The 121,896-nt window shown below is 34.2% G+C and overlaps 15 protein-coding genes, 1 long non-coding RNA gene and 1 pseudogene across 27 annotated transcripts in view; 7 read left to right on the top strand and 10 right to left on the bottom strand.

The window, feature by feature from the left end:
- Positions 1–362: 362 nt before the first annotated feature.
- LOC105161143 (salviol synthase) lies at positions 363–2,235 on the top strand. The gene is made up of 2 exons (XM_011078741.3): positions 363–1,334; positions 1,411–2,235. Exons 1-2 carry the CDS (start codon positions 441–443, stop codon positions 2,029–2,031), a joined length of 1,515 nt encoding a protein of 504 aa, XP_011077043.1. The 5' UTR covers positions 363–440; the 3' UTR covers positions 2,032–2,235.
- A 3,170-nt stretch (positions 2,236–5,405) lies between these two features.
- LOC105161142 (ARM repeat superfamily protein) lies at positions 5,406–9,110 on the top strand. The gene is made up of 7 exons (XM_011078738.3): positions 5,406–5,561; positions 7,182–7,258; positions 7,371–7,407; positions 8,196–8,269; positions 8,352–8,445; positions 8,569–8,651; positions 8,759–9,110. The coding sequence occupies exons 2-7, from the start codon at positions 7,187–7,189 to the stop codon at positions 8,933–8,935; spliced, it is 537 nt and encodes a 178-aa protein (XP_011077040.1). The 5' UTR covers positions 5,406–5,561; positions 7,182–7,186; the 3' UTR covers positions 8,936–9,110.
- Positions 9,111–9,531: 421 nt separating this feature from the next.
- Positions 9,532–14,476, bottom strand: LOC105161141 (nuclear transcription factor Y subunit B-1). Of its 2 annotated transcripts, XM_088879928.1 has the most exons (6): positions 14,325–14,476; positions 13,876–14,107; positions 12,154–12,292; positions 11,718–11,801; positions 11,540–11,602; positions 9,690–9,832 (listed from the first exon to the last, which is right to left on the bottom strand). In XM_088879928.1, exons 2-5 carry the CDS (start codon positions 14,088–14,090, stop codon positions 11,540–11,542), a joined length of 501 nt encoding a protein of 166 aa, XP_088736054.1. In that variant the 5' UTR covers positions 14,091–14,107; positions 14,325–14,476; the 3' UTR covers positions 9,690–9,832. The 2 variants fall into 2 exon arrangements, with proteins under 2 accessions (XP_020548913.2, XP_088736054.1); XM_020693254.2 differs by lacking the exons at positions 12,154–12,292; positions 13,876–14,107; positions 14,325–14,476 and having other exon boundaries at positions 9,532–9,870; positions 11,718–11,871.
- Positions 14,477–16,719: 2,243 nt separating this feature from the next.
- Positions 16,720–22,392, bottom strand: LOC105161140 (uncharacterized). Of its 2 annotated transcripts, XR_002286921.2 has the most exons (4): positions 22,237–22,392; positions 17,824–22,028; positions 17,040–17,272; positions 16,720–16,965 (listed from the first exon to the last, which is right to left on the bottom strand). XR_002286921.2 is itself a non-coding variant. In XM_011078735.3 (3 exons), exon 2 carries the CDS (start codon positions 22,015–22,017, stop codon positions 17,836–17,838), a length of 4,182 nt encoding a protein of 1,393 aa, XP_011077037.1. In that variant the 5' UTR covers positions 22,018–22,028; positions 22,237–22,392; the 3' UTR covers positions 16,720–16,965; positions 17,824–17,835. The 2 variants fall into 2 exon arrangements, 1 of the variants encoding a protein (XP_011077037.1); XM_011078735.3 differs by lacking the exon at positions 17,040–17,272.
- A 6,438-nt stretch (positions 22,393–28,830) lies between these two features.
- LOC105161137 (NADH dehydrogenase [ubiquinone] 1 alpha subcomplex subunit 8-B) lies at positions 28,831–32,457 on the bottom strand. 2 transcript variants are annotated; one of them, XM_020693573.2, is made up of 4 exons: positions 32,308–32,457; positions 31,490–31,678; positions 30,141–30,297; positions 28,831–29,167 (listed from the first exon to the last, which is right to left on the bottom strand). In XM_020693573.2, exons 2-4 carry the CDS (start codon positions 31,675–31,677, stop codon positions 29,093–29,095), a joined length of 420 nt encoding a protein of 139 aa, XP_020549232.1. In that variant the 5' UTR covers position 31,678; positions 32,308–32,457; the 3' UTR covers positions 28,831–29,092. The 2 variants fall into 2 exon arrangements, with proteins under 2 accessions (XP_020549232.1, XP_011077035.1); XM_011078733.3 differs by lacking the exon at positions 30,141–30,297 and having other exon boundaries at positions 32,308–32,456.
- A 1,317-nt stretch (positions 32,458–33,774) lies between these two features.
- LOC105161136 (protein RETARDED ROOT GROWTH-LIKE) lies at positions 33,775–38,025 on the bottom strand. The gene is made up of 7 exons (XM_011078732.3): positions 37,591–38,025; positions 37,390–37,501; positions 36,451–36,610; positions 35,207–35,355; positions 34,963–35,114; positions 34,262–34,376; positions 33,775–34,167 (listed from the first exon to the last, which is right to left on the bottom strand). The coding sequence occupies exons 1-7, from the start codon at positions 37,953–37,955 to the stop codon at positions 34,027–34,029; spliced, it is 1,194 nt and encodes a 397-aa protein (XP_011077034.1). The 5' UTR covers positions 37,956–38,025; the 3' UTR covers positions 33,775–34,026.
- Positions 38,026–40,835: 2,810 nt separating this feature from the next.
- LOC105161135 (uncharacterized) lies at positions 40,836–47,350 on the top strand. The gene is made up of 12 exons (XM_011078731.3): positions 40,836–41,028; positions 41,478–41,598; positions 42,472–42,599; positions 42,687–42,837; positions 43,010–43,119; positions 43,689–43,772; positions 43,861–43,909; positions 43,987–44,078; positions 44,860–44,998; positions 45,156–46,131; positions 46,424–46,534; positions 46,640–47,350. Exons 2-12 carry the CDS (start codon positions 41,506–41,508, stop codon positions 47,254–47,256), a joined length of 2,550 nt encoding a protein of 849 aa, XP_011077033.1. The 5' UTR covers positions 40,836–41,028; positions 41,478–41,505; the 3' UTR covers positions 47,257–47,350.
- Positions 47,351–51,669: 4,319 nt separating this feature from the next.
- On the bottom strand, positions 51,670–55,133 carry LOC105161134 (protein TONNEAU 1a). The gene is made up of 8 exons (XM_011078730.3): positions 54,875–55,133; positions 53,847–53,979; positions 53,464–53,552; positions 53,248–53,370; positions 52,796–52,929; positions 52,676–52,701; positions 52,418–52,574; positions 51,670–51,853 (listed from the first exon to the last, which is right to left on the bottom strand). The coding sequence occupies exons 1-8, from the start codon at positions 54,959–54,961 to the stop codon at positions 51,802–51,804; spliced, it is 801 nt and encodes a 266-aa protein (XP_011077032.1). The 5' UTR covers positions 54,962–55,133; the 3' UTR covers positions 51,670–51,801.
- A 3,095-nt stretch (positions 55,134–58,228) lies between these two features.
- On the bottom strand, positions 58,229–59,197 carry EMB3136 (Ribosomal protein L10 family protein). The gene has a single exon (XM_011078729.3). It carries the CDS (start codon positions 59,104–59,106, stop codon positions 58,408–58,410), a length of 699 nt encoding a protein of 232 aa, XP_011077031.1. The 5' UTR covers positions 59,107–59,197; the 3' UTR covers positions 58,229–58,407.
- Positions 59,198–60,051: 854 nt separating this feature from the next.
- LOC105161132 (mitochondrial hydrolase YKR070W) lies at positions 60,052–66,374 on the bottom strand. 7 transcript variants are annotated; one of them, XM_011078726.3, is made up of 13 exons: positions 65,861–66,374; positions 65,164–65,295; positions 64,949–65,052; positions 64,497–64,532; positions 64,261–64,334; positions 64,112–64,152; positions 63,443–63,514; positions 62,448–62,649; positions 61,792–61,887; positions 61,495–61,562; positions 60,837–61,038; positions 60,649–60,732; positions 60,052–60,270 (listed from the first exon to the last, which is right to left on the bottom strand). In XM_011078726.3, exons 1-13 carry the CDS (start codon positions 65,881–65,883, stop codon positions 60,199–60,201), a joined length of 1,206 nt encoding a protein of 401 aa, XP_011077028.2. In that variant the 5' UTR covers positions 65,884–66,374; the 3' UTR covers positions 60,052–60,198. The 7 variants fall into 7 exon arrangements, with proteins under 7 accessions (XP_011077028.2, XP_088735734.1, XP_020549206.2 ...); XM_088879608.1 differs by having other exon boundaries at positions 65,169–65,295; XM_020693547.2 differs by lacking the exon at positions 60,052–60,270 and having other exon boundaries at positions 60,277–60,732.
- On the top strand, positions 66,235–74,856 carry LOC105161207 (pentatricopeptide repeat-containing protein At3g24000, mitochondrial pseudogene; annotated as a pseudogene).
- A 2,791-nt stretch (positions 74,857–77,647) lies between these two features.
- LOC148788539 (uncharacterized) lies at positions 77,648–78,510 on the bottom strand. Its single transcript, XR_016065332.1, has 2 exons — positions 78,016–78,510; positions 77,648–77,879 (listed from the first exon to the last, which is right to left on the bottom strand). It is a non-coding gene; the product is annotated as an uncharacterized LOC148788539 (long non-coding RNA).
- Positions 78,511–91,352: 12,842 nt separating this feature from the next.
- On the top strand, positions 91,353–95,454 carry LOC105161130 (floral homeotic protein APETALA 2). 2 transcript variants are annotated; one of them, XM_020693139.2, is made up of 9 exons: positions 91,353–92,470; positions 92,816–92,841; positions 92,982–93,012; positions 93,126–93,213; positions 93,286–93,431; positions 93,644–93,688; positions 93,797–93,900; positions 93,998–94,128; positions 94,988–95,454. In XM_020693139.2, the coding sequence occupies exons 1-9, from the start codon at positions 91,929–91,931 to the stop codon at positions 95,210–95,212; spliced, it is 1,338 nt and encodes a 445-aa protein (XP_020548798.1). In that variant the 5' UTR covers positions 91,353–91,928; the 3' UTR covers positions 95,213–95,454. The 2 variants fall into 2 exon arrangements, with proteins under 2 accessions (XP_020548798.1, XP_011077024.1); XM_011078722.3 differs by lacking the exon at positions 93,644–93,688 and having other exon boundaries at positions 91,355–92,470.
- A 396-nt stretch (positions 95,455–95,850) lies between these two features.
- Positions 95,851–101,324, bottom strand: LOC105161129 (glutathione S-transferase L1). The gene is made up of 10 exons (XM_011078721.3): positions 101,068–101,324; positions 100,858–100,932; positions 100,669–100,729; positions 100,468–100,554; positions 100,173–100,271; positions 99,996–100,098; positions 98,261–98,337; positions 97,964–98,071; positions 96,274–96,354; positions 95,851–96,172 (listed from the first exon to the last, which is right to left on the bottom strand). The coding sequence occupies exons 1-10, from the start codon at positions 101,226–101,228 to the stop codon at positions 96,158–96,160; spliced, it is 867 nt and encodes a 288-aa protein (XP_011077023.2). The 5' UTR covers positions 101,229–101,324; the 3' UTR covers positions 95,851–96,157.
- Positions 101,325–104,191: 2,867 nt separating this feature from the next.
- LOC105161128 (putative adenylate kinase 6, chloroplastic) lies at positions 104,192–107,958 on the top strand. The gene is made up of 4 exons (XM_011078719.3): positions 104,192–104,653; positions 105,105–105,245; positions 106,327–106,599; positions 107,367–107,958. The coding sequence occupies exons 1-4, from the start codon at positions 104,360–104,362 to the stop codon at positions 107,508–107,510; spliced, it is 852 nt and encodes a 283-aa protein (XP_011077021.1). The 5' UTR covers positions 104,192–104,359; the 3' UTR covers positions 107,511–107,958.
- A 1,286-nt stretch (positions 107,959–109,244) lies between these two features.
- Positions 109,245–111,555, bottom strand: ELP6 (elongator protein 6). 2 transcript variants are annotated; one of them, XM_011078717.3, is made up of 5 exons: positions 111,208–111,555; positions 110,966–111,038; positions 110,451–110,659; positions 110,205–110,354; positions 109,245–109,794 (listed from the first exon to the last, which is right to left on the bottom strand). In XM_011078717.3, exons 1-5 carry the CDS (start codon positions 111,451–111,453, stop codon positions 109,672–109,674), a joined length of 801 nt encoding a protein of 266 aa, XP_011077019.1. In that variant the 5' UTR covers positions 111,454–111,555; the 3' UTR covers positions 109,245–109,671. The 2 variants fall into 2 exon arrangements, with proteins under 2 accessions (XP_011077019.1, XP_011077020.1); XM_011078718.3 differs by having other exon boundaries at positions 110,205–110,351; positions 111,208–111,550.
- Positions 111,556–120,704: 9,149 nt separating this feature from the next.
- Positions 120,705–121,896, top strand: part of LOC105161125 (putative serine/threonine-protein kinase PBL7) — a 3,958-nt gene continuing 2,766 nt past the window's right edge. The window contains exon 1 of the mRNA XM_011078716.3: positions 120,705–120,914. Coding sequence (XP_011077018.1) covers positions 120,824–120,914 — 91 coding nt within the window. The 5' untranslated portion in view covers positions 120,705–120,823. The remainder of the gene's footprint in view (positions 120,915–121,896) is intronic.

Here is a 121,896-nt window from a genome sequence, read left to right as displayed (position 1 = left end):
CCATAATTAATGCGCTCCAAACTGAGCATAACCTAAACAGATTTAATGCAATTTAATTCCTTGTGATATTTCAAATAAGCAAATTACCTCTCTATAAAAATATAGTAAATTATCCCTTTATATTTTTTAAAATGAAGCAATTTACCCCTTGTCTAGGAAGGTATATAGCTTTATTTTAAAAAATACAGGGGATAAATTGCAATATTTTAAAAAATACAGAGAGATAAATTGCTAATTTATTTTTCATAGGGGGATAATTGCATATTTATAATATAAAAGTGGGCTAAATTGCATTTTTTACCTAACCTAAGCTATGAGACAAAGTAAAATGAAACTTCTCCCACCTATAAAACAATGAAATGCAACTAAATCCAACCTAATCATCTGCAAGAGTAGTTCTTTTTTCTTACCATTGAGTGAGCTCCTTCTTTACTATCTTCATGGAGTTTGGGGTCTTCTCTTTCATAGTTCTTATTTCGGTTTTTGTACTTGTACTCGTTGTTCGAAAACTTACAAATTTCTCTAAAATTAATAAGCCGAAGTTGAATCTCCCTCCGGGGCCACGGAAGTTGCCTTTCATCGGGAGCTTGCACCTTTTTGCTGGCTCGAACCCACCCCACCGTACTCTAAGAGACTTGGCCAAGAAATATGGGCCCCTGATGCACCTGCAGCTAGGTGAAGTTAACATTATTGTTGCATCCTCATCCGAAACTGCACGACAGTTCTTGAAAACACACGACATCGACTTTGCCTCCAGGTCGACGGTGCTTATGTCAGAAATTTGTTGCTACGGAAACAAAGACATTGTGTTTGCTCCATACAGTGAGTACTGGAGACAAATGCGAAAAATCTGCACGCTGGAGCTCTTGAGCGCCAAGCGTGTGGAGTCGTTCCGGCCCATTAGGGAGGAAGAAATGTCGGACCTCTGCAGATGGATAGTTTTGCAGGAAGGATCACCGATCAATTTGACGCAAAAACTTTGCATGGCAAATTATGAGATCATGGCCAGAGCAACCTTTGGGAAGAAGACCGAAGAGCACGTAAAATTCATAGCGATTGTCAAAGAAGGTATGGAGTTCATGTCAACCTTTCATATTGCTGATGTCTATCCTTCTCTCAAATTATTGAGTTGGATAACCGGGTTGAAGAGGAAGCTCGAAAGAGTGCATCAACAAACAGACAGGATAATCGGAAACATCATCGAGGAGCACAGACGAGTGGATGCTGCAGACAGGGGAAACCATGAAGATCTAGCAGATGTCCTCTTGAGAGTCCGGGATAGTGGATCGCTTGAACTGCCACTAACTATAGAAAACATAAAAGCCGTCCTGGCGGTCAGTATTTTCTCGTTCAAACTCTAAATAATTTGACATCTTTCCTTATGAAAACTCAACGTTTTCAGTAAAACAGGACATGTTCGGTGGTGGGATTGAGGCACCAACCACAACTATCGATTGGGCAATGGCCGAAATGGTCAGAAATCCCAGTGTCTTGATCAAGGCGCAGGACGAGGTGAGACAGGTTTTCGATGGCAAAGGCCGTGTCAATGAGGCATACTTTGATGAACTCAAGTACCTAAAATTAGTGATCAAAGAGACTCTCAGGCTGCATCCACCAGGAGCTCTGCTGCTTCCAAGACAAAACAAAGAGCGGTATGAGATTAACGGATACGAAATACCTGCAAGAAGTCGAGTCTTGGTAAACGTATGGGCTATCGGGACAGACTCCGAGTATTGGGAGGATGCAGAGGAATTTAAACCAGAGAGATTTCTTGAAAAACAGGTTGATTTCCAGGGGAACTGCTTAGAATTCATCCCTTTTGGTGCTGGAAGGAGGATTTGCCCTGGAATCTCATTTGCTATTGCAAATGTTGAGTTAGCACTGGCAATGCTCCTCTACCATTTTGATTGGATTCTTCCTAATGGAATGAAACCAGAAGAAATGGACATGACTGAGTTCTCCGGGGTGTCTGCCAGAAGGAAAGCTAATCTTTACGTCATTCCTATTGTTAGGAGGCCTTTTTCTAGTTGAGCAGAAACCAACCAAGCTCAGTTTATCTATCGCATTGGATTTTCTGATGCAGATTCTATTCCATCTTCTATGTCCTACAACTTACACACGTGATATGTATAAATAAAAATAATATTACGTCATCTCCTACTCCGTTCAGCATACACATACCACATGTATGAAATTTTGCTTTAAATAAAATAAATAATGTCATCTTTATACACAGGTCGTGTGTATGTTGATGAAGTAAGAGATTAAATATGATTTGTAGCAAAAGATCCAATCTGCGTAATAACTGTACTAATTGCTTTTAGATTACTTCTTCCTAATAGTCAATCATATAATAAACACGATATACTTCTCATCTAGTTATTTTCAATTTGCCCGTTGATCGATTGTTGAAACCGTCAATAATCATCTTACAACTATAGTAGTAGTCAAAATTGATTAATGTATTTTTATATATTATAATTTATGATATTATTTGGTGTTTGTGTTATTTTGATTGGTTAGGTATATACGAACTTGTTGGAATTTGAATTCTAAGCAGTTCCCCTGGAAATCAACCTGGCTTTCAAGAAATCTCTCTGGTTTAAAATCCTCTGCATCCTCCCAATACTTGGGGTCTATCCCGATCGCCCATACGGTTACCAAGACTTGACTTCTTGCAGGTATTTCGTATGAATCCCGCAACTAATTAGACAAAAAATATAATGACCCAAATATATGAGACGAAAAGTACTATTTTCACAAGAGAAATATTGACATTAGAATTGAGTTGTTATAATTTATAAAGACTAGATGCGGCGGCACGTAGTATCTGCGCGTATAAATTTTAGTAATATTTTTAATTTATTAAAAACTCATATTTTGTTCCTTTATATCAAAATTTGACATTCCTTTACAGAACGGTCTGATATTTTTTTTAATGCGTTAATTATCATTACATAACTTACTCGAATTAAATTAAAAATTGACACTTAATTTGCAAATATATGTTATATTGATAATGATGACTATATATACATGCAAAATAAATACCAATATGTTATTTCAATTTCAATTAACAAGAAACCTAAATAAAATGGGAATAAATTTAATTTAATTTTTGAGTAGATATAATTGCAGAATTAATTTCCTAAAGAAACTTTATTGAATTGTTAATTTCACAGGAGTTGGTAAGTCGAAAGATATTTTAGATATTAAAATAATTTAGTGTAATGATATCAAAACTACCACGCTGAGTCTATAAACCCTTTTTCCTTTATAATAGGCTATAAATTATAATAATAGATACAGCGGCACACACTACTTGCATGCATAATATTTAATAATATTTTTGTTTTACCAAAGTTCATAATCATTTTTTTATATTAAAATTTGTCATTGCCTTACGTACTCACATGCAAAAGCTATTTAGTAACTTTTTTTAATCCATTAATTACTAATACATGTTTTACTCAAATTAAATTAAAAATTGACAATTTTATGATAGATGTTATATTGAAAATAATGATTATATATACATGCAAAAATAAATACTATTATGTTATTTCGATTAACAATAAGTTTAAATAAAATGGGATTACATTTAATTCTTGAGTCCACGTAATTGCATGAAATTAATTTTCAAAAAGAACTTGACTGAGCGGTTAATTTAACATGACTCGGAAATTAAATGGGTATTTTTTGTAACAATTTGGTGTAGTGGTATTATAATAATTCTAAAGAGGTTGTGGCTAAAGAAAGTGGGTAAAATTAAATTAAGTTGAAGGGTATTTTAGTAAAACATAATTTTTGACGTAAGTGGTATGAAAAACCACCCTTTGGTATCTATAAGTCCCCTTCTCTGTATAATAATATAGACGAAAAAAAGTGGTACTTTTTCTTTTTTATGTTACTTATATATATATAGGGTGAATAGCAATTTACTCCTCTGTGATATTGAAAATGAGCACATTACTCCCCTATGAAAAAAATATAGCAATTTATTCCCTGTACTTTTTAGAATGAAGCAATTTATCTCCTTATATAGGGATATAAATTGCTTCATTTTGGAAAACATAGGGAGGTAAATTTTTGTATTTTAAAAATTATAGAGAGGTAAATCGCTATTTGTTTTTGTATAAAGGGATAATTTGCTCATTTATGATATTATAAGAGGGTTGCTTGTATTTTTTCAAATATATATATGTATCATCATATCTTCCAATTGGATATAAAAACATTTGTCCAAACTTTGAATAGCATAATTACTAAGCACCAAATCCTAATTCCTATATTTTGATTGATAAATTCTGGAAACCCCATTCCAAACTCCAATTGTCACACACTTAATTACTATGTACCAAATCCTAACATCTAATTCTTAATTCATGAACTTAGAATTAGACCCCCTTCTTAATTGTCACATACACTGAACCAAGAATTCTCAAATCAAACATAAAGAAATTCCAAGAAGACAATTCAATGATTCGGGCACAAGATTTTACTGTAAAAAATATCATATTTGAATTTCGAGTGTGTGTATAGTTTAATAAAAAAAATCAAATACAGTAGAACATCATAAATTAATGCTCGATAAATTGATATTTTTTCTCGGTCCCGACTTGGGCCCAGATCAAAATTTAATAATTTCGATAAACTAATAAAAAATAATTTTTCTGAAGATCCTTATATAAATTTATGAGCCCTTCAATATTATAAATTAATAATTTTATGAAAAATATGATTCTATTATTATTTGATGTTTCTTAAAATCTAAATCTAGTTGTATTTTGTAGGTTTGTGTGGCTTGGTATCCCTTCCTTTTACTGAGTTTGTCGAATACTCAGATGATCGTTTGAGTGTGTTCAATATTGTACCTCGACTAACTTTCAAATGGAAATTTTCATCGAGTTGCTATTTATTATTTGAAATTGAAATTTATTAAATTACAAATATCATATGATATTTGTGAAATTATGTAATCTTTGAAAAAATGCCTGAAATTCTTAATTTTACACTTATTGTACTTTTCTTCAAAAAAATAAAAATTTGTAAACAAATCGGACGAGTTGGGTCGAAAATATGAAACATTGTTAAAAAAAAAAACATTTAGTCCAATAAAAAAATCATAATTTTTTTAAAAAATAAGTAAAATTATATGATTTATAAGAGCATTTTAATCTACACAGCACAAAAAATGTATGAAAATGTAACGAAAATTAACAGATTGAGCTAGTTGTTGGACGATCGTTAAAATCAGAATTACTGATAAATTTTTAAATAATAAAAATATATTTATAATTATGTTAAATTATAAATAAGATCATTGTACTTTAACATACATTTATTAAAATTTATAATATAATTGATCATAAAAAATAATTATATCAATGAAGATATTAGTTAAAAAGACATAACAACTCTCTTCCCCAATTCTCTTCCCAAACGGCAGAGTCCTCTCTCAAGTCTCAACTCTCAACTCTCCGTCAATCTCATTCCCTCTCCAAACTGGCCGCCACCTCCTCCGCCTCCGCCGTATCCGCCTCGCCTGCCTCAAGAAAGAAGTAAGTGTGTGTGTATATGTTGATTTTATAAGAATCAAAATCTGACTCCGCCGCGCCCACCAGCCAATCCCAACCTCTTATCTGCCGCCTCCCGCGAATCCCTTTTATTATGTTTTTGGATATTTCTTACTTATCTCAAGAAAAATCCCATCACATTATACCTTAGGATTTCTGGAATTCTTTCTGCTGTATATTAGTTAAATGTTTGTTGTTTACTTGCTATATTTTACTGTGGGATGCATTGAGCTGAATTTTTCTTTGTTTATTCTCTCTTCAGCTGAATTTCTTTGAGTTTTTTTATCCTGAAATTTCAAACTGTTTTGCTCTAATACAAAAGTGAGTCTTTTTATTAGGCTCATAAATCTTTCACGAAAGCAGATCATTCTCTTTTTCTACATGATAGTAATGCCTAAAATTCTTGCAATCACGCAACTTCAATGAAATTGATATGTAGAACCGTAGATATAATATTATGTATTTGGATTTGTTAAGTGTGTAGGGTTGGTTAAGAAGGTGATCAACTACTAGGGATGTGCAGGACTGGTGTATTTGGATTTCCTAAGTGTATATTTTAAGGTGTTTTGCTGATCAGAACCTTCACTTCTAGATCCTGATACCCTTTTCAAATAAATAAATGGGATGAATTTAGTTAAATGAACTTCTTCCATTACTTGTCTGGGAAAAAGAAATTACGTTTTGTTTCACCTTGCGAATAGTTTACTATTTGCTTAGGCAGTCAGGCTGCCAGAATATCAGATAAATAAGTTGCACATTTGAGTTTGCAGAAAAGCTGCAAAGTTGTGTTAATGTATGACACAATTTGTTTTTGTTGTGTGAAGGTGTAATAAGATATAATAATATGTAAGTGAACTTACACGGATGGGTTTTGATTGCTTATTATCCAATGGATATGTCTTAGTATTTTCATAATGTATTAGATTACATATCAATTAAACAATAAAAATGGGATGCAAGAGGGTGGTATTTTGTCACCTCATTCTTGCTTGGCCAAATTTTACTTAGAAAACTTCTTGTCAGATTTTGCGATTGAGAGGGGAATATGTGTAATAAAGTGCCTGTGGAAATAACAATTCTCTTTGCCTTTACCATATTTTGCCTTTGAACACTAAATTGGTGCATCAGGTTGCAGTTGCACAGCATAACTATGTCGATTTTGAAAGGAGAAAAAAGAGAACAGTGAGAAAATTAAGCTACCTAATGGATATCCCCTTAAGCAGTACTTGCTTCCTTGCTAACTTCTTTATGTGGGTTTGTTGTCTTGTTACTTTGTTTCTTTATCCATTTTTTTTAGTTTTTGCATATTGGCAGTTGTTTTCCTATTAGCTTCGTCTATTCTTGTCCTATTTTATTTTTGGGGTCGGGAAGGGGATTATTGTTGCTAATTTCTTCAGTATTATTGTTGTTATGGTGTACATGTTTCTGCCATTTTCTTCTTTCTGTTTTTTTCCCCCAATTTTTGGGTTCTCTTTTGGTGATTGCCATTGGAACTGGTTGTTTACTTTCTTACTAAACTGCTAATGCATAAAACTGCATCTTTCTTTTTTATTTTCTTTATTTTTGTTCGTGAATAGTTTCAGTATTTTACTTTCTTTCTTACAGTTCACATGTTTACAAATGACCAGAGACAAAAAGAGCGCACTGGGAAATATGGTAGTCCGAGACTGGAATACCTCCAGGTGCTACTGCTTAATTACTCTGCAGATTAAAAAACTATATTGCTCCAACTTAATTAGTGTGCTCAATGCATCTTTATTAGTTGGAAATGATTATATTTTCCTTTTCCATCAGGAACTAGTTACACAATTTCAGAATGCAACCAGTGAAGGTATGGGGTGCCACACTTAACTAGTACTACTTGTTTTCAGTTTCAATTTAACTTGAGATACACCGGTTAGATGAGTTAGATGAGGGTGACAGACTTTAAATCATGCTTAGGATAACATATTAAGTGTCTTGCAACAGTGGACCCAGTAGTTTTGGCTATCGTGTTGCCAAGCTCAACTTTTTAAAATTTACATCACAATGATGGTTTCATTGTTTGAATTGATAGGGTGGTGATTAGAGTAATTTATTGCACAGGATAAGACAGGTTTTCTGAAAGATAGTCTCCTTTACTTTCTTTCAGCACCTAAATGTTTCAAATTTTAAGCTGAAGTTGCACCTCGAAAGAGCATTTCCAGTTACCATATTTTGTAGAACCCTTGGAAGCCTATGCTTTTTGCTCTGATACATCGAACATTTATGAACTATTGATGAAATAGAAACTCATTTAGGAGGGGAAAAAAACCTAAATGTATTACTAAATCATCCCTTCCTGTTCTTGGACGGGAGTTTGGACTATCTTTCCCCTTATTTGTTTAACTGATGAGGAGTAACTTGAATTGTGTTTGAATTTCTGTAAAAGCAACTGATATTGTGCCATCTGCATATTTGTGTCCACCTCAAAATGTAGGTAGACTAGATAATGAATATTGAGGAGGTCCTTCCCTGTTCACAAACCATGGAGTTAATAACATGGACCTGAAATTATTGTGCTTCTTGATCATGGTTAGAAGCTTTATTTTGATTTATTTCTAAACTTTCTTGGTTCACCATGAGTTCATGATAATGCAGAAATAAAAGAGAAAATTGTTGCTAATTTGGGAAACTTCGCCTATGATCCTTACAATTATGCGTTCTTACGCCAGGTCCATTCTCTTACATCACATTTGAGTTGATTAAAAGATTTCTTGTTTCCGGTCGCATGAATAATAATACATTTCTCAGCAGCTAAATGTTTTAGAACTCTTTCTGGACTGCCTAACAGAGCCCAACGAGAGGCTCGTGGAGTTTGCCATTGGAGGAATCTGCAATGCTTGTGCAGGTAGGATGTGGCTATGTATTTAGAAGAAAGAAGAGCCGTAGCATCTCTCCTCTAATACTTTTGCTTGTGGATCACTCAAATCCACTATGCTCATCATTTTACTGTAAATTTTTCAATATGCAGATCCAGCAAATGCTGAAGTCGTCATTCAATGTGATGGGATTCCTCTTATCGTTCAATGCTTATCCAGTCCTGTTAGGAACACGGTAAAAGCAATAATGTGACATCTGCCTTTTCCTAGTTTCGGCTATTGCATTTGCTGTGAAGCAATGTAAGAAGAATAAGAAATTGAATTCATAGATCCAATATGCAGGTGAGTTATGCTCTTGGGTCACTTTACTATCTGTGTAATGCAACTACAAGGGATGAAATTCTGAGACCAGAGATAGTAGACGCCATCAAGAGGTTTGCTTCAGCTGGTGCAGTTAATGTGGGCTTCAGTAATCTGGCTCAGGCTTTCTTGGATAAGCATGTCTCTGAACTTAACTGATTCATTTGGTGTAAGCAGTCAAGTATTGTCAGTGCTACGGATGTCACTTCATGCGAATGCTTTCCGATGGATGTCGCATCGTGTGAATGCTTTTCATCTGATTGATTGAAAAAATATCACATTGCTAATATTTAAATTGAATAAATCCTTACCACATAAAATTTCAATTATACAATGTCTTGATTTCGCTTTAATTCGCATCGTATAGTCAAACTCCAAATGAATCTTTATAGCCAAAAATTTCAAGCACAATAATTGGGACAAGGAGATGCAGAGCATGAGGCCCCAAAAGCAAACGTGCAAAGCATAGCGCTTTTAGCGACTGACTTATCCTTGTTAGTCCCTTCATCCATGGGATGCAGCTGGTATGCTTATTCACATTTTGTAATTTCCATGTTCAAACACAACATTAACGTATTTTACTGGAAAAATTTCTTACATTAGATTAGAAGCAGTGAGACCTATATTATACTCTCTAAAAATTCCAAGATCATCATCCAACCTTAAGACAAATCATGAGTGAAAAGAAAAACATAAGGAAGTAGTTTTAAAACCTATTTTGCAACTATAGACAGAGATGATAAAAAAAAAAGAGAGAAGAAGAACAGAAACCTCTGCAGCTGTTTCTTTCCCAAGTTTCAGTCATTGTAAATGTTGGATGGTTATAGCAATTGATGAGCAAACATACAGATCATAACAATGTTTTAGGATATACATACGCCAAATCGCAAACAAATATCGCATCACTGTACTTTGATACAGAAAGTGCATATAAGATTTCCATGTATATCAAACAATATAGACTTGACTGTGATAACCAGAGGCAAATCCAGTAGGGAAGAGCTGTATCCTTGCACCTTAGCTTCAGAGCAAAGCAACCACATCCCATCTCCTCGACTACAAGTTCCAAAGAACGGTACTTAGATAAATGGTTGCTGTAGACAAACACTGATCATTTTTACTCTGAAAGCATACATGAGTTCTACATCTAAACCAGCAGATATATGAATAAGGGGCAAATGATGTTGTGCAGTTGAAAATTGTGGTGAGCGGGTGAGTATATTTCTTCTTGTGTTATTCGTTGCCTTCCTACTCTGCTTTTCTACTTCATAATAGTCAGCATATATTATTCTTTTTTCCTAATTTTGGAAGATTTATTTTTCTTATTTATTGCTTTTTGTTCATTTGTTGTCAAAAGCTATCTTATATTGGATAATTCACAGTAATATTTCTAAAAGAAAAGAGAGTCAAACCAAAATGAAAAACAGTCATCAGCACAGCATTGTATGGTACATATGCAGCAAATAGAATAGTAAGCTGTTAATATTTATAAGCTCCGCAGTTTAAAAGTATACACAGAGAAACCTCCTTCGTAGTTCGAAATTTCGTCCATTTACCTTTGCCAACAACACATCTTTACATTTCTCTCTGCTTGACCTCGTTTAGAACACTCCAATGTTATTTAGTTAAGATGTCATGAAGCAGCATGTTAGAATTCTGAATCATCATAAGAAACAAGTTTAGCAATTAATGCTCTGAATTCTCAATCTAAGGTTTTCCTACCCCACGATGTGCAACTTAGCATATATGGTTATGTCCAATATAACCCCCCAAAGCAGCATAAAGAAAGAAAACAGAGAGTGCAAATGAACCTTAAAGCTGTTAGTTTTATCCTGAAAAGTTTATTCATCAACCGCCTTGGCAGAGTAACAATTCAATAATTGTTCTTTACGTCAAATTGTTTCGTAACTAGAAATGCAATCCTAAACCAGTAGGAAAAAGTAGATGAGCCAAGAATGACTACGCAAAAACATGTAACCTGTTTTTACTATGTTGCCAGCAGTTTCAAGCTTTTGGACTCAGTTTCCAGATTTTCGACAGATAAGACCAAAAAAAATTCTTTAATCCCAATAAGGCCACTCGCGATGATCCCTCCTTTGGCATCAAGGGATTTTTCTATTTCTTCCTCTTCAATGCCTCTTTTCTAGGGGTTTGCTCCTTGATAACATCCAAAAGGACCCTCAGAACTGTTGAAGTATTTCCCAGCATTTCTTTTTCTGATGCCAGGACTAGTCTCTATCCATCTATCATCAAAAACCTATTGAGGATCAAGACACTCTTTCCATCGTAAAGCACTAAATCAAGTCCTCCTCTATACAATTCCAAGAAGCGAAAAACTGAAAATGTAATCTAGCCTAGAGTAGAGGAAAAATAGGTGTTCAGAAAATACAGCTTAATCTTTATATTTTACAGGACTATTCAAACTCACACAAACAAAAAATAATGGCAGTTCAAAGGAGTAGCAAGCTGCAAGAGTCAGACAAAGATGCACAAGATAACGCTAAACTAATCATTTTTAACTTCTATCCAAGAATATCTATATGGATAAAGCCTAAATAATCACTCTACTGTTTATTGACAAAATAGTAGAAAGTAGAAGTAAATATTTGTTAGCATGGGTCAGATTAAATATTGTCTTTCCATGAGGCAGAATATCAGAACAAATATACTGCTACAGAAGAAAGATAGATAACGCTTATGAGAGGTTATTTTCTTTCTTTATTCTTTTGGGGTACAGGTGTGGGTGTTGGGAGAGAAACTCACTCAATATTCGATTTGGGAGTTTGAGTAGCTGAAGCCTTGTGAAAAAGAGCCTTGATGAGCAAACTGTCAAAGTCATACAAAGGGCGAAAGATTCATTTCTAAGTGACATGGTTATTGGAGATCAATAATGTCTATCTACTTAGCTAAAGATAGGCATCAAAGAAAATTGAAGAGCTACCTGTGCATCAGAATGCAGCTGAGTTCCACTTGTATCTTTCTTAGCAGATACATCCGCACCCCTAGCAGATCCCTTGGTGTCACCCTGGCATTATTATCACAACCCATAACTCATTATGATATTATGAACTAACTATGTTAAGGAAGTCGTCAAAACTGCTCTTTGCATACCTCTAACTGCATCATCGAAGTTGTTCCAGAAAATCATCCCGGACACAGGAAAACGTGAAGGGTTAGATTGAATAAACTTGATATCATAGTCTTGAAAAATCAGCCAATAAGTTTAGAGACACATAAGTTTGACTTAACTTCTTACACTATCCTCTCATTTTTTAAGTAAACCATACAGTGAAAGAGTAACAACTAACAAGCACACAATGGTCCTGAAAACAGGGGGGTGGGGGGTGGAATATAGAAACCAGAAATAAACAGAGAACTTCCAATACCTCTCTGTACCTAGCCAAATAGACCTTCAGTGGGGCAATGTAGTCCTCAAACCCTAAGGTTGCCATTGCCCACAACAAGTCATCCCCGTTGATTGTCTTCCTTTTCTCTTTCTGGCACTTATCACTAGCCCTGTTCAACAAGCATAAAGCAAAGTGATCATCATTCATAAAACTTAAAAGGTTTGTCACTGTCACTTCAGCTACTTTATTTCCCAACTGATTATGCTTCACATGTACCTTATCGCTGACATCTATACACAGATAGTTAAGTACTTATACAAATACTAAGGTATTTAACACACCATGAACAGAGAGACATAAGTGGAGAAAACTAGCATCCACGGGATCAAAGGCAGAAGATACCTCCATATTTCAGATGACAACAGTAACCTTAGTTCTTATTCTACAACAAGGTATTGGTACAAGCACCAGATTAATCTAGAGCTTCAAAACTTGTTAATTCAGCAAAGTGTAGATTAGAATTCATGGCCTGTTTGATTGTAGAATCATTTTTCACCAAAAAGGGCTGGTCAGAGATGGCAGATAACCAATTCAAACAAGTAGAAAAACAATCAAAGGAGTTCCATGTTAATAGCTACATGACGTCAGCTGCAATGGGGAGACAACTACCCTGGGAACAGATAGCAGTGGTAACCATGGTGTTTTGGTATTTCTATCCTTGGATTTTACCAAGACAACCATTTGCTACAGTGGCAATTTCTTCCGTGGTGCCACTGCTAACACACTTATATATGTATTATATTCGGCATATTACTCCACCAGTGGATAAACCACAAGCAAAAGACAAGATCTAGCCTGATGGGAAAGAGCAAGCTAATAAGGGAAATCAAATAAAAAATAATGCATTGTGATAGGAATGGTAACTACCAAGGAGCTAGAAGGTGCTGACTTGGACCAGGTTTCAACTGTCAAGGAGGACGAGAAGGATAGGTGCAAACCAAGAATATCCAATTACTGATGTAGAAGCTTAATTTTGTGCAAATGCAATGCAATTAGGTGGAGCACAATCTCCCTGAAATGTGAAAGATACCTTTGCTATTCATGTTTAATGGAGCAAAATATCATGAAACATGCCACAAATTTCATTGATATTTGGAGGGATGAAAGTGACAGAAATTAGAGGAAAAAGAGAGAGGGGATGAACTTGCCAGAAGCTGCGACATGTAAAAAACTGATTTGATCAAAGGTTGCATGTATTGAGGCATTTTCCTATTTCATATCTTTACATCAATTCAAATATTTTTATCTTCAAATGATCAAAAGCTTTACTAATTAGACAGCATAAGGTACCATATAGCACTAGAATCAGGGTCATATCCCAATAACCCTTTGAATACTTCTATTCCTCTAACAAACAACATATGTAAAATCCGCAATCAACTAAATTCGCAATCCATAAATAGATGGGAACTAGAGTTCATCACCACAAATATACATGATTATTAAAAATAAAAAGAAATACATTTGTTTTTAGAAATCAAGACTTAATCAATTAAGGCAAGAATGACTCGAGAAAATGGATGATTACCAAAGGAAAATAGCTAACAACCTCAATCAATCACAGAGCAAACAAAAGGTCAATCCACTCCCAGGCAGAAAGCAATCACGTTCATAAAAGCTAAAAAGATCGGTCCATCATGAGTAAAAATATCTAACAAAAGTTAGTACACAAAAGTCGTGGAAAACCCGTACTCGCTGGTGACGAAGCTGATGAATTCCGATACACATTCCTGAACAGTGTCCTTAGCATCTTTAGCAATCTTTCCATTGGCAGGCAGCGCCTTCTTCATGATGCGGCCGATGTTTGCAATTGGAAGGAAGCGATCCTGCTCGCGGACGCTAGACGGTGGGCTCTGATCCCCTCCGCCACCACCACCGTTCTCGTGGCTGCCGGGACTCTCCGCCATCCTAAACAAACAAAACCCTAGTCCCACATACCAAAACAAAACCCAAAAAGAAAAAAAAAATCCACCATAAAAGAAATCAAATCCAGAGAATAACTAAAAAATTCAACCTTGAAAACAAGTAATTTCAATATCATATTCACAACATTACATGATCGGAAACATGTAGTACATACACATACACACACACGGAGTGTGAGTGAGTGAGTGAGGGGGTGGGGTGAGGGTGGTGTATACCTTGGGGGGGTGTGGATTTGTATTTGGCGCGCTGGGTATTGAGAAGGGAAGAAAGAGAGAGGATTGGCTGATGGGTTTGAAGAGATCTGAGAGGAAGAGAATGGACGATCGGACGACGGAGAGATGAGGAAGGAGACTTATTTATTACTACTACTCTTTTACTCGCTGTAAATAATTATTACAATTGTGTAGTGCGCTGTCAATTTTTCTATATGGGCCCAAACTTTTTACTTCACTTCCTCTTTGCATATCTCATCTAAATATTTAGGTAAATTACACCAAACTCTTACAATTATAAATATTTTATTATTATTTTAAAAATTATAATATACCTTTTAGATTTTAGCAACGATCCCATTCTGTTAGATTTCATCTATTTTTTTATGGTAAACTGTTGAAAATATCTTTTTTTATTGTGAACTATAATTTTATATATTCTTTAAAAAAACTTATAATATAGTATATGAATTATTTATTTTACCCACCCTTAAATTTTTTTTATAATCTTTTAAAGTTTTGTTAATAAAATTATCAAGGCTAAAGTAGTAATTTCTACATCACCGTCTAGAGATTATATAATTATTTTTCATCTGAAAAGAGTATTTATAATCTTTTAAATAAGGTATTTATAATTATGTCAAACCTTATGGGAGATAGTGGTAATTTATCCAAATATTTATATTATAAAGAAAAAAAACAATTTAATCCCTGTGTTATGAAAAATCAACAATTTACTCAATTATGGACTATACGTACTCATGTGCATAGATCATCTGAAAGAAATGGTTCATGAGGGGTATTCAATTTCAGGAGAATAGAGAAATGGTTAATATTTGTTAATATAGGAGATAAATTAGGTTTAAGTCATGTTATAAATGTATAGGTGTGGGGAGGGGGAGGGCCTAAGACCAACCCCATTAAATTTTACTTACCTCACCCGACCTACTTAGATTTGATATCCACTTTAAACCCGCCCCAATTCCAGACTAAAGAAATGTTTGCAATAACTTTTAATTTTATAATAAAAATAAATAAATAAAATATTAAACAGTAGTAAAAATTGAGAGTATTTAAAAATTTAAATTAAAATCAAAATTAAAAGTATTTGGAAAAACAACTTACTAAATACTTACAATTTCAATCATAAACTGTAGATGTGTGTAGAAATCTGCATATAACTTTCAAATCAATTTAGAAGCAAATATCCTTTTTAACAAAAAACTGATTTTGCGCTTGAAACGTCCAAAACACGCTTTAAATGTAAGACCGTAGTGCTGCAACTTACCAGATGCGAATATTAGTAGGTATGGATGCCCTTCACTGACCACATAAATCTGATAATTACATTTACATCCTTAAAAAATGGTCATATTTCGCTTACTGCCCCCATATTTTAGAAGATTACACCAACACCCCTGAAAATAGTTAAAATAAGTAGACTAAAGGAGTGTAAAATACCTCTTTGCCCCTCTAGTATGGCCCCAAAAAAGTTTATTGTTCAAAAATTATGTGCAACTTTTACCCTAATGTTTAAAATTCAGATAGCAGAAAATTATACACTTTTCTTTCTCTCCACCATATTATATGCTGGAGATTGAAGCACACTCTGAGTCTGAGTATGTAACTTTGTCTTTTTTATTATATTTGTTTAATTAAATAAAATACACAATAAATAAAATGAATAACTGATAAAGAAATTAACTTAACACGTATATGAATATAAAATTATTGATATAATCAATTAAATAACGAGATAGTTATTGATAATTAGAAGAAATATATAAGTATAAGTAATTAAGGGCATAATAGTCAATTCGTGTGTCCGCCAAAAGTAGTTTCTGTATAGTATAGATATACACGAATATTAATACAAATTACAATCACACAACACAGGTTAACACGCACAAACCCACAACATATATACACACACGATATAGCCGGATAAACACACCACACCACACCACATATGCTCGTAAATGGTGGGACCAAAAGTGCAACACTCTTTATCTTGTGGGACTAAATGTGCAATTCCCCCCCCCCCCCCCCCCCGAAAAAGCAAAACCCATACTTATACACAGACAGAAAAACACACATGCACATACACATAGCAACCGAAGAAAAGGAGTTGGCGGGGCAGGGGGAGGGAGAGGGCCAGTGTCCCTGGGGCAGAGGAGTAGGTAATCAGATCGAAATATATGTTAAGATTATCACAAGAGTACGCATAAGGTGGCTAACACTCCGGAGAGAGCCGTATGCTATTACCAAACATGGCCGATGTACTATGATCACCACTAACTAAAGACGACAAACATCGACTGCTCCATAATCGCATTAGTGGCCTTGTATACTCCTAGTAAACATTTGTTACCAAGCGAAAAACAACCAGTACAGAGGATTATATGTAAGAAAGCTAGTGATGCACATCATACACCTTCACTGAGTTCTTTCTTGAATACAACATGGTAGCATCTCTTAGTACAAACAAAATTAACAATTGATAACGAGACAACGTTGTTCGGTTACCTCCTACAAGCAGCTAATTCCAAGAACCATTTCTGCAGTAGCTTAGCCTTTCGGGATTCGATCCATGTACTAGTTCCCAGTTAAATATAGAGCAATAGCTGGCTGATGCAAAGGACGCCTGAGAAGAAATGTGCTCATTAGTATTTTCAAAAGATCCTTTTTGCTCTAGAAAAGATTAATATCATTGAGTACCGTTCTTGATTGCTCAAACGAAGGTAGCAACTGCTCCACATGAACAAATAAGACAGCAAAAGAAGGGGGCCTGACTGTAGGTTCTCCCTAGAGAGTTGGTATAGTTACCACTGTACCCATCTCCTTCTAAAAATATTATCAAAGCTTCCACCCCACATTTGTAATGTTTGGATGCCACCAGATTCCGTTTTATCGGGCAGTAATGTTTTATAATCTGATGGGATGTTAATGTTCTGCATTCAAGAATCGGGATCAAATGGTTCTGTAATTAATCACATAATGGAGGAGGTTTTCTTATTTTGTTTACTTTTTTAACACAAACTAGAAAGGGAGGCTTTTGTAATTATAAAATGAGGACTACAGTCAGTAATTACACTAACAATGCGCGGAGGTAGATGAAATCAACCTAATAACACAAAGAGAAGAAGAAAGCAAGGTGATGTTCTAAGCCCTCTCAGGTTATTTGGTATTGCGTAATCTAGCAAACGAGGCAGTATTTGACCTAACATAGATGCTAAAGAATTTACTGTGGTAGAATCGTCTCGGCTGTCATCCTATCACATCTATCATCCTACTCTTTTGTAAACACAATGCCGAAGGAGATGTCTTCACCTTATTCCCATTAACCAGCCCCAGGTCTCTCTTTCCCAAGTGCAGAAAAGTAGGAAAAGTAAGACTCGGATTTCAGGTGATGGGTCATTCTTAAAATCATAAAGCAAAACAGTGCAATATAATTAGCTGTAATAATGTCCATAATATATTTCCCATAGTTGCAGATAATTACCGTGCTCCAGAGCTATAGCAATGAAGTTACATCTTCCTGGCTCTGAGGGATTGTAAGGGGCAAAATTTTCACTGAGATCAGTGGTGAGTAGCCTATCTGGTAATTAACAAGAACTGGCCCAAAAATGTTGAACTTTTCGGCACTGTTGCGAGCAACTTCTGCATCAGAACCTCGTTTGAAGATCACTTTAGCACGGCCAGAGTCATGATCAACTTCTGTCTCGGATTCCATCAAAGGTCCAAACCGTCTGAACATTTTGTTTAGATTGATTTCTGACGGTACATTGTTCCTCTCTGCAAAGTTCAATATAAGCTCTGCCGGTGAAGATTCTTGCTTTCTTCGTTTAATACTCTCATCTATTTCGGTGTCTGTTGTTGGATAGTTCCCGGTGGAGAATCTCTTCCTAGAATGCGGTTTACGACCTGGCTTCACAGATTTTTCTGCACCAAATGGCACTAGCTGAAGATTTCCAGCTCCATTCTGGGTATTATGCAACAGTTGCTCCTCAGAATAGTTCTGGACAATTCTGTCCGTCCAATAAGAGTCATTCACATCATCAAACTCAAACTCTTCCCCGGATCCACCAATTGTTGCTTCAGCCTTTTTCTTTCTACCTCGTCTATTCAAAGCAATTGAACTTCTGAAACCTAAGAAGAATGTATGGACCATATTTTGGAAGTTGTGCCCTTTCTTTGGATCCTGTGCCACCAGCTGAAGTTGTGATAGCATCTCACTTACCGAAAATGATTCTGCTGAAACAACTACACTTCGCCGGTCAGAGTGCTCATAAATCTTTGGAGAACCATCAATTACGGATTCATCACTGTTGCCCTTCACCAATGATGTGGACCCTGTTAATTGGCTGGCCACTCTACGGATGCATTCACCAATTTTAAAAGAAGGCTTAGGAGTTTGACTCGTCAGGGTGGATATTTTGGCAGCATGGATGCTTACCCTTTTGTCTGACCCATCGCCTAGAGGATCAACTGCTTTCCGTTTATTCCCAGAAGACATTGAAATTGATTTGCCCAGATCATCAGCATCTTCAGCTTCTGGAGAGTATTCCCTCTCACCCATTAATTCTGTCAAGCTTCTCTCCTTCCTGGACTGAGGACCATCTTTTGGAGTGTGTTTGTGTTTGTGGGAAGCAACCATTTCATCACTCACTTGTTCAGTTTCTGCATCATTTTCTAGCAATTCCCCAGCCGGAGGAAATTCAGTTGGCAAACGATATCCTTTAAAACGACAAAATGCAGACAACTGTGCTTGAGCAATCACAAGATCCAGCCTATCAGCCCCAAAAGATGCACGAGGCGCCAACTCTCTGATGTACTCAAGAAGTTTATCAGGTTCAAAATTAGAGGCCTGGCTAGACTGATCCACACCATATCTTCGGCTTGATTCTTCACGTATCCCAGTGTTATCTACAACCTGAGTTTCAATCTTATTATAGGCATCTTTTGGAACACAAGAGCATGCTAAACCTAACTCTACCCTTCTTGAAACCTCTTCCAAGGCACAGTTGACTGCATCTTGAAATGCTTCAGAATTACTTTGCTTCTCAATCTGGGAAAAATGTGACCCGAAAGGCTTTAGCAAAGATGCGTCATTCCAAGCGAAGGTTCGATCTCCAAAATATGCAACCAAAAAAGAGTCTTTCTTATAATATTTAACTGCCTTCTCTGAAGCATCAGCAGGATCAAATATTTGTCCAGGCCACCAAGGATGACTCCGGACTTTACCCCAGACCAAATCAGATACGGCAAAACAACCCTCATTTTCGGGAGGTGATAGATAACCTGATTGGTTCATTCTCAACAAGCTTGCAGGCTTCACTTTTTCTTCATTGGACAATCTCAATTTGTCAGTCTCAGAAGTAGGTTCTTGAGTTGCTAATTCTGAATCAACCTCCTTTTCACCGTGATATGTTCTGTCAGATTCTCTTTCCTCCTCCACATCCATGAGTTTTGTTTCAGAATCATGATCCTCAACACTATAAAAGCCATTATTTTTTATAGAATCGTCATCTGCTTCCCTAGAATCATCCACTTCATCACTAAAAGTAGCCATATCAAACACGGAATCCTTGTCAACCTCACCTCCATCAACCAAAGATATATTAGCAGTAGACACATGGAACTCTATCTTGTCAGTTAAATCTGGCGAGATGTTGACTTGAATAATATCAGAACCAGCTGTAGTGCTAGAGACTTCATTTGCCATCATGTTGATAGTGTCAAGCTTGTCAACCTCATAATTAGATGTGTCAGTTATTAGCACAGCAGCCTGCTCTGGCTTACTTCGAGGAGAACCACACCCTTCAACAACATTATCAAAGCCAACCTCAGTACGGACAACAGGAATATCGCATGAAACATCTGCTTCTGTCATCACGACATCAGCTGTCTCAGCCTTTGAGCATGCAACTTCTGTTGAAAGATGCATATCCTCAGCAGAAGCATCAAGTGCTGGATTTTCAGCAATTCCTTGGCACTCTAAAGACTGCTTTGATATTTCAGAATCAATGTCCTGACCCTTTTCACTAGATACATCCCCATCGACAACTTTTGTCTGAGTGATTGCAACTTTTTGGTCAACTACTTCACCCACCGCCGTGGCCATGACAGGTCGGTCTCTGCACATGCCAGAATCTGCTTGTACAATTTCCTCGACTCCAGGACAACTAGACCTCATCGTATTTGGCTGATTTTCCTCTGTATCACCTTGAATCTCAACATTGGGGCCTTCGTCTTTTTTCACTTCAGCAGTATCACCTCCATCAGCCAGTTGAGTCGGTTCATTTGAGAAACCATGTTTTTGATGGATGACATCAGTTTCTGAGTTTTCATCAATCTTCAAGCATTCATCATTGCCTACAGTAGTTAAATCTGGTGGATCAATATTCAATGATTCATCTTTGAAATCCAGCACATCATCAAATACCGAACTTATAGCTTCCACTCTCTCACTGACTAAAGATTTGTCATTAATGGGTTCTGGACCAACATGTGAAACACCTTCGATCCCATGATTTGACTCAACCTTTGTCCCATCAAACTCATTCAGGGGACCTTGATTCTTATTCTCAATATCAGAGGCTAGTTCATTGGCTTTAAGGATCGAGTCCTTGCTCTCTGCAGCAAAATTTTTTTTGTTATCAGTAATTTTGGCCTCTATGGCATCGTCATCACCAGTGCTGGCACGTTCAGCATTAGCCACAAGACTACCATCGGGCCCGCTAGTCACCAAGAGTTCTTCACCGGCACTAGCATTAACTAAACCAACTTCTCCAACACCACCACCAATCCCATCAACCTGAACATTTTCGAGGCCTTCATAGTTAGGGTTGTGAGAGACCTTAGAAGGTGCAGCTTCAACATCATGTGCGGCATTTGTTTCGCAATGAGATGTCCCAGCATCTGCACGCAAGTGATCATGACTTGCAGAATTATCACTTGAGGGCAATACCTCTTCTTTTTCTGCAGTGCCAACCTCTCCTTCAATAACAGTTTCCACATGCTGATTCAAAGGCTCAGTTGTCACAATTTCAGCACTATCCTCATCAACTGCTTTATCTTCTACCTTCTTCTCTTCACTAGTCACCGTAGGAGTTGTCTCGGTAACTTCTTCAGTCTGCACGCTAACGAGCTCTGTAGCTGCTGATGACGACACAACCATGGGTTCAATTCCAGGATTCCAGACCTCATCGCCTGAAACACCAGGCCCTCTTGAGGGCAATGCACTAACTTCACCACCCACAACATCAGCAGATTCACTAAACTTGATGTTTACTTTGTCTGTAACAACGCAACTCTTTTCATCCCTTGATTCCGAGAACCCTAACTCACTTTCCCCCATCTTATTCCCATCCCCATCATTCGCTACATCCACAGCTTCTGAAGAGTTTTGACCCTCAGGTTCTTTTCTGTTCTCCCACACATGACCCTCCAAATCCTCAGCTTCTCCAGACCCAAAATCGCCCTCTTTCTGACCACTAACCCCGTGAACAAACACATCTGATCCCACAACCTCCACCATAATCTCCTCCCCATCCCCCTCTTCACAAGACTCCTCGACCCGACTCTCAGTACCCATATTTTCAACAAGGGTTTCACTGGGCAAATCACCACTCAAATGCGACTCTGAAACGCCACCACTACTATCTCGACCCACACCACCTTGCTCATCTTCCATAATCAAGATTTCTGGATCAAGATTTTAAATTTATCAAAAAAAAACAAAAAAGACTTAAACCTGACAAAAACTCCAATAATTAACACGAGACCTAATAGCAGAAGTACAAGAATCCACCAGACGCACACTCAAATTCAAGAAATTTGCGAGCAATACACTCTCGTGAGTAAAACTGAAAACCCATGAGCAATAACATTCTTCAAAGTAAAATACGATTACCTGAACTGCAGTACTATTCTGTGAAATTCGCAGCTGGGATTTTTTGAGGGTTTTTAGAGAGAGAAAGAGGAGAGAGAGAGACAGCAGAACTAAGCACTGCTGAGTTGAGATTTGTAAGTACAAAAACACAAATATTAGCAGAAAATAACACGAGTCCTTGTCCTTTCCTCATGGGTTTTGCAATACTTGCTAACATAACAAAGCAGTCATGTTTTTCAAGTGTGATATCAGCTGTCTGTCGTTCGAGGATAAGACGGTCATCGTAATAGGTAGCATTGCGCTGTCACTCTAATGACTTACCCCTTTTTCTTTTCTTTTTCCTTTTTTGTTATGCTATATTTTGTTAATTGTATTGGGTTTTTTTGTTTTTTTTTTTTAATTTAACTTTACTTTTTTGGTTTTTCTAAGTTTATATTCCTTCCTAAAATTGTATGAAATTACAATCTTCACTAAGTTTATTGTTGCAAAATGCACATTTTAGGCTCTTAGCCTTACGAAATATTATTAAATTATCTGGTGTCGTTAGATTGAACTTGTACAAAAATGTCTAAATAATCCAGAACCAAAAAGAAGGGTTTGCAGGCCCGCAGAAAAGTCACAAGTCCACGATCCCCTGGTCAATATAAAAACCAAACCCAAGTAAGGTCCAAATTAAAGGAAGCTGCAAATGGCATCCACGCAGGACCCCAAGACCACGAGTTCCCCTGAGCCAATAAGGTAACTTACTTTTACACTTGCACACATGAATGCGTACTTTGTTATATTTAACTGATCTATTGTTTTATTTGCTTTATTTTTACTCATCAAAGTATTGATTTGAATATTAGAGTACTAACAATTTGTTTGTAGTTTCTCGTTCCTAGAGCTTGCAAGTCAAAGCCAAAAGATCTCAAATTAAACTATAATCAGCATTTTCTACTCACATCAGTATTATTTTTCATAGTATTTGATTTCTTGTAATATTTAAATCGCATCTTTATTTTCATACAAAAATAAATATATTATCATAGAATGTTTCATGTTTTCATCCTGCTATATCAATTAGGGATGGCAATGGGTTGAGATAAATCAGGTCTGTCTGAAATGAGGCAAGTTCCAATCCAATTAAATGAATTTGATATTGATGATGCCCCTAAAATTATTAGGTCAAGCTCACAAATTAGATATATTAGCTCAACCAACTAAGAGCTCAATTAGCTCATTAGTAGGACAGATAAGGACTCACCAGTGAGACAGATAAAGCCCCAGCAGGGAAGAAAGGCCTACCATCTTACTAGCTGCTTTACTGAACTGACAAGCCCAAGAAATAAGCCCATTTCAGTGGGGCACGTCATCATACAGCTAGGGGGACACTTCACATAGGGATTAATTATTTACTTATTACAAAAAAATAAAAATATTATATTAATATAATGTTTTAAATATATTAATAATAATATAATGAGTCGTGGTTTCTTTAAAAATTAATTTTTTTAAAGAAAAAGCTCAAGTTGCGATTTAAAATCGCGACTTGGTGTCGTGATTTGAGATCACGACTCGACATTTTTTTTTAAATTTATTTAATTAAATTTTGTATAAATTAATTATATAAAATTAATTTTTAACAACATATTAAAGTCCAAAAAATTATAATATTAACATTGTATTAATTTAAAAAATTACAATTAAATGTACAAATGTAATAGTGTATATTTTTTTATACAATTATAAAAAAATACAATGAAGTATACAATTATTATTGACAACCCGATACCGATACATTTGATTGTAGAAGAATTTGTTTGTTGGGCTTGTTGCCTTGCACGCGCTTGTGTCCAATCCATCTCGTTGTGTACGTGATGTTTGATTTCGACCAGGGCGTGAAGAAATGCGAATAGTAGTGTCGTGGACCAACTCAAATCCCGGTACTCTCAATAATCTTCGGAGTGCACAGGTTCAAATTACTTAGAGTATGTATTCTTGTAAGCCATTATATCATAATAATCCTTTACCATTGATGCAGTACTAATCATGTATGCAGCGCATACTTTTTTAGCGTGACTGCAAGGAATACCAAATTGAGTCCACTTACCGCAAAAACATTCTCGATTCGTAATTTTTACAACATGGGTATTAAGTCATGTCCATTGTGACGTCTTATAACAACCGAGGCGGACTGTTGGAACTGATGGTATTTGGTGGCAGTATACTCAACAGAATTTTGTTGCTAACGTGTGAATATCTTATACGTAAAATCCATCCACAGTTGGTTGTTGGCCAACAATACAGTACTTTTCGCTAATCTCTCATGAAAATAATGGACAGTTCGCTGAAGCGTCATCTCAGCAATTGTTGTCAACGGTAGGCGGCAAACCCCTTTCAATACTCTATTTATGCATTCCGACATATTTATCGTCAAAATTTCGCATCGCCATCCACCATCATGAGATGCTGTCCATTTTTCCTTGTTGATCTGGTCTAAATACTCAAATGCGGCTAGTTTCTGGCTCTTTATCTCTTCCATAATTCGATTAAATTTTCTGATATGATATTCAGAGCCAACGTCTCCAATAAAGATCTTTCAACATGACATTATTGTGTTGACTGTTGAAATTGAAACACACATGCCTCAAGCAATATCGGTGCACGCCGTTAGGTGGCACGAGATCCGAACTTTCACATACAGCTTTAATGATACCAGGATGGCGGTTAGAAATAAGGCAAATACCACGTCCCCCCCATATAATATATCCGCTCAATCGTCTAAGAAACCACTTCCAAGATGAATATGATTCTTCATCGATAATTGCAAAGGCAAGAGGGAGTACCTGTTGATTTTCATCCATAACAGCAGCAATCAACATTTTGTGCTTGTATTTTGTGTATAAATGGGTAGCATCTACACTGATAAGTTTGCGACAGTGTTGGAACCCTTCAATACACGGCTTGAATATCCAGAAGACGTATCCTAGCACATATGCACTGGTTGACGGGTGGCGGGCTTTGTGTTGCTATTCAACAATCGTTTCTGGATTATATTTTTGGAGAGCTCCCATGTATTTGCTAGATTTCGAACTGAGCTCTCCCATGTGCCCTAAACAATTTCACGTGTCATCTTCAAACTGTACCATGTCTTTTGATATGGTATATCATACCCTGTATGGTCTTTCACAATTTGGATGGCAAGCTTTATTCCGTACGCGGGGTTACATTTCACCTTTACTAAAAGTAAAGAAGCAACATAAATCTTATCTAAATTACCATGTTCGAGGGACATTTCATTCAATATATATGTATGGTCCCCCCCCTAATATTTTGTTAGGACAAACCCCGCTGTGTTTTAGAAAGTATGCAAAAAACACCCTCTTGTTATGAGAATAGGCTAAAAACACCCCTGTGTTTTGTAAAACTCAACTCAATCGCCCTTTCTCCGTTAAATCCAACTAATTGTGTTAATTTTTTAGAAAAATACCGTTATACCCTTACTTAATATATATTATTTCTTATTTTAATGACCGTTGGATCTTTTTTGATCAAATATTGATCGTTAGATCTAATCAATTAATCTCAATCGTTAGATTTTATATTCCTAACAAGTTGCTGGGTCGAAGTATTGCATTCTCCATCCGCCCAACAGCAGCAGAGGGGGTTCGATTTCCATTATACGCGATGTGGCGAAAAAGACTGATTCAACGAGATATGCCTTGCCTGCATTAAGATTTAAAACTTGTCATCTACTTTCAGGAAATGTTTGGAACAAAGAACTTACAATAATACAACGCCGCATTCTCCAAAGATTGAGAAACAAGAAGAGATCTATTAAGAGAAAGATTTATTCGAGAGAAAATCTTAACAGTTACATTCAATCACAAACTACACGAAAGTTGTCCCTTTTTCATGGAGATTTACCCATCACAGAGATGCACAGAAGAAGAAAATGATCATATATCCCCTTTATACTCAATCCAGAAACAAGATCGGACATTATTCCGGTTCGTTTCCATTTTCGTGAAACTATTCCTCAAGCAAGGCAGCCGATAAATAAGACCGTTGGATCTTTTTTGATCAAATACTGATCGTTAGATCTAATCAATTAATCTCAATCGTTAGATTTTAAAAAAATAATTTAAAATTAAAAAATATATTATTATTATATATATATAAACAAAACTAACTACCCCCACCCCACCCCCACCCCTTCCCCCGCTGCCACCGGCCGTTCATCGGAGAATGCCGGCACGTCTCCTGTCATGACTACCACCGTTCGACTCATCGTCTCACGACCGGTCAAGCCATAGTGTCTGTGTCATGAAATTCCTCCAAACGCGTCGCCACGGCACCTTTGAAATCCGTTGGTTCGCCCAATATTTCGCCGCCACCTTCTCTCTAAAATTCCGATGCCATCACGGCGAGTCGCCGGGCGCCACACATATCATTCGACTCCAGTTGATGAGGCGAACATTTCCCCTCAAACAATTTGGGATTTCATCAACCATAGACGTTGGGCTACCACCACCACCACCGAAGCTTTCCACCGTCGATTCACCGTCACCGAAGCGACCCACGGTCGTAGACCACCACCAATCACTTCGTCTCCTCTTTGCGAATCGAATGAGCCCCCTCCCACCGATTTTCATCAACTCTATACATACATTTCAATTTTTCGGTCGTGGACCACCGGCAATGCTTCGTGATCTGACTTTTTTTTATTTTTTAAAATTTTTAATTAATTTTAATTATATTAATTAAAATATTTTTTAGTTAATTAAGAGTTATTTTAAATAATTACAATAATTAAATATTTTAACTAATTAAGAATAATTATAATGATAATTATTGTAATTAAATATATTTTTTAATTAATTAAAACAATTTTAGATTTAATAATTAACAAATATAAAATTTGTTGAATTTAAATATAATTTAATTTAATATTTAATATTAAATAAATTAAATTAATTTAATATTTTAATTTAAATTTAATATGATAAAATTTAATACTTATTTTTAAGAGTGAGAAATGGCAAAAGGAAGACACAAAATAAGCCAAAAAGCCCTTTGTATGTTATATAGACCCATAGAAGGATATTTTAGTCCAAAGTATTATTAAATATGAACCTAAACCACAGAAAATGACTACGAAACGCAGCAGACGCGCGTCTCCTCCACCTTTCATTAGTTTCTAACAGAATGGGGATTTTTTGCTGACTAAAACAAAACAGGAGGGAGTTTTTAGTCTATTCTGAAAATAGTGGGAGTGTTTTGCATACTTTCTAAAATACAGGGGAATTTTATGCATTTTATCCTATTTTGTTATTATCCACCTTCCAATTTTTTGTTACAAAATCTCTCACAGCTCCCATCTACACCGCATATCTGAAAAAAATAAACATGAATCAATCGATTAATCATGTATGCTTATACTTATAGAAATATATATATATATACCTGGGCTGCGCTGCTTACAGTATACTTTCCACTTGACCTTCAAACTCTCAGCTACCCAATACTCACGACGTGCATGTCGTATCGAGTAATCTTTCACCGCCTCGATTAAAGTTTCTTTATTTTTGAAAAGTATTACCACATCAAGTCTGCCTTCATTCTTGTCATAAAATTTTGCATACTTCATGTTCGGTACATCAATGGAATCCACGGGTACCTCCGGGAATGTTTGTCCGAAAAATGGTATAGAGCGGTAAAATATTTGCTGAGTAGTTCGATGTGCCATAGCTGCTTCAGAGGATGATGACGTACCTTATGCACAGTCAATATTACTCAAAACACTCTCCACGAAATCGTCATCCAGTATGCCAGTGTTGTTGTGTTGCTTCTATTGAGTGGGATGATGTGCCCAAATTCATCAGGTAACCTGGTGTCATTACTATATCTTTCAAAATTAGAAGATATAGAAATGGCCAGGAACTATAGTTGGGGGAGTGCTGTGCTGGCATTTTTATATCGTGAATTATGCAATGGCAGCACAAAAGGCAAAGCTGCAATTGGTGGTGCGCTGCAATTGTTGCAGGTAAAAGTTACTTAATAACTCTTATACAATTTTTTTTTTGTTATGAATATTAGTTATTAACACATATTTGTATTATTCGTATAGATTTGGGCATGGCCACTGATCACTCCACTTTATAATGTAATAAATTTAAATATAATTTACTTAATATATAAATTAGTTGACAATGTGTGAATTTTATATTTCATTAGTATCCGCATTTGTTAAGATATTTAAATTTTATATTGTGATTGTAATTCAATTTTTTAGTTTAAATTATTAAATATTAAAAATTTTATATAATGTTTTCGAATCATTAAATAAATATATTTAAAAGAAATTTTTTACTTTTTTAGAGAGATAAAATAATAAAAAAATTACTCAAAACAAGTTAAAAACAAATCTAAGATGCCTTAGTCTCTTATACACTCATATAATGGGTATTTTAGTCCAACGTGGACTAAAAATATTGACCAAAACGGCTCAAGTCACCACCCAGCATCCACACCACTTTCCGTCAATTTATAATAAAATGGGATTTTATTTGCTGGGATTTTGCTCATTTCAAAACACAGAGGGTTTTTTTTTGCTAATTTAACAAAATTCGGTGGGTAAAATGGCATTTAGCCAATGGATTTTCTGCAATACTTCAAACAGGCGACATTTCTTCACATCCAAACGAGTTTTCTGCTACCATACAACGGAGAATAGATCAATGAAAAGTACGTTGGACCAAAAAAAATCCGATAAAATGCAGATGGTTGGGTAATTTTATTCTGTTTCACAAGGTCGGAGGGTCTTGCTCCTTATCCTTGTCAGAGGGGGCAAGCTTTCTCAAACTCCTTTTGCTCTTTGCGGCACAATTCAAATTCATTTGTATGGTAATACATGCATCCAGCATAAGCATCCAGTTCTTTGTTGCAGTTCTGGTGGAGATCTCTCAGCCTACAAATAACACAACGCTGTTAGAATTGGTAGTTTGAAACTAGACAGTCTGGGGTTCTCTCCTTTTGCTCTCAAGATGGTACACGTTCAAGTGTTCCATTATCATAGTTTCTCGTCCCTGAAACTGCATATTTACGAGCACTTCAACTAGAAGTCTAGGTACAAGAAAGATGATCTTGCTGAATACTAGTATATCCACAGAAATGCATACATGGAAATCTTCAAACTGCAGAAGGGTCAGCCTGGGGTTCAGAAATAGATCAAAATGTAAAAGCCTCTATTGGGAATGAATTACATTACGGATCTACAGGATGGTTAACCCAAACATGATGCACATGGGATGGGTTGGCAACAGTAGATGGATTCATAATGGATCTTAGTTATGGGCATTTTGATCAAATTATGGGTTCTGATTACCATGGTCAAACCTGACCTGCATTTACATGTCGAAATAATTTGAATTAAGATTCACAGTTTCATTCTAATGTAATCTTCCTGTTCTGTATAATTTTACATATGCTCACAGGCAAGAAAAATGCAAATACAGTATTCATAAGTCATGTAACTGGTGCGGCAGTCTGTGACATTGCATTTTAAAGAATAACACACTTTGATTTATAGCATATCTAAGTCTGGAGATGCACATATTATGTTCAATATTGACGTTGTTTGTGGGTATCTTCCGTTCTTGGTTCTCTTCAAATTGTTTCTAATACAGCAAAAATTGCTGAACTTGGGGATCAGGTTTGGATTTGGCTCAAAGGTAGTCTAGTTGCAGAGAGCTATGGGTTTAGCTAGAAGTGTTATTGCAAGTGGTGCGCTTATTCGTAACTAGTTCCTGTTAACGGAAAAACCGGGAGAAGATCAGGCCACAAGTAGTACATGGAATACAGAAAATCAAACACATAACATCTAATTTATCTCTACTATCAAAAGCAATAAAATTCTTCCAACAACTATATATAACACTTACATATTTAAATAGTATGAAACTTGGGGACAATCGCTCAGTTCTATCCTTGTAGGCCAAAGCAAAGACGAAACAATGGAAGAGCCCCCTTTCTCCTTCATTTAGGTCAATTTCATGTGAGATTGCCCTCTTTCTTTCACAATGAAAGGAAGAGGAGAACCTAAAAACACATCAATTGTAACCAAGGTTGACTCTAAGAAAAGACAGCAACACTATTTAGTAGGAACTGGAAATATTTAAAGGGATTAAGGGATGCTAGGGTAGACCAAACAGGGAATAGGTTTCTAAGGCTAGGAAATTAGGATATACATGCATTTCTGATGTGCGTTTTCATTGACTCACCTTAATTCGTTAAATGAAAGCATCTTCATATTATAGGATGTCTAACTTACAAGATATGTGTTAAATCTGAGCAACTTGTCCCTACAAATTGAAGAGCGTGGGGGCAGCACAAAAGCTTCAAAGGGAGAGACAAACTGATTATCTAAAAGGTGAGTTGAGTGCTCGAAAATTTCACCTTAATGTCCTGCATGAGAATATAATAACAGGCCTGAAGAAAAACTCTACAAGTTTGCCCATATGTTCTGTATCTTTACTATGATTTGTGAATGTATATATTTTCAGCCATGATCAAAGAGTATCTTAACCTATTCCTTCTCCCTCATCCGTCTTTCTCTAGTGATTGGTCATGTAGGATAATGCAGAGAGCACCAGAGAGGGGCTCAGCCATGGCCATAGAAGGGAGGAAAAGAAATCCGAGTTAGATGAAAAGAAGAAAGAAAAGGGGAAAAAGAGAAATTCAAGAAGAAATATAAAGAGAGAAAGGGAGAAAATACAGAAGAAAGGCAGAGTGTGGAAGATGGAGAGAGGGACCCCTTATAGTTCAAGTGTAGAGAACCAATTAAGTTTATGAAAGGTCAACAGTAGTAAGCATTCAACTAATATCTAGTGTTGGCTACAACTTCCCCATACAATTACCAGTCTCATAAGGCAGCCAAAACCTGGACGAAAAGCATAAACATTAAGTTCTGTTTGTACTAACATATAATTTTGATAATCGTACTTCAGATCAGCTTTCAATACAGAAAAAACAGTGAAATCAGTAACCATGAAATATCCCCTACCTACAACTGATCTCAAATCAGACACTTTAAATTTAAAAGACTGAACCTGCCACCTTCAACGTCAAGTATATAGGACTTTGATGTTAAGACCAATGGCTCAGCACTTTCAGTAGCTGCCATATAATGCTCTAATAATCACATTCATTAAGCGGCCAAACAATTAGACAATAGTAAGGGTAGAAAGAATCTATCTTGCATCACACCTACAAGTATCATGATTTAACTTACAGGTGAAGCACGCATTGAGTTACTTGGCGTCCTTTATCGAGGCATTTCTCAGGGTTTGGGTCATCCTTCTTGCACTTCAAAAATGCTAAATTCTCATTTCGGCATCTAGTCCCTATATGCTTCGCAGCGGCCATCAAAACCGACGAAGTTGGGATAGGTTCTCCGGCTGCATCCACAGTGCTTGCCATCCTTAACAAACAGTAAGAAATTTAAATGCGGTTACTACCACCACTTTTAGAAGCTCATCTTACGCAATAAAAGTCCACAGCTTAAAATCCGACAAACACTGCAGACCAATGAAGTTTTATATCCAGTACAGTAATTTCAATTTGATAAGAAAATGTCAAACTTCGAGTGATCTACCATCCCCAAAATCCTCATAACATGAAATCAAGCATTATGTACTATAAATCAGTGCAACAAAAACATAAGCATTCACCGAAGTTGGAACACCTAAACCCCCCCCCCCCCCCAATTATTTCTCAGAGCATTCACCGAAAAGCATCAAATTCTCAGCAGAATTCACTGAAATGCATCAGAAAGACTACATTTACACAAATTTTCGGAAACCCACTTCGATTTAAGAATCGAATCTGCAATTTTCTTCCAGTTTCCATCACGAATGGGAATTGGGAAGACAAAAATCTGATTCCAATACACGACTGCACCTCCACGATGTAATGAAAATCGTCCGTAAACAATTTCATACAATTAAAGCCAATTCATTCAATTTAAAACCCCAAGAAACCAAAAAAAAAAAAAAAAAAAGGGAGAGGGTGAGAGAGAGAGAAGAAAGAAAGGAATCGAGAGATTATTACCTCTTCTCTTGTTCTTGGTTGGAGATTCTGTCAGTATTTTGGTTTAACAGTCACAGACTTGAGAAAGGAAAGGAAATGAAATGGGTCGGGTTGTGCCCACGCCGAGTTGGACTTTATCAAGTAGTTGTGCGTGTTTCGTAATTAACCGTGTCTACAGGGCTATGTCTGTCATTTCCATATTTCTGAACTGGGCATTCACCCTACCCATATGTGGCTTGGATCCGTATCCTTTTGCCCGAATAATTCGATAGTAATGGATCTGCGTTTGGGTCTGGATCTAATTTAACTAACATAAAGACCAAATTTGGTTTCTATATGACCAAACTTTGAAAGAAATGTTAGTTAATGTACGATGTTCATTTCAGCCTTTTGTTTTATTTCATTTTAATTTTTTTTTTCACCCATTGCCTGGCACATTGTCTTTGTGTATATAATAAATATTTTTTTATATTTTAAAAATACCATAAATAATAATAAAATATATAATCAATAAATTACATTTAGAATAACAAAAATAAAATTGATTATTGACATAATAAAAAAAGTGTAGCGCTGTTAAAATAAAATAGAACTATTTTCTTTTTCCAAAAAAAAAAGATAATTACATGTAAATTCTAAAATAATGGAGTAAATTGTCATATTTTAAAATTAGTATGATAGTATCATTAACAGCCATTTGTGATTATAGATGATGTTTTTTTTTAATTTTAGTATAAATTATAATCTTTTACTCCGTAGTCATAATTTGAAAAAAAACTCCTAGGATCATGCAATAATTTTGGATAAATTACACAAACCCCACCTAAAATTTGGTTTAATTAAACACATTTCCTGTCATTTATGAAACTACAAGTAAATTCATTGCAATTGTAGTTATAATTATAAATACATCATTAATTAATAATAAAACTTCACACATATATAATATATTCCTTGAGTACATCGTACTAACATCTTGTCAAGAAATGTATTATTCAAACATTGATAACTTCTCATTAAAACGAGCAAGTTTGATCAAAACTAATTTCATTACTCGGGAAAACACAAATTCTTCTCATTTTCAAGACTTCATTGAACATGACAAACACCACCTTCCACGGAATAGTTCTTCGAAAAATTCATACACAAATCAAGTTTGGTCGAACCAAATTAATTATAGAAAAAATACTTATCATGTGATTGATCATTTTTTTAAACTATACACCAATTGAAGGCTAAATGTATTGTACTTGCTATATAATTAGTTCAAATGGGACCAAACGCGATTTGAATTAGCATTTCCCTCAGTTCAACAGCAAAAGATAGTTCTGGTATTAAGATAGGCGCACCCAGTTTAGTAAGTGCAGATGCGATTGAGAAGTACAATCTTGGTGAAACACTAGATTACACGAAAAGCATTGAGGAAGTTACAGCCTTGTTCTGCATCTAGACATACTTGTAAGAAAGGGCCACACTAACAACCACAAATTTCTTTAACCTCAGAGGGGAGAAGAGTTCAATTTCCTTTAGACAGCAAATGAATTACAGAATTCAAAACTTGTACAAATTCGTGGTGGTGAAAATATAGGGGCTACGGGTCAAGATTTACAAGGGAAATAACTATCTGTAACCAGTTTGCATATAAAGAGCATGCTAATTTTTGTAGTAGTATGTACAAATATCCAATCCGGAATCAGGATGAGGCGTGGTACGTATCTTTGAAATGATCAAGGGGGGATTCTATAAAGATGTGATTGACGATTTATGAGCAATGTCGTACACGGATATGAGGATTTCAGCACCTATTAGGATGATAATCAGCCACTCGAGGAAATCTGATTTCCTATTCTGGAGAATCTCTTGAAGGAAACGAATGTTATGCTGCAGGGGTAAAGAAAAACATAAGCAGGGATAATTTACAACGCGGTAAGGAAATGGTAACTAGAAGGTATAAAGGGACTCCTAGGGGCAATACCTCTACAAATTTCAACTTGAAATCAAGGCTTGCGAATCTCTGAGTTAATTCGAATTCATCCCTGAGGTACTCCCAAATCTGAGCATATTTAGCATCCTTCCACGCGATATCTGATCTGGATTAGGTAATAAGATTCCTCAGTTTCACAAGTTAGAGAAGATGCAAACTAGTTACAAAACTGTAAATTTAGCTGAAGAGAGTGCTGTACTTTGGTTCCAAGCCACGAAGGACTATGGCATTCACATGATGAAAGCATAAATCAAGAGACAGGTGATAAAAGTGAACTTTCTAATTATGCAAAGGCAAGAATTCCAACAATAAGTCATCCCCTGAAAAGGTAAACCAAAATGAAGAATTATCCTGTCCGCATGTGATGGATGAACTAATAATTCCAGATTCTGGAATCTGGAAAAAAGAGGCAACTTATTACTACTCAGCCACACAGAGTAATCAGTCCAAACTCCAAATGGCTTATTCTACCTAGCCTTTCTTCTCCTTTTTTCCTTGCCCTAAATCTATCTCCAAATAGGACCACTTGGAAGCATACAGTAGGGCAACAGGAACACAGTCTAATAATTGAGGCAGCATTATCAAATTGCCTTGTCACAATTGGGGAAGCAATTTTTTCTAACTCCTCACTACGTGCATATCTCCTACTAAATTCATCAAAAAATTTTACATCAAATAATTTAAATTATTACCTCTCGAAAAGCCCAAGCTTAAGAATTACATCAGCAAGATTTGAATTTGCCTTTCCAACCAGTTGGAAGAGCTTTTTTCGTTCCATTGTAAAGGTGCCAGTTTTTTCCATTCCCCGATTGATGTCAGTAAATTCTGCAACCATTCCATCAACCTAAGAAGTGAACAGAAAGGGCTAAATAAGATATCTTCAAAATCAAAGGTATCGCCATACTCGTTAACAGTGAAAGTGTATAGGAAACTTACCTGACGAACGTAATAATCAAGAGCAATACTTTGACCAAGAACACTACCAATCGTACGGATCCCATCAATGTTTAGGTACTGCAGCATTATGTAATCAAGACCACCTTGCATCCATGTACTCAAAGTTGGCTTCTCCCGCACCTCATATTCTAAATTAAAGGACCATGTTAGAAACTCATAAAATGGAGGGAAATAGGTATGAAGAAGTGGCAGTATACTGTTATATACATGAAAAATTACTGCTACATAATATATAAGCACCAAATTAGCAAATAAAAAACACATTAGAATACATAACTGAACTGGAACCATAAAAAGAGTACAACACAGCCACTCTTTACTAAGATTAGCTACAAATACGCTAATTTCTGTATTTATTAACGTTTAACATATCAGGTTTATGAAAGACAACATAGATGACGCTGGGAAAAATTGCAATTTTGGTCCCACACGATAGAGTGTTCCACTTTTGGTTTTACAGGCTTAGCACATTTAGTCCTGTAGGATAAAAAGTTGAAGCATTTTGGTCTCATAAGATAAAAATTGTAGCACATTTGATCCCATAGAGTAAAAGATTGTAGCATTTTTTGTCCCAAATGCTACAACTTTTTAGCCTATGGGACTAAATGTGCTAAGCCTGTATACTGTAGTACCAAATGTGCAACACCCTCTATCGTGGTGGGACCAAAAGTGCAACTTCCTCGATGAAGCTGCAACTCAACAAATTCAGTAAACACATCGACTTCTAATATCCCTCCAACCAAAGGTTTACAGAAAGCTACTACATGTAACTTTGAAACCAGTTCTTCCTAACTATGCATCTCTGGAAAACCCTCGTGATTAACTTTTTCCGCTATATTTTTTGGCATGGTTATAGGGAGAGAGTTCACTATTAGTTGGGAAAATGACTGCATAAGGCGGATGTCTGGTGGAGGCTTGGTCAAATTTCACACCGTTTAATCAGTACACATCAAGCAGCAGTTCACAAAGGAGCAGACCCAGTTCATATGATTATGAAAGAGACATGTCGATGGTACTGCACATTATATAGAATAATATCATGTGGTTGCACTTTATTTTCATTTTATATTGTTATACCATTCGTAAATTGAGATATCCTATCTTTTCCATGCAGTTATGTACATAATAAAGCATCAGACACAAGAGGAAAGAATAATTAGTACAATAGTTAGCTAGATACAACAATGCGTAAAACATAAATCTGACTTTACAAGTGGGCTTACCATCCTTTCTCATCTCAGGTAGCAATCCTGAAGAGTGCCTTTCTACAATTTTTAGATATCCATCAACTTCATGGTCACGGACATTGAATAGGACAATGGAGCCGTACTGGAAAACTACCATGTAACAGCAATCATTTCCACCTAAACTAGATCCCAAACCCTGAGCAATAACATCCACTATAAATCATGTATATATATTTTTTTATTAAAAAAAGGCAAGCAAAGTGTCAGTTATGCACATATTTGCTCATAACCGGAGATGTACAGTATAAAAAAAGTCTAGTCCACTTTCCAAATCTATGAAATCCCAGGTTGTATTACTAGGTATTCAATAGAAATAAGCTTAAGGACCATACAAGGACCAAACAAACCGGAAAGCATTCAACTTGCATTTTAATGAAACATGAAAGTAACAGGTTGAAGTACCTAAACTCCTACCTGAGGTGAATCACCTTCATAAATTCACCTAACCCATATAAAATAACAAATCAATGATGGTCCATTCAAGGACAAATGATATATCAAAACACGAATAATGCAGATCTATTCCACTAAGAAACCTCTGGTAACAATTTGCTCCTCTTTCACTGACAACATAGCTCTCACATGAAAACTCCAAAATCATGATTGAAAAAATTATGGTACAATTTAATATGATATTGTGGACAGATTCTAAACCCGCAAAAACTAAAACTATTCAAGTTTACTGGATTGCTATTAATGGAACTCACCATCTCAATTAAGACACATCTGAAACAAACCACTAGTATTATCCTTCGCATTTTCACTATGTATACAGCCATTTTATTGTAGGAGACTGGCAGTTATTAACCTAGGCAGATTAGTCACCATGCAATTACGGTAAAAAATTAATGGGAATTCATAACTTAAAATTCTAATAACTATAATAGATGGAAGCCAAACTAAAAAAAAAATTACATTAGGGTCAGGTTTCAAATCACCAAATCGCAGAACCACGTAATTAGTCATTCTAGATGAAGGCGGAATAAAATTCTGTTTATTCTGCTCCACCAAGCTCCTCAAATCCACGCTGCCACACAACCACAACAACCATAATCAACAATTTAATCATCAATCCAAAACAAAACCACTGACCAAAAAAAAAAAGAAAACTCGAACCTAGTGGAGAAGAAATAAGCTCTAACGGGAATAGAAGTAGTGGAAGCCTCATTAATCTCATCCTCCTCCTCCAACCCCACCACTCCACCAATCTCCGAGCCTGTGACGGCGTCATTCCACTCCACCGTACTCGCAGCGGACGACGAAATTGAGGACACGCATTTCGGCACGGCGAACCCAGGGCTCCGATGCAGAAACGACCAGGAAGACTGTGAAGAAACTGATTCCCATCGGAAGACAATCGAGAAGGAGAAATTGGGGTTAGAATTAGGTTTCCGGGAGAGCGTGGAGAGGCTTCGCGAGGAGGTGCGGGTGGGGATTGTGAGAATGGCTTTGGTGCGGGAAGTGAGCATTAAGAGCCTCATTTCTCAACGTTTCTGCTTCTGCTGCTCTGCGTACATTGCTTTGTGTAGGAATTCAGGAGACGTTGAATGCTCCCTCCCTTATGTGCTCTTCGCTCCAGTAGGTTACAATTTGTTTTAAAGTCGTGTTGGGGAGAAAGTGCAATAGGCCTCTAATTTAGTTGTAAATAATTCGAGTTTAGACCAACACATTATTATTTAAATTTATTTGAATTATTATCAAATTTTAAAAAATGCATTAATTTAATTTAATTATTAATATAATTGAGTTCAGATGACTTTAATTTGATAAAAAATGTATAGAGCTCGAGTAATTTGATCTTTTCGATATATTTTAGTGTAAATTACAACGAATTTTCTTGAAATTTGGCGTAATCACTAATATCCCCATTGTGCGAAAGATTACCAATACCCTTCTGATTTTAATGGTTGTCTAACAAATAGCCAAATCCATTAGGTTTTCATTTATTTTTTGTGGTGAACTGACCAAAATGTCCCTGCATATTAAGAATTATAATTTTATTTATTTGTTAAAGTTTTCTTATTTTTCGATGATTAAGTGGATAATTTTTAAAAAATTCCTATCCACCCCATTTGATATTTTTTAGATTTTTAATTTTTTTAAAAAAAATACATCAAGTGCAAAGTTAACAATTTCATACATTCATCTAATGATTACATAACTTCATCAATATTAAGGATGTATTTGTAATTTTTTAAACAATAAGGGAATATTCCTATTATGTCAAATTTCATGGGAGGTCGTTGTAATTTACCCTATATTTTATTACTTTTGCGATCGAGCTCAAAAGTTTATTGGATAGAAATTTTATTCAATTTTGATTTATTAAGTTTCTAATCGAATTCAAGCGAGTTTTATCGATAGATTTCAATTGAGTATCAAACCATATGCCTAACTGCAATAAATCTATTAGTATCTAGGTATGTCTTAAAAAACAAACTAAAAAAATAATAATAATTCAAACTTTAACATATAAAATGAGTAGTTAATTAATATTTGAAAACAAAAGAAATCCATGGCCATGAAAAAATAAATATTGTTAGATATAATAAATAAATTCAATGATACTACTAACTAAATTTTTACAAAAATCAATGATAATAAATAAATTCATTTTTTGTGGTGAACGTTATTTTAGATAAAAATTCAAATTTTATATATTTTTTTAGAAAATTTTAAAATATTTTTATCAATTAATATGTCCTATCGATTATTTACATTTATCATCCTCATATTTTTTTTTATATATTTTGTCAAATATTTTTTTTTAACAAAAAAAAAAATTCAGTAAGAGTAAAATAGTAATTTCTATCTCACTGTGCAGGGGCTACACAAATTATTTTTCATTTGAGTGGGGGACTTCTAACTTTTCAAATAATAACGGCGTATTCATAATTATCCAAAATCTCATGAGAGACGGTTGTAATTTGTCTATAAAATTAACAGCATTTATATATTTAAAAAATAAAACTATTTTATGTATACAATAAATGGAGTAGATTACAATAATATACTCTGAAATTTGACATAATTACGAATATCTGATCGATTGTTTGAAAAATTATAAACACCCTTTGATATTTGATGAAATCATGTAATCTTTGAATGAATGTGTGAAATTGTCAATTTTTACCTTTATTGTAGATTTTATTTAAAAAATATTAAAAAATTAGATGAGGTGGATGAAAATTTTAAAAATTTGTAAAAATAATTACCCACTTACTACATAAAATAATTTGATAAATTTTAAAGTATAAGTGGAATTGCAATTCATAATATGCTAGGACATTTTTGATCAGTTTACTACAAACAACAGATGAAAATCTAATAGAGACAAAGAAATTGGGATAATTGTTAGATCACCATTAAAATTAGGAGTTATTGGTCAGTTTTTAAACAACGATGGGTATTTGCATAATTATATCAAATTTCAGATGAACTCATTGTAATTTATCCTAATAAATATTTAAGTAAAATAAATAAAAAGGAAATTAAACTCCCTTCTCTTGATATTTGGTGTAATTATATTAAACCTCTTGTATTTGGAAATTACATTAAAGGTTTACTTCCATCTAACAAATAAGTCCATTTGTTAGTCGAAATTCACTAAATTTGCCGATATTAACAAAAAAGAATTAAATGAAAACTGAATTTTACCCCAATTGACTTATTGCATGTTAAATAAATATTCTTTTTCCATGTAACAAAATTTTTTTTTTCCTAACTAAACTACCCTTATAACGAGGAAAATATACCTTATCACATGCATTAATACATGAACACGTATGAGGGTAATTTGGTCATAAAAAAATTATTTGACATGCAAGAAATCAATAATAAGTTATTCAGAATAAATATAGATTTTTTTCTGATTTTTTTTTAATATCAGCAAATTCGATAAATTTTGATTAACGAATGGACTTATTTGTTAGACGGAAGCAAATTTTAAAAGTAATAGATACAATTTCTCACACCATAAAAAATTTACGTATAAAGTACATTAAATTTTATGGAACAGAAATGTAATTATCCCAATAAAAAGTTATAATAGAAAAATGAGAGTTCAAACAAACAAATGATTAAGAGTAGTCAACACCCCTATCCCATTAAACTTTGCAAAGTTGCAATGTAAAGTACGTTGACTTATTGTCTTAAGAATACAATAATAATTAGGATTTAGGACATACGCATACTTTAATACTTTTCAACACACATGCATGCACACGTACGTGTGTGTGTGATTTCTATATGAGTTATACTATACTAAATGTGTGTGTCAGTGTGTGTATGAATATATACATACATATATAAATACAAGAAAGAAATGCACGTATGTATGTAGGAATCTTTTGTATTGGAAAGGAAGAATGGGGGCATCATCCATTAAAGGGCGTCTTTCTTAATCCTGTGGTTTTCAATCATCAGTTTGTGCCGTACAGACTCCCCCGAGTTGGTTCTCGCGTCTCTTGTTTCTCTCTCTCTCTCTCTCCCCACACACATTCCATCTCTATCTCTCTCTCTCCACATTGCTGCCCTGTTCTTGATAAAATTCCTGTAAGTATTTTTTTTAGTTTTAAATGCAATGATCTCAAAACCCTATCGTTTTTTGTTAATTTAATTAGGTTGTGTGCATTCATTTTGCATACGTCTGTTGGTGTGTCGCAGTACGTGTATTGGAATGACATTTTCAGGATGGATGGTTTCGGGTTGTATTTCTGGGTTTATATTAAGAGAATGCATTGTGTTTCTGATTTGGAAAACTACGAAAAAGTTGCAATCTTTTTGAGTTTTTTTTGTGGTTGACATTGCACTTTCACATTGGGGTTTGAATTTTGTTGTTTTTGGTTTATATGGACGCAAGGGGGCGAAATACGTTTGCATTTTTCAATGTGGGTCTGGGTTACATGTGGGTGTTTATTGTTATTAGTTGATTGGAATAAATAATTGATTGGATGGTTTTTGTTGGGTTTCTTTTGTTTTTGGTTTTATTTTCTTTATTACAGAAATTTTTTTTGGGGCTTGAACGTAAGGATGAGCAACGAAGAAGAGAAGAGGTGTCCACTTTGCGCAGAGGAGATGGATTGGACAGATCAGCAGTTCATGCCTTGCAAATGTGGTTATCAGGTATTGATTATTCCATGTAAGGAATGTTATTTTCTTTTTTTGCCTGGTTTATTGTCTTGAGCTTTAGTGTGTTCTTAATATAATCCCCTACTTTTGCTGTGCTTTAGATCAAGATATTAATTTTGGACTACTAGAATAACTATTGGACAGGCAATTGCTGTCAGTAGTGTTTTGGTGTCATGTTTTACTTAAATATATCCATCTTTTGGGCCAAAAGCTACTATTTTAATATGTGACAGTTTATTTTGTAGATTCACGTCTAACTGATCTTTGATTTGTTATCTTTAGTTGTTTGTGAGATTGGCTATTGAGGTTTTTATGAGTTTGATGATATGCCCTGCTATATTGGCTTATTGTCTTTCACATGGACATTATTTTGTTTGGCGAGCTCAAATGTTCTAGTTTACTTTTATTTCTGATTCGGGCCGGCAACCAGGATGGTCTACTAGGTAGTTGTGTTGAACCCATTGCATGTCATGATAGTTCGCTTGTGGATTACAGGATAAGTTTGGGCTTTTGCAAATATGGAGGGTTTCAGTCTGGTGAGACATCTGGTGATTGCCATAAATTCCATTTGTATATTGGCAAGGAAGTTCTCTAGTAGAGGGAAGCCAGGTTGGAGGGATTATGGTTTAGCTAGGATTTGTCAGGAAGTCAACAAATTTGATCATTTGTTGAATTGCCATCTGTTGTCCTAGTATCAATTCTCTTGATTCTCTTCTTCCACAATATTGTGTGTGCATGTCAGAAATTCTTACGTACTCTGATCTCTTTGCTATGTTCACATTAAGAGTGAAAATGTTATTTGAATGCTCCAATTCCTAAAAAGGTTAATGAGTTTGTATTGTAAGCATCCCTTTCTTCATTCTGTAGGTTTGTGTTTGGTGTTGGCATCACATAATTGACATGGCAGAGAAAGATGAGACAGAGGGGAGATGTCCAGCATGTCGGACAATATATGACAAGGAGAAAATTGTGGCAATGCAAGCAAATTGTCAAAGGTTCTTATTCTTTTGTGCTCTTTATCGTTCTCTGTTATTTGAAATGGCATTGATTTTAACAGATTGTATGAGACTTTGTTGATATAGGACAATGACCAAAAGTTCAAGTAAGAAAGCTAAACCACCAAAGGCCAAGCCAAAAGCTAATGAAGTAAAGAAGGATTTGACAAATGTTAGAGTGATTCAGAGGAAAATGGCGTACGTCATTGGACTACCTCTCAGTCTAGCTGATGAAGATGTAAAGCAGTTCGTTTTGCAATTTCTTCTTTTCCTTTTTTCCTGTCAGGCTTCTGTGATACTTTCTCCAAAAGAAGCTGTTTTTATATATTTTATTTTGTTTGACATCAAGTTATTAATCAATCATTAGCTTTATCTTCTTCAGTTCTAAAGAGGTTGAATTTTCTAAACAGGTACTGATGCGGAAGGAGTATTTTGGTCAGTACGGAAAAGTGACAAAGGTGTCTCTCTCACGGACATCTGGTGGGGCCGTTCAACAGTTTATCAATGACACATGCAGTGTGTGAGTCGATTAAGTTGATTTGTGTCAAATTGGTTTAGGTGATCAAGAAAATCATTTTACTCTTTGAATTTAAGTTGATAGTTATTTATGCTTCCTAAACTTCGAGGCCTTGGTTCAGTTTGATCTGATTGCGTTTAATTATATGATTTGGTATCTTTGACAAACGAGATATCATGCCAAATAAAGTGGAAATTTGGAAGTTAATGAATAGTGAAACGAACCACTGTTCACACGGCTATAATTGTGTGCTTTTTCGTTAGTGTCATTTTGTTAGCTTAGAAAAATCTCGGATGTGCTATGTGCTTTATTAGACGTATGATTAAGTGTAAGTACTTGAATTTCTTGAATTGGTGACCAATTCATATTGTACTATGTCTTATGAATGTGCATTCTCTCATTTGGATGCTGTCAATAGACTCAATACTCGAGTGTTGTTATACCTCTATGGCTTCTAGGTGTAAAACTATCATATTAGGTTCGCTGGTATTGACATTATAAAGAAGTTCCTATAACATTTGTTCGTTATATATCGTATTTCTTGTGTCTTTATTTTATTTTTGACCTTCCAGATACATAACATACAGTAAAGAAGAAGAGGCCTTAAGATGTATTCAATCAGTTCATGGTTTTGTCCTGGAAGGTAGACTTTTGAGGTAAGCATTTTGTCTGTTCCCTATTTTCATCATGTAGTAGACTACTGTAAGACTTTCATAATGTTAGCATTTGATATTACTTGTGCAGAGCTTCATTTGGAACTGCGAAATATTGTCATGCTTGGCTGAAAAACATGGTAGGGATACATTAAAATTCTTCTTTCTGATATTTGAAGTAATATTTGTTTATAGTTGTTTTTTTATCTTGTTCCAGCCATGCAACAATCCTGCCTGTTTATATTTGCATAGTATTGGGGCTAATGAAGATAGTTTCGGAAAATATGAGGTTGCTGCTGTTCACACGAGGTATCTTACGGACAACTTTTCTCTTCCCGATCCTACCTTGTATTCCAACTTGTACCTATGACAGATCTGTCCTTTGCTTAGTTCATCTACTTCTGTTAATTCAGTCCAAACACCTGTTCAAGAAATGGGGCGAATTTATATGAGAGCTTGCATATCTAGACTTGTGAAAAAGTTGTCATGCACATTAAATTATATTCGGCCAAATTCATTTTGTAGTTAAATTCATGTGAGCTAATATTTATTATATTTAACTTCCAATGCGTTTGAGCATGGAAATCATACCTTATTTAGATGGCAACCCATGAGAAAGACGTAGAATATGGTCTTATAATTTTCCCCCGTGGACTTCTGCTTTTATGCGGTGGTTCTTAGTCTTTTGTAATTGTTGTATATAGCTTGGTAATTATTCTTTCTTACAGGAAGATTGATAGTAACATTGTGTTCTAGCTTTCAGAAATAGCAATTTGCTTGTATGTATGGGTATCATGACCATGTTCTGAAGTGCCATGCTCTTAAGTTGATCATTAGTTCTGTTTACCTTGTCCGTGTGTCTGTTCCTTTGTTGTGGGGGTGTATTCAATATCATTGATGCATATTTTGGGCTGACACAATGGCATTGGTTATACTTTACTGTGGTTGTTCTATACCAATTGGGGTATCTATTATGCAAAGAATTATGAGCAAATATTTTAGATTTATATTCCTAAAAAGGTCTTATAGGAAGTTAATGCTTGTATCTACTTGGGTGCTGGTTTGACCCTTCCTTTTTCTGGTCTTAAAGGAGTAGAGTCCAACAAATTGTTGGTGCCACGGACAATGTGGTAAAGCGCTCCGGCAACGTGTTGCCTCCTCCCCTTAGTGATATTCAAAATAGTACCAGTACTTTTACTGACAAATCTACTGTAAGAAGTGGCATATCAGTAAGTGACTTTTACAATGTGTCACTTGATTTTAGATTTGTTAAGACATGGTCAAAACATGGTCGATTTTGCATGCCAAGATTAGTACCATTTTTGTATCTTTTTATGTTTGTTATTACAATGAAGTATAATAACTTTCTTTGGTTTTGTTGTCCAGGATGCTCCTCATGTTTCTGGAAATAGCACCTATGATACAACATGTCCACATTTTTTTAAACAGAAGCAAGGAGCCAGTGCAGTACCCCACAAATTGGCAACTTTTGTAGATATTGTCGGACGGTCTAATTCTGCTGCTCATGGAAAGGAAGGAAACAGCTCTGAAGATGCGAGGATTTTAGACCTACGTTCTGAATTATCTTCAGCAACAATTAATGGAAACATACATGCAGGAGAGGCGTATCCCGTTCCTAACCTGCTTAAGGTCTCCTCATTTAATCACATGAGGAATGAGTTATTTAAAAATAGCCCAGATGAACCACTCAGAGGAGATTCTTTGTTATCCAATACCCAAGGATCTAAGGACACCTGTGGTTCAAGTCATAGAACTTTCTTTCTCCATCCTTCTTATCCTGCAACCTTTTCAGAGGATTCAGGTGGTCCAGCTTTATTCTGCAAGAAGACACGTAGTGGGAATGATTTTAATCTGAATCAGAGTCTTGTAGACAATCGTGATAATGAGGCTTCTCTACCTATCACATATGTAAATTCCATGTTAAATGATTCAGGCCAGGAGTTGAAGTTTCCAAGTCCTGCTAAATCTGATAGAACTCATAGAAATTTCAAGTCGTTTTCCAATGAAGAAATAGTTGAGCACTTACGAAGAATAGATGATGATAACTTTACCAATGTCGAGGAGAATTCTGCTTTAGTTGCTGTAGAGAGTAGTATAATTTCAAATATCATGTCGGTAGATTTTGATTCATGTGAATATTCTTTAGCGATGACTAACGCTTCGTCTGAGTTGCTTGATGAAACTGATGGCTTGGGCGGTTCTTCCTGGAGTTCCCTAAATAGTGACCTATCAGGGTACTCATTCATTAAACAAGATGGCTTTGCAAGTCAAATGCCTAGGTCCATCCTTCCAGATTATGGGGATAACAAAGAGCAGTATTTGTGTAAGCCACAATATCCAGGTAAATGAAACACAACTGTATTGGTTTACCTCTTGGGCAGCAAAAGAATAGCTACGTTGTTTCATATATTAAAATTCGGATATGATTTATCCATAAGAAAACCATCAGGCTTGATATCTAAAGACTTCAGGTCTGCAATGAAAGGAAAATAATGTTTGTCGACATGCATTTGACCTAATAGGAAGGTCCACTTTCGACTAATGGTTTTACCATATCTGAGTGGCTTCTCATTGATAATCCGTTTTGTTGCCTTATATTGTGTATTGATATCCTCATTTATCTCTTCTTGCAGTAAGTAGGCCTCAAAGTTTGGCTCCGCCTGGGTTCTCAGTGCCATCTAGAGATCCACCTCCAGGGTTTTCGTCGAGTGAGAGAACAAGCCGTTTACCCCGCGTCTCATCAGGTTTGTGCTGTCAATTCCCACAACACAAACACAATTTGCAGTGCCGTTCTCTTTCTCTTTTGTCACTGTTGGTGAAGTCTCTTGTTTTCCTTCGTTTCCTTGCAGGTTGTCGTTTGGCTAATGCTTCCCCTTTTTCCAGCACTTTGCTTCAACCATCTCCAACAAGACTCAGTGGCAGCCTCGAGAATGCTAATTTATCTTCTCCTGCCATATTAACTTGTGGTAAAGGTCAACAGACATATGGGTTTACAACCCCAGGCTTTGAAATGAGGCCAACAGGTGTTCCAAGCCTGAGTGCACTAGACGATGAATCCAGATTTTGGCTTATGATGTCCCAATCAACATCTGCACATCCAAACTCAAAATTCTCTAAAATGTTTGCTACCCAAACTCCGTTAATGCAGCAACAACTGAGTCATTCTAGTCATATGGGCAACGGGCTGTCTGGAGCAGACGATGTTTATGGTTTACATCCAAGACTAGTTGATCAACACCAAAACTACAACCCCTCTTTCTTCACTCCAACATCACAGCAGAAGTATGCAAATGGTCGCATTTCCAATACCAACGGCCACCAGCATCGTCTGGATGAGGTCCCACGTAATAGTGAAACAGAACTTCAGAGAAAGGAGAGATTAGGAGGAGTCAACAAGTACTTTCCAAGTTATGGGGAGCTAATGTTTAGTTCAGCCGACGTGTACAGCAGAGTATTCAGGTTGTAGTTTCTCATAACTCTGATGGCATGAATACCTCCCTAATCAAACTCAATGTATGTGCAGTTCTGAGTTCAAGATGAAGCTTATTATAATTATCAAACGATGCTTTGGGGGGTGCATGTCGGGTTTATTGTTGTGAATCTGCACTTATTCTTTATACAGATATGTGCCTGATGTGTGCAACGACGTGCAAACTTGCCCATATTTTGCTCATGTTGATGGTGGCCTCATGTTATGTCGTTCCAGCCGGCGCCTACTCAAGAAGTCGTGCACCATTAGATCGCACCTGGTGATATTAGTATTTTACTTCATAACATCATCTATTCATATTCGGTAGTTCAATGATCACTCAGGGACAGGGCAGTAAATGATTCGAATCGAACCGAATGCACCATTGGTCAAATTTGTTTGATTTATTATTCAGCTTTAGAAACTACGTTTGAATTTGCTCTAATTATTGTTCTAAGTGAGCTTAAACGAGCTTGAATTGAATCAAACAAGAGTCAAATTCAAGTAATTTGATAGTTTTAAATATATTTTATTATTTTTACACTAATCAAATCAAGCTGGAGTCGAACTCTAAATTTTACTGAATAATTTTTTTTTTAAGTTGGATTTGTTAACTTTGACGAATCGAGTTCAAATCAACTTTTATTTATTAATTTGAATCGAATATGAAAGAGTTTGATTTATTTTTTACTTCTACCCGAGGACCTATCTAAGTACGTGGTATGAAGTGAAATTGTGCACAACAATGGTACATGGTTTATAAATTTGAACTCAAAATAGCCAAAATGACAAAAATGGCCTCTAATGTTTCAAGAAATGACAAGTTCATAAGGCAGAGAAATGATCATGTTATGTCAATAAGGAGATTTATGTTCTGCTGATGTACGATCAATATTATTATTCTGTGGGAGTGTTTGCGAGTGTTTTAAAAAAAATATTTATTAGCTTTCGGCTTTCAGAAAGCACTTTTGAAGTATTTGGGACATTAATTTTTATTTCTGAAACCGTTTAAAAAAACATTTTTAAGTCAAAAGATAGATGCACCTTTCAGGTGCATCTATCTACTTTGGCTTTTTTATAGATAAACTCAATTTTATTTTTACTGTTATACTCTTTTTATAATAATATTAATTCAACTTACCGTTTTTAATTTATTTTTAAAATTGTATATTTAAAGTGGATATTGGAGTTTTTAAATAATTTAATTATAATTAAATTTACCACTTTTATATATTTAATATTTTAAAATTTTTATACTTTATTTGTTATATCATCTAATTTTATTCTTTCGTTCACATATTATTATTTAATTAATTAATAAATATTTTTTTTATAATTATACAAGTTTAATTATTGTGTATGAATCAATAATTATACTACTTAGTGGAGCATTATTAAATTAAATATATACTTTTTAATATTTTTTAAAAAATAAATATTAAATATACTAATCGAAATAAAATATACTTTTTTTCTAAAAAAATAATTATTGTTGACAAACAACAAGGGAAATAATAAGCAAAAAATAGTATACTTTCCAACACATAGGGACAAAACGGTCTTTAATCAATTAAGTGTATTTTAGAAGTGATTTTTTTTTCAAACACTATACAATTTAACTTTTATCTACTTTTTTTTTTTTAAACAAACAATACCCACTTTTCATTCTGCTACAATTTTTAACTTTCTCTAAAAAAATTAATTCTCTGAAAATGAAATTTTTTAGAAATACTCCCAATATATTATAAATATATAAGAAAGCAAAAAAAATAATTAATATAGATTTTAAATTTACTTAAAAGACTTTCCTTTTAAATCAATAGTTTTTTGGGGAACAGTAAATTTCATAATATGTAAAATGAGGTTACAACAAAGCTCTTAAAATGGAGGCCTTCCATGCAATTATCCAAATTCTACAAACTGCTAAGACTTTTATAGATTCCGGTCTATATTGACTAACAACAAAATGAGAATTTGTTCAAGCACTAAACCTACCAACGCCTTCGGGTCCTTATGGTTTGCTGAAATAATCTCAAATTCCGTTATTGTCAAATATGATAAACTAACGACACAAACAATACTCGATGAGCAGTACTAAAAATTTCTCCCTTGCACCTTCGTTCCAGTTCTGTAAAGGCCATCGCCATTGAATACGCCGTTGTACCTGCCTAACACAAGCAACCGCATAGGAGCATTTGAAAAATAGGTGATTGTGCGACTCACTTATCTTATTATTGCATATTGTACAATACACATTGTGCCCTTGCACCCACAGTTTATTGTTGAGAATTCCAAAAAGATAAATTTGCCTTCTCATTTCCAGCAGCCACAGTTTTCAACCTAGTCATGTGTCGTTTCCGTCAGTTTTTAACGGAGTGGGACTGAAGATGTTAAAAAATTAGGATTTTGGGACTACAAATGTTGAACACGTAAAGCGTGGGACCAAAAGTGAGAATGACCCTATCTAGTGGGACCATATTTTGCCTATTTTTATCTATCAAATATATGGCTTCATTTATCACAATTTTATTGTGTTTCGATTTTCAGATGCAATAAAGTTTATGTTCATGATGATATCCTGGTTAACAATCAAAATAGGGACCAACATATGCAGAACTTGAAACTAACACTTGATGATTTGAGAACTCATTAGTTTTATGCTAAAGAAAAGCAAGTGCAGTTTTGTAGGACAGTGATTGACTATCTGGGGCATCTTATAGCAACTGTAGGAGTTGCAGCAGATTGAAAAGTTAGAATACATGAGATCATGGCCACTTCATACTAATGCTAAAGAGCTGAGGGGATGGCTTCAACTGGAGTCTTGAAGCTACTCATGCATTTGATAGGCTGATAACAATGTCCAATTCACCAGTCTTAGCACTACCTGACTTCACAAAAACCCTTTATTTGTGCAAGCGAGAATAGGACCGATGATGCCCTATCCGAAAGAGAGCACGGTGACTATGCACATGTAACCTCGATTATATTACTGGGGTTTGGAAAAGCTAAGATAATGATGAAGTGTTGTGGCCAATTATTCAAGTAAGTGTTACTTAACAAACATAGCAAGGACCTTGCATGATTCGGTTACTGAGAGCCACTCAAGGATCAACACTACATGTCAAAGGGTGAGAAGCATGTTCATCTGGCAAAATTTAAGAAGAGATGTCCTAAAATGGGTCAGGAAATGTGATATACGTCAAAAATCCAAGTCCGAAAATGTGCCATATCCGGGTTTACCGCAACCAGAAGAAGTACCTACCCAACCCTTGTCGCATATATGCATGAATTTTACAGCAGGGCTACCCAAATCCGTAGGGAAACACTCTATCTTGGTGGTGGTAGATAGACTTATAAAACATGCACATTTCATCTCTCTTTCTCATAGTTAGACTACTGAAATGGTTGCTAAAATTTTCCACGAACGGGTTTATAAGCTACACGCTCTACCAATCTACTTCGAGACTGATAGAGTACGAGCCAGTTCTGGAGGGAATCACACCACCCTGAGGATTTTAAGGAGAGACAGAAGATGTTAGAGCTTTTGAGGGGCAATTTGACTGAAGCTTAGCATTGCATGAAAAACTTGGCAGACAAGGACAAAACACAGAGTATTTGAGGGTGGTGACTATGTTTACCTCAGGTTACAACAATGTAAGATGCGAAACTATGTCATTATTTGTTAGTTCATAAAAAGTTAGATACTGCCAGCATATGTAATCTTTCCATTTCTTCAAAAATAGGCCATAGACAGCCAACTGAAGTGTTGATCAGTAATTTACCTTATGCTATCATTATAATTTGGCGATGGCACAGCCCATGTGATATTTGTTTCAGTCACAACGTACCATATGGACAATAATCCAGATGCATAGAAAATCAAGTCGTACATTATATTAGAACAGTTCCCTTGATGACATTATTATATTTTGATATGATGGTCACCTCACCGCCCATGTTCATTACTACCTACATAAATGGCACGAAATCATCTGCGGATCAGGTAGTTGTGTATGCTATATGCAGCGACTTGAATTTTCTGCACATCATATCACCCATCCACGCGCATTATTGATTTATCGCATCCACAACAAATGAAGGCAAGGGGAATAAGTAGCAGTACCGGTAGCAAATGGCGATATCGAGCTAGAGAATTACGAAATCCACTAATTTTTCCTACATATAACTTTCCACCGTCTGCTGGTTTATATAATTACATAACAAGTAAATATTGAAAAACGACGAAATATCTACATAAGTATAGGCAAATCAATAATAAGCCACACATTCGGCTGAGAGCAATAATCAGTAATGTGTAAATACAATCTTCACGCTACGGTTAAGATAAAAAGGAGAAAACAGCAAAAAAGAACAACCAAAATGAGTAAAGCGAGAATGAAGGCAAGGAAAAGAGAGAAAGCTTTAAAAATCACTAAAACAGCAAATGCACAAACACATGTTGATATTACATGGAATTAATTGCCAGGAAAACATTGTTGGATCAATAAAAACGAGCAAACTTAGTCAGGAAAGATCATATGACTACATGTGGTCTACTCTGCTGGCTTCATCAGAAATTCCATCCCCAGCATGCCTGCAACCAAGTTAAGGAATCAGAGTTGATATCCATCCCATATCCCATTGATCAGAACAGAAGTTTAACCAGCGACAAACAGAATATTATACCGAAAACTAGCTTATTAACAGTACAGCTGATCCAGGATGGAAATGTTGGTCATATGATCTTCAACTAGACCACTTTGTAAAAAAGGCAAAATTTCTTTACTCCCTCCACACCAGTTTAAGGTTCAGTTCAAATCATATGCTCTAGATGACAGTTGAAAAGTTACAGTTTTGCTGAATTTTTGCACTATTACCCTTACAACTAGTACGTGAGGGCTAATGGCGCCCACATCATTTAATTGACATTACTCATTCATCCATGATTCTACCGCTATGTTGATGCAAGAAAGAACAGTTAACTCATTAATTGGTTGAAGCTATAGCAACAGCCAATGCCAGCTTATATCACAATATGACATCAGCCAACACTTTCCAAAGATTTCATTAAAGCAGGCCATCTGCTTTTTACTAAAACCAAGTAACCTCATAAATGAAGAAACACCAAACATGATAACATCAAGAAACAGAAACAAACCTCCAAGAAGTGGTTAAGTTACGGGCTTTTCTATCCAACTGCAGATTTTCCAAAGCAGCTGAAGCACGGATTACGTCTTCTGGAAGTTCTTCATTATCATATCTCCAATTGTATTCTTCCTTCCGGTAGCCAGAAGTAGATGACCCGCCTCGACGTTCTGAAAGTTTGGCAATAAGAAAGTAACAAAAATAAACAATCAGAAAACAGAAAACACTTAATTGATTGATGTACCAACTTCACACCACATTTACTACTGACCGGATGATTGTGAAACAGGAAGAGGCCTGAAATGAGCATCACATGAACTAGAAGTTAAGAACTGAACTTCTAACCAAGCTAAAGAAGAAAAACTAACAGAAAATGATTTTGACAATGAACCTTCCTAGTGGAGGTAAACCTCCTGCAACCGATGATGATGAAGGTCTCCTCATGTTTCGAGCTTCCAGGTTGGGTAGAGATTCGGCATCTGCAGTGGTCAATCTCCTATTGCTACCCCTTCCTTGAGATAAATTCTGCAAAAACACACATCAAACTGTCAAGAAAAGTGAACGCCTTCTAACGAACTGAAAATGATTAATGATATGCTACTATTTGACATTAACCGGAAGATACATCACTCTGACATCAGTGTGAAGCTTCTTTATGAATACCAAGCATGTTAATTGTTCAGAAACATAAAACCTTAGAGGAGAGTTGGAAAAATTCCATGTCGGTTAGCTGCATGCTAACACCTCATCTAACAATTTAAGCTAGGAAACTAGAGATAAGAATAGCATTGTTCAGTTTGCCGAAATAAGAATGATAGTATACAAAGCAGCTCTTCATCAGACCTCATACTTTAAGTACCCCTCAAGAACATCCAAAAGCAAAGGCCCACTATCTCCGTTCCGATTAAGATCGTATCCATTCTTGCTGCTAAATTCTTTTAACTCTGATTTCCATGAATCCTTTGGCTGAAATTGAAATGAAGGTTAACAAAATTGTACCCCATAAATAATAAACCTGACTAAGAAAATGGAACAAGTGGCAGCACATGGCGGAAATACCAAATTACACTCTGGTAAGTAAACTTTCAATGTGTGGTTTAATTGAGCCCAATCCAGATATTCACATATCAGTGCAGTTAGAAGCCTTCCTGCACTCACAAAAATAGTGAAAAAGCATATTAGCTCAAGAAATCCCAGGGAGCTTGAAGTACAATAAGAGGTCCAAATGCATAATTCCTGATAGAACTTTTGAGCAGTTGGAAAACATAATTTCCATAACATTCAGAACTTGGATGAAAGTTAGCTAGTAATAATATATTGAAATATATGTCTGCATATATCAAGTCACCAAAGATTTTCTTCTTCCCTAATTTGTCTACAAATTCATATAGCTCAACAGGTCATGAGCATGAAAAGAAAGAGACCACATCATTGAATCTAACCTGAAGGAGAGTTGTGAAGTTGCTTTGCACGGTCATTGCAGCTACCCAAAAGTGCAGGAGGCAGTCCTTCTTCTTTCTCCACCACTCTATCTTCCTCTTCTATCGCTTCAAACACACTAGCTCTCAGTTCAGCCTAAATAACCAAGGAGTGCAGAATTTTCAGCATTTAGTATAAAACGAACTAGAAAGCCACATTTTTCCATAATTAGCTCCAAGTATATGCATGTTCATCATAAGTCTCTACAAATACTTTGTTGATTGGATTACTGGTTCTAGCAAATCTTCAGAAACAACAAATAGATACTATAAGGAACTCCACTTTTACTTATGTTGTATGTCTATCTAGTAAAATCTGAGAACACTTTGAAACTCTTCCACAAGGTTAGCCATGAAAGAATCAGACCAGTAGACAACTACGGACTACTATAACTCTTTACAACCCAAATCACACGTTGAATTTGGTACAAGAAAGAAGCTAAGAAACTGCAACGCTAAGTATAATTAGAACGCACAACATAAACAACCTCAAGCACGGGTCGCGACAATCAAATCAGAAAGCCTGTGCATACGAACAGCCATTTACTAAAATCCCAGCAAAAGGTCCAAGGACGCCCTCTTACATGTGATGCAAATAGCATGCAATCCCATTATCTAATTTTCCACCTAGTCTAAATCTGAAGCTAACATATAAGCAAGAATTAAGTACAACCAGAAATACACACACTATACTGCCATCAACTACACACACACACACACAAACACCAAAAAGAATACCCTTTATTTTGACAAAAACTAAAACACAGCTTCTAAAATACAAAAAAATATCTGAATAATTCACTTAAAATTACCAGATCGCCTGAACCTCTCTCCTAGGCCCAACAATTTAAAGCCCTCAAATTCCATACCCACGAACAGAAGAAAGATATAAACATACAAACTGAGTAATTACAACAGAATAAGAGAAACCACAAAAAAGACGAAAGGAAAAAAAAAGAAAAAAGAAAAATAAAGAGAGCAGCAATGCTAACCCGGATCTTGGCAAGAACGCCTTTCTTCTCGAGAGTACGAGTGACCAGGGTTTTCAAATCCATCATTTCTCTCGTATAATCGTCCATTTTCCTCAGAAACTGCCCCAAATTTCAGGCCCTTCTCAGCTCAAAAATTGAAGGGCCCTCGTTGTTTATATCTGGCTCTGGGTTTTGATTTTTGATTCTGTACAGTTCGAACTGAGAGAATTAATGGCTGATGGGTTGATGTAATAATTGAAATTGAAATTGAAATACCAATAGTGGTAAAGAATTATGAACTTTGAAGGTAAGTCGCGTTCCGTCTTTTATTGATGTGAAACTATGAGGATGAGTCTCAAGCGACTTTAGTAGACAGTACAGAGAACTGTATGTAACGGCACAGAAGAGGAGCTAGAGGTGAAAATTCATTCACCTCAGTTGGACAATTCTACCCCTATCCCTTTTTTTTTTAGTCTTAATTCTTGGTGTGTTGTTTAGGTGTAATGATTTAAAGTAAGAAAATTATGATTTTGAATATATTTAAAGAAATATTATATTGATGAAAAAGAGGAGATTGAGGGCATTTTTGTAATTTGCCTCTCATGAGGGTTTTGATTTTTGGTTTTCAACTTTATTACTAATTTGAATTTTTGGTATATATCTTACTCCAATAGTATTGTGTTAAATGTTTCAATGAAATTTTATTGGAGTACCAAATTCACATGTTCATCTACAATCTATGCAAATATATGCACTATTATAAAGAAAATAAATACTATAGACACAAAATGACAGTTTCGACACTGTTGTATTAATTTTTGTGAACTCCAAAAATTCCTTCAACTGATAAAATAACTAACTCATTCAACTTTTCAAAATTTATAGTAACTTGACTGCGATTTATTATATCATGGTTTGCCACGACAGGTATTAAAAAAAAGACTCTTTACACTCACAACAGAGGTCAGTGACACCGCCACACCAATTTTTAAGCATAACAATTATACCCCTAATTATACAATTTTAAAAATTAATTATAATTATTTTTTTCTCCCTGCAAAGGTGAATCAACATCATTTTTTAATGCCATTGCATCAATTCTATTTTATCTTTTTTATTTATAATATATTTTAAGTATGAAAAATTATCTATTGTATATACGTAGGTACAATATGCCACTACGGCTAGATTACTATAACGAACTGATACAGACATGATGTGATATTTCAAAATTTCAGAACACAACTCAACTCTCATCATTTACACTATGAAACTTGATGCAGCCATCGAAGTTTCTTCTCTACTGTCCGCAACTGCAGGAAAACATGAGCAATCTTCTGCATTTACCATAATGTCTCTTTTTGGCCATGGCAAATAGCCACTTAGGAGGTCTCATAGTTTCCAAGATTCTTCGCATTGTGATTTTCAGATAGAATGGTCGTCCGGTCGAGATATAATCATACCGGTCGACACCGTTGTTGCAGGCATCAACAGTACATTCAAGTATATGAACAATCAAGAAAAGATCATGCAGGCGTAACAGCCATGGTGATACATCAACTAAATGTTTTGATCACATAGTTGAGCACATTGGGAATCATCAATGAAACGTTTTAACATTATCGCCTCGGATCGTTCAACAAATATAACATGAACGGTACATTAAGACCATACAGTTCTGGTTGTTGATTTCCACTTCTTTACCTCCTCTTGCAATTTATTATTGTATTTTACAATTGAATTGAAAATTTTAATAAGTGTTTTCCAATGGTAATAAACGCTGCAGGATTCACATAGATAGATATAGATATAGATGCAAATTTCACCGTCATAAATCAATATTTCAGCTACTGAGATGCACTGAGTACAGCTGATTGTTTCTAGGCAAAGAATACAGTCAGAATGCACTATTCAATTTCTTCAATAGCATATAGCCCAAGAATCAGTCGTTGATCGTCCCAAGAAAAAGCGAGCGATTTTTAACATAATAATACACCAATAAAGAAGCATTCTACCAATTTTTCCTCCATTACGCAGCAGAAAAATAGAGAAAATTTGAAAACGGATATTAAGTAACAAAGACAACTTATCTAAAGAAACGTATGCTGCTGCAGTCTTACTTGGATAGGATATTTTTATTATTTTCCAACCTCATGTCCTAAGTTGCAAAGATGATCCACCTCAAAGTGAACATAATATGAGCAAGACGAACTCAAGTACAGAATTGTAAAAGGTATGGTACTATAGTCACTAAATTTGGCCTCCATTAAGTAGAGTCTTAGAGTACATAGCTCAGCACAAACAAGGACGAGACATTAAGATCCATCAAAAGGAAACAGGACAGCCAATTCAAGAACTAAATAGTGGTAATAACTTAAGAGGAGATCTTGAGCAGTATAAAATGTTTGAGTAACCCAAGTCTTGCCCCTACAAACGTTCCCATAAGTCTTACATGCTCTTAAGTCTGATGATCTGGAGCATTAACTGGACTGCGTTAACAAGAGGTGCTCAATTTAGAACTATTACTATTGACTTATGTTTTACCAACAATGAAGTTCCTTTGGCTGAGAAAGAATTAAATATTCAAGAGACCTATTTTCCTGTGTTTGTTCAGAGAAAAAAAGAAAAAAAATTATTGCAATGTGCATAGCGGAGAACTCCTTTCTTGCTTTTAATTTACAAATGAACACCTCAATTTGGAACTCCTGATAATTTTGCAGATATAATATCATATAGTGGATGGGGTTAACAAAATGATGTGGCAGTTGGCAGGTGCCAAAAGGATTTTTATGAGCTACTACCAACATGATTCAGTTGCAGAAGAACATAACCATCATATGAAAAGCAATGTCATATTTTCAAAACTCTGATTAATATAGATTTAAAATAGATGTCATCCCTCAAGTTCCTCCTGTGTATAGTGACCAAGAAACCTAAATGACAATAATTTGTCAACCAAATTCATCATAGAGCAGGTCTCTCGGAAAATAATCCCAGGCGCAAAATTCAATTAATAGTCAGATATACGCGACATGATAAATAACCCAACCTCACACTGATATGAAAATAGGAAGCTGCTCAAGCCATTCAGCAAGCATCCACTAATAAACACAGAAAAACAAGGGGTCAGAGAATCAATGCAGCATTTAGATAAATAGCGCATAAAAATGTTCTCATGAGCTGAAAACATAATCACACAAAAGTTAAACAAGAAAACATACAACATCCGAAATCAAGGAATTCGATTTCTCTGAGCTAACAAATAACATGACATAATCAATCGGGTCATGGAGCATAAAGTAGTTTATAATAGAGCTAAGTTCATTACGACAATAAGAGTAAAGAGCATCCGAGCTTCATTTCTAGGCCAGGATCTAATACCATCCAAAATATATATAAAACTCGGGCAGTGACTCATTAAATGAAGCATCACCAATTGTGTCTTGAATTGTACAAAGAATCTATGCTACAATTCCTTACATAAAAATAGTGCTTCCAATTAACAAGAGAAGCTACATACCATATAATCCAACCAGATAGGAAAAAGAAAATCACTATTGCCCAGCACCCTCCTCTTCCAGCTTCTTGCAATAAGCTTGCAGCACCATGATCAAATCCCTGGCAGGAGCCTGAATAGTCCCAACAACAGCAGAAGCAGGTCCCTTCAAAGCCCCCAAAAACTGAGCATAAACCTCAGCTCTTGTAGGCAAATTCTCCAATGCCTTAAACTCCTCAGGCCCATAAAACTTCCCTTCAAAAACAGCCCCTGTGAAATCATTATCTTCCAACTTCTTCTCCTTCTGGAAAGTCCTGTAAGGCTTCAGAGCAGCTGGGATTTCCTCACTGTGCACAAAGAGCCACGCATTCATACCCTTCATGCACGGTTTCAAAGCCTCCCATTTTGTGCCCTCAATTGCTTTAAGCACAAGGGTGTTCTTGGCAACCAAAAGCTTGGAGGTTTCAGGGAGTTGGGTTCTGAGTTCTTGAAACTGTTGGACAGTGAGGCCCTTGTAGCCAATGCCGGCGATAAGGTGGCAGCCCTCGAGTTCTTGCTTCACTTTCTCTACTGTTTCTTCCTTCTTGGTGCGGCTTATAGCTGCTTGGATATTGGGTAAACTTGGAGTCTTGGGCGAGAATTTCCGGCGGTGGGTGGTGGTGAAGAATGGGTTGCTAAAGTGGGATTTGAGGGAAAGGGCGGCGGAGGACGGCAGAGGAGGTTTGGAGGAGGGGAAGTTGAAGAGAGTGGCTTCCATTGTTGAGAGGATTGAGAGAGAGAGAGGGGATCAGTTGGTTTTGGGGAGCCTTATCTGTTGATTGAACAGTATGTTGGTGAGCTGAGCACAGTGTTTCCGCCAAGGAGATGTTACGACGTCGTTACATTGTCTGACTTGCATATACGCCATCTTTTATAATGGGGTAAATGTTGTATATGGTACTTAAGTATTCATTTAAAATTATTTTAGTTTCTCGAGTTTATATTTTTATTTTAGTATTTTTAAATTTTAATTTCTGTCTTAGTTTGGTTCCTTGGACCATTTTCTGGAGAAAATATGATCGGAGTTTTACTTTTTGTAGGGTAATATAGTCAATTTAAGTTTGACTTTATCACTTTAGTTTCTTAAATTTATAAAATTGTAAAATTAGTCCATTTTTAGAAAAAAAATAATTTTTTATATTTTTATATGGTGAAATATGATGTAGCTATTTTGTATGAAAAATGAAAACTTTGAACTCTTGTAATACTACTCGAAAGTTTTAAGGGAACTTCACCATTTTGTTGTGCGTTTAAATTTTGTAAAGATGGGCTAAAAGGTAATTTTGCTATCAAAATTGTTACGATACTTGTAAGTAAACAACACTTGATAAAATGAATGATAATACATGTAAGTAAACACCTTACAATTTATATTAGGCCTTTTGATCATTCATCAAGACCACCTTTAGGGTAAATGTGTAATGTATTAAGCTGTAATTGAAATTGTGATAATGATATGAATGAGGGTTTTTACAGAGAAGTTGATTAGGCATTTAATAATACAATTAAATTACATATGTAGAACCCACATGCATTTATAAATTCTCACTTAAATTTCAATTTTTAGAGCCTGAATTGTAATTAATGTTTTGTTTTTTACTTTTTCTGCATTGCGACGGATGTAGATGTGGAGATCCAGTGCGAGAATGGGTGCGCATGGAAGTTGGAGACGGTGAAAATCGTCGGAGGTTTGATTGTGAACAGAGAGTGTGAAGTAATCAAAGATATCAAGAAATTACATTCCCCATCAAAGTAGATGAATATGGTGGTGGTTGCTGGAACCAAGAAATTTCACCTTTCCTCTATTGCTTTAATCAACTACATAGGAAGCATCCTCCCTTTTGAGTATAAACTCCACCGCCTCTTCCACGGTATCGACCACCTGCACAATCCTTAGATGTAACAATTTAAGGCGGCACCGGGCTCCAACATAAGCATCACGAAGAAGAATTTTTATATGTGCTTGATATGGAAACATTAGACATGATAATTAAACCACGTTGCCACTAGAATCTACATTATGCTGATGTGACATGATTCACAATGATGTTCCCAGGCCGATAAAATATAGAATAAGAGACCTCGGAGTGTTCAGACCACAGCGCGCAGGGGTGGAACACAAAATGCAAAACCATGTGGTCATGATAGGAAACAAGGAGACGACGAGAAAACCATGTAAAGAAAGACTACGGCAAATTGTTTTCACAGATACAACGGTGAAAAGAAGAAGAAACAAAGAGTACAGAATCATTAGGTTTACCATATCAGCTGGATACTGTGTATGGTTCTCCCTTTGCCTGAAAACACCTGTCCTGGTCAAAATTGAAAACCAGGGGTATCCTGCCTGTGGAATGAGAACAAGTTGCCTCAGAAACAACATAACCAATCATTATGTGAACATATGATTGAACAACTGATTATAATAGTTGAACTGAAAACAAGAGAGACCTGCTGTGCTCCTTTGACATCAACCAAGGGATTGTCGCCAATCATGTACAGGGTTTTGAAAGAAGGTAACCTGACATCTTCCGTTCCGACATTACCAGGAGTGGGAAATTGCAAGAGCTGTCTTAATATCATTTCCGCATTGCTGAAAACAAATGGATTTGGTTTCCCGAAAGATGTATACTCCAACGGTTTGTCATGAATTCTGAAAATTCATTGAAAACTGGGTAATCAATAATAAGCAAAGAGTAATACAGAAGGAACAACTGAAGAACAGCATTCCAGTATACTTGGCCATGTTTCATGTTGGTGGATTACTGCAGACCTTTTGAGTAGACCATTTTGTGTAAGGTTCGACATAGTATATCAGAGTGTGGAGAGTGTTACATGTTGCTTGTCGATGGGAAAATTGTAATTTAAAATGTTCTAGAGGTTTCCTCGTATAAATAGTTAACTGGTGATAGTCTATTACAGTTGTATGAAATTCTACCCGAATAAAAGAACTTGAGTGGTAATGAACATAGGAGTATTCTTCAAACCACGTATAAATTGTGTGCAGTTGTGTTTGATTTTCCTTTTTGTTTCTGCACACGTTTCATAATATGTCTTACAATTTCCTACCATGGTGGGGATGAATGGAATTTCACAACCATAAAAGTACCTATTGAAGACACTCTCGAGAGCGATCCTAAATGCACCCATACCAAGACGTTCTGAAGGAAATGCAGCCTGTAATAATTTGACAACTCATCAGCACAGTATATTCTCATCATTTATCAAATGTGAATAAATGCAAGTTACAAGTTAACACTATATTTGTTAATATCATCATAGAAAGTTTCTTTTCCACCGCACTTCAAAATTCAAAAATTAAAATTAGAGGCCGAGCAAAATTCTGAACACTGGAAGATATCTACATCTTGTTTACTATCTCCGCACAGCAACAATTGTTACTAACCTGGTATTGCAGATCATCTGCAGCAAAATACAGTGGTGGTTGTTGCCCATTCTCCTCTTCAGGAACACCTCCAGATGTCAAAATATCGCACAGAACCTAGATTTTGTCAGTTACTTGTTTCAAAGATGGGAATACGATAGGATTCATGATTCCTCATATGAGACGACAAGGCAAAACAAATGAGCATGCAGATGAATGAAATGGAATTGATTAGGTAACGATACTCATAGAAAGAGCTTTTCATTATCATAAATATTAATTAAGGCATCATAAATGTTTGATTCAAAAAAATGGTTTCTACCTCCCTGAACCAAGAGAAGGTGATCCTGGTTACTTTGACTGTACATCAAGCAATTCAAGTGTTGATTCTGATATCTGGAGTACCATGTGATGATGTAAGATCGAATTGCCTGTTATCGCTACACCACTTCCAATTATAGTTTTGCTTTTGACTAAGGAAAAATCTGTAACAATGTCTCAGAATATAATCTATGTGACTTGCAATATAGACACAAGATTATGAGTATGCATCCGATTTAAGTCACACAATGAACAGATAATTGATCACTGAACTACAGAAAGAAAAATGATCCTTTGTGTTTCAACAAGCAATTTGCAAGCTCTTGGTGCTCTTATATACACATAACAAAATATACCTGTATGTCCCTCCCCCAGTCAACAGGATCACTAACAACAAAAGCAGCTTTGACCTTTTGGGAACAATCGATATGGCTCGAGGCAATCTTCTCAGAATTTCGTGAGCAGTTCAATTCCTGCTCAGTTGTCCACCTCTTGTACTGAGCCACAGGATCAATGTTCTTGAACTGTGATGCATACTCCTCTAGTGAGATAACTCTCCTGCATGTACTGTGACTTAACAACTAATGGGAAGATTGGTATGTAGCAATGAGCAAGGAATAGAATAAGCATTCCTAAGCTCATTCCTAAATATATGCTTGGTATAAATTAATATTAGGAATGCCTATTCCTACAAGTATGGAATAGCTATTCCATATCTCCCCCATGGTTTTAGCTATTCCCATTAGATTGGGAATACATTATTTTTTTTATATTGCGAAATAACATTTAATAAAAATTTGCATTTTCAAGATTTTGTAATCACAAAAATTATATGTTATTATAAATGTAGTTACTATAAGTGTAAAATATTATATTGAATTTATCTAATATTATTGATATTTGTTCTTTTTTAATAAGTTTGATATTTCTTTCGTATATAAGAAGTATTTATTGGATATCTAATACATAAAATCATTCAAATATATATATATAGATATATATATTGTAAATTTATATTTAATTTAATATTTTAAAATAATATTTCTTATGTAACAAAATTTTTGTGTGTCTGTTTAATTCTTTTTCCTTCAAATTTTATTACTATCCACCAAACATATAAACAAGTGATTTGAATTTTTTTATTCAATTCCTTTTCTTATTCCTTCATTATACTAAACATAGGAAGGTTATATTAAAACTACTCCATTCCTACTTTTATTTCATTTTTCAGTTCATTCCATTCACACTCAAATCCATTCATGCATACCAATCACACTCTACATGTACTAAAAGAAGAATCAAATTTCTTTCAACGAAATAAGAAGAGAGAGAGAGAGAAGAGAGAGCTTACTTAAAGCCATATTCAGACATAACAACGGCAGGTTCCCCTTTTCCAGTAGCAACAATGAATTCATTTTCATATCTAAAACAGAAGACGACAAACAATTGTAAGAACTCATGAACAATTTGCTAATCACACTAGTAAGTTCCACGAAAATCATCAACAAAGATTAGATAGGAAAAACAAAAGACTCCACTTAAGCAGATTTATTCAATTAAGAAAAAGCATAGGGAGACTGGAAATTACAAGGTTGTCAAACAATTCTCACTTTACTAGGTTAGCAGACAATCCTATTGCCAAAGACTTCAATGTGAATTGTCGTTTTATAATTCCATTCTGAACATCTAAAACATCATCAGTAGATATGAGTACAACATAGCACCTAAGCCACAAGTTAACTTAAAATACCTTTTGCTGGAAATGGACAACCTGAAAGTTCATCATCAGTATTGCCTTAGATGACATTGAAATCAAATGTTCTTCCTACAATCCCAGAAAACTTGCCCACTCCTAAAATTTCACACCATAGGAACACAAACCTGTTGGTTGGAGTACTCGTAATCTTATGTTTCTCTTTGAAAATAGATTCAGAAATGTACAGACAGAATTATACTGAGAAACTGGAAGGAAAGTAAAGCAATATGTGAAGAAAACTATCAATAAGAGGAGGTAATATACCTCTTTAGCAAAGTTCTAAAGGGTGAGTGACCTTGCACTACCTACATCCAAAGCACAGGCACATAACTCATTCACAAGAACGGATATTACTATGCACTGGGCAACTCCCGATGGACATAACATGATTGATGGACGTAACATGATTATACCTGAGAAGCTAAAATCTTCACTCCAAGAATATCACTTAATTCTGAGGCTCTTCTGGACTCTGGGATGCCACCACCTAAGACACATGAGATTGTATTAATTCCTTCAGATTCTTATTGCCATTGTTTTGCCTAAGAACAGTCATAACTATCACATGAAAGTATATTTTCTCAAACACAGAGCTCCATGAGAGTTCATTGTGCCCCGAATGAAAAATATGAAAACTGCTAACACCTACCATTCGTCAGAAATAGAAAAGGAATATTCATAGCACCTGCAAGCAAGGAGTAAGTCAGAATTCCATGACAGAAGTAAACGTGCCATCCAGTATGCATAAGACAAGATGCTAATGCTTTCTAGAATCTAGATGAAGAACTAACTATTATTGTTTTCTCAAATGTGATTCTTGAACTTGATATCAAACACATGACGAAATGCGGACAACAAAAAGTCCCAGTTAACAACCGAACCTAACTTCAATCAATACCATCTTTCACAATCAAAAACCCTTCGTGCACCAAACTGCAATGGTGCCATACAAATCAACCAACAAGCTCAAAAATCAACAGCTTCACAAAAGAAACCTATTTGACTAATTAACATTCTTTCACCTCAAACAACTGATTCCGCCCAATATACTCCGAAACCCACGAATCTTTAATCTAATATAATACTAGAAAGTAAGAGTACCAGAATCATCATACAATCTTCTCAGCGCTCTCCGTGAATTCCCAATCGGAGTTGTACCACGAAGTATCACCCCATCTATATCGAACGCAATCCCAAATGATGAACTGTAAAATTAATAACATTTCAAGATGAATTCACACACAAGTTTAAATTTTTAGACAAAATAACACTGAATTACGAAGTAAAAGCGTTTGAAATAGTTAATAAAGAATTACACAACTGCTTTGTTACTGAATGAAGCGACGCCGCCGCAGCCGCCGCTTGCCGCGGCTGGAGCAAAGACAATGGCACTGGCTGTTTGAATCGGAACCTCATACTCTTTTCTTTTCCTCCTCCTTTCGATTTTCCTGTATGTTTGTTTTTTCGTTTCAGATTTTCAAGAATCTCTTTCCTTTTAAATATTTTTTCTTTTCTGTCCCTCCAATGAGTAAACACGATTATGGAACTAAATTCCCTCACACATAGTGCGCTTTTAAGGTTTTCCAATGAATAATATCTTCGAATAACTAGAGCTTTCTTTTCATTCTCTTTTTCTTTCTAACAATTGGATGATTAATTGATTGATTTTGTGACTGAATTTTCAATCAATTTGTTCTTTCTTCTTTTCATGTACACTACTAAAAATAATTTATGTAAAGGTAATTACTTCAAAGATTTGGTATCAAATTTTGACGAAAGTACTTTACGTTACTTGATTTAATTAGATCAAGTCTACAAAATTTATTCATTAAAATAAAAATTAAAATTATTACAACAAACGTCTAATATATTTTTATCGATATTTATATACAACTATGATAATAATTGTAATTACTCTCAAAATCCGTATTTTTACAGCTATTTTTTACTATAAAATTGTATTCAAATAAAAAAATTTAAAATCATGTACTATAAATTGAAATTGCCACTCACCAAGAAATTCCACCTATATACATACATATATATATATGTATGCTTCTTGATACATTTTAGTCGAACAATCCATATAGCTAAGGCAATGAATTGTACTAATCTGGCCTGCCATTGCTTTCTTGGCTTATAATAGTATTGCTACTTCCACAGTGATCATCATCCCTCTTGCCCCCACCCCACAATGTTTCTTTCCAATCCTCAAATATCTTGCCCTTGATCTGACCTCTTCTTGGGGGCAGGCTGTTCCCTTTCTCTTTGCTGCTTCTCTTCTTTCCTTCCTTATCCATTGTTACTGATTCAAAGAAGAGGAATTCTTCAAGTTTTCTTGAATATGGGTTGATGTGTGGGGTGGGGGTAAGGGGGCTTGATCTCAAATGGGGTTCCTTGAATATGGAGTGGAGTGAGTGGGGTGGGGGTGGGTTGATCTCAAATCAAATGGGGTTTCTTGAATATGGGGTGGGGTGGGGTGGGGTGGGGTGGAGGGGGGTTTAGAATTTCAAGAGAATGGGATAGGGGGCTTGAATGGCATAGGTGCCAAATGGGGTGTTATATATACAATGATTATGTAAGCATGAAGTCAGCAGTTGAAGTCAGCAAGAATTCCATCCAATAAACACAAACCTTATCTATGTTGTCTCCAAAGCATATATTTTGGTAAGATTGTGCAGCACTTGCATTTTGACTAGAAAAAATGCATAAAATTTCCTGTATTTTAAGTACGGATATTTAACTCAATAAATACTCAAAGTCGTCTTAGATCAAGAGGCACATCATTTTATCAGAGAATCTTATACTTCTTCATTTCGACCTCGCATCCAACTAATTTAATATATCATATGACTTTAACTGGAGACCACTCAAAAAGTTTAACAATTTGTTCATTTTTTTCAAATTTCAAATGCATCTGAATTACATCATTCTTAAGATCACCACAATCTTCCGACCCTGATCATTATGAATTGTTAAGTATATATATACACAAATGTGTGTATAGACACTCACCACTAATAAACAAGTGTTTTGAGATTGATAGGTTGTTCTAGAATTCCTTGCCCATTAAGACAACATCAGTGCAAGTGTTTTCTGGGAGAGGTGCTTTCTGGACTATATGGCAAGTTTATTTTTTTTCCTTTTTTTGTTTTTGTGTGTTTATAAAAATTATTTTTTAATGTAACAAATTTTATTGTACTAACTGACAATTCCTTGTTTCCATCGACAAACTGTTCATGCAAGAAATCAGCAATATCCTTAGTTTATAATTTGTTAGTATTGATTATTACAATATTAAATATTAACTTATTTATCAATTACTCAATTCTATATTTCAAATTATTTATCAAGCACTAGCAAGGATTCTAGAAACCCTAAAAGGATTTTTTTTTTTTTTCCTTTCTCTTTGACTGAAATTTGATGACTTTAAATGGTGTCCAACAGCTAGAAATGTAGGAGACTACAGACTTCAGAAATTCGTTTTGACGAGCTGAAAAAACAAAATTTAAACGAAATTTGTTAGGGTTTGAGAAATTAATTACCCAAAATGAAATATTCTTAAAAACTTGTAGAAAAATTGCCCTCTCTAGTAAAAGAAAGAGTGAAGTCAGGAGCTATATATATGTGTGTATATATAAGGGAAATAGTATTTTTTGTCTTATAAGTTAAGTTTATGTCAGTTTTGGTCTCATTTATTATGGAATTAGCACTTTTAGTTCCATAACTTACTGATTGGGGGGTTTTGATTGTAAAGAAGGATAATTAAAAACTAAATAACTAGAAAACGAATAAAATTAAAAGATGAAAATACGATGAAGGCCTTTTCTGGTTAAAGTCAGGTTCATGCTTGATTCTGTGAGTTGATCATCGATGCAAATATAATAATTGTATAAACAAATGAATTAGTTATGGTTATTGGTATGACCTAACGACCTCACCTTTCCTTACCTTTTCGTCAGCCAAGGTACGACCATTGGCTAGATCCCTAATTAACAGACAGCCCTGTGAACGTCTACAAAATTTAATCCATTAACAGCATTAAGAATTGAAAGGCCTGATTCTAATTAATAAATTCCTACGAGGATGATTCGTTTAAATTAGATCATGCATTCCCCATAACATAACTAACTACTTTGACATAATTAATTATGATACGTTGCTACTGAGTATTGAACTAAACAAATAATTACACGGGTTTGTAAAGTTCAATTAACTAAGCAAACCTTCTTGATAATGAACAATTGGCCATATTATTCATAAATCAGATGTTTGTAATAAGGGCACGGAAAACAACATGAATACTTATTTAACAAGAGTAAAAAACGCAGATTAGATCTCACAACAATTTACGAATCAAACAATCACCATAACCTTAACCAGAAAATAATGAATTTAGTCAGACATGTTAATTAAAGAACACACTAAGAAGTGGAATTCCATTAACCTTAGGCAACGAATTAAAACTTAAAAAGAGAGTATGAAAATGAAGTTGTCTATTGAATTCAAAGTGTGTTTGACAAATGGAGAGACCCCCCTTAGTTATAATAAAAGCTTCCTACGAATCTAGACATAGGGGGGAATTAAGTACATGATTGGCTCCTAAAATGTCAACAAATCATCAATCATGTATTTAAAGGAATCCTTTCTAAAATTCAGCAAATCATTCCTTTTTTTCTCTTGCGAAAATCGAATATTTTCTTTCTTCATTCGTGTTGACTAAATCACTAAGCGTGAACATGTTTAGTCAATCCTGCAAAACTGCCTTGAAATTTTTTCTTCCCTTTTTGATGCCTTCAATTTTTGTTTTTAGCTCGGTTTTACCATCTTTATCCCATACCGTCCCTTTTTAGCTGAATACGCAATAAATTCACAAGAATAGGAATATTTTTGGCTCAAAAAGGAATATTAAATCACTATAAAATCATGACAATTTATATAATTATCACTTACAAAAATTAACACTTTTGGTCCTCATGCACTTTTTCATCTACAATTTAATGATGTAGATCACGTGTCAGCACGTTGCCTTTAAGTGTTTTTGGTTGGAGGAAAAATTGGTCTTTTTCTCAATAATAGCATATGAGTACTTCATTTGGCCTACTTGACTCACATGTAGAATATGTGATTCTTTATGTTGCTTCTAGTTGGTTTCAACTTATTGAAATATGGGATGATAGAATTCAATTTTTGTGAGAGAAGAGAGAAATTTCTATGCTTTTTGCCCTAATTTTCTTTCAGGTTTATTTTTTCCTTCAAATGTAGTTATATTTTTCTCCAAAAATGGCCCCAAACTGGAAAATAAATCATTTTTTTCTCCAACCAAAAATACTTAACAATCACATGCTAGGTACTGGCTCTACACTTAAATTATAGACAAAAAAGTGGATGGGAATCAAAAGTGCTAATTTTTATAAGTTACGATACTAAAGTGCTAATCTTATAATAAATGGGATCAAAAGTAAAACAAATCTAACTTATAAAATCAAAGATATTATTTTTCCTGAAAATATATATATAAGCAAAGTAAGCAATCACAAGACCAAAAAGATGTGATGCAATCATATGGATCTATGGAATGTCTAAATCAACTTATAAATTTTTTAAAATACTTTATAAAATGCTTGAAAATATTCGAGAATATTTGATAGATTTTTTTAAAAAAATGCTATCATATAAGATCAAAAAATAATATATATATATATATATATATTATAGGGATAATTGCACTCCACTCCCCTGATGTTTAATATAATTATACGTAAACCTCTTATAATTTGAAAAATTACATCTAACACCCGGTGAGATTTGCTTCCGTCTAACAAATAATTAAGTCCTTCCCTATATTATAAGGTGATAAAGCCATTTGAAATAATTAAGATTTTTTTGACTAACTTTGGAATTTTAACAAGTTCATTCAATTTTGATTGAATTAATAATTATAAAATGTCATTGTTAATATTTGATAAGTTCTATAATTTTACATTTGAGATTATGTCTAATTACACAAATATATACATTCTTTGAAAAATTATAAGTATATCCCCTGAGGGTTGTCGATGCAATGTACTTTAGGAGCACTTTGTGTAAGTTTTTCTTTCTTGAGAACGGCGTGAATTATAATTCCAACCTCAAAGGTGTATTTTATAATTTGATAAAATGCAGGGAGTGTATTTATAATATGAAAAAAATTCCGAGAATATTATTATAATTTACCCTAATCTTATCTCATCCAACTATATCAAATACTTAATTTAAAATTAAGATCTTAATTTTTGTAGATTTAAATATCTTAGAAAATATAGAAGCTTTTAAATTTAGGAGGGAAAAAAAAGAAAAGGAAAAAAAGCCCACATTAATAGGTTTAGGTAAATGAAAATGATGTATATGGTCAAAGAGATTCACACAAAGTGAACATGGCTTAGAAAATTCAAAGTAAAAGCAAGTGATTAATTATTCCATGTTTGGAAGATTGTATTTATGTCCCAACAACTTAATCTTTTGCAGATCTAAAATAATAGTAACATGGTATGAATCTATTGGGACTTGAATGATTGGTGAGGTTGGAGTTTAGTGGAGCCAAACAGGGCTGGTCAAAACTCATGGACATATATGGGATCAATGATAGCATTATCCACATCTTCTCACATATTATTGCACAACATTAGTCATTTGACTTTCAATGGTTCATTCCTACATTACTTTATGGGACGATCAAATGGCTCAATATAACATATTATTTATGTAAAGATAGATTATAAGTTTTAATTTTATGAATATAAGATTCAAAAATTTAGGATATCATTTCTAGAATATGATTGAGGTTGTTGTTATCTTACCGTGTGATCGATGGACGGGCAAGAGGAATTTGTAATTAAGAAATGAACTTTGATCCTCCTTCAGAAAAGAGGGTATATTATAACGGATTTTCTTGAAATTCGACATAATTATAAATATTTCATTGTTATTTGAAAATTATCAATACTTCTTGATTTTAATAGTCGACTGACGATGATCTCAATATATTGGGTTTTCCTTCATTTTTCATGGTGAATTAATTAAAATGCCCTTGTGGACCATGAATTGTAATTTTACTTATTTTTAAATTTTTCTAAAAAAACTTTTGTGGGCTAAGCGGATAAAGTTTTTTTTATACTTTTTCAGATTTTTCCATCGTTTTTCTTTTTAATTTTTTTAAAGAAAGAAAAAAGTACAGTAAAGGCAAAATTAACAATTTCATATCCCCATCCAAAAATTATACATTTTATCAAACATTGAAGGTGGGAGGGAGGGGCATTTGTAATTTTTTGAATAACGAAAATTTATTCATAATTATTCCAAAACTTTAGGAGAATGGGTCGTAATTTACCCTAAACAAAAATATGGTCAAAGGATGGCCCATGTCAAAATGTTTGTAAGATCGGTTCATAAATTCTTTTTCAAATGAATCGATTACAATTATATTATAAATTGTAATTTTTAACAATTGTATTTTATTTACATATCAAATCACCATCTAATAATAATACTGTAACAAACAAACATAGGCTACTATGTACTAATAACTACTATTAATATTTACTAATGTCGACACATAGTGAGATTTGAATTCATAACCTTCATAGTCACATATTCACAGGGTTTCATTTTCACCAACTAAAGCCGACTTTATGGGCATCAAAATTGGTTCAGATATTCACATACTTATCTTAGTGAAAATATGCTCTTTAGTCTTTGCATATCGTACTGAGTGATCGATCGTATAATAAATATAATTGATTTTATTTATTTTTAATCGCGCAAATTGACTAAATATGTGGGCTTGATTCATTATTTAACTTGGGCTGAGCCCAATAAGATGTGGGCTTAATATGATTATAGAAAAGTAATTGGGCTTGGCCCTCTCTCATATATTTCAACATATTCATATTCTTCTTTCATAGATTATATATATATATTTTTTTGAATAGTTACACTCCCCTCTTTTAAAATTTGGTGTAATTATATATAATTTTTTTATAATTTAAAAAATTATATTTAACATCCTTGAGATTTGCTTTCATTTAACAAATAAATCACTTCATTAGTCAAAATTCACCGAATTTGCTAATATTAATAAAAAAATTAGAAAAAAATCTATATCAACCTCTAATTGACTTATTACTGACTTGTTGCAGGTTAAATAAATCTTTTTATGATCAAATTACTCTCATATGTCATGCAAGCGAGGAGGTATATCTTTACTATTATAAGGGTAGTTTAATTCGAAAAAATTATTTGACCTGTAATAAGTCAGTAATCAGTCAATCGAGTATAAATATCAATTTTCATTCAATGTTTTTTTTTTTTGTTAGTATCAATAAATTCAATGAATTTTGACTAACAGGAGAAACTTATTTATAGATGATGCAAACATCAGGAATGCTATATGTACTTTCTCAAATCATAGAGGGTTTACTTGTAATTTTTATCAAACTTTGGGGAGGGGATTGTAAATATATATGTTGGTTTGAAGATTCTTGAGAATTTCCGCGCTGTACATACATGAAATTGTGCAATGGGAACCCAAGTTTCCTCCGCTCAGCATTGTCGATCCAGAAATCGGTGGTCTCACTGTCCCCTCGCGTTTTCCTCTCCACATTAAGTTCAAATCAAGACTCGGACTTGGAAGAAATGGAGACCTGGAGCAATTATCCGGTGTAATCCATGATAAAGACCTTCTCAGGAAAGCCTCAAATGGTAATCTCCTTGTTCTTGATCTTATTGATCGAGGTGCGATGGAACCTGACGCGAGATTTTATATGGATCTCCTCAACAAGTGTACTGATCAGGGCAGGCTCAAAGAGGGGCAAATGGTTCATAACCATTTTGTGAACTCCAGATTTCAGCATTATATTGTCCTGCAGAATGCTGTTATGAATATGCACGCGAAATCCGGCGATAAGGTGTTTGATGGAATGACTGAACGGGACATGGTTTTTTATACTATGTTGATTAGCGGGTATTCGCTTAGTAATGAGTTCAGGGGGGCTCTGGGGTTGTATGTAGAAATGCTTAGGATGGGCTTGCAGCCGAATGAATTTACTTTTGGAAGTGCATTGAAGTCTGTTGGAGGTTTGCAGAGTGATGCAATTGGGGAGTGGGATTCATGGGGCTTGTGTGAAGTGTGGGTACGAGGAGAATGTGTATGTTGGGAGTGGATTGGTGGATCTGTACACGAGAGGTAAGAAGGTGGAGATGGCAAAGATGATATTTGATGGGTTGAAGAGTAAGAATGAGGTTTCTTGGAATACTTTGGTTGCAGCATATGTGAGAGAAGGAGAGGGACACAATGCAGTGAAGCTGTTCTCAGATAGGAGACGTGGCGGTTTCGAACCAACCCATTTCACATACTCTAGTATTTTTTTGCAGCCTGTACGAGTGCTGGGGCTTAATGCTTATGCATGGCATGGACTTGGCCAGGAAGCTGTTGATCTCTTTGAAGAAATGCGTGGAGTCGGATTTCAGCCAAATGAGATCACCTTCCTGTGTGTGCTCAATGCTTGCAGCCATGCTGGCTTTTAGGATTGTATTACTTTGAGCTGATGAGGAAATACGAGTTAGAGCCAGAGATTACACATTACATGACAATTGTTGATATACTTGGTTGAGCTGGCCAACTTGATCGTGCAGAGAGGTTCATAAGAGAAATGACCATCCAACCTACGGTAACTGTTTGGAAAGCCTTGCTCGGAGCTTGTAGGATGCATAAGAATATGGAATTGGGTGCTTACGCTGCGAACATGTTTTTGAACTTGACCCCCATGATTCTGGTCCGCACATGCTACTCTCTGACATCTATGCTTCTGCTGGTACATTGGGTGATGCTGCAAGAGTAAGAAGGATGATGAAGGAAAGTGGGGTTAAGAAGCAACCTGCTTGTAGTTGAGTGGAGATTGAGAATACCGTCCATATGTTTGTGGCAAATGATGATACCCACCCACAAAGGGAGGAAATTCGTAAAATGTGGGAGAAGCTCAGAGATTTAATTAAGAAAATTGGATATGTCCCGGATACTAGCGACGTACTTTGGTTTCTAGACCAGCTGGACCCCCATCACGATAAAGAAAAACATTGGAGTCTCTGGTGATTGCCATACTGCATTCAAGTTTGTATCTAAGTTGGTGGATAGAGAAATCATCTAGAGAGACAGCACCAGATTCCATCATTTCTGTAGTGGTTTATGCTCGTGCAGGGACTATTGGTAGAGGCAGAGTAAGTTGCCAACTTCATCTGGCTCATGCCTCCTGCTTCTATATCAGGAAGAGACAGGATCATCATTTTATCTTGTGAGCTCACAAGAAACAGTGTTACAACCAGTCAAGGCTTAGACACATCAGTGATAACTTTGGATACCAACTTCTCTCTACTCGCTTATTGTTGTTAAGAAACTTTGAATTGTCGAGAAAAGTGGTATACAATCAGCAGTGAAGAACGGGCCAAGGGCTGATGCCAGTCGAATCTTCCTTAGCAAGGCTTGTGCAATTGTTGAAGACCACTTGGTTTAATCAAACAAAAGCACAGAAACATGCTGTTGTCACAGGGATGAAATTAGGTGTTAAAGAAGTGGTTGCACAACAGTTGACAGAACTGAGAGTAAGTGGGCAAATAGCTTCTTACATGACATTGACCCATTTGCGCCTAGCAGTGTCTGGCAACAGCATTTGACATATCTATTAGCGGAAGAGGCGTAAGTCCATCTTCTACCTCCCCTTGCTGCCAGTTTACAAGCAGAATGAATGAGGCAATCCCGGAGTCGATCTCTTGAGTGAATTCTGTTGCTTGCAGGAAAAATGAGAAGAATCAGCTCTAGATCCGAGTCGGCCCATGTGCAATTTTGTTGCAAATTATCCGTTTCCCCCCATGTTCTTTGGTAATTATTATTCTGCTTGCACCATATGATAACAGTATAAAGAATCCTGGGTTTATTCCTGTATTGTAATAATTGATCTTAGCCATGGGATCTTACATATCCGACATACTGAACGTTGAAAATTCAAGTGGTAGCTGCAGTAGCTACTTTCGGGTGGTAACATGCTGGTTTCAGAGCAAGACTTGTTGGGCCATTGATTTAAATCCACTTCAGACTTGGACCACACTTACGTGCATGAGGCTTTGATCCAACCACTCAAATCATCCAAAACTTGGGACTTTATTTGGTTCTATTCCGTTATTTGTGCACGACAGAGCGACAAAGATAGAGATAAATTTGGATGCTGAAAATTTTAAAAACAAACGCAACAGAGACTCTAAGAGAATCAAATACTTAAAGCCCAATATGTCCAAACACGTGTGATTTATTAATACTAATATAAACCCTCCTCCTCCAACCCCCACCCCCCTTGAGAGAAAAGAATGAAGGGCAATTTGGGAAATAGAAGAAAAAGAAAAGAGAAGACTTTAAGTACGAAAGGAGAAGAAGAGGCCACGTCGCCATTGACAGCACAAAAGCATTAAAACCTCGTACCCCTGCCGACAAGTACACCCTCTCCTCTGCATTCATTTCTTATCTCCCCTCTCACTCTTCTTTTCATTGTCTGATTCTTTTTTTTATTATTAAATTATAAGAGAAATCGCTTTCAAATATGAATACCCCACTTTGCAGAATATATGCATAAATAATTAAATAAATAAATGGTCATTACATATATAGTTTTGTTGGGAAGACGAAAGAAAACATGAGATACTTGAAAGATAACATTAATTAATGAGGGTCTGACTTTTCTTTGATGTGGGTATCATCTCATCTCAATCTTAAAGGATTGTGCTTTGTCTTCCTCTTCCTATTTTAGTAATCATGATTCTTTAAGGATTGTGATTACATTTCTTTATTTGTCTTCAAATCTTTGATGTTTTGCTTCCCTTTTTAGGAATGTGATGATTCCTTTTTGTTTTTAGAAATTTTTATAATATTTAGTTGAGCTAAATTCATTGTCATTAAGCTTTTAATAAGAGGATATGGGTTTTTCTTTTTATTATTATTATTTGGTGTTTATATGTTATCTATTTTAATTGTTGCAGCACTGTTAATAATTTATATATACGGGACAGATACTCCAAAGTTATAGTGTGCTTGGATCGAGTATTATAAATAGATCTGAAAGCTGTGTACTAAGAAAAAAGGTCGAAGCATGAGTTGGGATATTTTTCTTTAAGATAATATTGCTCTATACTGGTGGTTAAAATTTACCAACTAGTATCTCTTAAGATGCACCAATATATCATTTTCAAAATAGCAAGAATACAAATTTTCAAAAATGGGGCAAACCAAATAATAGTTTGAAACTATTTTGAAAAACGACAGGAACCTCATAAATATTTTGATTGCTATACGATAAAATGTTATGTAAAATATAATGAAACGAAGATAATAGAATCTATTTACACGGTTGCCACCAAAAGACATAGTTGGACTCGAGAGCTATGATTGTACTGATTCAACCAGACTGAATAGTCACTATACTAGTTCGAGCAATCAGTGTCGTCTTTTCAGTCAAAATTGACAAGCCACAATGGTTCAAGTGTTAGTGAGGGTGTTGGTTGGCTAAAATATTTCAACATGTTAAATATTTTATCTTGACTTTTAATTGTAGCAAATAATTTTTTCATAGTAAAAAAAAATAATTTTTTAAATTAATTTTATTTAATTATGATTAATAATAATTATATACCATAATTTTAACTATAGTTATTAATATTTATAGTCAATAATAATTTTTTTTCTAGTATTAACGAGGTTGGAACTTATGTGTTGGTGTTCATCTTGGGAATAATGATGAACTTTAAGAATATTGTTCACTTTAAGAATATTGTTCCCTTAATTCAATTTAGGGCAAGGAACTAATTAGGATCAGCCAATATTGATTCATTTCTTGTTCTTGATCAAACTTAAGTTTCATCACTAGAAATTCTTTTTAAAGTGAAGTGATGAACTATTATTCTTTTTAAGTAAATTTATATGATTATCAATATTAAATATTTATATCTAATAATAACTAATAATTATAATAATTTTATACGAATCAATATTAGATAATTATATCTATTCAACATATACTATCAAAGTAGAACGACACTTATTATCAAAGTAGAATAACATACGTATGTTGGTAGAATTCGAACCTATGACTTTAGAATCTTGGAGCCTCAATTTTGCCAATCAAATTAGGCCTTATCTACAACTAGAAAATTAATATTTAAGAATTGGGTAGCAAATATGAGTGAGTTAGTTGGAGATTTTTACATTATCAATTGTAAAATAAATGAATTTGAAAGAATATTAAGTTATATTGAGTTAGTTGAATGAATTTTTATTTTATTTGTTTGAAACTAAAATTCTATTTTTGGGGGTAGAATTTTATTTAATTTGTACAAATTGTCATCAAGAAAAACGACCTAATGACATATTTATTGTTAGTATATTTGTATTGTCGTTATAAATGTATCAGTAATTATATATAGTGATAACTTTAAAAATGTCACTTGATATCTTGTCATTAATATTATATTAGTTGGAAAAGCACACTCGATAACAGTGAAAATATAATAATATTTTTATTAAACCAATACTTTATTATCAAAACACAATTTAGTAAAATAAAATAGAGAGAATAAATAATGAATGAAAGAAAGTCTATATTTGAAGAGAAATATGCATGAGTGGTATAATAAATGGTGGAAAAGTATTTACTTGTACATGGAAAGAGAAAAAACAAAATAAATAAATAAATTAAAAAAAAATAAAAATGACGGACAAAAAAGTTATAAGATACCACAACCACCCTCTTCAATTATACTCGTAAGTATGACATATCTTGAAAGTAAATCTTTCCAACCTCGACTTGAGAGGAACCTCTTACCAGAAGCAACCTCGCGATTATAGAGATCCTTCCACTTGGTCTTGCCCTTGGTCGCCTCCTTAAGTTGCTCTTGACAATGAGCAAGCTCTTTCTTTCTTCATCTCCTCAAGGGTGGCCTCCGAATGCTTCAACTCCTTGTCGTAAAATGCAAAGCCTTGGTCAACAATCTCGATCAATGTAGCAATATAAGAACACAAAAAGGATGATGTCATAAGCTAAGTAAACAACTACACCAAAAAAAAAAAAAAAGGCAAACAAAAATGAACTCACCCTAACAGATTCATCGAACAAAAGGCGAGTGATGGTATGATCAGCAAGGGAGCTAAAGCAAGCGACGTCTTAATCACTCACTTCACTGTGCGACCTCTCATAAGCTAGGTCAAAATTGAAAGCATCCCTGAATGAAGCTACCCCTTCATGACAATTGGTCCCATAAGAAAAGAGCCATTTTCCAATCCCATGAGGAACCTCAATAGTATTAGACTCACGAGGTCTTTTTTATCCAGAGGGTGCAGTGCGGCTATCCTTTCCAGATCCTCCTGACCATAATTCACTTCCCGAGATCATAGGGGAGGAAGGGGCGAGCGACGTTTCTCGCCTTCTTTTCTCTACATAGGAGGAAGGTGAGCCCGTCCATCGCTATAACGCTGTTTGCGCTCGCGTTCAGCTTTGTAACGCTGAATGTCCTGCAATGAAACCTTCTTCCCTGAAACAAGAGAAAAAAAAAAAGAAAGAAAGAAAGAAACAACCAAAGAGAAGTCATAATAAAGCAAGAGGCAACAACATGAAAAATCATGATGGGTGGTAACAATAATTAATGAATTTAAACCTTTTAAAAAAAATAACTGACCAAAATTAATTTAGACACCAAAAAAAGATCTTTCCAATAATATATAGTATAGATAGTGTCATAGTGAACGATTGTAGATGATGTTTTTGTAATACAAAATACTACAAAAATTCTAATAGCTTAACAAATATTATGATCTAAAACTTTTGCTTTATGAAATTATCAGAAAATGTAATATGACGAATTTCTGAAAATAATGCAATAAGAAACATAAAAATTGATAAAAAGATTTTTTTATCAATTTCAACAAATCATGAAAATTATAAAAATTGATAAAAGAGTTATTTGCATCTGACATTTTATCAAAATTAAGAGCATGATTAAGATTAACTCGTCATCTCGCACTAAAAGAAATACAATTTTATTTTTTTATAATTATTTATAATAATAAAAAAATATAAAATTTATATGAAATATTTTTTTTTTTAATTAAAACCACCTAGAGGTGGGGGGAACTTTTCGGAGTCCCCAATCCTTCTATATGAAATATTAATTCATCACAACTGCACAAGTCAAAACTCGCATTTATGACTTGCAATAGCCATCAATTTTTAAAAAATATTATGATTTTCACGTTAAATCAAAAATAATATTTTATTTCTCATCGCAATATTTTTCCAGTGAAAAGATAAATTTTCAAAACAAAAATAAGAAAACCCATTATTCATTTTTATTAAAATAATAATAATAATAATAATAATATCAAGAATTACATGTTGCAAGCTGTAAATTAGAGAACAAAAGGGCATTTTGATTTGATGAAATCTACACCGTTAACATATATATATATATATATATATATCTATACATCCAAGCAACTGAGAATCACGTGCTAGAAACTCGAGTACCGTTAACGTCTCCAAACTTTTGGGCCACCACAAGCATACACGCGCCATCTGAACGCGTGAAGAACACGGAATAAAGTTTTATAGAATCTATAGGGGGAGAAAAACCTGAAAAGGGCACCACTCTACCTGCGTAGCGGCCGACCGTACCTTATCCGAATCGCCATTCATGATGTCCACGTGGCCAGCTCCAATTGGACATCACTTGATCGAGGTTGATTGCACCTGATTTTGATGCAATTTACATTTTCCCCCACCAAACTTAACTTTCTCAATGGTAATAATGCCAAAAATACATATATATATATGAGTGAAAAAATATCAACTAATAAAAATTAAATTATATTTAATATTTTATGATGATAAAAAAATTAATTTAATTAATTCTCATCCTTCTATATTTAATATTTTACGCTGATCAATAAAGTATAACACGTAAATAATGATAGCGTTATAAGCACATTAACAAAAGATTTTAATGTTAAACGCATATTTATTTCATCAGAAAGATCGAAAAAAAAACAAATATTAGTGATAAAATTTGTGAAAATAATAACTTCATCAAGAATTCTTTTTATATTTTTATATCAAGAACATATCTCTCATAATAATATTTTATTCTTACAACAGGCTTTTCGATATTTGTTATAATTATAAATACCACCTAAAATTAGTAGTCGTATGAAAAATACCCCATCATGACAGTGCACTGTAGAAATATTTGTTAGATGGCCGTTAATTTTAATGGGCATTAATTTATAATTTTTGAAACAACGGTCGGAGATCTTATGAATATTTGCAAGCTCGCCGGACCAATTGAGGTGAGTGATCTCCATCATTCATGATGTAGCGACACCTCTCAAGATCCGACGGTCCTAACAGCTCCAAATTACAATCCCAAAAATTAAAAACTTTCGACGTAAATGATCTACGATTAATAAGTAAATTAAAATCAGGGATTGGTGTAGATGAGTACATAATGTACACCTAAATTTTTATTACCATCTTAATTACAAGAATTAGGGCTTCATAATTCACCATCTTAATTACAAGAATTAGGGCTTCATAATTCACCATCTTAATTACAACAACTAGCTAGGGCTTCATAATTTACCATATCTTAATTACAAGAACTAGGGCTTTTTGACAATTTACCATCTTAATTACAAGAACTATATATATAGGGTTTGACATTCCTTATTTTATATTATTCTCAAATTGATTTTTCGGCTAGTACTTTTTTATCGCGCAAAAATATTACCTAATTTATTATTCAAAATTATCGAAAGTTAACAAAAAGATTCAAGAAAATAAAATTTCATAAATGAATTACATATTTTTTTTTTCCAATATTAGAGATACGATTGAAAATGAGTGTCACAATTCATCAAAAAAAGGGGTCATCGTAGGAAATTTTGAGTCCTTTTTAGTTTTATTTTCAATATTGATCGATTTTAAGTAAATGTACACATGTTTTCAACTATTAAAAAGAAGGTATAATTACACCGCGCTCTCTTAAGGGTTGATGTAATTATATGTAAATTTTTTTATATTTAAAAAATTGTATCTAGTACCCCTGATGTTTGTTTCCATTTAACAAATAGATCCCTCTGTTAGTCAAAATTTATTGAATTAATACTATTAGCAAAAAAAAGATAAAAAATTCATATTTACCATTAATTGACTTTTTATTTAATTATTATAGGTTAAATAATTTTTTTCGGACCAAACTATCCCTATACATTTACACACGTTAATGCATATGAGGAGGTATATCTGTTTCGTCAGAAAAAAAAATTATACGACCTGTAATGAGTCAATCGGGGTAAAATATAAATTTCCCATTCAATTCTTTTTGCTATTATTAGCAGACTGGTCGAATTTTGACCGACGAAAATCTATTTTTTAGACAAAAATAAACATAATGAATGTTGAATATAAGTTAACAAACTAAAAAAAAAATAGATATAATTACACAAAATCTAATGAGAGAACATCACGTAATTATCCCTAAAAGGAATAAAGAAGTCAAAAGTGAGTGAAGAAACCAACAAACAATCCCTAAGATGACAAAAAAATGAATATATAGGCAAGGTACAACACTTACCATCCCTATCAAAGCACACACAACACACACTCCACCTTCCAATACTTAATAAATTTTATACACCACTACCCCCACCCCTACCTACCCAATTTTAGCATAATTTTATGTATGTAAAAAGTTATATATTCATATACAAATAACTCCAAGTGGGGGGTAGTGATATTTTAACCCAAAAGGGTAAGTAACTAAGAGATATTTAAGGTAGAAAGTTTGCCTTAAAGGGGAAGGGATATAAGTAGTAGTACAATCAAGATTCTTGTGGGGAGGGGTTATGTCAATCAATCTTTTTTGACATATCAACTTTCCTTTTTTTAATTATTGCTTGTTTTTCTGCAAGTGCCCCTTTTTGGGTAGGAGGGACAAATGAATTGATTGAAAATGACTAATATTATTATTGAAAATGTGAAAATATTTATAAATAATTATTTTTTTTTAAAAAAATAAAGATATAAATAAATGTAATAATACGACTGTCTGATATAAAATGCGATTATTTTCTTTTTTAAAGTCTCGGGTTCTTGTTGATATATATATATATATATATATATTTGGTAAAAATAATTTGTGTTTTTTAGTGTTTGTGATTTTTAGGCTGAGGTTCATTAAATAAGTGAAAATTGCATAATTAAAAAGACTTCTAAAGTAAATGTAATACAACTCTATGATGTGGGAAACTTTTTTATTTTTTTAAAAAATAATTATTTCGTTGCTATTTTCTTTTTTTTAGGGAATTTTTGTTTTGTAGTAATTCATATATTTAGTAATTTTGGCATTAATTAAATTTTTTATTCTAAATTATATTGTACTTTCTATTATTTTTAATAAATATATGATAACTTGTATAAAAGTTATGTTTATTTATTAAAAAGAATATTTTATATATGTATTAAATAGAAATAAAATATATGATTTTTGACGGTCCAGATTTGTTAACCCTTTTATGTGTTGCCTATTTTGTTGATTGACAGTGATAGGTTGTTTTGTTTTATGATTTGTTGTCACTGACCCCCCCCCCCCCACCCCCACTCCACCCCCTGTCCGTATTAAGGTTTTCTTCTTCTCTCTCTTCATTGTATTGCTTTTATGGTTCTTTGTTTTTTTCTTCTGTCTCAACATTTTAAGTGGTCTTAGTTTGAGCTGCCATTTTCATAGGTGGAATGACAAGAATGCCCCTGCCTCTGATTCTTGCAAGTTGACATCATGGGTGATGTATTTTTCTTCCTAAGAATCTTTTTTGTGATCTAGTTGACCCTTTACATTATTAGACATGTCTATGTTGTTGTCTGAACATATATATGTATCTTTTCGGCTAACATCGATGTTTTTTATATAAATTCTAACGGAGGAAAATCAGTTGTAAATGGTGAATTTTTTTTTAAGGGGTGTAAGTGTAATTTTAAAACTCTTTGGGAAAAGTGTCATTTTATATGTTTAGAGGCGATTAAGCAGATCAATGGTGGCACTTTGTTTTTATGAAAGATAGATTACATATTCAAGTCCCGATACGGAAATTAGGGAACCAACTTTGATATTTTTTATTAAAAAAATAAAAGAATATATATATTACGCTCGTGTGGTATAATATTTATTTTTCAAAAAAAAAAATACGCACTCGATGTATATATAAAAAAAAAGATTCTAACGTCATGTGTGACCTCTTATGGCGGTTGTTATAATTAAACGAGCGCAACCCTCGATCTGCATATTTTTAGTTTCGACAGTTAGCATATTCGTTGTATCGTAGAATTAAATAACGAGACTTCGATGTAGTTAAGATAAATAATTGACTAATTATTTATAATTTTGTGTTTATGTTACTTTGAGGAGTATATGATAAGCATGTTTTGGTTTATTACAATAACTTATAAACAAACATAAGTACAATGTTCAAACTTATCATCTTTATTATTATTTGATACATTAAAAAATTATTCAATTTTGATTTTTTATTTTTTTTGGTGCCTTTAAAATAGTCTAGTTTGTGATTGTTTATGGTTGTTAGAAAACTTTATAGAATAAGGTCCTCATTAATATTAAATTTAATTCAAATTCAATAATTAATAATATGGTAAATATTTTTTTTATATTTTATATGTTTTTATCAATATCTTCATACCAAAAAACTCAACTTACCAAAATACCCATACTCGCTCGCAACGACAAAAATATTTCTTTAGCCGTCAAATTCCGTTCATGTGGATGGATATGTTTTAATATTATTGGTCGATTAGTCATGAATATTATTTGATATTAATAATTATTTATATTAAAAATTTATAATACAATTATAATCGATTCATCATTTTTTCGTCGGTAAATCAATAAAATGGCCGGCAAATGAGGATAAAAAAGATACAATTGGAATATGTAAGAAATTTCAGCTTCGATAAAGAAAACGATACAAAATTAAAATAAATATGGGCCATTAAATATACAAAAGTACATATTGTTGGCGTTCACATATTTTAGATTCAGTTTGGCTCGTCGATTGTATAATCGATTATGAGAAAATAAATTTTAAAATGTGATTATATCATTCAGATTCACAATTTTATAACGGATTAAAATCATCATTTTTAAGATAAAATTAATTACAGTGTGATTATTACGATACAAGAAATTGAATTTGCATATAAAGTGCCAATTTAATATGCTCAATCACACGAAGTAAATCTATACTATTTTTTAAATTTATGTTCGAGCACCAAAGTGTCCTCGATTATTAGTATAAAAATATATATAAAAAAAATATATTTTTTTATCCTGTAAGTATAAGACGTTAGCACTTTTGGTTATGTAACTTACTCCATTTACACATTCAGTCGTTTTCTTGACGAATTCAGTCACGAGCATATCACATTTGATTTTTTTTTTTAGTAAATTAATCATGTATCCCTTTACAGTAAAATAAATCTCATTTTTTGCCCGTAACTATAAACTGTTAGCATCAAAATCGTGAACACAAGATTAAATTTATCAAAGAAAGAGACGTCCAAATATAAGACGTTCAAGATTAACTATGTAAATAAAATAAATTATAAAATAAAAAATATAATTTTGTTAAAATGTCACGTAGAAGTATCGGGATAGTGTCAAAATGAATAAATAAATCATGATTGGCATGTGTACAAGGAAAAGAAAAAAAAAAGACAGGGACATCCGTTGGCCACAACGTAAAAGCATAATTCCAATACAAAATCGTGAATCTTGGGGGTGCCTTTTCATAGGCTAGAAGGGCACCCCCCACCCCCACCCCCACCCCCACCCCACGCAATCACACGTGCTTTATTCTTTTTTTTTTTTTTTTTTAATTTAATATCCCATCAATAATTTCACATATCGTAATAAACTTAAAATACTCGACTTGATTTTCTTGGCCGAAATATATATATATATATATATATGTATGAATATAAATAAATGATTTGTTCGTGTTGAAATTTTATTTAAATTGCTTGCCATATATAATAGTTTATTTTTTTAATTAATTCAAAGTATACGTAAAAGTCCTGTTTGCTTGTTTCGATTGCTTAAAATAGATTCACATACTATTTTATAAATAATTCTTGGCTTGTTATGCAATCATAAGGTCGTGTTCGACTTGTACCATAATGTATTGTATGATTGAATTAACTTTGACATGTAAAAGAATATAAAAATATTTTTAGTGTATTAAGATAATTTTATCTTTTTTTAATAATAATTAGCCGTCGTGGCACGTCATTGTTCTGTGTACATATAATAAATAATATTTTATATTTTTTTAATATATTATGAATAAAATATATATATATATTTAAACCAACATATCATATTTCTAAAAGAGAAAAAAAAAGAAAAATTTAAGGGTATTATTAGCATAATAAAAAAATTGGTGTTGCGGTGTCATAATCGCCGTTTGTGAGAAAAAATGACATTTTTTTCTATAAAGTATAGATTTATGATCCAAACAGACAAACTATTTATTTAGATATTTAAAGTAACACAATAAATCTTAGAGTTATATTGATAATTTAATTCATGAATTACTAAATTCCTTTTGGTCGTAAATTAATTGGAATTCATTGTAATATTGTTTAAGATGCAAGTAAAATAAATACAAAATAAGATAAATTACAACGGATTTCTTTGAGATTTGTCATAATTATAAATATTTCATTATTGTTTGAAAAATTACAAATACTTTTGAGATGAATGATCGTCTAACTAATATTCCCTAGTCACAAAAAGGTATTTGTATAAAGTCGTTAATTCTCGAGATATATTTATAATTTTTTAAATAATAAAAAAATATTTATAATTATAGTGAACTTTAAAAAAAATGTTGCAGTTTAGCCTGCAAAATATGCATGATTTTCTTTTCGGTAAATGTAATTTTCATAAATAGGAAAAGATATAGTACAACAATCATGAATCAGGTAGTGTTTCCCTCGACAGGCCAAGGGATACGCCACAATCTATAAAGTGCATGTGTACCAACAGAGCTAGCTAAAGTAATGCTAAGTATACGTTGTCTAACATCCTCCTTAATTAAGCTAGCTACAATATTTGGGTTTCGCTCAATATGCTCGAATCGTCTAAGATTTTTCTATCTCCATATATGGTAGATACACGCGGACAGTAATGCGCGATAGGTCACATTGACGATATGTTTACCCCTCCACTTCCTTACAGCCCACTCAACATCCGTCATTCAATGTTTATTAGGCCACGTAAATCGTACAACTCATCTAATAGCATGAAGGCATGATTTGATAGGATTAACAATGTAGGATGTTTCTTGTGACAAAAAATTGTTTTGTTCACATTCAATTTTGGACTAAGTACTATCTAAATTATTGGCATTGGGTGGAACACATGTCTTGTTCCTATTATCATTCTTTATTTCTAACATGTTTTTATCATATAATTTTATATATTTTTTTTGTGGGCTTAAAAGAAATATAAAAATAGCGTGTTGTTGGAATTGAAAATTTTTATTCCGGACTATGTTATGTTAGGTAATCAATCATATTGTATTGTACTTGATGTGGTCTCACGTCCTATATCAATTACAGATCATGAGTTTCAGTGGCTTATAAGTTCCCAATACCTCCACGCTCTTGCAAAGCGTCTCTTCGGAATAAAATTGTGAAAAATTCATGCAAAATTAGAACATACAATAACTCATGCAACGGGACATTGTTGCATTCCATACTGCATAATTTGGTGTCATATGTAGAAACGAGGCCATGTACCCATTTTAAACCCCTTGTTCAGGAGCTAATAACGCAGGCACGGGTTTCCACATCAATTCTAGTAATGATTTTGAGTGGCTTATAAATCCAAAACCTTCTCCCTAGGGAATTTCCTTTTTGCGACAAAATCATATAAACCAGAGTGGACAATACATAATGCAACAAAGCATCAATCGCGTTGCATACTATATTAGTACTTGTTATGTAAGTGATCGTTTCTGTTAAATTGTACATCAATCAATATGCGTAACGTACTCGTCGTGTTATCAGTGTCGATTTATCTGAACCCAGATTGAATTATATTTTTCTCTTGATAAAATATTGGGGGCAATTTTTTGCAAATAAAGAAAAGGCATATGAAACTAAAAAGAGTAGTTTAGTTGTTGTGAAAAACGCAAAGACAACATGTGTTTGTTGTGGTTTGTGGTACATATGGGAAAAAGGACATTAATTGGTACTATTAACATAAATTATATAATATTACTCTCCCACCAAAATTATTGAGAAATTCTTATATGGTTCCATAAAAAAATATTGATTTATGATAATTAAATAATATTAATAGTATTATAGGTAGATTTACTTTTAATATTTTATTTATTTATTTTTATTTCTCCCTCTCTCTCTTTTGTCCGCCATAATCTTTCTATACTTAAGAACGCTGGGCCGAGTCCCATTTCTTTCAAAACTAAGTGTTTGTTTAACTTTATTTAAAATATTTTATAAATTTATATGCCTTATAAATATTTTTAAATTTTCAATATTATTATTATTGAAGTATTTGGATAAAATATAAAATACTAATAATGATTATATTGTAATTCACCTAAACACCCTAAAATATCAATATTAAGTTGATAAACTATTCTTTTTAATCTTTAAAAGTATATTTTAATTTTTTTCAGAAGCCTAAGTAAAAATATTTTTTGAAAATAAAATAAAATCTAAAATTCAAAAGATAATTGAGAACCATAATATATAATTTAGAATTATTATTTATTATATAATTTTTCTTTATTATTATTTTTGTATCAGTAAAGATATATTCTTTAAATTCTTTTTTCTTTTTAGGGTATGAAAAGATTTACATATGGGCAGGGGCAGGGTGGTCCCCAGCACAGTAGTCCCATTTTTGGTATTGCAATTTTGTAGGCGTTCCTTCTGGGGACGATACTATCACCGTCCATTCTTGACTGTTCACAACCTATGGGAAGAAGCCACGTGGAATCTACCTCTTGTTCCTTTCTTTTTATAGGCAATAACTAAAGAGCTCATATTAGGAAATAACATCTATTTTCCCTTTGACTTTTTGTCTACATATCTTGCAAGAATTATTGCACTTATTTTTTTATTTCTCTTTTACATAATTATACTATAATTTTTAGTTAAATTTTATTGTTCTCCTCACCCCTACCATTCTTCATTTTTGGTAAAGGGATGTTAAATTTTAATTAGTGGGAATAAATTTAATAAAATAAGTATTTTTATCTGTGAAACGGCTAAAAATATATAATATTCAGCAAATCGAAGTTTAAAATTTTTAAAAAATAAATTTATGCCTTCACTTTTTTTTTCGGTAAACGTAAATTGCATTAAGAAAAAATCGTAATGTACAGGGCTGATGTTGTGTGCCATGGAATTTATCATAATCTATACAAGGCTATTGTACTAATTTTATTCGGCAACTCTGCACTAAGTATACGTAATCTAACTTCGTCTAAAATAATCTTAGCCATTGCCGACGGGTCTCGATCCAATTGCTGAAATTTCCTCCTATTGCGCTCCTGCCAAATGTGATATACTAGCGATACTAAAAGGTTGCGATAGGCGGCGTTAACCACGTGCTTTCCCCGCCATTTTCGTGCAGCAATCATCACATCAATTATTTTTCATAGCAATCATCACTTTTCTTTGTTTTTTACAATAAGAGTTACCGTGGTTCATCACATGCTCGAGTATATCTTAGTTCATAGATCATTATAAGTTACTCACCAACACAACTCTCATATCGACAGAATGAACCGAACCCAGAATTATCTGATCAGAAATTATCCGTCCCAACTTATTGAACTAATAAGTGCCAGCTATTTAAATCTTCATACGTATACTTGAAAACGTACTTTTAATATATCAAAAATTGTGATTCGTTGATTAGTTATGTATGAACAGCTATTACTATATCGATCGATATAAAACATTTATTTATTTATATTTGGTTATTCATCAAGTTGTCTTCTAACATACATATTCTTTTGTCTAACAAATTGGTAAGAATTATTGAATATATTTGTTTTTTTCTAAATGGGAAATGTATGAAGTCAAGAATTTGAGAAGAAAATGATGTTTGGTTGGCATAAGAGGAAAAAGTAATAAGGTTGACCAAACAATAAAGAATAAACATTCAACATTAAGGTTTGCATGCCAAAGACATTCTATAATAAAAATTGAAGATATCATGATTTTTTTGACCATGTCACTTTTCAAAGTTTTTTTTTTTTATGTTTTTTTGTTTTCTTGAATTGGGGGGTTGGGGGGGGGGGGCTTATTATATGGATTGGTTTTTAATATTAATTTAATTGATTTTATTTAATATATGCATTATGATTACGATAATTATTTTATTAGATAAATTACAACGGGCTCCTCCGAAATTTGTTTTAATTATAAATATTCACTAATTGTTTGAAAAACGACAAATACGCCCTGAAATTACAAATACCCTTCTACAATGAGCTATCATAAGGGGCATTTGTTAGGGTATTTGTAATTTTTTTAGAGGGATATTTGTAATTTTTCAAATAATAAAAAATATTTGAAATTATCACAAACCTCAGGAGAACCTATTGTAATTTACCCTTATTTTATTTTAAAAAATATTTTATATGTACTATTAATTAAGTGGGAGGCATATTTACTTAAATGCCCCTTTGTTCCTGAGAAGTAAATGAAAGATTAGAAGATTTAAATAGAAAATTAGGTCCTTCAAAATAAAATCCACATTTTCAAGCACTCTATTATGTTAATTTTTCAACCTTATATTTCTAGAAAATTATTTTTATTTTTTTATATTCAATTATCTTTAATTATACATAATTTTTAATTTATATTTATTATGACTGATTTGCATCAGCAATCTATTCAATAAAGTGCATTATTTTTTAATTTTTTTCAAAGAAAAATAGAATTGTCATCCTTATTTCTAAAAATATCAACACAAACCCCTTAAAGAATAGTAAAAAGAAAATAATTGGAAATTTTAGTTTCCAAAAAATCTATACATAGTGTTTGGTTTTGAATTTGGACAATATTGAAAATGGGCCAAAACATGGTAAATGTTTGCCTTGATTTGTTTTGAAAGTTTTGGTGGTGTTTTGAGATGTATTGAAAGTGCTTCATTTATTTTTGGTCAAAATAAGTTTACACTAATTATAAGTCCTACAACTAAAAAAATTATATACACACTCATACATATATATAAATATATAAAAAAGAGACATGATTTGATAATGAACAGTAATTTTTGTCTCCCACTAAACAACATCAAACATATCATACTTATTTTATATTATCTCTACAAACTAATCCAAACATACACACTATCTCTAACACATACTTATTTATCTTTGTTTTTCTCTCTCTATCTCCACAGAACACACCAAAATAAGTTAAAAATGAAACTAACATAATCTAAGAGTGCTTGGTTTGAAAAAAAAGAAACTGATAAGTGATTAAGAACTAAAAATTAAGAGTATTTGAAAGTAATAGTTATAAATAGAAAAAAGTAACGCACAAGTGTTTGATAAAAAAATTGGTAGATGACACAAAAGTTATGAAAATATCAATTTATTTACACAAATATCTTAAATTTGCAATAAACAGTTCCTCACAAGCATACAATATTTAGATTATTTTAGCTTAATTTAAGAGAAGTATAAGCAAAAATTGCATTTAGAAACACTTTTATTTAATGTAATTACACATAGATCTCATGTGGTTTAAAAAATACATCTAGCACCCAAGAAATTTGATTCCTTCTAACAAATTAGTCAATTCGTTAGTTAAAATTCACTGAATTTGTTGATATTGACAAAAAAAATCTATATTTAATCTCGATTGACTTATTGCAAGCCAAATAAATCTTCTTATAATCAAATTATTCTCATATGTCTTCATGCGTTAATACACGTGAGGAGATGTATTTTTAGCATTATAAGGGTAGTTTTAGTTTGAAAAACTATTTGATCAATAATAAGTTAGTAATAAGTCAATCAATGATAAATATCAATTTTTATTTAATTTTACTGTTAATATGAGCAAATTAAATAAATTTTAATTAATAAAGAAATTTATTTATTTCATAAAAATAAATTTTAAAAATAATAAATATAATTTTTTAAATTACAAAATACTTACTTATAATTACACTATAACTATCCAAATAAAAATGAAAATGAAAAGCAAAGAAGGGGGAATGGGGAAGTTGCACAAGTTGGAGAGGGAAGAAGCTGCACAACAACCATTTATATATATATATATATATATATATATTCATATCCTTCCCACAGTTTACTGCTACTTTTACATTACCAATCAATCACTATTCTATTCATCATCTTCATCATCACCATCATCATCTTTCTCTCTCCTTCCTTTCTCTCTCTATATTTCTTGGTTCTTCTTCTTCTTTCTCCAAAAAATCATAAAATTTTCATGAGAAAATTTCATTCTCTGTCACCCCAAAGTAACCACCCCCAGCCTTGAAATGCAACTCTTCTGACTTCCTTTTTCACATACTCTGAAACCCCAACTTGCCCCTCTCTCTCTCAGCATATACATACAGCCCTTGTATCTATTCCCACAACCCACCTTCTCCCTCGATTTTTGCGTGCGGGTTCTTGTTCTTGGGTATAAGTGTATAGATATATACACATATTCTGTAATCTCTCTCTTTCTCTGTCTCTGTCTCTCTCTCTCTCTACAGTGTTCATCTCCTTCATGTGACTTAGCTCTGTCATGAGAAAAATATCTGCAACTACCTAGCTAGAAGTATATACATATACATCTGCATAAAGGACACGGTTAATATACATATAACTGTTCTTTTGTTTTCTTGTTCCGCCCACAAACACGCAGTGGAGGGTGAGATGTTGGATCTGAATGTTGATGCCGTTTTCTCAGTCGACTCAACTTCCTGCGACGATGAAGCCGACCGCCGCAACACGGGCACAGCGGATTCCGTGGCTTCCACCACCACATCCACCACCAACAATGCCGCTTTAGCCGCCGCCGATGAGGTCGACTGCAACAGCTCCACGGGCAAGAACCCGCTGTCCACTCTCAATTTCTCAATCCTCAACAAGAACGTGATGATGATGGACGATGACGTTAATAATGATGTTGCTAATAATACCAGTAGCGAGTTGCAGCTTTTTCCGATGGGTGCTTCGTCTGCGTCTCCGCCTCCGTCCGCGGTCAAAGCTAAGTACTGGTTGAATTTATCCGTCCCGGAGGTTTCAGGTAGCGGGCCGGCGGTAGAATTGGGAATTTGCAGGGCGGAGATGTCTGCGAATAATCAGATGCCGCAGCCTCAGGTTAAGAAGAGCAGGCGTGGCCCCCGCTCCCGGAGTTCGCAGTATCGAGGGGTTACCTTTTACCGGAGAACTGGAAGATGGGAATCCCATATCTGGTTCGTCTATACATACATATACATACATATAGAGTGCTATGTGTAGAGTCCCTTTTGTGTTGCATGCATGTGTGTGTGTGTGTGTGTTTGGTGCTTTCTACGGCTACACAAAATGTTGCTAGCATTTATAAGTATGGAAAATATAGTCAGTGTTTGTTGGGTTAAGTAAGTTTTGAGTGATTAATCGGCATATATTTTGTACTATGAGATTTCTCTATCGGAGCATTAAATCTTGATGGGTTGGTCATTCATAGATAGGTTAATCGATCAGATGAATTCAGGTGGTACTTTGTGTTTTGTCATTCTGTTTTGTGAGTTTTAACTGGATCTTGGCGTTTCTTGCAGGGATTGTGGTAAACAAGTCTATTTGGGTAAGAACAATTTGAAATTTGCCTTTTCGTCTAGCCATTTTATCTAATTCTTGTGATCGTTTGTGAAAATTTGTATTCATGGAAGTTGGATTTAGTCAGTAATTCTCATGTTCTAATAACTGCTTTTGGTTTCTTTTCAGGAGGATTTGACACAGCTCATGCTGCTGCTAGGTAAGAATTTGAGTTGCAATAAATATTCTTGGTGCCTTTTTTGGGTTAAGTTCTTATTGATGTTAGTCCTCCTCCGGGAAGTTCGTACAAATCCAGTTATTTTGTTCATTCAGGGCATACGATCGCGCTGCAATCAAGTTTCGCGGAATTGATGCTGACATCAATTTCACTATCAGTGATTATGATGAGGACATGAAACAGGTTTGGAGCCAGAGATTACTGTGCAAATTTTCTTTGTAAGCCAGTGAACTTTACACAGGTGTTGATTTGCAGATGAAGAACTTGACAAAGGAAGAATTCGTTCACATTCTTCGCCGCCAAAGCACTGGGTTCGCTCGAGGAAGCTCAAAGTACAGAGGAGTAACCCTGCACAAATGCGGTCGTTGGGAAGCACGAATGGGTCAATTCCTTGGAAAGAAGTAAGACTATCATTTGAACTTCCATTTGGTAATTTAATTGCTAAATCCACTAACAGTGGTTTGATCGATTATAGCTGGTGTTTCTAAAATGTATGTCTTCATCAATCATGATTGATACTATGTTTTATGATTCCGGACCACAAGTTTAGAATGGTTAATTAATGGAGAGAGGAACCCTCTTTATCTATAAGATTATAAATGGTTTATTGCAGGTATATGTATCTTGGGTTATTCGACAGCGAAGTAGAAGCTGCAAGGTCCTTGTGATCATGAATTCATACTGGTTAAATAAGAATTAGTGCTCGTAAGATCGATTTTCTTTGGTCAGTTTTTCTCATCAACAAGCTTCCATTTTTCTGGTTCAGGGCTTATGACAAAGCAGCCATCCAGTGCAACGGGAGAGAAGCCGTCACAAACTTTGAGCCTAGTAACTATGATAGGGAAATGAATCTCAGTTCCAGAGATGAAGGTATACATGATAAATCATATTTGGCTAGTTTCATTCTTGGTGATAAACTAACGAAAGAGGACTCGGAAAGTATTGATGTGTGGACATATGGATGCAGGTAGCAGCAGCAATCTTGATCTCAACCTTGGAATTTCATTATCTTCAGATGGTCCACAACAGAATGACACCACCACAAATATGCACTTTCCTCGTTCGTCTAGCGAATTGCCTGATGCAAAGAGATTGAAGGTACTACTATCACATCACTTTATTTCTCACCTTTTTGTTGCTCTTGCAAGAGATTCCTTCTTATGTTCATACAAGCAACCTCGAGAGTTAACTTTATTGATTGGTTATTGTGCTTGCTGGCTTAAGCCAATGACTGCCTCCAATGCATTATTCCTCCGTCAATTTTCTCTTCTCCTTAAATATCAGAAAGTAACATATGCATGGACATATGCATGGTCCTCATGTTCTGATGGTATTGATCTAGATAGTATAATTAGACTGATTATTGCTGATATTGTTTGCAAATTTATTTGTCAAATTCACATTTGCTACACCAACGGCTGGTAATGTCAGCAATGCATGCTCCCATGTGGGCTCAGGAAAACATGTTGTCAAAACAGTAAACTGTAAATGTTACTAAGTATGCACCAAGTTTCTATCTAGGAGAGGATTATCATACTCTATTTTTGCCAGTAAACCACATGTATGGCAGGCTCGTATAACTCTCTCTGGGCTGCAATTATAGAGTGTGTTCATTGTTTGATGGACTATCATGATAATGAACTCCTTTTATTATCCACGTCCTGCATCAATTTTTGTTTTCTTCTTCTCGTGTTAAATGTGTTACTAGCTATCCGCTACCAAGCAAGAAGCAATATCTGCAACATTCATTTTTCCTCGTGTTTTTCCATTTCGTCATTTTCTTCCTTTGATGGTAAATTTGCACATTGTTTCTTAAGATATATAATTTGGATCAGGAGTAGATTTAATGCTCCACGATTACCATTTCAATTCTCTGTGAGAGAAAATGCCATGCCTATCATGAAAGAAATGTGATTTGGTTTTCCAGTTGGTGGTAAAAATTACTTTTGACTGATAGGAAACAGCAGCAACAAGAATAAGTGGTGAAGCTGTTGCGTTGCCTGGATTGTCAAACTGGCCTTGGAAAATGCCAAGCCATGGTGTCGTCGCCCCTGTGCCACTTTTCTCTTCTTCTGCAGCATCATCAGGATTCTCTTCCGCTACCTCTCCATACTTGAATTCATTCATGTCATTGACATCTGCAGCACAATTTCCTGCAACCGCTTCCCACAGCCTTCGGTAGAACTAAAACGATACGGGGAACAGCCTCATTTTTAGTGTGTTGAAGATTTTGGCTAGTAAAGGTAAAGCCATGCACAAATTAGAGATTTGTTTCTTGTAAAAGCCATACATATATAATACAGATAATAATAGATTGACCAAGTCGTGTGCATAGATTGGTACAATGCTCTTAGAATTTTGGAGAGTTCTGCAATATTCCCACATCTGACTTCTACAAGGAAGGAATTGGATTGCTCTTCATAACCTGTTGTCTTCTTTAACTTCTCTACCTTAACTGATACAAGATTATCTCTTAGGCACTTTGCTGCTCTGCCCAGAATTAATGTGTTGAATCCGCTGGAGGCAAAATATGCGACGTTTAATAAGCAAGAGCATAATATAAAACTTTTATTCAAAACTATTGTGAAAAGTGCATGAAAATGGATTGTATACAGATTCTATGAGATAAAATAGAGCAGACATATGATTTATTATTATACGGCATCATGCTTGTATTTATTCTCAGAAGCTACACAAAAAGATTGTAAGATAACTAGTTGACAGTAACTAATAATGTAATAAATTATGAGATTCTTTTTGTTTTTATGACATTAAATTAATGTCATAAATTTATTAAATGGAATACTATTTGGAAGTGTATAGTAATCGTGTACAAAAGATTTCACCTCAAGTACTATTCAGAATGTTATGTACACAAGAAACAAGATTAATACTTTTGAATTATTCATTCACAGGTAGGTAGGTACATTACACAGACACAATACTGAGTCTTTTGCTAACATAACCAGCAAAACCGCATCAACTGGAACTCACTCTCTGCAATTCATTCATAGTACATGCAATGTTCAAACTACTATCCCATGTTCCGTAATCCATGAGCAAGGCGCTGCACCGCAGTTTTTGACAACACGATTTCAGCTTTCAACTGAGGTAGCACCCAAAGAATTCATAGGGAAGATGTCTGCACAAGAAACGTGAAAAATCAAAGGATATTGATCTGTGAGCATTCTGTATGTGGTCTGTTGAAAATAACAGGTAATTTGAAAAGAAAACGGTATATACCAAGAAACGCTTTCTGTAGCTTTCGACATGCTCCTTTGGGTCTCGTTGAGTTTGTTTGTATGCTTCAATTTTGTTCATCTCCTGCAAAAACGTCACCCACCAATTCAAGGCTGTTTCTAACACTTGTAAATTACTGATCATATTCGTTCAGTAGTTAGTGTAACTACTGATAATATTTCTCCTCTTCTTCCATGTTTGTTGGGGGGGGGGGGGGCTTCAAAAGTTAAAATTCATGTCCCTGAAGAAAAAATACCAACAGCCCATCAACTTTTTAAACACTATCACCTGTTCGAGAGGCTGCAGCGGCATGTAGACTTTATAGACACTTTACTATGGTTATATGTACTAAAAACGATGTTTGGCTAAGCTTCTAATCTTCTCAAAAAATCTTCTAAGAACTTGTGAGCTCCAAAAATTCATGTGGTATTTTTTTTAATAAAAAAGAGTTATAGCCTTATACAAACATGTTTTTTATTTTACAAGCTCTTAAAAAAAAGTTTAACTTCACCCAACTTTTGAATCATTTTACCAAATAAAGAGCTTATTAAGCCGAACATGTCTTAACATCTTATCTCAGCTTTCATCCGTTTAGGAGCTTATTTTAAAATAAGATCCAGCTCCTAAAACATCTTATAAATAAGCTGCTACATCTTGTACAGCTAAGCTTTTTTAAAACATCTTATAAGCTCCTACATCTTGTAAGATGTTGGATCTTATTCTAAAAATAAGCTCTTAAAGGGTTTGGATAAAATAAGATGTTAAAGCTTATAAGATGTGAGAACATCTTATAAGATGTTAGGGTGTTTGGCATAATAAGGTCTTTTATTGATAAAATGACTAAAATGGGCATGATACTGTTAGAATCAAATAAGTTGTTATTTCTTGATATATTTTTCTTTAAAAAAATTTAAAACGCTTTTATAAATAGTACACATTGGTTTATTCAAAATAAATATTTAATAGATAATCTTTTTACAATTAAAAAATGACGAATTATTACCTAAACTTTGAATAAAAATAATATATATGTACATTCATGCTAGTCGAATATTAATATAGATATATAGTTAATATTTTCTTTGTTAATGCAATGATTATTTCTAGTCGTATAATTTATAATGTCTTGAATTTATATTTTTCAGTAATAACATCAATTCCAAATTATTTTTATTTAATTATAATAATTTATTATTAAATAATTGAGTATTCTCTTTTTTGAATGTTAGAAAATTAAATAGTAAAAAAAGTTTTTTAAATCGTAGAAAGAGAAAGAGTGTGTGTGTGAGAGAGAGAGAGAGAGGAGTGTGTGTGTGTGTGAGAGAGAGAAAGAGAGTGAGTAGAGTGTGTGAGCGATGAATAGGAATATTTTGTGTTATGACATATTAATTTTATATAGCTTATAAGATCTTATAAAAAAAGTTAGGAAAATTAACTTTTTTTTAAAGAGCTGATAAGATCCAAAACATCTTCTTTTGAGATCTTATAAACATTTTAAAAAAAATTAACCAAACACTTTATTGGAACTTATAAGCTATCTGACATCTTATAAGATGTTTTTAGGAGCTTATAAGCTTAGCCAAACACCCTCTTAGTCTCGTATGTATTAGTTACTCTAGTCCTCAATCCTTGTTGCCAGCAGAACCCTAATAAAGAACTACATAGAAAGAGATAAAAGTTATTTTCGCCAAACCTCAATCCAAACTGCAAGTCTCGGCCTCCCTCTTGTGATGTCATAATTCTTCACTTCGGATAAGAAGGCCTGAAATCGTTCGACAAAAGGAATGTAGGCGACATCCACCTGAATTAAACGCAACAGTGTCGTTACAGTCGAGCAATTTCAAATCTCCAATAAAATTCCAAAAAACCGCAAATGTTTGATGAAAGCTTACTGAGTTGGTAGACATCAACTTAATACTCAATTGAGATAGAAGATGGTACAATGCTGGTGAAGTAATTAACTATGGAAGCAACACAATATTTCACTTACCAAACTGAACTTGCCAAGAAAAAAGGGCCCTTCGTCGAATTTGGAAAGAGCAGTCTCAATGTGATCGAAAGCAGAAACTGCGGGAACCAGCACCAGAGTTACATATTTTCAGTGGTTTAATGACCACCCTATGAAAAATAAAACACCAATTTAACCACCCCCCCACCCCCCCCCCCCGACATGTTTTGTGCATTGCACTCGCTTCTTATTTTTTAATTTAAAATTTAAAATACCTTATTTGATAGCCGTTGGATCTTGATCATTCTAAGGTCCAATTTTTTAGCTAATAAATCAACAATGTAGATATTATCTAATTCAAACTAATGTTTAAATTTAAATAAATAAAAATAAATATTATATATAATTAGATTTGAATATATATATTTATACTTTTATAATAAGAACTATTTATATATGTGTACTTCTATATATAGTCTATATATATAGAGAGAGATAGAGAGAAAGAGATGCCGGTGGGGAGGTGACTGCTAGTGGGGAAGGGGCATATCTGGGTTGAGGAGTTAGCTAGTGGAGGGAGATGGGGTGGCGAGGGGGAGGGAGGAGTACGCGAATTTGGGCAGAGGGAGAGAAGGCATGGCCAGGTGTCAAGGGCCGCCTGCGCACTCGGCACCCTTGACATAAATTCTGAATCGCGTGCTCAATTTACTGTTTTCCTACAGCACCTTGCTTACTGTTGTTGTTGCTGTTGCGAACTCTGTTGCTATTCTTGTCGGCGCACTGTGCTAGTGTCGACGGGAGTTTGGTTTTGGTGTTGCTATTGGCGGAAGTAGTCGTTTACTGCGGACTGCTAGCCACACAATGCCCCTTTCCCCGCATTGCGGAAGGCGCTTCGTGAAACTAGGGGGGAGGAGGAGGAGGATGCGGCTGAAGGGGTGGCGACAGGAAGGACGAGGGATGGGGGAGGGGGCAGCGGAAGCGAGAGGGGAGGGGGTTGTGGTCGGTGCCGGTGCAAAGCGAGGGAGATGTAGGCGGCAGTGACAACTCTCCGTCTATAAGAAGAGAGAGAATATATATATATATATTATATTTATAACTAATATATATGTATTATAAATATATATGTAGTAATATATTAAATTAAATATATATATAAATAATATTTAATTTTGGTTAAAAATTATGCCCAAATGCAAGAGGGGCACGTGTAGTGCACCGTCGGGTGTAGGGGGGTATTTGCTCTATCTTTTATCACACAAGGGGGTAAATTGCATTTTTCCCTATTTTTAGCAAAAGAAAGGAAAATCAAACACAATAATAAGACAAATTTACATCGTTCTAAAAATGATCATGTTTTTCTTACTAGCATAGCATTTTTCTACCACTACAATAGACCGCCACTCATCAACTATATATAACTAAAGGCACCTGTAAAATATTGTCAATTACTGAATTTGCCCCTGACAACAAATTGGAGTAATTACATCTACATACTGACCTATGGTCTATATACTTAAATCAACCCCTGCCTTTTGAAAATTTACACGTACATCCACAAAAAACATCAATATCATTTACACAACCACCCGTGCTTTTTGGAACCCCCAGAAATGTCAACAACATACACAATCTATTCTTATTTTTTGGTTGTCATGGGTAGTTATGTAATTACACAAAAGACATGGGTTGTTTACGAGACCATGGTTCAACCCGGTGTAAATGTAATTATCCCCAAATTGTATCAACATCACGTCAGGGTATAAGAGTCAAAACTTACCAGCTTCATCCATTTTGCTTTCCTTGAAAGAAGTAGTTACTGCTTTGTAGAAGGATCCCGTATAGTCAAGCAACTCTTCCCCAAACTCTCTCTTGGCAGGATCCTACGACCGATGAACACTTCAGCTCCCGGAATAAGCAGTTAGGAAATGCATGATAATGATACAAAGAAACTTACATCAGGGAAAAGCAAAGGCCCTTCAAAGTTACTATCTATATACCGGATCAAGTCGAGACTCTCCCCCTTAACTTCGTTATTGTGTTCTAGCGACGGCACCTAGAGAAGAAAACGTATAAAATGAGATCATCGGATCAAGCGAACCAACATCAGATTTCTTGTTTTTAGGGTGCCTTGAATGTAAAAAGCAAATTATTTTCAGCAGTAAATTAGATTCATTCCATTCCACTCCCATGAAACCTAATTATACTGAAATTCTTTGATGATTGGTTACTTCCATTCACATTATTTCTACCTTATTTTCAGGGTACACCTTCTCCTTGTACCAGGCGGGCCTGTTCTTAAGATCAATAGGTACCAATTTTATGGTTTCTTGCAGTCCCTGTACGCAAAGAAAATCCTCCCATAAACCTTATACTCATTAAGAATGCTCTAATCAGATATTCTAAGACAACAAAATACTATGTTAAACAAGAAAACAATCAATCAAGACAACCTTACAATTCCTCGTAATCCACACACGTTGAGCATATGGGCAAGAGTAAGATATATACAGCCTAAAATGAAGAAACTCAATCAGAATAACAAGAAATAAAGCAAACTTCACATGAAAATAATTCATTTCTCACAATCAAGAAAAAGCCCAAATGAATTTGAAGCAAAAATTAACCTTAAGAGGACTTACTTGGGGGTTCCATCGAAGATTGCTGGTGGGTCTGAAGAGGAATCAAGAGCAGGTGGAAGGGTTTCTTTCACACTTCTGCAGCCAAAGAAAGAGCATTTTTTCCAAGAAAATAAAACCCATCAATTCTTCTACCCCAAAAAGTGGAAAAACAAGGGATTTTTCTTCTCTTTTTGTGAAAACTCATTCACCCAAAAACAAAAAAGAACAAACCCAGAAGCCATTGCTGATACTACTCTATTGTGGAGCTTCTTCCTGGGGAAAATCAGTGGTTTCTTGAAGGAGAGGGACTGTAATATCGGACAGAGATGACGAGAATTATTAACGTTGTAATGGATTATACTGTGATGATAGCTTATGTTGAAGGTGGCCATTACTCCTTGTGAATGTGAGGTGCTTTGGACTTTTGGGTTCGTTAAATTCGTCTGTTAGTCACCCGGTTGCTACCCGCGTCAGCCCGTGTTAGGATGGGTGGGCTGGAGTAGTCTCAGGTCGAATTCTTTGCATATGTTCTCTTATAGGTAAATAATTCGAGTTGAGTCGAATGTATGATTATTCAAAATCGATTGTGAAAGTTCGAGTTCGAATTTGATTTGATTATTAATTTAATAGAGCTCAAACGAATTTTAATTGAATCAAATATGAATTGAGTTGGAGTAATTTGATACTTTTAAATATATTTTATTCTTTTACACCGATTGAATCGAGTTTAGGTTGACCTCAAAAGCTTATACAACAAAATTTTTTTTGTTCAAATTTCATTTGCTAATTTTAATAAATCGAATTCAAATAAACTTTTACCAATTTATTTTAATCGAATATCTAATAGTTTAATTCGTTTTTCAGATCCACTAATGGATGTAATAGTAATTATATAACTATTCACTTAATGATTAATGTTGGTTCATGGAATGTCAGAGGTCTGAACAAACAGGACCATTAAGTGGCTGTGGGTTATGTCTTGCCACGAGATGGGAGCTATGGTCTGAACTTGAGGAGTATGCTAAGAAGCAGCTTGGATACTTATGGGTGACTTCAGTTGTGTAAGAATTCTAGTAAGGTATGGGGTGAGTAAGAGGAAATCACTGCCTGTATGATGCAATTTCGTGAAAGTTGGTTGCAGCACAAATCACGACCTTGTCTGCGATCAATCTCCAATTATCGCGGCATAATTGCAGTCATGGGGATACGAGTTTGTGGAAACGATTGGATAGAATGATGGGAAATGAAGCTTGGTTTAATTTTCCGTGTGGCACCAACAGCGCTATGTTGCCTCAATTTCTTCGAATGTCTGATCATAGTCCTCTTGTGCTATGTTCGGACTCGGCCAATCGAGACAACAAGGCTTATATTTAGGGATCGCAATTGTAAACGGGGCCTCAAACGCGGCCCATTTGGTACTCATATTATCGGGTTTGTGGCGGGTTACGAACTTTGTACCGGACCCACCCCGAACCCGCCCCGCTCTATTTTTTGTTATTTATTTATTTATATGTAATACATTATTAATAGAAAATTATAATAATATAGGGAAATTTTTAAATAATTTTGCATGTATTCAATTCTATATATAAAATACCAAATATAAAAAAATTAGATATTTTATTTGTACAGTTAATCACATTTTGCCATCCGAATTATGACCACTTTGGCATCTGAACTTTTTTTGTGTCAACTTGACACAAAAGAAAGTTCAGATGCCAAAGTGTAAAAACGGGTATAGTTTGGATATAGTTAGATATTATACTCCTTACTATGTTTTTTAGCATTTTGTTTCGTCTTTCAGTAATACCATTCATGGTGGGTGAAGCCGACGTGGTGTACTGTGGGACGATACCGCATTCCTCTAGGAATTTAGCAAATGGTCCTGGACGTTGTTCTCATGAACCGTCATATCTACCATACTAATCACCACCACGGTCAAATCTGACACTTTTTTTAAATCTTTTGTCTAGTTGATTTTTAACTTCAGCCTTAAAACTTTGAATACGTCCAAAGACTGTGATTTCCTATGAGTGAGATAAATGTAGCCACATCTAGAAAAATCATCTAGGAACATTATAAAGTATTGTTGACTATTCCAAGCAACACTCAAAAATGATCGACAAATATCCATATTTATAAGTTCCAATACGTCCATAGCCCTATTAGCTTCATATCCCTCATATTAGTTTGGTTCCTCTTAATACAATTAACACATACATCAACATCTGTAGAATCAATAGGTTCAAGAATTCTGTCTGACACAAGTCTCTTAACTCTCCGTCTGGAGATGTGACCTAATCTCTTGTGACAACGATGCAGAATTCTCATTGGTTAATTTTCTCTTTACACCTCGGATACTTAAATGCAGATATTCGTTAAAAGAGGCAATTGTATCTAGGGAATAAAGACTATCGTAAGCAGATAAAGAATCGGAACCAACCAACTTTAAATCAAGAAATAAGCTAAAATTTTCATTTTCAAATAACAAGAATAACCAGATTTGTCCAAATTAGAAACATAAATCACATTTTATCTAAAAAAAGGTATGATAAATGTGTCATCAAGATGCAAGTAAAATCCGACTTTCAACAACAATAAAAATTTTCCTATTGCCTATACTTGAACCGCCTTGCCATCACCCACATAGATGTATCATTGGGCATTCGGCAACTCAAGCAATCCTGCATAGACACACTGATGTGGGTGGTTGCATCAGAATCTATCCACCATGTGTGTTTACGCATCAAAGCTAAATTAATCTCAGAACAAACCAAGCCATTTAGCATGGGGATGGAGTTGATGTTGGCAGTAATATTAGTAGGAACCATTGCTAATAGAGAACAAAGTATAATAATAAAAAATAAGCTCACATAAGTCTTTGAATCAAAATATAAAATCACAGTTATAAATTCAAGTAATGGTACAACAACCTTCAAGATATCGAGTCCTCCATTAATATTCTATTTTTGGACAAAATATTAACTTGTAAGTGATATCTTATTGCAATGATTAAATACTAATGAAAATAACATGATAGACAACAAATCTTCCTTTAGGCCGATTTATTATTCACATGCAAAATCGAATAATCATTGCGTGTCTACCACCATTCATGTACATAACATTTTATTTATATTTTTAATAATGTTTAGCTAAACACAAAAGGAATTTTATACAGTTTATCCTTTATTTATTTATTTATTTATTAACCCCTCCCCCCCGGTGACACAAATCAGTCACTAGATTTGACCTGAACAAAAGAGTACCCCGCCCACCCTACCCCACCCCACCCTACCCCACCCCGGGAACCCACGTGCTTATTTCATACTACAGTTCCTTGTTCTTGCCTTTTCGCGTGGCTCAATTTCAGCTGCTTCCCTTTCGTCAACCTTCGCAATAACTACAATCCCCACCCTCTGATTATGAATCATAGCTAAAATCAGACAAGAGTCTCCACAATTTCTGTCAAGATTTGCCAGTATTTACGTATTCTCTCTCTGTCTCTCTCCTTTGATCATCAATGGCGGTTTTGAACCGCCTTATTATGTGCAGAAGTGCCGCATCGCTTCGAAATTTCTGCACGGAATCTACCGAGGCTGGCCTTCGGAGAGCTTCGTCAGCTCTGTCTTCAGCCCTTCCTGTTGAAAATTCAAAGGGGAAGGGCAGAAGTGTCCAGTGGGTTTTCCTGGGCTGCCCCGGAGTCGGCAAGGGCACCTACGCTGCCCGGCTATCAAGCCTACTTGGCGTGCCCCACATCGCTACCGGCGATCTTGTGCGCCAGGAGCTATCTTCTCGTGGACCCCTTTCTTCTCAGGTCACTCTGCTAAACTAGTTTCAGTGTGTTAGCATTTTCTTAGTTCTTGATAGTATTAATTTTTTTGTATTGGATTTGAATTAGTTGTTCCATTTTTTGATTCATTAAGTGGGTGTCTGTGGTGATAAGTAGCGCCGGGGACAGTTTTTCTTTATCCAAGGGTAAGTTTGTGAATCATTATTGTGGGAGTTGATAGTTTGCTATGGTGGGAGAACAAAGAATTATTAGCCTGTAATGTACTCTCTGACATTTTTTTTGGCAGTCCCTTTATCATGATATTTGAAATTCCAGGTTAAAATTTGTGTTCGAGAATCCTTGTCTATGTGTTAATATCAACTTAGCACTCACTTCTGTCATTATGCAGATTATGTCATTGTTTCTTGTCCCTTTTTTATTGTATTGTTCTTTTCCATTTTGTCATTCCTTGTGTTTGTTGTCTTTACTTGTGCAGCTTGCGGACATTGTTAACCAGGGAAAATTAATTTCAGATGAGATTATTATAGATCTTCTATCCAAGCGTCTAGAAGATGCGCAGGCTAAGGGTGAAACGGGATTTATTCTTGATGGCTTTCCTCGGACAGTAAGACAGGCGGTAAGCAATAGCTTTTTCATATTTTCATAATTGTCAGCCTGATGACAGAGTGTTATTTATCAGGGATATTCTACAAGTTCAGCTGGCTTGCTGTAGTGTAAGCTTTACAACGTAGTCCAGTGTGAGAAGTAGATTTTCCTTTTGTAATTAACCCAGATTTGGCATCAAATTTATTGTATCCTGACAAACTTGTTCCATTATTTTTCGGTCTTCCGTTGGTTGCTAATTCAAAAAATAATTCAAGATCTCTGGGATGAAAAATTGAGAACTCAGAACTCTTTTATGAACAGCTATGTTCTCTCTTCCCCCCCACCCCAACCCCCAGCGTGCTCTGTCTCTCGCTGGGTCTTCTCCTCTTCTACTCATGCTTCTGGTGGCTAGTATGTTCTAACTACATTGATTGTTCTGATAATTAAACACGATATGCACACAAATCATACATAATCATGAGAATTTTTGTAAACGAATTCAACCTTTCTTACTGTTTACCTTTATAGGAAAAGAGAAGCTAGCAAAAGCAGTTTTGGGGCAATTCCTTTTCCATCTGATTTATCTTATGCATGTACTGATAGCTTCCATAGATTGGTGGCTTCTGCCCAGAAATGTCACCCTTTATCAAGTCAATCTAAGTATGTTTGAGCACATTTTTCATGTGGCTGTCAACCATGTTCTGATCAGCCACTAACTAATTCTATCTGTAAGGTGGACAATTCTGCACTAGAGATGTAGTGTGCTCTTTGTTGTTTGAAGCTATACTCCATATTTATCCACATAAGACTCCATTCAGAATATCAAAATATCTTCTTTACCCGAGGACCTACTATATTGGTGGTTTCTCTCTGTAATGGACAGATCAAGAGATGTCCTGTGGTCCTCCTAGGGTCTTCCATGTGCATCTTTACCACAACTCTCTACCAATGACTAACTAATTACTATAATTTAGCTGTATCATTACTTCTACTTCTCCCTCCATTTTGCCACTGCTTCTTGAAGCATTTTTTGCTTCTCGGTGGTTGCTTGTTACGGTACAAAAGAACAGTTTTCTTGTTGTTATATTTTCCTCCCTGGTATGACAATGCAGGAAATCTTGGAGGGAGTGACTGATATTGACTTGGTAATCAATCTGAAACTTCGAGAAGAAGCGTTGATCGCAAAATGCCTTGGAAGAAGAATTTGCAGTGAGTGTGGAGGGAACTACAATGTTGCCTGCATTGACATCAAGAGTGAAGATGGAAGGCCAAGAATGTACATGCCTCCCCTTCTTCCTCCTCCACAGTGTGAATCAAAATTAATTACACGATCTGATGACACTGAAGAAGTTGTTAAAGAACGTCTGCGAGTTTATAATGACATGGTAATTCTTCTTGTTAAAGGTTCCATCTTCTCCAGTTTTCTGGATTAGTTTTCTTTCTTCCAATCTGTTGGGGCTAAAATTCTTTCTCTAGATTAAGACTATATCCAAAAACTGACAAATATCATTTGACATTAGGAGATTATTACCAACTATCAGGTGCGAATGAATACGCACATTGTAAGTACATCACAAGTTGCAGCATTTGAAACATTCAGCAAATTCTGGCGTACATCATTAATCGTCTCTATCAAATAATATCGTGGAATATTTACATCATTGCGGTATTTGATACGATATCTGAGAATATACAATACAATTAAAAAATTTACTTGTGAAACTTTTGGCCTGTTGGTATGATTACGTATCTATATTAATGAGTTTCTCTCTTTCATTGCTTTTCTTACTCATCTATGCATGGCTTAGGACTTGAGAGAATCTATCATCACCTCGGCCTCTGTGCCAGATCTCTTGCCGTCTAGTGGTTAAGGTTCTTTCAGAAAGCACTTTTTTCCTCTTTTGTTGGGGTGGATTCAGGTTCTTTCAGAAAGCACTTTTTCCCTCTTTTGGGGTGAGGGTAGGCAGGGGGGGCAATAGGAGGTGAAGTTCTTATCTGTTTAGAAAAAGGTCGATTTTTACCTCTGAATGGCTGACTAGGTCGTGACATAGTTAAGAGAGATAACATTTCAAACTTGGTAGTCGCGAGTATGAGTTTTTTGTTGAGAAGATATAGATTTCACGTGTAATATTCTCAAATATTGAAATGGCAGAGTCGACCTGTCGAAGAATTCTACCGAAGCCGTGGAAAGCTGTTGGAATTCGATCTTCCCGGAGGAATTCCAGAATCATGGCAAAAGTTGCTCCACGCTTTGAACCTTGATGATCATGATGACAAAAGAACAGCTGCTGCTTGATTGAGACATAGCTCTGGCAAGATTCTCTCTCTATATAAGGAAGTTATTCTTTGCATGTGACTATCACATGCATATTGAAACACCTGAGGAAAATTCTTCTCCTAATACATAATAATAGTTGCAGAAGTAGGCACTTGAATGTACTTTATTCTTTTTAGCAGGATTGTGAGTTCTATAAGGTGGTCTTCTATATTTATAGGTTGAGCATGGTGGTGTAGCTGCTTGTCTTGACAATATAAGCATATGAAAATGTAACATGATTTATGTCATTTTTGTATTTGTTGTTCTTTAGGAGAGCTGACGATATCTTGTTTTAGGGTAAACGATTTCGCATGTCATAGACCAGTATACATTGTAGAACATATTTGTGTTTTTAGCATCCCATGTAAGTGAGTTGTTCATTGTCTGTTTCATCCTATTTTATGGGCAGATATTTCTTGTTCTCCTCCTTACCATTGTTCATGTCCACTCCCTGCAGGAGGACCTCGTTTTGCTCCTCATCAGTGTTGTAAACTGTGCATAACCACCAAGTACTAACCATGATTAGTAATTATGAATCTAAACATTATGATCTATTACTCCGTGGGAGAATTACACTTTTAGTCCTCAAATTTATACCATTAATTCGTTTTTGGTTGTCAAACAATCAAAGCGACAGTTTTAATCCTTAAATAGTGCATTTTTTTTTACGGTATTAGTTATTCCCGTCATCTTATGTCAAATATAATGGAAAACTCATGTGTTCAAGTACCTTTGAGAGAAAAAAAACTACCGTTTTTCACATTAAAAGTGGCCCTTTTTGGGAAGAAACCATTCATTTTTAGACATTGCAAGGCAAGAATGGAAAGTATTGGCAAAGAAAAACCTAAGAAAACAAGTTCAAGCTCTCTTCTAGTAGTAAATATTCTACCCATTCTCAGGTAGATTCAGAAGCTCGGTGTCCAATATTTTGCAATTTTTTCTTAAATCTTGAAGAGGGTTAGGTTTTAAGTGAGAAATTATAGTTTTTTTCTCTTGAAGTAGGTTTTCCATTATATTTACAGTAAATTACAGCCACCTCTCATGAGATTTAACATAATATTAAATATCTCATCATTGTTTGAAAAATTACAAATATCTCCCTGATTTTAACGTTCGTTTAACAATAAGCCCATTCTGTTAGCTTCCGTTAAGTTTTCATTTAATTTGTGTGGTAAAATGGACCAAAATATCATTTTAGATTATCAATTAAAATTATATATATTTTTAGAATTTTTTTAAAATATTTTGATTATCAATTAAAATTATATATATTTTTTAGAATTTTTTAAAAATATTTTTAAATGGACCAATATTCGCTATGGATTATTTATTTTAACTCGCCCTAATTTTTTTTTACATTTTTACAAATACTTGAAAAACATTCAATAAACGTTAAGTATTAGTTCACTTCACCATATAAGGGCTATATAATTATTTTTCATTTTGAAGTGGGTATGTATAATTTTACAGACAACGATTAGTATTAACATAATTATGCCAAACCTCAAGAGGAGTAGTTGTAATTAACCCTTATATTTAACTGCACAATGATGAAAAATGCACCATTTGAGAACTAGAACTGGCATCCTTAATTATTTGAGGATTAAAGACGAATCAGTGATATACTTAGAGAACTAAAAGTGTAATTCTCCCATTATCCCTTACATATGGAATTAGTAAAGTATATTAATTCGTTTAACGCGACAAGGTAGGTGCTTCCGAAACAAAATATTAATCATCACATCAGAGGTACGATGTTATGACATCAGTATACGTCCTAAAAAGCTAAAAACTGAAGCTGCTGTTTTTACTTGAAAACAGGAGAATCCTAATGAAGCCAACATCCTAATAAACACACAGTGTTGAGATAGCAACAACTGAATCCTATCGCACATACACCAAAAGTGCCTGTGTTTAATAGATAGGAAATTTTTGGGAAAATGAGAAACAGGAAGGACTGATGACATTTCCAGATACTGTGGTGGTCTTAACACTGGAACAATCATCAACAAACCTCTTCTGGATCATGTCTGATGAAACATGTTCATTGTGCCCAGCGACAAACGTCATTCTGCGATCTCAATGCACCCCATGACTGTGGCATTTCCCTCTGATTCATGAAGTTGTTTTCTTAACCATTTCATGTCTTGCTTCCAGGATAGAAATACTCGACGCTGCTATCCTTAATCCTGAAGTGGAAATTATGAACCTTGTTTCTTGACTTGCCAGACCCATCGTGAATTCCTTTGTTTGAAACGGTCAACTGCCATTGACAAAAAATAGGAACCATTCAGATTTTCACACAATAGGATGTAAGCAAAATGAAATAAATTTGTAGATTCCAAGAACTCAGTCCATGCAGATAATGTGACATGCTCCCATATCTGAAAATGTTCAGCAAAAGTTGAATACAACACATCTAGTCTAGACTCTAGTGCCTGTATCACAAATTAGTTTTTCCTTGCCAACAGAATTTTATCACAAGTGAGTAAACATTTCAACTTTTGAGGAGCTTAGGAATATTCTTTACGTTCACAGGGTATGAGAACCCTCTAATAGCTTAAAATTCATCGAACTATCATGATGCTTTAAAATTTTAAGTTCCACATAGCAACTAAAAGATAATTATTTGGATGAAAAAGAACAATTTTCTAGGAGTTTGAAGTATTATACCTGTCCATGGACATCAGTTGCTAGACCAGTAGAAAAGGGCTCAACCTTTATCACTACATCTGCAAGGTATTCCAACTTTAAAAGCAGACCAGGTCGATCCTCATTTGAATACACATCATCATGGTTAAGGGTGATAAGTGAACAACCCTGCTTAAGAACAGACAGTAAAAGCATTTTCACAACATTGGCAGCACAAAACGGAAGAAAAAACAAAATAGAGTAATGCACGATGGTACGATAACATACGAATTGTGCTGTTAAACTGGAACAGTAATGCAGAAAATCCAGGACAAGGTTCGACGAGCCATTAGCATCAACTTCCATAAGAGAGACATCGTCAATTATTACAGTAATATGCTGTCTGCCTGCATGCGATAGAGAAAGTTCTACTGCTTTCTGAATCTCTCCAAACAATGCAATAAATACATCCTCGCTTGTTTTTCCTCGATCTCTACCTATTCACAGCGCAACATGAATTATTTTGTCATAAAATTGACCTAACAAATCTTGACAGCTTGCACATGATTCTTATACAGCTCGGGACAATCAATATAAAACATACTGTGTCATCCCTTTCTTCTTTTCTGCCCCACACTGGAATTAGCAGCTGTGCTACATGATCTTACATAGTTTAAAACGTCACAAACTAGCATGTAATGATAACACAGAAAGCCATCACAGTAGGCAGTATAAACACCCGAACGAACATAGACACCACGGAAAATGCACAAAGAATAAACAACGAATCATGATATCCTCACCAAGGCGCTCCAACATGAGCATGTCCAAGAACATCAATCTCTTATTATCTCGTTGGACACTTAAGTTGCAACCCTGTCAAATCGAACAACTTCTTTGATTTCAGAGCTTAATAATATGATAACCGTAACATTACATGTCAAATTTATGCAAAATTCAAGAATCCTTGATTGAATGATGGCGACAGAGAAACTTAATTTATAATTTAGCATAATTTGGCATACAGAGAGAAGAAAAAAGTTACCATTTTACGGAGGATGCGATCGTAGTGGGAGAAAGGGTTAGCGAAGGAAAGGAAAACGACGACGTCGGAGGAGTGAGGGGAGAGACAGCGCTTCAGTAAGTGGTGAACCACGAACGCTCCGCTAGTCTCCACGCAGTCCTCCACCAGGATCATCCTTCCGCCGGCGGCCGGGGAAGTGGAGAAAACGGCGGCGCCTTTGCCGTCGAGGGCCTCATCTAGAAGGGTGGACGGCGGGGCATTCGCCATCAGTGGTCGAACTCAATGCCAATTTTTCCTCAGCTCCTTCGCTTGTCAAATTGATGAAAAGTTAGGGGTTTAAAAGAGCTTTTGTTGGAGACTTGGAGTAGATTGTAATTAGGGCATTCGGTAGTCTAAGGCTTTGTTTGGTTTAGCAATTAGCATGCAAGACTTAAAATTGGAGATAATTGCGATTTTGATCCTCAAACATAATCATTCACACGTTTTTACTCTTCAAACAATTAGAAGCCGCAGTTTTTGTTATCAAAATATTACCAAACTCTTCAACCCAATCGCGGATCTGTTTTCCCGTCAATCTTGGACATGCAACCTTCTCGGTTCTTATTGAATGCTTTCTTTTCCTACGGTATAGATGGTTTGGGGTGAGAAATTGTCTATATTAGTCAAAGTAGCAATCTTTCTACCGTTCTGCAAATAGAATGCATGTGCGTCTTCCATACAAACTGGACACCCCATAACACCAGTGTTACTCCATCCAGACGCCATCTCATAGGGGGGTAGATCGTTCACGATCCACATAAACGTGGCACGTATCGTGAATGTCTCGTTCTTTGCATTGTTGTGCGTCAGTACACCCACATGCCATAAATTCTTCGACTCCTCGATCAACGGCTCTAAGTAACAATCGATGAGACGTTTCAGATTGGAAGGGTCAGGGATCACCATCATCAGGAACATATACTTAAAACTCATGCACATTTCATTTAGGAGATTGTACAGTGTAAGTATAACAGGCCAACATGAATACGTAAGACCGTACTGCCCGTGCGGTGTGAACCTATGCGTGCACAAACACAATCTAACATTACGGGGCTCCACTGCAAAATTAGGATATGTCCACTCAAAATGCCTCCATGCCTCTACATCAGACGAATGGCATATGGATTCTTCCTTCATCTGATAGTTGGCATGCCACGTCATTTACTCGGCAGTTGATGTTGATGCATACAACCTCTACATGCAAGGGGTAAGCGGCAGGTATCTAAGAATGGCATACATAATCTTCTTGCGGTTAGGATTTCGCACAATGTTCGGCTTATACCTAGTTTCTCCACCAAACTTGCAGTAGTAAAGATCAATATCGTCCTTCCAGTACAACATGCAATCATTCTTATAAGCATTAATCTTCTCAACAGGTAAACTCAAATCTCTTATCAACTTATTCGTACTATAGTAATCCAGGGGCAGGGTGTGGTCGTGGAGCAATATCTTATAAGCCCAGTGCGATATTCGATTATATGTTCGCTCAAAAAATGAGCATCGGCCTTGAATCCACCAACTCAGCAACAGATGCCAATTGAGATTGGGTGTAACCTTCCACATCGGCTGCTCGGTATCATGTACTACATCGTGAAATCGATCGGCCAACCCAAACACATAATCATAGGGGCCCGCCGTAATATGAACTAGGCCCGGTATCAGTAGGACAGGACCTCGAACCATCACCTGGTGCACTATCCTAGTCATAATCAGACCATAAACCTGGCCCGGTGGCATCGAAAACTATCCTCCGCGCCCAATCTATCTATGTGGCACCACCCCAGTGCGTACTCGTTCTCTCCTCCTCATGAGCAGTTTGAGTTTGCTCCTTCTGCGAAGGTGGGCGATGACGGCCTCAAAATACTCCTAACCCTCTCCTTGCCATGAGAAATCCAATTATAATTTTTCGACATAAAATATTTTATATACAAGTTAAAATTTACCTCGTCCGGGGATTTGAATACTTCATTTTCGCACTTTCGATAATGACACTTAATTTTCTCAACATCCATATACTTGGCCCATTCTATAAATGCAATAACAACATTCTCAAACTCCGGAGTAAGACCTGCCCTCCTCAGTAGGTTCTTAACATGATGAGTCCTACACGCACACACATACACACACACACACACATAATTATAACATTAAATTTAATTGAGAAAAGTATAAATATGACCATTTGACAAATAAAGGGTTAAAGTTGTTACCTGATCAAAATAACTTCAAATATCAATAAAAATTCGAGAGAGATTGACGAATGAGAGTATAAAAATATTAGTTGGACAGTGAGATCTCAAGAAAATTTGGAGAGATTGAGGAAATAGAGAGAATAGAAGAAAATAGTGAGATTTAATGAAAAGAGGGGAATATATATATAAAAAAATTTGGAACGATCTTTGAAATACATAAATAGCTGTTAATTTACAATCTGTAACGGTAGGACCACATATAGGAACGATTTCGTATCCGTTAAATTTAGCCATTGTACTATCTTTGAAACGAATTTTGTAATATAATATTAATACTACAGTTAAACCCTTCCAAATTGTAACTCATTTAGTCACGGTTGTTGTAATACATCTCGTTTTAAGTAAAACTCATACTAAAAATGATTTTTGTAATATTTGACCAGCCGTGTACTTAAACTGTTACGAATTGTACTTTATTTTGGAATAGATTTACCAGCTATAATTAATTTTTACACCAATTGTCTCATATATAGGAATGGTCAACTCAAGACCATCCCTAATTTTAATAATGTGTTCCAAAAAGAGTTTCAATTATTTACCATTACAAGATTGGACTGATTTTAGGAATAAAAATTGTAACTGTTATTTTGCAACACATTTGGTAATAGTTTGGCCATCCCAAAACAACTAAACATAAAAAATGAGGATCATGACATCATCGACCACTTCCCGTTCCTCATGAGTTCCAATAAAGAACGAGCTTTAGAACGGTCTTCTTTCCGTGCCAAATCCCAATTTTTTTATAATGTATTTGTTTTATGCACTCAAGAACGACGTGCCACAATGGTTAGTATGAAAAAGAAATTTTTTTTTTCATTCATAAACAATGATTTGTTATACCGCGACAACCAAAATTTTTATGTTGATAATATACCTAAGTTAATTTTCTTTTATTTACTTATTTTTTTTAAATGTGGTACTTCGGTTTATATATTTTACTTTTATGTTTAATATATTTTAAAATATAAAAAAATTATTTATTATGTGAACGCGGGGACAGCGTGCCATAACGGCCAGTACAAATGAAAAGAAACCTCTTTTTAACTCACAAATAGCGAACACCGCGACACTAATTTTTCAAATTATCAAAAGTATCCCTTATGTATTTTTCAACCACCCCTACTCAAATTCTTCTTCCCATCTATATTTCAAATGGCGATTTGTGACACCATGGCACTAATTTTTTTTATGTGAAAATAATATTCCTAAGTTAATTTTTATTTATTTATTTATTGAAATGTGATATGTTGTTTTATATATATATTATTTCTATGTATAATATATTTAAAGCGTAAAAAAATTATTTTTTATATACACGCAGGGAAATAGTGCCATAACGGCTAACCTATACTAATATATAAGAGAAGGCATGTTTCTCTCACAAACGGCGGTTATGACACCAATTTTATTGTTATCCCGATAATAACCCTAAGTTTATTTTATTTTATTTTTTTCATTATTTCTTTCTTCCTTCCTTTCTTTCTTTTAAATGCAATGTGTTGGTTTATATATATATATATATATATATATATCTTTTCTTATTATTATTTATCATATGCACGAATGAACGTCGTGTGATGGTGGCTAGTATATATAAAAAAAAACCCTTCATACTCACAACAGACTTAATGACATTGTTGCACTAATTTTTATGAAGTGAAAAACACCATTCAAGATAAAATAACCAACTCATTCAACTTTTCAAAATTCACATTAATTGATAAATTATTTTTTTTCTTTCTTTCTTTTCAGGGATAATTACATTTACACCCCTTGACATATGATTTGTTTATATAAACTACCCATATCTTTTAGATTATTACACATACACCCACCAAATGTCAATATCACTTACACAAACCACCCCTTAAGTTTTTTAAAAATTACAAACTCATCCCTTAAAAGTGTTAGTATTATTACACAAACTACCCCTATTTTTTGGCCGTAAGGAATAGTTTCTATAATTGTGCAAAAGGCAGAGGTAGTTTGTGTAAATAAACCATAGGTTAGGGAGTGTAAATATAATTATCTCTTCTTTTTATTAATGTAAGATTTATATATTTTAATTTTATTTATAATATATTTTAAAATATGAAAGATTATTTATTATATGCACCCAAAAACGATGTGCCACAACTATTATTATATATTAGTTGGAAAATATTTTTGGCTTCACAAAAAATTAATGCGATCATACCGTTAATCACAGCTTATGAATATAGAGGTTTTTTATATATTAGTATTGATAAACGTGTGTGAAAAATCAAAAAGATTTTATTACATTTATTTAATTCCACAAAATAAAATACAAACAACAAATTTATCAAAACTAATAAACTATTTTAATTTTAAACGTACGTGAGTACAAATTAAAGACAAAATTATTAATTAAAAAAATAATATAGTATATTTGAGAGTATTTTAACTTAAAAAAAATAATCCTTAGAACTTGGAAGTGCTCTTTGTTGAAGAGAAAAAATCTCTCCCTCTCTCCTCTGTCTGTGTTTGATTTCTCCTTCCAACTCCCAGCTTCCTCTTCCTTATTCATAGAACATGGGCTGGTACCTTTGCTTTGGAACAGGGCAACAAGTCTGATGGGAGTTCACTCTTTTTGTTAACTTTCTGATTAGTTGGTATTTTGTCTTACATCTTTTTAATTTTTACGATTTCAATCTTTTTTTGTTGGAGTTCACCCTTCTGGCCGGTGGAAGTGGGGGGAACTCCAGTGAATAAAAGTATTAAAATCTCGACCATTAAAAATATACATGAGCAAAATGCTATCTTAAAAAATTTAAGGACGAAAACACCAAATGACCTAAATTACAGAACGAAAATACATTTAATCCTTCATTTTATGTTTTGTCCTATCTTTATGGCTTTGATTGGTGTGAGAATCAGAGCATTATACTGTCTCCAACAACAAAGAAATCACATATAATATTAAATTATTTAATTAATTATAATTATTCCTTGGTAAAATTATTAAATAAAAAAAATTATTTATTCTTTATTTTATTATAACTAAATATTACTAAAATTAAAATTAAAAATAATTTATTTATTTTATATATATAATAAAATAAAATATTTATTTATTAAAAAAATTAAATTATTTATTTTTAAAATATTATCCTTCTTCCCCAACCACACCGCCATGCCCACCCTAACCCCCGTTTTATTAAAATATCTTTTTAATAAATTAATTAATTTATTTTATTACTTCTAATTAGATTTTATATAAAATACATAAATTATTTTTTATTTTTATTTTACTAAAACTTAATTATAAATAAAAATAGAGGATAACTAGTTTTTTTAGTTATAATAACTTTGAAAAATTTATACAAATGTGATAATTTTTAATTTAAATTTATAATCTATTAACTAATTTTATTTATATATTAATTGAATAATTGAATATTTTAATTATTAAAAAGTGTAATTTTATATAAAGATTCAATAAAAAAAGTTATAAAATAATTTAAACTTAAATTAAAAATTGTTATAAATAATAAAAATAATGGGTCACATTACTCATCTTCATAAAATATTATTTTAACACCCCTTCTACCTTTTGATAATTACAGAAACACCTCTAAGGGCATTTTTGTTCTTCAAAAATTATTTCAAAAGTTGACCTAGTCAACATGGGCAGTTTTGAATTTTAAAGGTTGTTAGGGATGATTTTTATAATTTTTTAAAAGGTATGATTGGTTTGTGTTAAAAGACAATAAGTGAGGGGGTGTAAATTTATTATCCCAATATATATTTGGCTAAATAACAACTTGCTCCCCTAAAGTTTAACATTGAAAAATATTATATTTTTCGTCCTGTAATGTAGGGTCTTTTCACTTTTGATCCCATTGATTACGATATTCTCACTTTTGATCCTATAATTTTTAAAAAGTAGCAATTTTGGTCTCATAACACCTTTCTGTTAGTGGGGGTGTCGGACCGCCCCAATCGATCGAGCCAACTCAAAGCGCACTGCAATTAGTGGCTAAGGGTAGGTTGGGTTGGTTTTGGGCTAGTTAAAAAAAAAACAGCATTTTAATAATCGAATTTAATTTTATGTTTACGTAAACCGCATAGATAACGTGCAACCGCGATAATAATAATAATAATAGAGGAAGAAGAACAATATACTAGAATCCTTCATATGTTTATACAAAGTTTTGATACATAAACTAATATTCATGACAATAGTAATGATTAAGGTATTTTTTGTTGGTATTGTATAATATATATGTATAAATATGTAGATAAGATCAATTAGTTCATTAGTTCTTGGTTATTGGCAATCTTCTATATTTTTTATATGGTTGATAAATGTAAGAACTTGAAATAGATGATATCATAGTTTTGTTACAATTTGTTTTCATAATCATTTTATTTTATTTCAAATAATTTTTTTAATATTTGCATATTATTATGATCAGTTTCTTATATAATTAATTCGAAGTAAGAACTTTTTTCACAATCTTATACATAAAAATTGGTAAATTTTTTTTATATTTATTTGTATTCTTTTAAATAAATATATAATCAATAAGTGTTTATTTTTTACACATTGTAATTGATATATCATACTTTTTTATTTTCTATAATTAGCACTACTAAAAAAAATGCATTTATTATGACAAAATAATTGTAATAAAAGCATAAGTTGTTACAAAATACTAATATGATTATAAAGGTGATTGACTCTATACTAAAAACCGTAAAAACTGCCCCAACCGAATTAGACGGGAAAGTGCAATTTTGATGATTGTCGAGTTTGGCTTGGGCAGAGCTTTCTAAACACTATAAAATATTGGGGTGGGCCAAAAAATTACTTAAATTGGCCACGTGGCGTTAAGCGCTTGGGACCAAAAGTGTGATTTTTTAAAAGTTATGGGACCAAATGTGAGAACCCTATAACATATAGGATCAAAAGTATAAAGACTCTAACTATCACGTGCTAAGCACGTGGCATTTTCGGTTAAAATATATAACGAAAATGTGTATGGGTCTAAAAGTGCAACTTTTTTAGAGTTACATGACCAAAAGTGAGAATTCCATAACCAATAAGATCAAAAGTGAAAAAGTCTTAAGTTACGGGTGAAAAGTGTCATTTCCCCTTCAACATTTATAAATATCCCCTCATATTATGAAAATTTATCAATACCCCTGATTTTAATAGCCGTCCAATAACTAACTCAATTCGTTCGTTTCTATTAGATATTCATCTATTTTTTATGGGGTTTAATGCAATTTACCCCCCTATGATATTGGAAATGAGCAAATTACCCCTATAAAAAAAATAGTAATTTACCCCCTTGTATTTTTTAAAATGAAGCAATTTACTCCACTGTCTAGGGAGGTAAAATGCTGCATTTTAAAAAATACGGGGTAAATTGCTGCATTTTAAAAAATACAGCGGTGTAAATTGCTAACTTTTTTCATAGGGGAATAATTTACATTTGCAATATCATAGAGGGCTAAATTGCATGAAACTCATTTTTTATGGTGAATAAACTAGATACCCTTATGGAGTAAGAATTATAGTTTTAGTTTACTTATTTTGAAAAACTTAAAATATTTTTGGTGGACTATTTTTCATATTTTTTCATCTACTTCGTTCCTTTTTTTACATTTTTTTTAATTTTTTTAAAATAAAATATAACAAGAGTAAAATTAATAATTTCAAGCTTCCATCTAAAAATCATATAACTTTATTAAATATTAGAAGTATTGATAATTTTTCAAATAACAAGAAAATATTAATAATTTTACTGAACTTTAGAAGAGCCCGTTATAATTTATGGTGTATATGTTGTCAAACTAAAGATGGTTACTCTAACCTCTTAACAGCAGTTAGAAAAAAAAATAAAGAAAAAGAAGACCTAACCTCTTATTGTAAAAAACCATGACCTCTTAGTTTGTGCTAAATTTATTTTCTTTTAAATTTAAAAACAGAAACAATGATAAAACCACATTATTTCATTTTTCATACATGGACAATGCTTTGTTTATTTATTTAAATAAACAATTTACAATGAAATTATATACTTCTTACTCCCTTTTTTAGGGTTGTAAATTATTTGAAACGAACCGACTACATCATCATTTAAATTTGTTTGAATTTATTATCGAGCTTCAAAAATTGTGTTTGAACTTGATTTGATTATTGATTGAATCAAGTTCAAACGAGTTTTGATTTGATCAAACACAAATCGACTCGAATACTTTGATATATTTTTAAATATATATATATATATACATATATATGAACTATTCGAATCGAGTTTGAAAGATTATCGAATAAAATATTATGTTCAAGTTTAGTAAATCGAGCTTGAACGACTTTTTATCGATCAATTTCAATCAAGTATCGAATATTTTGGCTTATTTTTCAGTTCTACCCCACAATTCTTTTCAAATTGAGACCCTCTTAGTCTTCATCTAACAAGACGAAGACTAAATTTTCGAGGTAAACAATAAGTTTTGTTGTTTAAAAAAAAAGATGAAAACAAAAATCATTTGAATTTATTGTTTTTAATTTTAGATACACCAATCAAAATAAATTGATTAATAAAAATAACAAATGAGTCATGCCTAAGTAATAAATGTTCACTTTTATTATTTATAAAAAAAAGGATAAATTACAATTATCTCTCTTGGAGTTTGACAAAATTACGAATATTTTTTTATTATTTAAAAAATTATGAATATATTTTTCAAATAAAAAATAATTATATAGTCTCTAGACGATGAAATGGATATTTCTATTTTATCCTTGCTGATCTTTTTTTTTTTAAAAAAAAAAAGTAGTTGAAAAAATGTAAAAAGAATGAGGGTATAAAATAAATAATCCATGAGATAATAGTCCGTAAAAGTATTTAAATTTTTTTAAAAAATATATAAAATTATAATTTATAATTCAAAATAACATTTTGGTCAAATCATTATAAAAATTGGATGGAAATATGACTTAATGAAATGGCCTGTTATTGAATGACGTCGAAATTAGGGGGTATTTACAATTTTTAAAACAATAAATTGGTGTTTGTAATTATCTGAAAGTTCAGGGGTGATTGTAATTTACCCAAAAACACTTTTGACTTGTATCAAATGTCAATTAGAGTGGAGTTTATAGGTGGTGAAAGAATAAACTAAAATGGAGGGACCATTAGTGCAAAAATCAACCCGGAGCGAAACGGTATATACCAAAAGAGCAACCTGTCTGAATTTAACGTCTCTCTCTCAGTCTCCTCTGTTTTGCCTTCTCTTGGAGCCCTCTTTTCCTCTCCCTCACTCGGAGAGGGTCACTAACTGTGAAAGTGAAAATAAAGGGGAATACAGAAATGGGCTGGTTCCTTTGCTCTGGAAAATCCAAGAAGAGAGCAAAGAAGGAACAGCGCAAGAAGTTCGATGATCGGATCCCGTCAAGTATAGGTACTCATGAAATGAATATGTGAATGCAAATTTTATGTGGTTTTTGTTCTGCTGACACCCCGCCTCTGTTTTGAAAATTTTGGACTTTTCTATTGTAGTGTTGTCACTGTGTCTGCATTTTCATGTCTTGATTCAGCTGAATTTCATAGAAATATTTTTATGGAAAATAATCTATAAAGTTTCTTAGTTCAGTTGATATTATTTGGAGGGGTTTTATGTAAGTTGTAGTTCTTGGCAAAGGTTGAATCTTTATGGATTATGCATCTTTTAGTTTGCAATTTACTTGTGCAGATGATATTGTTAGCATTTGAGTGTGTGTGCATATGTATATTGTTCTTATCTCTATGACTTTGATCGGAGCTTTATGCTGCCTCTGAGAGCAAGAAATCACATATGAAATTGGAACAGGAGAGATTTTATTTAAATTTTTATGCCTTTCTTGCTTCATTTTTATTACAATCAAAGCACTTTCATTCCTTCGTTTGGACAGTAGCTCTAATGAGCAGAAATTGTATAATGTGCTTTTAGTCATTCTGCTGGTAGTAGTCCTACGGACAAAGCAATTTTCCTTAGAATTTTCATCTTTCAGTGGCAAAGTCTGTCGGTGCTTAGATATTGTTATAAGCTGTTTAATTGTAAATCTTCTCCAACTAGCTTAATGAAGCTGTCTGGAGAACAATAATAAGATTTCCAGGTGTCTTTGTTGTTCTTCCATTATTACCTGTTATAGAAGACATCTTGTTAGGTGATGATTAATTCTCCTCATAAATCCTCATTTTGCTTCCGTAGCCTTTTGAAGTGTTATAGGTCCTTTACACTTGCAAATAATACTAATAAGGTCGTGTCTAAGTCAGTGGATTTTGACTTGGTGTTATTTTAGTAGCTTCAGTTGTAAGAGATTTATGCTCTCGTCTTACATTATATTGCTTGTATATCTCTGAATCTTGGCTTCCCTCCTTACTGCCAAGTTGAATAACTGAGT

The sequence above is a fragment of the Sesamum indicum genome, linkage group LG4 (genome assembly GCF_026168435.1).
Source record: "Sesamum indicum cultivar Baizhima isolate 11 linkage group LG4, ASM2616843v1, whole genome shotgun sequence".
In the NCBI taxonomy this organism is placed as follows: Eukaryota; Viridiplantae; Streptophyta; class Magnoliopsida; order Lamiales; family Pedaliaceae; genus Sesamum; species Sesamum indicum.
The sequence above is the reverse complement of the archived record's forward strand: the minus strand, read 5'-3'. Positions and strand labels throughout refer to the sequence as shown.

Coding starts and splice junctions, on each gene's coding strand:
- EMB3136 (XM_011078729.3), bottom strand. CDS start 59,106: ATGGAAGCCACTCTCTTCAACTTCCCCTCCTCCAAACCTCCTCTGCCG.
- LOC105161142 (XM_011078738.3), top strand. CDS start 7,187: ATGTTTACAAATGACCAGAGACAAAAAGAGCGCACTGGGAAATATGGT. Junction 8,446..8,568: donor AATCTGCAATGCTTGTGCAG/GTAGGATGTGGC, acceptor TTCAATATGCAG/ATCCAGCAAATGCTGAAGTC. Junction 8,652..8,758: donor CCAGTCCTGTTAGGAACACG/GTAAAAGCAATA, acceptor TCCAATATGCAG/GTGAGTTATGCTCTTGGGTC.
- LOC105161128 (XM_011078719.3), top strand. CDS start 104,360: ATGGCGGTTTTGAACCGCCTTATTATGTGCAGAAGTGCCGCATCGCTT. Junction 104,654..105,104: donor GTGGACCCCTTTCTTCTCAG/GTCACTCTGCTA, acceptor TTACTTGTGCAG/CTTGCGGACATTGTTAACCA. Junction 105,246..106,326: donor CTCGGACAGTAAGACAGGCG/GTAAGCAATAGC, acceptor ATGACAATGCAG/GAAATCTTGGAGGGAGTGAC.
- LOC105161140 (XM_011078735.3), bottom strand. CDS start 22,017: ATGGAAGATGAGCAAGGTGGTGTGGGTCGAGATAGTAGTGGTGGCGTT.
- LOC105161132 (XM_020693547.2), bottom strand. CDS start 65,883: ATGTATATAGGTGGAATTTCTTG. Junction 61,563..61,791: donor CAGATGATCTGCAATACCAG/GTTAGTAACAAT, acceptor AAATTATTACAG/GCTGCATTTCCTTCAGAACG. Junction 61,039..61,494: donor CTCGAGAGTGTCTTCAATAG/GTACTTTTATGG, acceptor ATGAATTTTCAG/AATTCATGACAAACCGTTGG.
- LOC105161135 (XM_011078731.3), top strand. CDS start 41,506: ATGAGCAACGAAGAAGAGAAGAGGTGTCCACTTTGCGCAGAGGAGATG. Junction 44,079..44,859: donor GTTGCTGCTGTTCACACGAG/GTATCTTACGGA, acceptor CTGGTCTTAAAG/GAGTAGAGTCCAACAAATTG. Junction 46,535..46,639: donor TTTACCCCGCGTCTCATCAG/GTTTGTGCTGTC, acceptor GTTTCCTTGCAG/GTTGTCGTTTGGCTAATGCT.
- LOC105161129 (XM_011078721.3), bottom strand. CDS start 101,228: ATGGCCACCTTCAACATAAGCTATCATCACAGTATAATCCATTACAAC. Junction 100,730..100,857: donor ATCTTCGATGGAACCCCCAA/GTAAGTCCTCTT, acceptor TCTTCATTTTAG/GCTGTATATATCTTACTCTT. Junction 100,099..100,172: donor GGCCTTTGCTTTTCCCTGAT/GTAAGTTTCTTT, acceptor CATCGGTCGTAG/GATCCTGCCAAGAGAGAGTT.
- LOC105161137 (XM_020693573.2), bottom strand. CDS start 31,677: ATGGCAAGCACTGTGGATGCAGCCGGAGAACCTATCCCAACTTCGTCG. Junction 30,298..31,489: donor ACTCAATGCGTGCTTCACCT/GTAAGTTAAATC, acceptor ATGTGTTTTTAG/GTTCTCCTCTTCCTTTCATT. Junction 29,168..30,140: donor GTTTCATACTATTTAAATAT/GTAAGTGTTATA, acceptor TGTTATTTGTAG/GCTGAGAGATCTCCACCAGA.
- ELP6 (XM_011078717.3), bottom strand. CDS start 111,453: ATGGCGAATGCCCCGCCGTCCACCCTTCTAGATGAGGCCCTCGACGGC. Junction 110,355..110,450: donor CCAGTTTAACAGCACAATTC/GTATGTTATCGT, acceptor TCTGTTCTTAAG/CAGGGTTGTTCACTTATCAC. Junction 109,795..110,204: donor CAACTGATGTCCATGGACAG/GTATAATACTTC, acceptor TGTCAATGGCAG/TTGACCGTTTCAAACAAAGG.
- LOC105161141 (XM_088879928.1), bottom strand. CDS start 14,090: ATGGCGGAGAGTCCCGGCAGCCACGAGAACGGTGGTGGTGGCGGAGGG. Junction 11,802..12,153: donor GGTACAGAGAGGTATTGGAA/GTTCTCTGTTTA, acceptor TAATAATGCCAG/GGTGACACCAAGGGATCTGC. Junction 11,603..11,717: donor AGCTGCATTCTGATGCACAG/GTAGCTCTTCAA, acceptor TGACTTTGACAG/TTTGCTCATCAAGGCTCTTT.
- LOC105161136 (XM_011078732.3), bottom strand. CDS start 37,955: ATGAGGCTCTTAATGCTCACTTCCCGCACCAAAGCCATTCTCACAATC. Junction 37,502..37,590: donor GCTTATTTCTTCTCCACTAG/GTTCGAGTTTTC, acceptor GTTGTGTGGCAG/CGTGGATTTGAGGAGCTTGG. Junction 36,611..37,389: donor ATTTGAAACCTGACCCTAAT/GTAATTTTTTTT, acceptor GTTATTGCTCAG/GGTTTGGGATCTAGTTTAGG.
- LOC105161134 (XM_011078730.3), bottom strand. CDS start 54,961: ATGGACGATTATACGAGAGAAATGATGGATTTGAAAACCCTGGTCACT. Junction 52,702..52,795: donor GGTTTACCTCCACTAGGAAG/GTTCATTGTCAA, acceptor TGCTCATTTCAG/GCCTCTTCCTGTTTCACAAT. Junction 52,575..52,675: donor TCCTGTTTCACAATCATCCG/GTCAGTAGTAAA, acceptor CCAAACTTTCAG/AACGTCGAGGCGGGTCATCT.
- LOC105161143 (XM_011078741.3), top strand. CDS start 441: ATGGAGTTTGGGGTCTTCTCTTTCATAGTTCTTATTTCGGTTTTTGTA. Junction 1,335..1,410: donor ACATAAAAGCCGTCCTGGCG/GTCAGTATTTTC, acceptor TCAGTAAAACAG/GACATGTTCGGTGGTGGGAT.
- LOC105161130 (XM_020693139.2), top strand. CDS start 91,929: ATGTTGGATCTGAATGTTGATGCCGTTTTCTCAGTCGACTCAACTTCC. Junction 92,842..92,981: donor TGGTAAACAAGTCTATTTGG/GTAAGAACAATT, acceptor GTTTCTTTTCAG/GAGGATTTGACACAGCTCAT. Junction 93,689..93,796: donor AGCGAAGTAGAAGCTGCAAG/GTCCTTGTGATC, acceptor TTTCTGGTTCAG/GGCTTATGACAAAGCAGCCA.